We start from the raw sequence: 144,179 nt of genomic DNA, 5'->3' as shown, positions 1-144,179 counted from the left end.
TTGGAGTGGGAATAGTAATTTTTACCCCTACGCTATCCAACACTTTCCCAACTGTTGCACTCTTTGGAGTTGGAATAGTAAAGTTTACCCCTACGCTATCCAACACCTTCCCTACTGTTGCACCCACTGGAGTGGGAATAGTAATTTTTACCCCTACGCTATCCAACGCTTTCCCTACTGTTGCACTCTTTGGAGTGGGAATAGTATTTTTTACCCCTACGCTATCCAATGCTTTCCCTACTGGTGCACCCACTGGAGTATGAATAGTAATTTTTACCCCTACGCTATCCAGCGCTTTCCCTACTGTTGCACTCTTTGGAGTGGGATAGTAATTTTTACCCCTACGCTATCCAACGCGTTCCCTACTGTTGCACTCTTTGGATTGGGAATAGTAATTTATACCTCTACGCTATCCAACGCTTTCCCTACTGTTGCACTGTTTGGAGTGGGAATAGTAATTTTTACCCCTACGCTATCCAACACTTTCCCAACTGTTGCACTCTTTGGAGTTGGAATAGTAAAGTTTACCCCTACGCTATCCAACGCCTTCCCTACTGTTGCACCCACTGGAGTGGGAATAGTAATTTTTACCCCTACGCTATCCAACGCTTTCCCTACTGTTGCACTCTTTGGAGTGGGAATAGTAATTTTTACCCCTACGCTATCCAACGCTTTCCCTACTGTTGCACTCTTTGGAGTTGGAATAGTAATTTTTACCCCTACGCTATCCAACGCTTTCCCTACTGTTGCACCCACTGGAGTGGGAATAGTCATTTTTACCCCTACGCTATCCAACGCTTTCCCTACTGTTGCACTCACTGGAGTGGGAATAGTAATTTTTACCCCTACGCTATCCAACGCTTTCCCTACTGTTGCACTCTCTGGAGTGGGAATAGTAATTTTTACCCTCACTCTATCCAACCCTTTATCTACTGTTGCACTCTCCTGAGTTGGAATAGTAATTTGTACCTCTACGCTATCCAACCCTTTCTCTACTGTTGCACTCTCTGGAGTGGGAATAGTAATTTGTACCCCTACGCTATCCAACGCTTTCCCTACTGTTGCACTCTCTGGAGTGTAAATAGTAATTTTTACCCCTACGCTAACCAACGCTTTCCCTATTGTTGCACTCTCTGGAGTGGGAATAGTAATTTTTACACTTCCGCTATCCTACGGTAATAATATTGGATATTATTTAATTATATTATGTCACTATATATATATGTTTTAACAAATATGATTGTAAACATTTGTTTTTATAACTTTCATTATTTATTTAATTATTATAAGGTAATTTAAGTATTTTTAAGTATATTTTTGTAATTAATTTTTAATATTAATTTAATTTAACATTGTTTTTAATAAAGTCAATATTTTTATAAACTATATTTTTGTAAACGATATTTTTTACTTGATATTTTTGTACTTACCTGTTTGTAGATTCAAAGTCGATACTATTTTTGATAGTCGATATTATGTCCCTCGATTTTATGTCAGTGATCCGTCTGGAACATGAGACTTATAAAGGTCTTATTCTGGAGAGACTATTTTCTGTATACTATGGGGCCGATTCCGATCCTGGACAAATAACGTCCGTACGATTTTGATTCGGAGCCGTCGCCGTACGAATCGTACCCGTCCGTCCAAGTCGCATAGTACGTTTCGTAGTCCGTCAATCCGTCCGAATAGTCGCGATCTGTACGTATTGCGAGGCTGAAACCGTGATCCGTACGACTCGTAAACATGCCGTACCACCCGACCAGTACAATCCGGACCGGGGCATGAGGACGCGATTCGTACGGTCCACGTTAGGTAAGGGCGATTCGGAAGGCGATTCGTACGGAAAAACACACAATCACATGCACACTATACGGCGCGTACCCCCCATGATCGCAGGGGTACGGCGCGTACCCCTGAGAACATGGGGGTACACGCCGTACACCCATCGCACATGTGGTACGCGCCGTATGCCCAGCGCACATGGGGTACGGTGCGTACCCCATGTACGCTGGGTGTACGGCGCGTACCCCACATGATCGCAGGGGTACGTTGTGTACCCCTATGATCATGGGGGGTACGCGCCGTACCCGGGGGGCGTTCCGTACCTGTTTTGGGGCGAACTCTGCTTTTACGGCTGTTTTCAGCTCCCATAGGAAAAGGGTCGTACGGTGCGTACCCGACATGAATCGTACTTGCCGGGTCGTAAAAAGCAGCCGTGAACCATACAAACGTCGCGTACAGAGCGTTCCGAGGGCGATTTGTATGGAAATTCCATTCGTACGGTTCCTGGTACGATTCGTAGGGATGGCTGCATTGGGGGTGAATCGTACTACGTTGTACGTACGGGGACGGTTACGGGTACGATTCGTACAGGAAAAAACGCTCCGTACGACGATTCGGAGCGCTTTTTACAGGATCGGAATCGGCCCCCATGTGACAGGACAAATGTTTGAACTGGATGGACTTTGTCCGTGACTGTGATTGGATGGCAACACTTACCTGACACAATATATGATGATTGTGACTAATTTTGGAACATGAATCATTGTACCAGGAGTATAAAGAATGTTAACACATTTGAGCCCTGATGAAGTTCAGGTGATAGGTGGGTTGATGACTAAACATTGCAGCCAGGTCTACAGAAGGATGATCTTCCAGCCACAAGGTACATCATTTAAAAAGTCACTGAACACACATCTTTAAGGCTCAGCTTAGTTGCACAGTCACTCCAATGTGGAAAGGTTGTCTGTATATTAGAGCGTTATCATTTCTTGAGAATGAAATGCAAGTTCTTGGTTTATTAGTCGTACAATAATTATCATCAAACTGGAAATGCCATGCCGTATTAGGTACAAACATTAAAAACTGGAAAAATTGGGCTTAACCTCTGGTAAGCAAAAATCAAAATAGGGAGTGAAGAGGTAGTCTTTAAAAAGCACCGGGATGGATGCACCCTCCTCCAGTCAATGGTATATTCATACAACAAGATCCACCTCTAACAGGTTTTCCTGTGAGCCAAGATATGACAGGCATACACAGTATTTGTTAAAATACCCCTCACACACCATAAGGTTCCTTGGTGTCATGCTTCATCATCGGGGTCTTCCCGCCCCGCTGCGGGACGGGGCGTGCTACGACTAGCGACTATGCTGGAGCACTCAGATATTGTAAGTGTGTGAGGTGTATTGTTGTGAGTGTAAGTAGGGTCAAAAAGTGATAGGAAAAGTGAGGTTAAAAGAATACCTGGCCTTTTGAAAGCAAAACAAATCTATATTACTCATAGGCTGGTATTGTTAAAAATTGGTGTTGCGGAGAAAAACACAGCTTGTCAATGAGCTAGTTCTCCTGATGGTGTCAACATGTTTCGAGCCTTCCTGCCTCTTCGTCACGACGGGGTCAGATCCCTCTATCACTCACTAATGTTGCCATCAATGTGTGTTATGTGTATATACAGGTGAAACGGATATTCTGAAACCTGTGATGACGGAAGCCGCGGACGAGGGAGGATGCGAGGAGAACTCGAGGTTGAATGGAAGTTTCATTCACCCCTCATTCCTGATCGGCTCATGGGGCATTGTCGCCAACTTATTTCAGCCCACAAATCAGTTATACTGTTAGGGCTCTATAAACTGTAAATTAATTGCATACCACATAGGTATTAGAATATCCGTTTCAGCTGTATATACACATAACACACATTGAAGGTTATTTTCATTTGGATATTCTGTGAGATGTTATGTTATAAAATGTGTAGAGCGCATCGCTGCCCGGGCAAAGGGGCGTCCCAGCGCTTATCACGGACAGCAAAAGGAAGACCAGCACAGCCAACTCTACAATCCATTAAATCAAAAACAAGTAGGTTTTAATAGCCTTACGGAAAGCTATGTGATCATTAATGTTTCTAATATTCACCGGGAGGGAGTTCCAAAAATTAGGCGCTAAAACTCGGAACTAACGTCCTCCGGCTCTGGCTTTCTTAACCCGCGGTATAACCCCCAGGTATTGGTTACAGTAGTGCAAGAGACGTGATGGCGTGCAGGGTGTAAGAAGATCCACAAGGATTTCTGGGGATTGAGAATAGTAAATCCAGTGAGTAATACACAAAGTTTTAAAAAATACACGCTTTTCCACAGGGAGCCAATGGGGTCTATTAATAAATTCTGAAGTATGGCAGGTTCTGGGAAGCCCAACAAACAGTCGTGCAGCTGCATTCTGTATTCTGTTGAGGCACTGTGTCTCTGCTCTATTAACTCCCGGATAGAGAGTGCTAGCATAGTCCAGCCTAGACAAGATGGTAGCCTGTATGATGACCTGCCAGATCTTGGTCTCAAAAAAGCCCAACAGAGGTGTCAGACCTCGGAGAAGTCCAAAGCAAACACCTGCCACAGCCTTCATTTGTGGCTGGAAGGAAAGGGCCGAATCAAACCAGACACCCACATTTTTAACTGTTTACTTAGGTGAGGGTGGAGAGCTAAGAACAGAAGGCCACTCAACAAATGTGTATTTTTTCCCACCAGCAAGATTTCCAATTTTGTGGCATTAATTCCAAGGCAATTTGATGTCATCCAGTTTGCAACCTCTGCTAAATCATCCCTAAACTTAGCAGCATCCAAGTCGGGGTCATCAGACAGAGCAATCACCAACTGTGTGTCATAAGTGTATGAGACAACAGTCAGGCCTCTATCTTTTGCCAATGTTGCCAAGGGCTGGATATAAATGCTGAAAAGGGTCGGACTCAGGGCTGAGCCCTGTGGCACACCCTGGCGGACACTTTGCGTCTGAGAACAGAAAGGAGGGGCAATCAATTGAAAAGACGTTTCCGAAAGGAATGAGGAAAACCACCCCAGGGAAGTGCCACTGATGCCAATGTCCTCCAGGCGCTGCAATAGGATCTGGTGAGACACAGTGTCAAATGCGACACTTAAGTCTAAAAAAATCAGAGCAGAAGTGCCTCTAGAATCCAAAGAGTGCCACAGATGTTCTGTGACTGCCACCAGAGCTGACTCCGCACTATGAAATGGATGAAAACAATTCTGAGAAGGGTCCAGCATATTGTGGTTGTCAATGTAGCTTAAGCGAATGGAATTGATATAGGCTTCGGTGTCTTTGGCCATCAAAGGGAGGAGGGATATAGGGCGGAATTTAAAGGACTTGGAGTCGTCCAGTGTGGGTTTCTTAAGGAGAGGCAGCACTTTAGTATGTTTCCAAGCTACCGGAACCGTGGCAGACAGCAACAGATTGACAAGGTCACCAAACACCGGCAATAGCTGTAGTAAGAAAGCCTCAAATTGTTCAGGATTAAGAGGATCCGCAGGCAATCCTGATTTAAGTTTGTTGCAGATAGACCGCTAGACTTCCTGAGAAAGTGCCAGAAAAACAGAAAGTGATGGACCGATTGCAACCATGGGGCATAGCTGACCTATACTGGGCACTATGTGTGGGAAAGTAGTATAGATATCATCAACCTTTTTAATAAAGAAGGTGGCGAGGATCTCATATTGCTCATTGGAGGTAAGGGGGGATGACGTGGGTTGCCCAGAGGTTTTGAGATCCTTACGAATGGAGACTATACATTTAGTGGGATTACTGCTGTCTTTAACTTCCCTGGGAAAAAAGTGCGCTCTGACCTTCAGGATGGATTTATGATATTGTTTGATGTGTGATCGATATTGAAGTTTCAAAATGGGATCATACTGTCTTCTGCATGCCCTTTCCAGGGCTTTACATGCCCTCCTAGCTTGGGCAAGTTTGTCGTTAAACCATGGGCAGGATCGCATTCTGCAGCTGTTAGTCAACTGAGCCGGGGTCAGGGTGTCTAGTGTGGACGTGAGCCAGTCTGATAGAATATTGTTCGCTCTGTCCGGGTTATTAGGGAGACTTGGCCTATGAGTAAGACGGAGATCACAGAAGCGATCTGTGTCCAGCTCATGCCACGGACGTTTTAGGATAGGTCTCTGCGGAGCTTCAAAGGGAGGGCCTATACCTTGTTGCCTCAATGACACCAAATAGTGATCCATCCAGCTCATAGGAAGGGGATGGAGGGCTGTGAGAGTCTGTATGTTCAAAAAACAAGGGTCTAACAGGTGGCCTGCTGTATGTGTACTATTAGGGACATATTGTCTCAGTTGGAACGCAGCTAGATCCGCTCAAAAATTACTAATCTCCCCATCCTGATTGACATCCAGATGGAGATTGAGGTCCCCAACAATATTGAAGTTGGCCAACTTAGTAGCCAGCAGCACCACTTTAGTAGCCAGGGCTTCCATAACATTTTTAGACAGCCCTGGGGGTAGATAGATCAGAAGGCCGAAAGGGTAAAATTGGTGTTAACCCCAATTTTGAAAAGAGCACATTCGGAACCTGTAATTCTTTCTGAGGTCAAAGAACAGGTAAAACCTGTCCTAAAAACAACCCCATTAAACCCACCACTACCATCTCTGTTAAGATTTCGGATGGCATATCCCAATGGAAGTGCTAAGTTGGGCTCTGCCATGGTATTTGAAGAGAGCCATGTTTCAGTCAAGAAAAGAATGTCAGGGGCCTCATCCAGAATCAGGTCAAACACTTCAGCAGCATGCTTGACCAATGACCGACAATTCAGGTTCAAAAGTTTAATAACCGACAAGGGGGTGCGCGTGGGGCTGATTGGAACCAAATAATTAAACCCACAGAGTTTACATACAAAAGGACCAACCAGCAAGGCGTTGAACCGGTGGGTGCAGCACTGGAGGCCCTTCCTGATGTCCATCAAAGTATTTCATTAATATACCCACTGTTGGGTAGCAGGACCAGATATTGGCAGCCATCGGCAACCCCAGTACACGGCCTATCCCTGCTGATGAGGGGTAATACCCCGAAACACGTGTCCAGGGATGGCGAAGATAGCAGAAGATCGAAAGATGATGCATCGCGAACACTTTACTACATTGACCAGAGTCCTTAGGGGCGACACCGCCGGTGTGTGAGTAGTGTGCGACCCCACCCCCATTTGTAACTTTAAAGCTCCCTTGAGCAGCGGGCTGACGAGCCTGGGATCCCGCACCTACGCGCCTGAGTGGTACTATACCTGGCAGATATTGGCAGCCATCGGCAACCCCAGTACACGGCCTATCCCTGCTGATGAGGGGTAATACCCCGAAACACTTGTCCAGGGATGGCGAAGACAGCGAAGATAGCAGAAGATCGAAAGATGATGCATCACGAACACTTTACTACATTGACCAGAGTCCTTAGGGGCGACACCGCCGGTGTGTGAGTAGTGTGCGACCCCACCCCCATTTGTAACTTTAAAGCTCCCTTGAGCAGCGAGCTGACGAGCCTGGGATCCCGCACCTACGCCCCTGAGTGGTACTATACCTGGCAGATATTGGCAGCCATCGGCAACCCCAGTACACGGCCTATCCCTGCTGATGAGGGGTAATACCCCGAAACACGTGTCCAGGGATGGCGAAGACAGCGAAGATAGCAGAAGATCGAAAGATGATGCATCGCGAACACTTTACTACATTGACCAGAGTCCTTAGGGGCGACACCGCCGGTGTGTGAGTAGTGTGCGACCCCACCCCCATTTGTAACTTTAAAGCTCCCTTGAGCAGCGGGCTGACGAGCCTGGGATCCCGCACCTACGCGCCTGAGTGGTACTATACCTGGCAGATATTGGCAGCCATCGGCAACCCCGGTACACGGCCTATCCCTGCTGATGAGGGGTAATACCCCGAAACACGTGTCCAGGGATGGCGAAGACAGCGAAGATAGCAGAAGATCGAAAGATGATGCATCGCGAACACTTTACTACATTGACCAGAGTCCTCAGGGGCGACACCGCCGGTGTGTGAGTAGTGTGCGACCCCACCCCCATTTGTAAGTTTAAAGCTCCCTTGAGCAGCGGGCTGACGAGCCTGGGATCCCGCACCTACGCGCCTGAGTGGTACTATACCTGGCAGATATTGGCAGCCATCGGCAACCCCAGTACACGGCCTATCCCTGCTGATGAGGGGTAATACCCCGAAACACGTGTCCAGGGATGGCGAAGACAGCGAAGATAGCAGAAGATCGAAAGATGATGCATCGCGAACACTTTACTACATTGACCAGAGTCCTTAGGGGCGACACCGCCGGTGTGTGAGTAGTGTGCGACCCCACCCCCATTTGTATCCTTAAATAGGCAGGGGTAAAAAAAAAAGCACTAGAGCGCTGCCTGCCTCCTCGACCGGAAACAGCCTGCCCTGGAAGGGGTAAGGGCGTTGGTCCTCCGCTCTTTGCTCTATCTGTAAATAACGCTGTGGCAGACCGGAGCGGAGGGCAAACCCAAACCAGGAAAAGAGCTGCCCCGGGGTGATGTTTAAGCCGGCAAGGTGCGTTAACAACACTGCACACTCACCACTTCCACTCTATTAAAAACGTTTGATACACAATAAAATCAGAGTTTTAAAATTTAGTGCAGCCGCTAACACCAAGGCTCAGTGCAACAACACAGTTTGAAAGTGCAAATACTGTTAAAATCAGATATCAAAGGCATGCAATGTGCCATGCGCCAGTGAAAACAATCACTGTCAGCTGCACGCTCGCACTACCATGTTACCATGTCCCATAAGTAGGCAGGGAGTCAAAACCACTAGAGCGCTTCCTGCCCCCTCGATTGGAAACAGCCTGCCCTGGAAGGGGGAGGGGCATCGGTCCTCCGCTTTCTACTCAATCGGCAATTAATGCCATGGCAGACTGGAGCGGAGGGCGAACCGGAACCAGGAAAAGAGCTGCCCCGGGGTGATGTTTAAGCAGGTAAGGTACGTTAACAACACTACAAACTCACCACTTCCACTCTATTAAAAACGTGTCATACACGATTAAATCAGAGTTTTAAAAATCAGTGTAGCTTCTAACTCCAAGGCTCAGTGCAACAACACAGTTTTAAAGTGCAAATACTGTTAAAATCAGCTACTAAAGGCATGTGACGTGCTATGCGCCAGTGAGAACAATCGCTGACCGCTGCGCACTCACACTACCATGTCCTTAAGTAGGGAGGTTTTTTCCAATCAGGGAGCGGAGGGAGCTAGAAGAAGCTGTGATCCATTCAACTTCCTGTCAACAATTCTTAATCAATGGAGAATGGATCACTTGTACCTGTATCCAGGGTCCTCTGTGTTCTATCCGTCAGCACCAGATAGTGGTACTTAGAGAACCCTCAGTCACGTAGGAAGATCGTTTGGCGGTTTATCTTGATTCTCCGCCCTTGTTAAATACGTGATAGCATCATCATTGGGTCTCTTTTTATACTTCATCCGCAAGGAGGGATCAACTGGTTTATACAGTAGTGATCAGAGATCGTTTGGAGGGTGCTCAAGTGAGGTGTGGTGTTAAAAAATCCTCATACTACCTAAGAAGCAACATTTTTATTCTATCTGGTGTATGGGAAGATTGATTAAAAATGAGTTTCGGGCAGGGGGGACTGGTTATGAGTCCACTGCGCTATAGATGTTCAGATCTACGGTCGACATGTTTCAGCCCTTCCGTTGCCCCTGATGGGTCGTAGGGCTTTCTTCAGGACCTTTAAAAAAAATTTGTAGTGTGAATCGAGTGTTCCCCAATTCAAGGTGGCATCAAAGAAAGAGTACCTTCGGAAGTCCTGGTTTGGGCTTCAACGGGGCAGCTGACCGCACGCTGCCTGCTTTTCTGCAGACACCCACCTCGCCGGACACACAATCGACGCCGTCTTCTCATCCAGCAAAGACATCGCCTTCAGCCACGCCACAGGACTCCACTGGACGGACCACAGCTGCGTCCACTTCACCTTCAGAAGAACGACGACCCACCACCACCAGCAACAGGTCACCCGCAGAAGCTGGAGCAAGATCACAGCCAACCAGCTCGCCGCTTCCCTGAGCCAGCACCCTCCCGCCAGCTCAGCGAACCCCAGCCAGGCCGCCAACAACCTCACGAAGTGGATCAGCAACTGCGCGGACGAACTCGCCCCACTGAGGACCCAGCCCAGCAGACCCGGCAGCAAGAAGGCCCCGTGGTTCACCGACGAACTCAAGAGCTCCAAGAAGAACTGCCGAGCCCTCGAGAAAGCCTGGAGAAGGGAGCCAACACCGGACAACACCGGACAACATGACCACCCTCAAGCTTGCCACCCGGAAGCATCACCAACTGATCCGCGACACCAAGAAAACCGCATTCAAGGACCGGCTGGATAACAACGCACACAACAGCAAGGAACTCTTCAACATCGTGAAAGAGCTCTCCAACCCCAACGCCGGAAACAACGACATCACCCCATCGCAAGAACTCTGCAACTCCCTCGCCTCCTACTTCCACAACAAGATCGCGGACATACACAACAGCTTCAACACCCAACCGACGAACGCCACGTCCAACTCGACCGAACCACCGCCCCCCACCACCACCCTCCGCGCCTGGACTCCGATCTGCACCGAAGAAACCGTCCGCATGATGAACTCCATCCACTCCGGATCTCCGACCGACCCCTGCCCTCACCACGTCTTCAACAAGGCCGACGCCGTCATCGCACCCCACCTGCATGACATCATCAACACCTCCTTCACCACCGCCACCTTCCCTGAGAGCTGGAAGCATGCCGAACTCAGCGCTCTACTCAAGAAACCAACAGCGGACCCCACCGAGCTCAAGAATTACCGCCCCATCTCGCTGCTCCCGTTCCCAGCCAAAGTCATCGAGAAGACCGTCAACAAGCAGCTGGCCGCCTTCCTCGAGACGAACGGATCCCTCGACCCCTCACAGTCTGGCTTCCGAGCCAACCACAGCACCGAGACCGCCCTCATCGCTGCCACCGATGACATCCGAACCCTGATGGACAACGGAGAAACAGCGGCCCTCATCCTAGTGCATCGCCTCAGCAACATCGGAATCCAGGAGAAGGCGCTGGAATGGATCATCTCCTTCCTCGACGGAAGAACACAGAGAGTCCGTCTACCACCGTACAAGTCAGAGGCCACCGAAGTCATCTGCGGCGTCCCTCAAGGATCCTCGCTGAGCCCAACCCTCTTCAACGTCTACATGAGCCCCCTCGCGGCCATCGCACGCCAACACAACCTCAACATCATCTCCTACGCCGACGATACCCAGCTGATCCTCTCCCTGACCAACAACCCCGCCGCCGCCAGAGCCAACCTTCACGAAGGAATGAAAGAGGTAGCCGAGTGGATGTCGACCAGCCGCCTGAAGCTGAACTCGGACAAGACGGAAGTCCTCATCCTGGGATCCTCGCCCTCCGCCTGGGACGACTCCTGGTGGCCCCCCGCCCTGGGCACCGCACCCAAACCGACAGACCACGCACGCAACCTGGGCTTCATCCTGGACTCCTCCCTCTCCATGACCAAGCAAGTCAACACCGTCTCCTCGTCATGCTTCAACACCCTGCGCATGCTACGGAAGATCTTCCGGTGGATCCCCACCGAGACCAGGAAGACTGTCACCCAGGCACTCGTCACCAGCCGACTGGACTACGGCAACACCCTCTACGCCGGAACCCCCGCCAAGCTCCAGAAGAGACTCCAACGGATCCAGAACGCCTCAGCCAGACTCATCCTCGACATCCCACGACACAGCCACATCTCCGGACACCTAAGAGACCTGTACTGGCTCCCGGTCAACAAGAGAATCACCTTCCGTCTCCTTACCCACGCACACAAAGCTCTTCACGATCAAGGCCCGAGCTACCTCAACAACCGCATCAACTTCTACGCTCCCAAACGACACCTCCGATCAGCCAGTCACGCCCTCGCCGCCGTCCCCCGCATCCGAAGAACGACAACAGGAGGAAGGTCCTTCTCCTACCTGGCCGCCAAGACCTGGAACTCCCTCCCGACCCACCTGCGCCTGACCCAAGACCACCTCGCCTTCAGGAAGAAGCTCAAGACCTGGCTGTTCGGGCAGTAGCAGCACCCCCCCCCTAGCGCCTTGAGACCCTCCGAGTAAGTAGAGCGCTCTATAAATGCCTATGATTGATTGATTGATTGATTGACTTGCACAACTTGTGCTGGGGCTGATGTCAGGGTCCACGGGGGGTCAAAACCACTAGGGCGTCGGTCCTCCGCTCTCTGCTCAAACGGCAATTACCGCCACGACAGACCGGAGCGGAGGGGGAACCCAAACCAGGAAAAGAGCTGCCCCGGGGTGATGTTTAAGCAGGTAAGTTGCGTTAACAACACTGCACATTCACCACCTCCACTCTATTAAAAATGGTCCATACACAATAAAATCAGAGTTTTAAAAATCAGTGTAGCCTCTAACACCAAGGCTCAGTGCAACAACCCAGTTTTAAAGTGCAAATACTATTAAAATCAGATACCAAAGGCATGCGATGTGCCATGCGCCAGTGGGCACAATGAGCAGATGGTGATTAATGGGTTTCTCCAGGTCCTTGGCGGGGAAGGGGAGAAGCAAGATGGGTCAGTATTTCTTTGGTTCATTGGGGTCAGCAAAGGTTTTTGTTTCAGGAGCTGTTTGACCTCTGCATGCTTCCATGCTTGGGAATGGTGGCTATGGTGATGGATGCTTCAAGTGTGTTAGTGTTGGCACTGCTGATTTCCGGTTGCCCCAGGTTGAAAACATGGTGGGGGGAAGGATTTGTCAATGCTCTGAACTTCAGGATGGATTTGATGTCCTGCGTGGTGAGTTGCTTCCAGCAGCTGGGCAGATGGCTCTGGGTGATGTCAGTTAGTGTCAGCAGTTGGTCGGGACAGTTGGTTGAGGTTCACAATTGCTGGACATGTCAGCTACCTTGTTGTGGAAGTAGTCTGCCAGGATGTTACAAAAGACCTGAGAGGGCCGATCATGTTTTTGATGGCTAACGGGCAGGACAACTCTCTAACAATGCTGAAGAGTTGCTTAGTGTGGTTGGCGTTTGTCTGAATGTGGTTGGTTAGAGCATCCTTCTTGGCTCCTCTGAGGCAGAGGTGGTATCTGCTGAGAGCAGACTTGAAGGTGGTGAAGTCTGATTAAGTCCTGCTGGAGTGCCAGCATCTCTCTAGTCACGTGCATCCACACTTGAGGGGTTGGAGTTCAAGGGTGAACCAGCTGGCATGCTTGCAGGATCTGCTGGCGAAATATATGAATAGTAAAAGTAAATACATGCACTACAAATAAATAAATTCAATGATGCAAGAAAAACATGACAATGGCAAATAAATGTCTTTCTGACATTAGATACACATCAAAGAATCAAAATCAACATAGCCTCTAGAAAAACAGAATAACAACAACAAAAGCCTGAAGCCACAACTACAAGGACCGATAAAATAGGTAAATGTATTCACAATAACCATAAACTTAATTTAATAATCACAATCTATTTTCAAAACAGGACAGTAGTAGTAACAGTAGCACATGACATTAAACATAAAACAAGAAAACATATTTGCCATGCAGCTGTGCCACTTGTAAAGATTCTAATAGTAGGCCTCATTTGTCTTACAGACAAGATACAACAAATTGGTACTAACCAGTGCCTCCTATTTGCAGTGTGTCTGGGCCAAAGGAATAGAAACCGCTCTCATGTTTCGGTGCTATCTAAGTAGAATGTACATAGGGACAACAGGACAATAACATAGAGATGTCTTTCCACAGTTCAAACAGAAGGAAATAACTTTTTCTTCTCAGCAGGTTTCAAGAAGTATTTTGTTTTCTGTATAGGCTCAACCCAGAACAATAGAAATAAATAAACAATCTCATTTTATCACACGCATAATATTTTTGTTTCTGTCTTTTCAGATTTTTCAAGAATGGAAAATGTAGGTCAAGCTAGTTACATTCTATCTAAGAGAGACAATAGACTTCTAAAATATGGTGGGTACATTTACTGTAAAGAGAGCTTACCTGGAGCCCTGAAGTAATTGGCAGTATGTTGAATATTTCTCATCCTGTGGCAAAAACGGAGCAGCTTCAACAAATTAGGTCATTTGCCCCCACCATTTATGAACCCTGTGGATTATGTGGCTCAGTTTTGAGGGAGATAGCCCAAACCATCCCCATGCTCATGGCCAGTAGTACGCCCACATCACAAAATTAAAAAGAATGGTACAAGAACAAAAACAGGTGAGTAATCCTTAAAGAGTAACTCTTGGACATCACTGAACTGACATAATCCTTTAATCATGAACCATTTCTGCTCTATGATAACCAGAACCCTCAAAAACAAACCCTAATATTTAATGCACCGCACACCACAATAACCCTAGAGAATAGTGAATTTGGAAAATGGTTGGAAATTTAAAAGCTACTCCCTATACATTCACCTAAATTTATACTGTTCATGCAAACATTAAGAACAATCAATCCAATTAATGTACAGTCTACTGCCTGGCAAAAAATCCTCAACTTACACAGAGTTTTTACCAGTTGTAAAATCTAAAACAATAAATAAAAGTCCTAGGAAAATCATAATTGATTTTGAATTACAAATGAATAATCCAATTACAAAAACGTTGCCAAATGTCCAAATTCAGGGGTGTTTTCTACTTTTCCTAGGCATATTGGCAAAAATTCAAAACAACATCCTTAGCTAAGGAATATATCTCAAAAAGTAAACTTCAATATGAACTCAGAAATCTCACAGCATTGTGTTTTGTACTTTCTGAATGTGGGGATGACTCCTACACTTCAATTATACAATAAGAGTGTTTTACACAAAACACAAAAATATTGGCCCCAGTTCTAAATTACTTTGAAGGCACAAGGATTCACCATCTAAACAGGGCAGTACACATAAGGAACCCCATATTTCTTATTAAATGGTGGAATAATTAAGTGGTCTGCTTAGAGGAGGGTGCAAGAAATAACATTTCAATCAACAGTTGGTATAATTTGTTTTAGAATTCTATTAGAAAAAGTCATCCAAACGTATATTATTCATTGGAAGTTTGAAAAATAGAGCAACATTTCCAGTAAATGGGCATGGTACAATCATTGACAGGTAGACTGAATTCTTGAATTTCCAAAAATGCAAAGAGATGCCAGAAAGACTATTGGCAAAAACTCAACAATTGCTATTGTTGGGTGTTTCAGACGACCTAAACAATATTGCGTACATATAACACAATTAATACCTACTAAAATATTAAACTATTACTCTCCTGTTTCAGCAGAATAACTACATTCAATTTGCTTTTTGAAATGATCATTAAAATATTAACTTTTCTACACTACCTATCTGTAGTTGTCTTCTTACTTCAACCCTATTACGATTAGGGCAGTCGGACCACCATTGCCCCACCACAGCTGCCAGGGAACCACAGTTCCGTGGCAGTGTTGCAGTAGTCAGGAGGCATCAATATGCTTGGCTGGACTGCCGCGGTCCCGCCAAGTGTATTATGTGTTTCCTCTCCGCCAGGTTTTTCATGGCAGTTCCTACTGGCAGAGAGGACTCAAAGACCTCTTGTGCCTTTGCACCATGGGGTGCATGTTGTGCCCCCCTGTGGGCATGCACACCAGTGCCCTGCAGGAACTGTTTCTGTTGTTCCCATTAAGGTTACCATTTTCTGAACTACCACTGTGGGAATGCCAAAAACCTGGCAGGTTGGCGGGCTGCCTGACTATATCTTTGGCAGTGCAGCCATGAGGCTGACCCGGCGCCGCACCAGCAAAATTCGTAATCAGGCCCTTGGTATTATTTTAAGAACCTTTCAGAGATGTATATCCAGTCAAAACACAAAATAGATAAATTTTTATTAAAATTAATATTTGCCTCAACAATACATTTTAAAAAGTAAATTATATTGTTTTAACCTGACCGTAGGCCCACCTTTCTTCCAATCTTGAGCACAATGCTCCTCAGATGATACATCATTTATGTAAACCTGAAAAAGTAAAAAAATGAAAAAAGGACAATTTCTACCTTTGAAATTAATTGAAAACTGTGGGAAAATATATTAAAAGCGTACATTAAATTGTTCTGCCTTATTGAGAAATATGTTTTATATGTTTTCAACTTAAACTATATATTTTATATTTTAATAATTATTTTCAAATATAAAACTTAATAAAATATGATTTCTTGTGTTTCTATAATGCTTACTTTAAATATTAAATGTTCTCATTGTTGCACTTACAATTTTTTAATAATACTCCAAATACAGTCTAGACACTTCAAGTTGATTTCTTTATAAATGTATTTTGCATTAAATGAAATAAATTAGTATAAAATAAATGTAAATACATTTTGATAATTAATATACAGGTCTCTTAGTGTATACATAAGTATTAATATATTTGCCCAATCATTACCCATATACTAATTACATTCCACTTCTAAAACCTTTTTTACATATTTTAAAAATAATTTCCATAAAAGATTAAACAAATCTATTCAATTAGATTATATGGCATATTTGATACTCAGGTATCTTAGTTGCTACCTGAGCATTAATACACGTTCCCAAACATTACCACTTACATTGTGTGCCTAGAACTATATTACCACATTTTATATATATTTATATGTACACATAAATTAAATATATGACTACATTTAAATTATTTTAAGACATAATTATTAGATATATTTATATAAAATACATAAAAAAATTGATTTGATGATACTTACTAATACTTATATATAATTACCATTATGTGGGCAAAAGGCATGCTTGATATAGGCATGCATAGTAAAGCCATGTGTGGTAAAGGCATATGGGTGGTAAAGGCACACGTGGTAAAGGTATATGCGGTAATGGCATTGCACTGCATAGGATGTTTCCCCTTCCAAACTTCTCAGTTTGAGGAGCATCTTTCTGATGGTCACAATCAGAGCTCTCAAACAGTTGGGTGAGTATTCTAGGGTCTCAGTTCATAGTCAACAAGTAGCAGGCAAGTTCATACTCCCTCTCCACCCAGAGTTTTTGGAACAGGTCTCAGTTCTAACTGGGCTGTTGGGTCGTCTTCCAATATGAATTTTATGTGTCTGGAATCACTGGAGGCCCGCTTGTAAAACCTCTGAAAAGCACTTCCAATGCTTGAGTCTTAGGTAAACAGTTTCAAAGAACATAGGGCCTGGAAGATGGGTTACTCACTCACAACTGTGATGGATGTCTTGCCTGCCACATTACAAGTGCATTATATCCAATGTCTCTTGCAATAAGCGGGCAGGATATCTGTCACAGTTGTGATGGAGTAACCAGTCTGATGAACTCTAAATCTGGTCCTTATTCCATTCTAAGGAGAAAGCAAATAGAAAGCAGGTGTCTTTTCCTTGTTTCTTTCAAGGCCAGTCCAATGAACATTCCCACAGCGGTCTTCTGCAGCACTTTCTGCTGTTTTACTCTAAACAATCACAGCAAACTTTGACCCTATTTATGAGGCCTTGCGACAGTTTTGCGCTCCTGTTGCGTCACTTTCCTGATGCATCGGCGCCGTAAAACATGCCTCCTGTTGCCCCCTTTTTACAAAGTGGCGCATCTAAGCAGATGTGTCACTTTGTAAACCCCTGCGCTGCGTTATACCTGCCTCAGGAATACTGTATGCAGGGTGGGAGTTCCCACGTAAGTATGCCTTGTAGAAGTGATGCAGTGAAATCTACGAGATTTCACTGCGCCACTTCTAGAGTGCAAATGCATCAATATCTTACACCTACCTCAAAGCAGGTGTTAGACTGATTCAGGCCCTTTCACAAGGGGCTTGCCCCATGTGTATGGACACATTGCTGGAGTTGCATCACATTTGTGACGCACTCCAGTAATGCGTCACTTTCATGCCCACAGATACGTCAGAAAAACTGACGTATCTGTAACTCATGATGCGTCATACAGTAAATATGAAGCATCCATCATGTCCCAAGGAGGGCGCACTGAGAAGTGACGCATCACTGTTTTCACGCAGCGATGCCTCACTTCTCATAAATGAGGCCCCCAGTTTTTAGAGTGGCAGACTCCTGGTGTCACTGTGTAGAGTTCATAATTCCTACCCCAGGGTTGTAATATTGAAATGAGTTCTTGCAAAATGTTAATATAAATTCCGGAATTTTGTGTTGCATCAAATTCATGAAATCTCTTCAAACTATGCAGTGTGTACATTTGCATAATATTTTAACCAATATGCATCCTATGTTGAAATGTCCCAATTGTTACAAGTAGATGACTGGATGTCATGGAAATGTCATGGTGAAAGAGATACTGGCAAATCACATTTTGCATAAAAGTGTAATTCTGCTACATGCACATGGAATTTCACAAACTTTCATGAGAAAGAAAAGTTTTGCCCAGCCCTAATTAAAAGGAGGAGCACACCATATCCTGGCTTTTGCTGAGACTATGAGAGGGAAGAATGGCTGGTTGGGACCATAAGACCAAAACAATGCTTTTATCAGATAAGGATCATGTTGAATATCAACATGCAAAATGTCGAGGTCCATGCCTGGTCTTGGTAATGCAATCTGCTGTTCAAGTGCCCTACACCCTTTCAAAGTCTATGATATCTAAAGGTGAATGGCCTGTATTTCACTCAATGCCAGTAGTCAAGTTTATTGTTCTCTCCTAGCAAAAGTATTTCATACTTCATCAAAGAGCTAACTACTGCCAGAGAAAAACAAGTTTTAATGAACTCACACAACATATTTAACAAAAGACTTGTATTTACCAATGAATTAGACTTTTCATACATATTGTAATGGTGTACAGAAATTACAGTAGCTGATTCCTAACCAGAGTTATGCAAATTATGACCTTTATTCACAAGTGAGCGTTAACTATAAAAAAGAGCTACCGCAGGCCATTACAGTGTAAGGGAGCTTTTGTATACCATCACTAGGCAGACATGCCAAGCTATAAGGCATGGTACACTTTTGCACATTATGGGCCAGATGTACGACCATTGAATTTTGTGACTCACAAACTGCGAGTCGCAATTTGCGAGTCCCAATATTCAATGTACAACAGTGTCTCAGACACTGTTTGAGATTCCTAATGGGGTCGCAGATTGCATGCCTCATGAATATTAATGAGGCTTTCGGAATTTGCGATCCCATTAGGAAAGGCCCGCTATCACAGGGATGGCGGACTGCTGGGGTCAGAAGTGACTGCTTTTTAAATAAAGCAGGGTTTTTTTTTTGCAGCCCATTTTCCTTAAAAGAAAACGGGATGCATTTAAAAAAGAAAAATGAAACTTTGCAGTTTCATTTTTTAAGGGCAAGTAGTGGTCCCTGGGACCACTGCCTGCTCCTAAAAAACTATTTGCTCATCCTTCACAAAGGGGAAGGGGTTCCCTGGAGACCAATTCCTGTTTGCGAGTGGCTTACCACCCTTCTGAGAAGGGTGGTAAACTGCAAGTGTTTTGCGACTGCTATTGCTGTCGCAAAACAATCATACACAGGTTATGGACCTGCTATTAGGAAGGACACCATTGGCACGCACCTTCCTAATAGCGAGTCACTAACCATATTTTGAGATTAGCTACTTGGTCAGCAACTCGCAAAATAGGGTTAGTACACTGGGTAAATGTTTTTTGTGGTAATAAAGGGGCCAAATTCCCCTTTGCAACCTCAAAAAATGGTTGTACATCTGCCCCTGTGTCCCCTGACTTTGTAAACTTGAAGGGGCAGATTTATGTTGGGAATGCGCCACATTTGCGTCACGCAACTGCGGCGTAAACGTGGTGCATCCCTACGACCCATTTACAACGTGACGCATCTAGGCAGATGCGTCACGTTGTAAAGCCCTGCGCCACTTGTGGGCGTTCCTGCGCAGGGTGGGCGTTCCGGGGCAGGTGCGCCTCGCAAAAGTGGCTGAGTGAAATCTATAGGATTTCACTCAGTCACTTTCAGGCCAATGCTGAGTCAAAACCCTGCGCCTGCTTGAAGCAGACGTAGGTCTTGATGCAGCATTTTAATGATGGGGCACCACCGAGCCTTGCTGGAGCTGCGTCGCGTTTGTGACGCAACTCCAGCAATGCGCCACCTTAACGGCACAGATGCGTCACGCATCTGTGCCGTTTTTGCCCCATGGTGCGCCGCATTGTAAATGCGGCGCACCATGGGTGGCGGAGCAGCGGCGCAAAAAAACTGGCGCATCCCTGGGGATGCGCCAGTTATCATAAATCTGCCCCTTAGTCTCTACCCATATATGGCATAGCTCATAACAAATGTGAAAACTCATCATGATCCATGTGCATAAATCTAAAAAAACATGAAAATATTTGTGCACTTTATCCCTTACAAAGCTTAGCAAAAGCGCTGTCAAAGCTCCGCTGAGACAAAGTCTATAGGCAAAGATCACTTTTGTGGCACCACTGAAATGTAAAAGTATGCCCTAGTCAAAAAATCTCCAATTGAGACAAAGTACCTGGCAACGTTCCAAGTATAAATATTATTCTTTCTCAAACAAGACTATTCTTCATGGAACACTGCAAATCCTTCCTCTCAATGACAAAAAATATCTTAACTAATTTCAACAGCATGCCCATGTAGTAGTGAGAGACTGCAATTCCTAACCCACTTCTTGCTCTTTTGTAGAACTTATCAAATTATTAAAAAATAATATGGCCTCAGGTTAGGAAATCAAGACTGAGACAAAACAAACCTGGATCAGAGAACTTCACTAGCAGGGCCAAGGTGGCAGCCGCTTTCTAGTAAGGCTCTGCACTTCTACCCCATTATCTGGCACCAGTCCTGGTTACCAGTCAACATGAAGTGCTCCTCCCTGCGGCATCTGCTTCCCTAGATCACTTGGAGTACACAGAGCTGATCCTTGAGCGATTTGGCGGATTGGGGCTGGAGCCATACTAGAAGCCGAACTGTGGCCCATGCATGTACTAGATCCTGGTGGCGAGAAGCAAACTGCTGGGACCTGGTGACAGTGTGGTGTACGACTGCTTTGTAGGTCCCCGCTGGACGCCACCCAGCTACTGAGGCATCCAGCACAGTGCGGACTTGTGGTATGGGCCGAGGCAGCAGTGTTGTTGAGGATGTGGGACTTTGCGCTTCTGGAGGATGGTGGCCCTGCCGCAGGGACATGAGATGTGGGGATCCCAGATGAGTGTTCAGTTGGCTTTGGCATTTTTCACTTCTATCCTTAAGATGCTGTAACAGCAGATGAGTGGGGGGATAAATACTGAGCTGCTAAACCATTGGTCCCTCCTGTAGTGCGGCTGCTGATGAGAGCCTGGTGGCCATATTGGGGCTAGACTCGTCTGTGCACTGGTCGCTCTGGTGACCTATGAAAGAACTGGCAGTACGCTGCCTTTTTGAACCTGATTAGGGGCTGGGTGTCTAATTGGGCCCAGCCCATATTACTGGGAATGCTGTGATGCCTGCTGGGGGTGGCAGGCCTGGGGGCCAGCTTTGGCCTAATTCCTTCCCATTAAGCAACACAAATCTTCCCTGCATTTCAAGCAGCACGCTCCATTCCAGCGTGTCGATATTCTGAACACTACCACTTGCCCTCTCTCCTGTGTGCTTGTAGGGTGCATTGAATATTGTCCTGACAACTGTGCCTCACACCCCTACTTTAAATTTTTTGTGGTGGGACATTGGGGGGCTTTGAGTAATGGGTCTATTTTGGCGTGACACAGCTCATGATCCTGGCTGTCCTATGTCCTTCCTGTACTCCCTGACTATACACATGTATTTGACATTAGAGCACCACTGATTCTTCCAGCACAGGCACTACTTATGGTCATATGATCCCAGGAGCATCTCCCGAACTTCTTAGCTGATGGGACCCCTTCTACTACCACAGCACTGCCTCATTACTAAGGCACAATATTAATCGAGTGCCAGTCCAAATAAGATGTGCAGTGAAGTGATAATGCAAATCCCTGACAGGTATCTGATCTGTGATGCTGATTTGCATGCTTGCCTAAATGTTCTGCCATTCTTTGACTGGTGTTAAATATGTGGTCCGCTCTGTGCCTGAGTGATACAATGGAAACTACGCTTATGAACCGTGGCTGTGAACTCCATCCTGCTGAACCCTCCAACTTTATTTCAAGAACCAAAGTGAAAAGGACTAATGGCAATCTTCCTATGCTGCCAAACACTGCTACACCTCCCTTGAAGAAGGTGTGCCACTGGAGCTGCGCAGACAGGCGTGAGGTCTTGAAATCTCTGCCGACACATTGACATTGGGTAACACCACACGGCTGAACTGTAAAGCCACTAGATGTGAAACTGCACCATGGGGGGCCTGTGATCGGTTACCCAGAGCACAGCTGCACATTCTGCAGTCATCCTGGTATATCGGATGGGGGTGCTGTGCAACCAGAGGCCCAAGACCTTTCAGTGGCACAGGAAAGCAAGTTTGGTATTCACCTGGCGCTCACCTGGCAGCCAACGCGCAAACCAGAATCGACAATGTTGTCACAGATCTTACGTTGCTGCATCCAGAAATTCGCAAGCTTGTTGACAGGGTCATTTTGACCGAGCTGGCTCTAGCTGACATACAACCTAAAGCCTAAAGCCCAAAGCCCAAGGCATGGAATCTTCCTTGAAAACACTAACAGATTGGGTACACACATTGGAGCAAAGACCTGAAGATGCAGAGGGAAAGCCTAGGAGGAACAATCTCCATAATGTAGGTTTACCGCAGGATATGGATGGCTGTAATGCTGTTACATATGTGGAAGCCTGGACACTAGACCTGCTTCCTCTGAATGCTCTATCACAATATTCCTCACATCAGGTCATGGCACGTAGATCTCCTTCTGATTCTCAACCTAGGCATCTGGTTCTCAAGGTGCTGCATTTCTGTGATACTCTCTCTGGTGAATGGGGTATACCATTAGGAGACAGCTTTATTGCTATATCCTTATATGCAGATGACCTGCATATATATATCGGTGACATCGCCTTTATCCCTGCTGAGATTGTGTGCCCCTTTTGTGAAGTAGTGTGGCTCACTGGTTAGAGGCGGCAGACCCGAGAGCAGAGGACGGCCCGGGACCAGGGTTCGATTCCCGGCGCGGCAGGTTTCTGGACCAGGGTCAGCGGACTCGATAATTCTCTCGCCTCGGTGCCCACTCTGATAAGGGTTCACACTCGGCAACTCTGGGCATTAGCTTGCCTCATCTTCACTAACGGCCCCACCAGACTGCCGGGGATGCCTGGTCTCACCCTGGAGATACCCATTAAGGGACCATCTCTCAGGGAAGCCAGGAAGGGTTTCGCAGCGGTCGAAGCGCCTTGGGACCCTACGGGTAAGTAGTGCGCTATATAAATGCCTATACATTTACATTTACATTTACATTTACCTTTTGTCAATTTGCTTCTCTTTCTGGCCTGCCTATTAATTGGACTAATTCTTGTTTATTCCAGTTGACCTCAACTAAACCCAACCTATACCTTACCATCGACACAGCTCCGCTCGCTTGGCAGCCCAGTACAATTTGATATTTGAGGATGCAGGTGCATCATTCCCTGGTGGATGTCTTTGATGGGAATCTGACACAAGCTGTCACCACATAATTGAGTTCCCAGATGGAAGACGCTTTTCTTGTCTGTAACTGGTCGTGTAGAGTTACTTAAAATGGTAGCGCTTCCTCATCTCCTGTACTATTTTGTGAACTTGCCCTTTCATATACATGTTTATTTATTTCGCTCTTTTGAAAGCATGATGAGAACATTTGTCTGGAATATCTTCAAATGTCATGTGGCGTCAGCAAAATTATATCAGCCTGTAGATCATGATGGTCTTCCAGTACCCAACTTTGAGCAATGCTATCTGGTGGCACAACTACACAGGTTGGCACAGTGGCTTTCAACATGACAACTATTAGACACAGCTAGGCTGCCACCAGTACATTACAACTGTTTTACCCCTGTGCTTGATTCCCACTGCATAAGCCTGCACTCCTGCTGGCAACCCATCATTGCAATCGGAGGAGCCTTTATCTGGCATGCCAAACTCTTCCTTATGTCCCAGTACTAGCTCTACTGAGAATGTCACAAGGAGCAGCAGAGTAGAATTATGTGAGTGGGATGCAGTTGGAATTCAGACGGTAGGCAACCTTTACAGGGTACACTTTTATCTTATGAACCACTCTCTGCTGGACAGTTTTTGCTACATACTTCACTTGTGAGGGCGCTAGGTCAAAGCTGGGGTGACCTAACCCACGAGCATCTATTCTCCTTACAGTACAATAGCTACATGTCATAGGTCACAGCAAACACCTGGTAAGCTGGCTGGCTGGGTCTTTAAGCTGGCATATAAAGTTACCTCTTACATCACTGCACGTCAGGTTGGTGTTGGACCTGGGCCGGCCATGTACGGATAAGGAATAGGATGCTGTGTTGGCAAGCCCTATCAATGTCTCCAGAAAAATACCAGCTGATTGAACTATATGTTGGACAGGGCGCCTATCTTACTCCTGATCAAATTAAGATATTTCCAGCTTGCAGGCACCTCCTGCCCTCGTTGCCTGCTAATAAATGCCGACCTTCTTCTCATGCTTTGGGCTAGCCCCTGATCACACTACTGTCAGAAAGTCATAGACTGCTTGAAGCACTTCACTAACAGAACACTCATGGTTACATGGGAGGTATACATTTTAGGACTATTTAGAAGGGGCAGAGAAATACAAAATTACATCTAGATTCCTCGATTTAGGCTACTGTTATCCGAAAGATTAATCACTTGCAAAAGGAAATCACCTAACCCCCCTTCATATCACCGCCTGGCTGCAATCATTCATGCACTGGGCCCTGGCGGAATGACAGCTGTACACTCTGAACCACCGGTATGCTCAATACCGCAAAGTATCTATTCAGAGGGAGATAACAGTGCAGGGGAGAGGACCGAAAAGCACTTCCGACATGGAGGACCTCCTCAGGACACCACTATTTTTCTGTCACCCACCCTGAATCAACACTTAACAACACATAGGTAGTTGACAACATGGAAGCATAAACTCACCTGTATATGAAGCACTGAATGATGGGATTTGTTGATAAGGGCGGTATGACTTAGTAGTTGTATCATAAGCTCATGTTAGACGTTTGCCTGTTTGAAGCGAATACTGTTTGGATCTGTTATCGCCTGAGCTTGAAGCTGGCATGTACATTAATTTCCCTCTTAACTATCCATCATGGCATTCACAAAGTGCTACAAGACAGCTAGTTCACTCCCGACCTTGATGTGTATGAATGTATTCGCCTCTTACACTATCCCGTTAGCAACAGTTATCTGTAAGCAAGCACAAAGCAATAAATAGTCAGATTCCTGGACATATAAGAGACTCCTCTATTGCTTGGCTGAATGCACATTGACCATCTCACGTTGACATTAAGACATTGTGGGGCATATTACCAACAAGTAGCGATAATTATTGCTAAATAGGCTTAGCGACGATTTTTTTATCGCTGCCTACCGCTGGATATGTTAGCGGAGAAAACATGCTATTAGCAACGTTTTTCTCTATTGTGCTAAAATATCCAGCGATAGCGGCGAAATGCGTGAATATCGTTGAGAATACAACGATATTCACGTATTAGCGACGAAATGCTCTTAGCCATGTTATCCACCTCCCATTGGAACTGGTCTGAGCAGGCATTCGTTTTTGGGTACGCTCACTTTGCATGTCATTACCGATAAATATCGCTGACATGCAAAGCGGGCCCCAAACCGCTCGCTATCGCCTAAAAGCTGTCGCTAACATCAGTTAGCGACAGCTTGTTAATAGAGCGATAGAATTATCGCCGCTTAGCGGCCGAAAACGGCCGCTAAACCAGCAATAACTGCCTATCGCCACCCTAGGTAATATGCCCCTGTGTGTTTTCCTTCCCCATCTAGAATCATCATCTCACAATGGCACAGAGCGTACATTATATAACAACAACATAAGAGTGACTAAAGGTGCTGTAATCATAATATCAAAATGCAACAAAAGCCTGAAAACTACCAAAAGTGATCAAAGCAATACGTGAAAAAGGTAAAAAGAAAAAACTCTGGGGTATATTACCAACAACTAGCGATAGTTTTTGTCTCTAACTTGTTTAGAGACAAAAATTATCGCCGCAAACCGGCGATTTTTATCGCAGATAAACCTTGCTATTAGCAAGGTTTATCGCAAATGCGATAAAAAACGGCCGCAATGCATGAATATCGCTGAAAAGTCAGCGATATTCATGCATTATCGAGCAAATGCTCTTAGCCATGTTATCCACCTCCCATTGGATAACATGGCTAAGAACTGCTCAGGGCAGGTGTTAGCTTTTGGAGATATTCGCGCTTAGCGTGAATATCTCCAAAAGTTGGTAATAGGAGATAGCGATGTTAGCGACTGTTTCCAGTCGCTAACATCTTGGCACGCCCACTTTGCATGTCATTAGTGATAAATATCACTGACATGCAAAGTGGGGCCCATGATGGTCGCTATCTCCTATTAGCTGTCGCTAACTGGTGTTAGCGACAGCTTGGTAATAGGGAGATAATTTTATCTACGCTTTCTTGGCTTTTAAAGCCAAAAAAGCGGAGATAAAACCCCTTGATAATATACCCCTCTATTTTTTAAGAAGAACTCTCACTCACCCTAGTGGTGACATGCTTCATCATAGGGTTCCCACTGGGGAGACTGAATGTACCCCCAATGTGCTACAACGCCTAAGTTACAGCGGAGCTGGTTTTTTGAATGAAAAAAGGAAGTGCTCAAGTGTGGTGAGTGCAAAGTTAAAAGATAACAGCTGCACCATAAACCACTTTATTAAATGGTAAGCTGGTCTCATTAAAAACAAGTGAAAAGGACTAATCGCGGTTTTTATTTCAACCGCTGAGTCCTAGCAAAAATAGGTCATCATCGCACAATGGCACAGAGCGTACATTGCCACAAGGTATGAGTAGAACATCCTTAATCACCACACGCGGTGATAGGAAGACAAAGATATGGATGACTCACAATAGTTCGAATGGTGGAAATTTGATTGAATGGATTATATGGTTAATGGCCAGATGAGTGGATGAACAGGTAGAGAAAATTGGGTTATAAGTTGTATGGTCCTCAATCCCTTTACTGAGAACCAAGCATCCCACTATCAAGCATTATCAAATGGTAGATCCATCCAGGCCACATAATTGCCAGAAATGAGCAGGACCTCATGCTGACTTTGCACATCTTACATGGACATGTCCTCCGCTACAGTCCTTCTGGGAGCGCATTCACAACACTCAAGTGAAAATGATTAGCTTTCCCCTCATTCCAACTCCGGATGTAGCCCTATTGGGATACACAGTTAACTTCCCGGTGGTCCGACGGTTCGCATCACTGGGTCTATTACTGGCGAAAAGAGAGGTAGCAATACATTGGGGCCGAAAAACCATGCCTACAGTACAGGGTTGGCTGAACAGCTTGGCCTATTGTAATGCTAATAGCGATAGCTATGCCAGCATATTGCCCAGTTTTTACCGTTATAAAGCCATTTGGGGCACATATCGTTCCTATGTGAATGGTCTATGTCGGGCCTCTGAGTCTCAACTGGAACACAGTATTGTTACGCAGGGAGTGGGGTAACAGGCTTCAATCTTTTAGGCTCACGTATGATCAGATACCACTCGACAGAAATGGCAAGTCTTGAATGTATGGTCCTTGATTTTTACTATGTTGGGATATCTACAATGCCGGGGAACAATGGTGGTTGGGGGCAGGGGGAGGCCTTCAAAGAGACAATGTTATTGCATTACTGTATTCTTCATGCCAGCCTTGACAGTCATAGTAACTATTGCAATTCTAAATTGTCTATGTTTTCTTATGCAACAATGATATTGCAATTACTAGTGAGCCGATTTGCATGTATGTATCTTTCGAAACGATGTAAACTGGAAAATAAAGTTTAAAAGAGAAAAAAGCATTATCAAATAGTCAGATTGCTTCTTTTTGTCGGACTCACAGAGATGCTTTAAGGAGGCGACGATCTGTTCTGCATGATCCACTGAAAGCTTCAGAAAAAATGGTTGGAGACCTCAACAGGCTCGATAATGAAACAAAATACAGCTTTAAAATGTAATTGATCTCAGCCTGCTGTTGAACAACCACAACAATGTCCTGCAGAATAGATGTGCATCAAAGAAGAAGTCCGAGTACATGTGATTGAAGCCCATTTGTTCGCAGTTCTCGGGCATGAAAAGAACCCATAACTTGGACCAGGTTCAAAACGAGTAGACAGCAGAACACACATAGGGGATTGCAGCCAAAAACCAAATATTTGTCATGACCCAGGGCACATTAAATAGGGACAATTCATGGCCCCTGTTGTCTGTCTTTGGTGAAAATGTGTTGCTTCTATCCCCTGGTTTGCCCATTAAGTAGGGGCCCCACTTTTCTCGAAATTTAACATAAACTCCTTTTTAAATTTCAAACCATCTTTATTGAGTTATAAGAGATAACAAATAATAAGAACAGTCATGGTGATAATACTGATAAGAATAAGAACAAGAATAATAAATCAATCAGACAGGTGAAAGTAGATACAAAGACAACGTAGGTAAATAAATAGACCCTATAAACTATAAATTATAAATTATAAACTATAAGTTATACATTATAAATTGCTCAAGAGGCCAACCGAGATATTCACATTTAGGTTGTAGGAGACGTGGAGGAGAAAGAGCCAGCACAGATCACCATGGGAATAACGGGAGTATACAGTGCAGAATGTAGCACAAGTGTGTCAAGTATTTACATATTAAAAACATTTATAGAGGCATGAGTTACAATACAGTTCAGGAGATTTTCACGGTGGGTTATATGAGAATGAAGATGCATCAAGGGACTTCCAGAGTTTCCTGTGGGTTTTTCGCCATGGAGAAGTATGGAGTGCAGCATTGTCCGCTCCTCTGAGGGAAGATAGCCATTCTTGCCACATTCTAAAGGACACATCATTGGTGTTTTTCCACTTACACAATTCAATTTTGCAAGCTAAGGTGAGCATGAGGTACCTGTCATTTACATTTTCGACTTTAAGGTCCAGGGCACCTAGTATAATATATAAAAATTCCCTTGGAGGGGTTATATTAAAGGTGTTACTTATACAATCATAAACCTTGTCCCAGTATGTTTGTAAGGTAGGGCAAGAGAAGAGCAAGTGGGAGAGGTTACCCACGCTGGTTTTACAGTTCCAGCATGTAGGGCTCTCACTTAGATTGAGTTTAAAAAAATTCTCGGGTGTCCAGTATGTCCTGTTTATTAACATAAGTTTAGTGTGCGACAGTATTGGAGATATTTTATTTGAAAATGCTGTGATATGACTTTTATCCCAGTCATAGGGGATGTTGTTGGAGTTGGGTTTAGACTCCCATTTAACTTAACACTTTCTGTGAGATTTACGAGGTTTGGGAGAAAGAAGTTAATATATTTTAGAGACGGTGTGTCCCGACTCTAGTAGCTGTGACATCTTGGAGACTATCCTCGGGTGAAAGGGTTTAATAAAGGGCTTCGAGAGGAGAGATTTTAGTTTTAGGAAGTTATTAAGGACCATCGGTTTTAGTTTGTACCGGTCCTGGAGGGTAGAAAAAGGCAATGGGAGGGCCTCTACAAAGAGGTCTTTGACTAGATGTATGCCCTTTTGAGCTCAATGTTCCCAGTGGAGCATCTCGTCATTGATCTTCAGGCTTGGGTTTCGCCAGAGAGTGGACCTGTTGGATTTGTTGACTTTTTGGTTGGGAGAGGTGGTCTAGCCATAAGAGGGCTCTCTTGGTGTTAAGCAGAATGTACTTTGAGTGGGGGAGGTGGGATACATCCATGGTGAGGAGGGCAGATAGAGGCATATTATTAATGATTGACCTTTCTATGTCTAACCAGACTGGTGTATAGTCAGTCTGCGTGACTAGCCAGTTGGCACCTTGTTTGCAAAGATATGCCGTCTGATAGTTCCTAAAGTTCGAAGGCCCAGACTCCTTTTTGGTGTTAAAATAGATAACTGTGATAAATTTATATTCATATTTTTGTTCATGTTTATTAAAAGTGCATGTGCCATAATTTGTGGTCATTCAACGTTTAATGTATTGTGTTGTTTGCTTTTATGTCACAAAGGCTACAACTAGTATTCTTTGCAGTTAAAAAGAATTATTGATTTGTTCCTACGTCCATGACAGATACCCCACAAAACCAATACTGACTTGCTGAAAAAGAATTATGAAATAACTGGTGACCACGATAATTGAGTTCCATGGCCACAATCATAAAATAATGGTTGTTTAAAGCAACTTCAGTTCTGGTTCTTTGTTCTGTCTTTGATATTTACCGTGGCTGAAATAAAATTGGTCCAACCCCTGGATTGTTTTGTAACTTTTAGAAAATTGATATTTCCCTGCTCTTACTGCTCTGTGTGCCTTGCAGCCTGTATCCAATGCATGTCTGGGATGGTTGAAAACTACACTTTGTGTAGTCCCTCTAGGCTGCTACAAACACAGGAAGGGTGAGTGTGACAGGGAACTCATCTGCATCCATCTGCATTCTGATAGCTCTTCCTGGGCAGGAAGAGGGAGGGGACCTGACACTTACATCTGATTAGGCAGTGTCCTGTTTCCCACACAAAGGACTGATTGCCCCACATACAGCCTGGAAGACAGGGCTAGGATGAAAGAGGACATGTGTACTTCAAGGGTCTGCTTTGAAGTCACCACCACTTCAAAGTCACATTTGGGAATAAGTACTGGAGCTCTGACCCTACCAAGACAGTACACTGGACCTGTGAGTAACTCTGCCAGGAGTAAAGACAGCTGTGCAACATGGATTACCACTTTGCCTACCCATTGCTCTGAAGGAACTGCTTTCTGCTTTGCTAATGCCCTGCTGATCTCTGCACTGCTGAGTACTACAAGGACTGGACCCATCCCACTTGAACACAGAGTGACTCAAAGGGAATGCTGACTTGCCCCCTGTTTCTAAAGTTTCAGGGCTATTAAAGACTTCCTACAACCCTCCTGCTGGACTCTGTCATCTGTGAGTCCTACCTTGCCTGAGGTGCCAATCCAGTCTTAGGCATTAAAAGTGGTTCTGCAGCTGTTTTTCTTCACAATCAACACAGTTTGTGCTGATCGGAACCAACACAGTGCCCTTTGATGGCTATGTGGTGCCGATCTGAAAACATCCCTGTGAGGCTCAACGGCGACACAGGACCTGAGTTCGAGGTTTGACGATGACACAGTGCCTGCATTGTAAGGGTGTGACACTGAATCCTTCCCTGACTGCATGACTAAGAATGAACGCATCACCAGCATCAACAGGATCGATGGCAATGCATCTCCTCTGCTCCTCACATTGAATCTTCGACATCGAAACTTGCTCCATCCAAGGTAAATTGTCAGATGGACCTCTGAGCGTCCTGTAGTCAGCCTGACCTCCATTACAGTTGGCATGAGCTTTAGATTTACCCCAGTCTAGCAAGACCTCAGATAACCCCTTAGCGCTATTGACTTCAGAGCACTATTTTTGGTTTATTCTTTAAAAATTCATAATTTTGGTTCTACTTATTCAATTTTTGGTATGTTGGTGATGATTTTCTCATAAAATCTTCTCTATTTTATTTAAACCTATGTGGAGTATTTTTGTGGTGTTTTATTGTGTTACTGTGGGTGTTTGTTGCCCACATTATTTACACAATGCCTCTTTAAATAAGACTGACAGCTCTGTGCCAAGCTTTCCGAGGGTGAGCACAGGTTATCTTTTAAATGTATCTAGCTTACTCTGACTAGGACAGTGGTCCATACTCAGACATGGTGCATACCTCTGCCAACTAGAGACCCAATTTCTAACCAATACAATGCTGTAATTTACAAATATATATGTTCGCGGATTGAAAATACTATAGAGTACATTGATTAATCACCTTAAAACATATCAAGTAAGTCTATTGGCTTGATTAAGGTTCAGGAGCAAGAAACCACATGTTAAAATCACCATTTCATATTTAAATGCAATTATCAACAATAATAATCTTGTGTGAATGCACTTAATAATGCTAATAGAACAAATAAGTTCAGTAATCATTGTTAACGTTATGGGGAACCAATAAGTAATTTATAATAAGTAAAACCGCTGTTGGTCTATTTTAAAACATTTTTCAACCATGATACTGTGACTATAAAATCAGCCCCAGGAGGGCATCACATTATAATGATATTATATTGCAATCATAAATCTGGCCACTAGAGGGCCCTTACCAACAAGTATTTCCTTTAATCATATTCATGCCTTTCAGGCCATAATGATTAAAACCATTCATTTAGTAGTCCCTAGAAGGCACAGTACTCCCAGCTACAGCGCAAAAGCTACAGCTTTTTCAGTGCTTAAAAACATTATCAAAATCCTCATGAGGTCCTTTGATTTTGGAATCCTGCAAACCTAGGGTCAGGAGTCTGAAAAAATGTTTTATGCGAGAGCTCCTGTATTTCATCAGCCCCCACCCCCTTGCTCCCCACAATTCATGGTAGTGCCCCTGCCATCCTGGGGCCACCATGAAGGGAAAAACATCCACATATGAAAAACGCCCCACCAGGCATTATGGGGCACTCCAGTCTTAGCAGTGAATATTATGGCATTGGCTCTCCCGCTGTGCCAGGGGAGCCGTAGAGCTTTTTTTATGACCTGCAGCCCATGCTGCCTTCTGATTCTGTCTTTGAGTGTGTCCGGCCCTATAAGGGCATTCCACAAACTCCAGTCTTTGTGGGCATCCCAGAGAGCCCACCCTGGCTGCCCCACTGTCCCCCACATGGCTGCCTCTCTTCCTGCTGCTGCAGGACCCAGCAGCTCTACTTTCCCATGCCAGCTGCTTCGGGCAGGGTGTTGTCCTTCTGGTGGCCACCCCACTTTCTCCTGACATGGGGACAGAGAGCAGGGTATGAGCTCACCACCACTGGGGATAGCCCAGCAGCGCTCCACACATCCTATCCACTGGGGATAAAAAGTGGAAATAGAAAGGGGAATCCATGCATGCCCTTTCTTAATGGAAATATATTGTTGAATCATGTGCCTACACCCAGGCCCTGGTCCACCCCAGGGGTAAAGTAAAAAACTAAGGCAGAGCCTCATGCGCTTCATAAATTATAGAAGGTCAACAAAGGCCAAACTTTAAGATACCATAACTCTGGCCATGTTGGGCAAATGTACACTCTTGAGCTAATTTTACCCAGGAGCAGTTGCAGCAGACTTGCTCAGCTCCAAAGTGCTGCACTATTTCAGGGAGCTGGTTCTCCTGGCTCCCTGTGCAAGCCTTCCACCAGGTTTCGGTTTCTGGATGCAAGAGTCCAGGGCTTTCCCCTAACTGGTTCTCAGATGGCATAAGGGTGCCAGCCTCACTGACCCTTGAGGAGTCCCAATGGTCCTGGGGTCAACTAAGCAGAGTCCTTTCTCATTTCTGGTCCACAGGGGGTTCCTCCTTCCAGTTCTCCATGGAGGTTCCAGGATCCAGCAATGAAGTGCAGAAAAATTCACAGGCAAGGGAATGTTTTTCCCTTGTTGAAGAGTTTTTAAATGGGAGAGGAAGGTTCCAGAAGTGAGGCACCCCTGTACCATCCAAAGGTGCCAAATCACCTCTCTACTCCTTTCCTAACCCTACTGCACAGCATGCTGGGACAGTCCAAAATGGCTTCATCCACGACTTACTGGCTACATCTGCTTTTGAGGTGTTTGGCAGTAAAAGTCCAAAGAAAGCCCCCCGTCAGGGTTGGCTCCAGCTGTCTTGGCTCTCTCCTTTGATCAGTGTGCGTGGGCATGCCCATCCCTGGTACAGTGCGGCAGCTGAGTGATTTATGCAGATAATTTTGCCCATGCCATTTCCTCCTCAGGAGCAAGGTGAATTGCTTGCTTTGTGTGGTGAAACATTTATTCCTGCTACAGGAGAGAAATGTAGGTAACTGGGCAGAGCTGGGTGACAAAAGGCCTGGGCTCTAATCCCGAGTAGAGCCAGAGAAGTATGACAACTATAGATGACCCATAAAGTGTACAATTAGCATTTTTAAAAGTGCAGAATTGATTTTCCCATGCAGGTTACAGGTCTCTGGAGGCCAAGGGAAGCGAAACTGAACTTCCTGTGTGTTTACTAGAGTGTAACTATAGACATAACGGTAAATCACACTGACTTTCCCTAATAGTGTACACTACAGTACAAGTTCTATACCATGTCAATGTCTAATCCCGCAGAGTCCCAATTGCACCAGGCTACCTTTGCACAGTTACTGGGCTGCCCATGGCAGTAGTCTCTCACAAGCAGTCCGCACACGTGTGCACATGTGTGTGCGCTCGTGTTCACATGCAACTAGCCAAGTGCCCCTTACACTTGCTCCATCACAGTGGCCTTGTCTTTAAAGGTAGATACTGGTGGCAAACGCACAAAGTCTGTTTGCCATGCAATTTCCATGGGTGAGACGCACGCAGTGAGACTCAAACACATTAAAAATTCCAAAACCAGGTGATCCAAAAAACTAGAAATGTTGGCAGTGTTAGGCACAGGGATGGCAGACAGATAAAATAGACATTATGTAGTTTGCAGAATTCCCAAGGAAAAAGAGACCCAGAGGAAATTATGGCAAAAAGGTACTGATGATTACAATAAAATGGTGTTGTGTGGCTTCAAAGAGAATTACAGTCCGCATGGTCATTGTAGGAAAATGGCGCTCTCTGAAGGTTCCCACCAAACATTTGCCTTCCTCCTCTTCTTTTGATGACCATGAGTGACAAAAAGCCTATTTCATTTTTCACTACTGAGAAGCCTACCACTCTCATAGGCCAGCATTGGGAGCTCCATAGTATAGTTTTAGGCTGTAATAAGAGGGGAGCAGGTTTTTTATGCTTGATATTTTTGGAATGGTAATTATAAATCCTCCTTACTGGTGAAATTAGATTTAACAGTACTGTTTTAGAAATGCCACTATTGTAATGTGGATATGTCACTGTACTTACTCTTTGTGTCTGACAGCCTGTCTCTGATACACATCTGGGCTGGGTGACAGATGCATGCTTTCTAGACAGCTACAAACACAGGAAGGGTTGGGTGTGACAAAAGACCCATCTGCATACATCTGTATTCTGACAGCCTTCCTGGGCAGAAAGGGGGAGAGGTGGATCACACTTACATCTGAATAGGCTGTGTCCTGTCCTCACACAAAGCACTGATTCATCCCCCATGGCAGACAGGATTGGGTTGAAAGGGATCACTGTGCACTTCAGAGAGATCTTTTGAAGTCGCCTCATACCTAAGGCACTTTTAGGTATAAGTACTGGGTCTCTGACCCCTAAAATCACCAGCTTTTTGGACCTGTAATCAGACATTGCTGGCTCTACATCATCACAATGTCAGAAGGAACGTCTGTGCTCCCCGGAGGGACTGCCACTCTGCTAACTGCTCTGATGTGTTCGCCTGCTGGATGTTGAGCTGCAGGAGGGACTGCCTCTTTCTGATCTGCCTTGCTGCACTGGCCTGCTGCCTGCTACTTTATCATTGTGCTATCTTCAAAAGTGCTCTCAGAGGGCTTGTTGGCTTGCCCTCTGTTCCTGATGTCTCAGGGCTATCAAATACTTCACTTCATGACTGCTGATGTGGGGCTTTGAGACTCCTGGGTCCTGCAGCTGAGCAGTAACCCAGACCAAGCAATCTACTTGACAAAACATTGGAGTGCTCTGACTCCCAAGTCTATCAGCCTTGCAATGGTTAAAAACTGTGATCAAACCAATGAAAGGTGCAAAAAAGTACTTCTTAAAAACCATATGCTATATATACAATCACCTGTATGACACATTAACATTTGAGCACCGTAATCCATTCCAATAAAAACAATCAGCTAGTTTGTCAATACATAAAAGAAATATGTTAAAGCGCAAATGCAGACAAATGTTTATAAGAGTATACAGTTCCGACAAAAAATTGCAGCTCAATGAGTAATGGGATGGGTATAAACCCACATAAACTGGAAAGAAATAACTCTGCATGGGTTATCTGGATGGGTTGATACCCAGTGTGATGGGCAGCTCTCTCAAGCGAGGCCACGCAGCCCATAATAATGACGCTGCGGATTTTAAGACATGCATGTCATAAGACCAAAAACAAAGCACCAGGGTCGATTTAACACATTTAACTCCGCAGAATTTAAATAGGGGAAGGAGCCCTCGCTGCTGTGCATGGTCATATGTTTTGCAAAACTGAGTAAAATTAGTTAATTTGTCTAACCCTACAGAACTACAATCACAGTAGTCAGATTTTTATTTATTTTATTTAGTGTTTTCTATAGCGTGAACATGACCCTGCATAGGGTGTCAGAGCGCTTTATAGGAGCATTTCAGCAATCCGAAACTTACATATTACACGACAATACTGGTTTATGACATTAACACTTCAGGAGAGTAAATAATCATATATAGTAGTCATCAGATAGATTACCATAAAGCCTCTTGAATTATAAAACTACAATAAAACGAACATGACAGGTTAATATACAGATGATCAGCTGTAAGTATTTAGGGGAGAAATTTCCTCATATAAAACGATTTTGCTTCCTTTTTGAATGCTGCGATGGATGGAATTCTTCTAATGTTAGGGGGGAGAGCGTTCCAAATTCTCGGTGCTGCCCCTGAGAGCGCTCGGTCATAAGTTATCTTCTTACAGAAACGAGCCGGTTTCAGTAGTAGTTCCGCTTTGCTCCTGCAGAAAGTAGCTTAAGTGGAACCTGGCGATTTTTGCAATTGTGTTGATGTGTGCTGAAATGTTCAGGTTTTTGTCCAGAATGATGCCCAGTGATTGAGTCAAGTTGACAATCTTTGGAGTGCACTTTAAAACAGTGATAAGGTTGCATTATTCTGCTATCAATATTTTGCTTTTCTGGGGTGCAATCAGTAGGAATTCAGTTTTCTGAGGATATAGCTTCAGGTAGTTCTTGGTTAGCCATAGAGGGTTCTTGTTAGCGCTAGGTTCATTGTTTTTATATCATCAGTGGAAGCAACCTTGATGTACAACTGAGTGTCATCAGCATACATGTGGAAAGCAATGTTATCTTTTTGTAGTATTTCCGTTAGACGTTCTACGTATAGATAGAAAAGTGCCGGAGATAGCGTAGAGCCTTGTGGAACTCTTATAGTATTATTGGTTGCTTTTGAGAGGATTTGGTTGACAATTACTTTTTGCGATCTATTCTCAAGAAAGAAGCTAAACCAGGTTAGAACTGTACCCTCAATTCCCATTCTGTTTTTCAATCAATCAAATATTTTGGCATGGTTTGCCATGCCAAAAGCTGATGACAGGTCCCAAAAGATTAAGAGGCATGTTTCATTCTGGTCGAGAGCCAGTAAAGCGTCATCTACTATGTGCAGAATTGCAGTTTCAGTACTGTGGTTTGGACGGAAACCGGAATGGCAATCGTTTAACTGCTTGAAATCAGAGATGTGAAGACTAAGTTGTAGTTGGACACATTTTTCCAGAATTTTGGCCAACATGGGAATATTAGTTACAGGTCTGAAATTGTTCGGATCTGAGGGGGTCTCTGTCAGTTTTTAAGGAGAGGAATGACTTGCCCTGTTTTTAAGCAGGCTGGTATTTGGCCTTGGGATAATGAGGCATTAATGACTTTAATCCAAATCGGGATTAGCAGATGGTTTATGGAAGACCAGCCCTTTGCCGATAAGGGATCGTTCTAGTGATTGGTAGGTTTAGGGGTTGACATGATCTTTGATATGTCTAATTCACTTACCGGTATAAAATCTGACCATCGGGCATTGTTTTTAGGTTTGGCTAATTCTTGTTCATCCAGAACTTCATCCCCCATACCCTTCTCCATTTCAATTTCTTCAGCTGCTTTTTTGAGTTCCCCTCCAATGAGTTAGCTTTGTCTGTAAAGAAGACTGAGAAATCTTCACTATTTAAGCTTGTTTTAGAAATGACCGGTGCCACTTTGGCCGATTTATTTGATTGTTCTTTAAGTAGATCGATTAATTTCCTAGGTCTATTTACTGTGTTATCCAATTCTTTCCTGAAGAATTATTTTTTTGATTTAATAATGCTTTTATTATACACTTTCCTGGATTGTCTCCGTAGGATTAGATGAGGCAAAGAAGGGTGTTGTCCCCATTTACGTTCTGATAATCTCAGTGACCTTCTTTCTTCATTAGGGCGCCATTGAACCACGGATTTTTGTCTTTGTCCGAGACCCTTTTTAGTTTTAGCGGGGCTATGTCCTCAATAATGCTGGACATTGATTTGTTATAATGCAGCGTAAGGTAATTGACGTCATCCATTCTCTTGGGTGTCTGCAAATCTATTTCTCAGCGTGCTGCTATGCTTTCCAATTTTAATTCCTCTAGTGTCCCTGTTCCATTTTTTGGGTGTAATAGCTTCTGAAGATGATTTGGTTTTACTGAGGGGAATTTCTAATGTAATTATGTGGTGATCCGACCAATCGCAGGGTGTAATTTTAATGTTCTCTATTGATTTCTCATTAGCTATGATCCAATCTATGGTGGAGCCTTTGGTGTGGGTGGGGAGATGACATCCTAGGACTAAAGATTGCTCATCCAGGAAGGTTTTAAACAGGATGATTTCATTGTCATCCTGATTCTCCCAATTAATATTGAAGTCTCCTAAGAAAATATCATTAGACTGCAGATTAGAGTTAGTAGTAATGATTTCTATCATCTGATCGATGAATTTGGTTTTAGTACCCGGGGGCTGGTAGAGTGCATTGAGTTTAAAGTTCTGGTTATCTGGTGATCTTAAGGTCATGCCTAGATATTCATAAGACTCTAAAGGATCAGCCTGTATTTTTGTGATGGAAATGTCAGATCTATGTATACAAGCGATTTCTCCACCCTTTCTGTTATTTCTATCCTGCCTCAGAATCTGGTAGTTTGGGGGGACTAATAGGTCTAAGCAAGGCGACGAAGAGTCAGAAAGCCATGTTTCAGTTAGAATGGTTATGTCAATTTCATGGTTCACTTGAGTTCCAGGTATATCAAATCCAGGTACCCAGTGCAAAGAGAACCTTAAGACTTCTTGAAGTAATTACACAGGATGAATTCTGGCCTCAGCTCGAGACACCTCTTTATCTGCATACGTTTGTGGTACCGGTCTTTGATCAGGTCTAAAATATCCTGCCATACTCTACAGGGTTCTGCCCACAAGGACTCCCTCTGCAATTCATCTAGGACCTTCTGTACATGGGACAACCATGTGCTCCCCCACAGTTACCACTAGAGGAAGTTTCTTCCAAGGTTCTCAAATATATAGCATTCTTATCAGCCTGAACCAATAGAGTACTGGCCTAAAGGCTGCTATTTCTGATATTGGGGTAAAATTAAGCTCTGCATAGAGTGCCAGTAAGGTAGGGAAGGGCCCGACTTCAGCAAGGCTCTTAAAAAGTCGTTCTCGTCCACCTGCAGTGAGAACAGATTTGCATACCCCCAGAGATTCTCCCCGTAAAGAGCTGTTGACACTGCCCTTTCTTTGTATATTTGAAGATTACACTAATACTTCTAGAACCTAACTTATGCCTGATCTTTAGGATCACCCCAGCCATTTGACTCAGGACCGTAGTTGCCTTCTGTATGAGACTAGCCCAGTGTTCACTGAGAACCAGATCCCCAGGTAATCAAACTGCCTAACAGTTTCTAAGGACACACCATCAACCATAGGCTTCCACTTAAAGCTGAAGGATGGCCTCTGTAACATAAACTTAGTTTTACTACCCTTGCTGGTCAGTAATTTATTTTCACATTATGTCTCAAGGTGCGTTAATAGTCTATGGATGGAATTTTCTGTTTGCTCCATCAATACTGCATCATCCGCATAAAGTAATGTCGGAACCCTCCTTCCAGCTATAGCGTGAAAGTCTAGCAAAGTAGTCTGCTACATCAGTTGGAAAAAGACTAAAAAGTAAGGGTGCCAGCACACAGCCTTGCCGGACGCTCTTTTGTACTGAGAAAGGTTATGTACACTCACCACTTGGCCATACCTGACTCTGGCCATGTTGCTGGAGTGAAGATCCTTTATAGCCATTACCATGTTAGTATCAACTCCTAAATCTACCAGGGATCTCCACAGCTTCTCTCTATCAACTAGATCAAAATCTGTTTTCAGATCTACAAACGCAAGGTGCAGTGAAGTTTTTCTAACAACTGTAAATTTATATGAGGTTATCTATAGTTGGAGGGCCTGATCGATGGTCCCTATTCACAGCCAAAAGCCAGCTTGCACTCTGTCATGATGTTATGTGCACCCACGCAGCTCTGTAGGTGGTTGAGCAGGACTTTCCCAAAGACTTTTCCTGCCTCATCCAGGAAGGCGATCCAACGGTAGTTGGAGAGACTACGACGATTGCCATTGGATTGGTACAATGACAGCTGAGCGTCAGGAGGCTGGTAAGACGTTGCCAGCAAGTGCTGAATTGAACACTTTGATGAGAACACTCTCCCACAAGTGGGGCTCCTTGCACTACATATCAATAAGCATCAGATCGGGCCTGGGGCCTTATGTTCCTTCAAAGGGTTCAATGCTCTTTCCATCTCTTGTAGTGAGATGTCGATTGCACAAAGCCCCATACAAAGTTCCTCATGCACCAACTGGGCACTAGACGGGCCTATGGGGTTAGAAATATATAGGATGCCAAAATGACAGGCCTACACAGATGAGTCAATATAAGTTTCGAGGATATTTACAGCCCCCTTCTTCCCCTGCGTTATTAATTCCCAGAATCTTCTGATATTTGCGTTACATTTCGTGACCAAATCATGAAAGGTGACTCAAATCACCCCATACATAACTTTGTAAATATACTGAAGCTTTTGAGTTGTCCTTGTGTCACCTTGTGCGATGCAAGAACAAAGCTAAATATACAGTTGGGTCTCTGTGTTATTCAGGGTTCTCTTCTCTAACCAATAGTCTTTTTACTAGGACAAGACGGTGCTGCATCCTTGTCCCCTGTTACTGGCCTGGCTTTCCTGGTGCTTCCCACACACCTCTTTTTTTCAGTGTGGCACTTTATTACCTGCATTGCCCGCCTGCTATGTCTTTGCGGCAGATTGCTTGTCGTCTGGGCGTTGACATTAACATCACTCTGCGCATTTCAATTGCCTTTTATCCTGGCCCTTTTTGAGGAACTGGTCACTCCTATGCTGGAAGGAGGCAGTGCTTGCAGGCACCTATGGTAGGATGTACAGTTTTTACCTACTGATGGCCCTGTCTATTCCAACATGTTCTCTGGCGCATTACCGCTTATTTGTCCGGATGCAGCTTTTGAAGTGGCTCTATATTGTCTATGAGCGATACTAATGATATCCCATGCGGTTCATCTCATATATTTTTGGCAACCTGCATGCCCTCTTCTTCGCTAGCTCTGCTGTATTTAACCAATGCTGTTCCCAACTGTACGGATATCGGGGTGAATAGAAACTTCGACTCTGTGCTTGGTAATGAACCTCCGCTTGGCAGTTTATCCTGGTTGAGACTTTGCTACTTTTACTCATGCCTTTTGGAGCTACTTACCTTTCTCGAACCTCACGGTTCGTTGCATGTGTCTCTGCATAAGGGTTGCTAACCTTCCGCGTTTTGCGGCTTTTTGAATTCATTGCGCATGTTTCCTTCTGGTTATGCACCCGCTGACGGACTCCTTCATTTAATGCAGTGGCTTTGTCAGAGGCCTGTTTGGAAGATTTCTCACACTACAGAGCGTCATTCCACCTTTCTGCATGGATAGCAAGTGCTACGCAGATTTCTCTTTTCTCATCTGTTTTTTATGGGGCGACTTAAGTCTATGTTGCGCTCACCCTCCAAGTCAACCACAAAGGTGGCCTTCGTGAAGAATTCCAAAGTATTTTCTGCTCTCTCCAAGTTAGAAGACTCTCTCACCTCCTCTGGTTCTGATACTGTTATGGATCTTCCTCCGCCATCATCTGGGAAATCCACCATCAAGAGACTTAAAAAAGATCCCCCTTCACCACTCAAGCAGTCCACACCTGTTTACATGGAACTCTTATTGGAGGAGATAAGATCTTTCCGTCCCTTTTTGGAGGATATTGGGACTTTGCTTCCTTTCATGGAGGAAACTAATGTCAAGCTTCAAGCTCTCAATGACAGTTGGTCACAAATCGAAACAAGAGTCTACTCGGTCGAACAGTCCGTTGCTTCCTTCCAAGAAACTAACAACAAGGTTTCCCATCTAACTTCACAGGTGGATACCCTCCAGAGGCAGGTGGAGGAGTTGGACAATAGAAACAGACGCAACAACCTTCGCATTTATGGCCTAGCAGAAGGCCTTGAGGGCGCGGACTCTATCACCTTTTTCAAGTCCTTCCTCTCTAAATTGCTCCGTTTGCCAGAAGGTACAAATCCTAATATTCAACGCGCTCATCGTTTGGGTCGCCCACCTGCTTCCACTTCCTTATCACAACGTCCACGAGGTGTTATCCTTTACTTTTTAGAGTATACTGATCTCTTGAAGGTTCTTACGGCTGCCAAGGCTTCCCCCAAACTGACATGGTCTGGCTCCTCCTTGTTCTTCGCTAAGGACTATGCAAAGGCAACTGCAAACCGCCGGAAGGCCTTCCTTGGCATGAGAGACGACCTTCGTTCCATGGGTGCTCGATATGGCCTATATCATCCTTGCTTGTTCAAAGTCACCTACAACAAGACGACCACTTATGAATATCCAGAGAGACTACAGAGTTTCATAAATGCACATAAAACCACCACCATGGATTCCTCTGGTCCTTCCTCATCTCGCCCTGGCTGGGCTGTCATTTTGCTTGTCCTCACACTGCTCATATTTGCTCATGTTTTTGTTTTCTGTTTTACACGTTGTTTTCTCGACTGGTACTCATATTTGATTACCCAGTTGTTGATTGTTTGCTCTCTCTTGATGTGGATTTGTAATTTTTCACTTTTTTCTCACCTCTTTGGCTTCACAGGATCCTTTCCCCGTTTGATGATGTCTCCCTGGCTTCCCGCCCAGCCGTCCTTGGATGTGTTGCCTTACCTCTGTGGTTCATTCCCCCCCCCCCGACTCCTTCTCGTCTCCTACTCTTGTGGGTATGTTCATCCTTTGTTTCTTCCTTTTCCCTCGTTTTCTTATGTTTCTTTACCTTCTTTGTGTGCTTCAATTTCCTTGGTTGTGCAGTAATCATAACATTTTCCTTTCAGGTTGTACTTTTCTTTATTTTCTTTCTCTTCTCCTTCTGACCTTCCTGCATTCTTCTCTGATTTCTATTTTACTCTTTCTTCATGCACACTATTTTCTTCTCGTTCATCTCTCCCTTCTCTCCCTTCTCTTACTTTTCATTGTATCTTTCTTTTCTCTTGATTTGTTCTCATTCATGGGTTTCTACCTTGGTTTCATTTGTTACGAACTCATTGCATTACTGTACATGTTATGTCCTTGAATATAACTTCCTGGAATGTCAAGGGTATCAATTCCCCAATTAAGCGTCAACGCATTTTATCTCACCTAGCCAAATTGAATGTTGATATTGCGTTTCTTCAGGAAACTCACCTTTCTGACATAGATTCTGCTAAGCTTAAGAGAGTTTGGGTGGGTGAAGTTTTTTATTCCCAAGGTGATGGTAAACACAATGGTGTTGCAATTCTCTGTCGCAGGTCTCTCCCTTTCACAGTCATTTCCCAAGAATCTGATACTAATGGCAGATGGACGCATGTCAGACTATCGCTTAGAGGTGTTCCAATCTCTCTTCTTAATGTTTATGGTCCCACTAATGGTGAACCCCTTTTTTGGGCTGAGTTTTCTCCACGTATCACCCAATTCATGGATGACAATTTCATCCTTGCGGGGGATTGTAATCAACCTCTTGATCCGTTTATAGATAGGAAATCTGATGCCACCTATGTCCCCACTAAATCACACAAACTTTTTACCCAAGCTATATCCCAACATAAGCTTGTTGACTCTTGGCGACTCTGCAACCCGACTGTGCAGGAGTTTACCTTTTACTCACCGTATCACCGTTCTCAATCACGGATTGACTACATTTTTGTTTCCCATGATCTTGCTCAAACGCTTACTGCAGCGGAAATTGGTCCGATTCTGCTCTCGGATCATGCCACTGTTGTAGTCAGCCTTGATGTGCTCCCTAAAGTTGACGGGCCAAGGAGATGGCGTTTTAACAATACCCTCCTCTTGGATCCCAAGTTGTCCACTTCCTTCACTGCCTTTTTTGATGATTTTTTTCTGTTTAACGATGTTCTGCCCATTTCGAAACACACTGTCTGGGACGCTTTCAAGGCAGTTGCACACGACTTCATTATTAATTATGTCGCAAAGAAACACAGGACTGCTCGCCAATTCACTAAAACCCTCCTTCTTGACATTAAGCGATTGGAACACGCCTATTTCACCTCACATTCCAAAGATAGTCTGACAGCTCTGGGCGCTGCTAAGCTTAAATTTAATGAAAAATCTACTGAAGATGCTTCCTTATATTTACTTACGTCAAGTGCTAGGTTCTATGGTGGTAGGAACAAAGCTGGGAAAATCCTTGCCAATTACCTGAAGGTCAAGCACAACAAGATGACTATTGAATCTGTTTATGACACCAATGCACACTTACAATACAAAGATGCTGACATCTTTGCTACATTCTCCCGCTTCTACGAGACCTTATACACCTCTGACACCCAACCCTCTCCTCATTCTCTCACACATTTCTTCTCAACTATTCAAGCGCCTGCACATTTCCCTCTTGATCTTTCCTCTTTGGAGACTGACATCTCACAGAAAGAATTGCTCACCGCGCTCCAGCATCTTAAACTTAACAAAGCTCCTGGCCCGGACGGTTTTACCGTTGAGTTTTACCTTCATTTCTCCAAGTTATTGATTCCGAAGTTGCATTCCCTTCTCCATTCCTTTGCTGAATTAGGTGCCTCCTCAGGGTCCTTTTCAGACGCACACATTTGTTTAATACCCAAACCTGGAAAAGATGTGCAATATTGCAAGAACTACAGACCCATCTCCCTTGTTAATATTGATTATAAAATCTTCGCCAAGCCATTGGCGATAAGGCTGGATCATCTGCTTCCTGACCTCTTAGGAGAAGAACAATCCGGCTTTGTTAAAGGTAGTTACATCACTGACAACACCAGGCTTTTATTTAACATATTGTCAAAATCATCCCATCTCCAGCATTCCCTCGCGGTTATAGCCCTGGATGCTGAGAAGGCGTTTGATAGGGTTGAATGGCCTTATCTCTTCCACACTCTCGGATGGTTCGGGTTTGGCCCTACATTTATTTCCCTAGTCTAATTGTTGTATTCTCACCCACGGGCTGCAGTTTATGCTAATGGTGAAATCTCCCCCTACTTTGACCTTGGCAGAGGAGTTCGCCAAGGATGCCCCCTCTCGCCTTTTCTTTTCAATCTTGCTTTAGAACCTTTCTTGTCCAGGCTACGCCAGAACCCTGACATTCATGGCTTTCAGACCGCGGGATCCTCCATTAAACTTGCTGCCTACGCAGATGATATTTTACTCTTCATCTCGAATCCCACGGTCTCCATTCCTGCTTTGTTGGAGGAAGTACGGAATTATTCCTTAATCTCTGTTTATAGGCTCAATAATGATAAGTGTGAGATCCTTCCCCTGACAAAATTCACCTTTAAACCTGACTTCAGCGCCTCTAATTTTACCTGGAGCCCTTCCCACATTAATTATTTAGGATTGCACATCACCCCTTCCATCCCTGACACTGTGTCCCTCTGCCTTACTAAGTGCACTCAGAAAATATCCGACCTCACAGCCCGGTGGCATCCTCTTTACCTGTCTTGTTGGGGTCGTTTGGATACCATTAAGATGATGTTATCCCCCATTGTTCTATACACACTCTCCAATATCCCTATCTCTATCCCAGCCAAATTTTTAAAGAAAATTAATTCAGTCTTGCCCTCCTTTTTATGGCATAACAAAAAACCCAGAATGTCCCTTGCTAGGCTCATTCGCCCTGCTTCTGAAGGAGGAGTTAATTTTCCAGACTTCCCGGCTTACCATAAGGCTTTTGTTGTTACGTCAAGATTCCTTTTGGTTACAGGACCCTGATTCCCCCTGCCCTCTGTGGACCAAGGTTGAGCGCCTCTTCCTCTCCCCTTTCTCCTTTGCTGAATATATCTCTTTTTCACGCAAACCCTTCTCGATTCCTACTCTCATTCATAAATTCACTGTCAAACTCCTCTTATCCTCTAACCCTCCCCCCCCTGCGAATATTGCCGATTTCCTCTCATCCACTATTTGGCATAATAAATACCTTTTAATCCGAGGTAAACTCTTTTACTGGAAATCTTGGAGATCCAAGAGATTGCTCTGGATATCGCAGCTCTTCTCACAATCCACCGTTATGCCTTTCCACACCCTATGTTCCACTTTTGATTTACCATCCTCCTTTGTTCCCAAATATCTTCTCCTCAAAGCAGCGGTCATGGAGGTTTATGCAAGACTCTTGCAGGCGACCCCTTCTCCTATTTCACCTGACCTTACTCTCCAACTTCATTCTATCCTACAAGCTCTTCCTAAAGCGTCTGTTATTTACAAGCACCTTCATGCACATACACTCCCCAGACCCAAGTCCACGGTGGAGGAGCATTGGGAAAATGATCTTTCTACATCATGGCCAGTATCTCTGTGGGACAAGATTTGGACAAAAGTTCGTAAAACCTCTAGGGCGGCGTCCTTGACGTAATCTATATTTTTCATATATAACCGATTGCTCCAGACTCCTTCTACCCTCCACAAGCAATTCCCTGCCACCCCAGATGTATGTTTGTCTTGCTCCTTACCCAATGCCACTCTGTTTCATATGTTGTTCCTCTGCAAGAATGTACATGCCTTTTGGTTACAGGTTTGGGCACAAATTAATGTTATTTTTCACACTTGTATTCCCTTCTCTCCCACCCATATCTTTTTGGGAAGTCTTTCTCCTTGTTGGGACGAGACTGATCTCTATGTTCGTATTGTTGATTTACTACTGGCTGTTGCGTTTCAACAAATTACTATTAATTGGAAGTCTTCCTCTACCATTACTTTCAAAGCATGGTGGTATAATGTTTGTCACAATCATAGGCTTGATACTGCTTTTGTTTTTCCTGCCCAGATGGCAGCTAAACGTGCAGATTTATGGCTTTCTGTTACGATGTATTTGGATAATTGTACAACTCGCTCCTTTTGCCCGCGACCTGCTCAGCAGGAGGTTTCCAAACCCCCTTGATGCCCCTTTTCATTCCCCTTTCTTTGTTATTATAATTACCTGCATAACCTCATTTGCATTTACTTTTATTGTATAATTACTGTACCCTTTCTTTTTACTTTTTAATGCCCATGATAAGTTTATTGTCGTTCCTTCAACTCTACAATGTATTCTGATTTTTCTTCCTATGCTTTCCCTTCCCTCCCCCCTCCCATTTTCCCCCACAATTCTTTTACTGTATTATGTATTCATACCTTATATTATGCTTAATAAACGTTTATTGAACTAAAAAAAAAAAAAGAAATGTCTTGTGATCTGGTCCACAGTCTGTTCCAAAATGTTGTGATGACAGCTGTCCTAATTAGTTGAAGAGCTGGAGCGCTTAAAGGTAAATAATTGCTTGAAACTGGAATTTTAAGGGTGTGTGCTTTTTCAGGTTGTAAATGATGATGTTTAAAGAAAATAACAAAACATAACACAATAACATACACAAAGCAATTTACGGACCTGATAATTAAAATGTAAGCAGGACACACATAAACAGTCAAAATAGAACACAAGATTACAATCACAGTAAAACACAACATCCCTTCACTGTAATGCAGTACAAAAATACAGCAGCATAAAAACCAAAACACATAGTATGATAACTAAATTCCATAAAACAACTATGCAAACATTCTTGTCGTACTTTAGTACCTGCAAAGTCTTACTCTCATACTATGGTTGTACAAGGTGTTTGTACCAAACGCTGCCTTAACTTACCACCAGGGTAAGAAAGCCATTTTTTCTACTTAACCATGTTTCCTTGGGTTGCTGCTGTTTCAAGGTGTTTTTACCAATATTTGTTTAAACGATTTCACATGTCTAAAGGTCATTTGCGGCCTCTGTGGCACTACTGTACCCAGTATTGGATCACAGTGCTCCGAAACGCGTTCGACTGAGGCCGAATAAAGAGATTTGGTGATCCAAATTTGGTGTGTACCACACACGGCGTCAATATTCCTGTTTTGTAAGGAGTATTTCATGGATTTTATGGGCCTATCCCTTGGGGGTCCAACGTGATGACGCGACTCACGGTCCAGAGGCGGTGAGTCCAAGCGGGGGGAGAAACTACAGAATATATATATATTACCTTCTGCCGGTCGCCAGTAGGTAGTAATAGTTACAACCTAGTTTCCATAGGAAATTTTTTTTTTGATTTGCTAATAACTTTTGCGTAATGAGGAGAAACATGGCGGCAGCAGGCTGACTGCCGCGGTGCTCCGCTCTGACCCCTTCTATGAGTGCCACGGCTTTTCGTTCGCTTTGCCCGCTAGCACATGTCTTTGGAGAAATGCGGTGTAGCTTTGAAAAGTTAACGTGGATTTCTACCAGCTAATTCTCATTTACCTACGAGTTTGTTGACCTGGCTTTTTCTTTCTTTTCTGTATCCCCCGGCTCCGTCTCGATGTGCCTGGCCGTTGGCGTGGAGGAGGCAGGCTTGGAGGTTGACGGCAGGGAATGCCCAGTGAGAGAGCAGCGGACGTTGGAGCTGCTGCGCTGGAGCCAGGCCGCCCTGGAGCTCCGGAGGGCCAGACATATACGGAGTCTCCGTAGAGACTCCCGTACCAGCAAAAGTGCAGACAGCTCGTTCGCTCCCAGCGCCTCCAACGCCTCACCAAGCCTTTCAAATATGGGAGTTCACGCCAGATTGCCTGCTAGAAGACGCCTACAGGACGACTTTGGCTGACAGTACAACGGAGGTGAAAGGGAAGGAGGGGGGGGGGTGAGCTGGAAGTATTTGAAATATCCCCTTCGCATGTGAAAGCAGCAGAGTCACAAAAAGCAAGTCAAAGCCAAAGTAAGGGCTCAGTGAAAGGGCTGGGAAAGGGGAAGTATCCCCGCAAAAAGAGGGGCGAGGGGGGAGGGGGGAGTCGTCCTTAGTGGAGAAGTCCTTGGTTAAGGCTTCAGTAGCTTCAGTAGCTGGTTCTGGGGGGTCTTCCCAGGTCCTCACACAACTTCCCTTCGACCAAAACCTAGTAAAAACGTCTTCGTACCTCTCGGCAGAGGTGAAGGCTAAGAGGGGAAGAAAGGGCAGTAAGACGGCAAAACCTCCCCCTGCTCCTAGCTCAAAGATTACTCCCTCGCTGCATTCTTTCTTTAAAGTGGTCCCGCAGGTGTTAGAAGTGGGTCAAGATTTCTTGTTGATGGAAAACAATCCTAGTGAGTTATCTACGGAAAATAGTGGAATGGCATCTCTGGTGCAAGACCTTCCTAGCGGCTCGGCGGAACTAACCTCGGTTGCACATTCTGCTGCTCAACTGCACCCCGGAGTGAGGGCAGTGGGGGGTCCACCAGTTCAAGACTTATCCAGTAGACGGGCGGAAGTTTCAGTATCTGTTCATGAAGTGGATATACCAGGGGCTTTAACAGTTGAAATTGCAGCTTTGTCTTCCTCACCCTCCCCAGATGACAACGGGGGCAAAGACATCTCAACAACAATAACCCTGGAGAATAGTGAGGGAATGGTAGGGGGGTACATGGGTTCAGTGTATGTGCAGGCAGTACGGATAGCGCAGGCAATACAGCTACTTCCTGGGCCTTCTTTGGCCCCTAGCTCCACTGATGGTGTTTTTTTAAGCCCAGAAGAAAGTGGAGCTTTGGACCCAAGTTCTACCCCCATTTCTGCCGCTTCTCTGCAGCTAATGTTCGCGGCACTATCAGCCGAGATCAAACGAGGCTTTGAGGAGTCTGCCTCCAATCAGAGAGACATAAGAAGCTTTTGCGAGTCCCTGGATGGAAAAATCGATGGCCTCTCTGCAAGAACTCAAGCTTTAGAAGAGACTGTGGGGCAATTGTCGATGTGTGCTGAGAGTGTTCAGGATGACATACTGAAGCTAAGGAAAGAAGATGCGGCCCTATCGGAGAGAATGGAGGTTGTGGAGAACAATGCCAGGCGATGTAACATTCGCATCCTGAATGTCCCGGAAGGGAGTGAAGGAACAGACATTAAGGGCTTTATTATATCACTACTAAAAGAGTCTCTCAACCTGCAACACTCCGACGAGGATCTCGCAAAGGATATTCAGCGCATCCACAGGGATCCATTCAGGCGTAACCTGCAAAGAACTAAGCCGAGGAAAATCCTAGCGAATTTTCACACGTATACGCTTAAAGAACAAATTTTGAATCTCGCCTTGAAACAAAAATCTTTAGCAGGCAAGGGATTCAACTTTCAGATTCGCTCGGACCTGTACAGATTCACTCTTGACAAACAGTGGGAGTTCGGCAGAAGAATGGATGCTTTTCGAAAGTTAGGTGCTACGGTGCAGATGGGTTTTCCTGCATCCCTAAAAATAATGCATCATAACAAAATGCACAACATCCGATCGGTTCAGGCTGCAGATGAACTGTTATTGTCTTTGGGTAGTAGGAAGGGGCCAGCAGATTAAGATAGGCAAGCGGCTTATTTTGCACGGCTAGCAGGTTAATCCTGTTTTAAAAGTCCTCCCTCTTGTATCTCTTATAGCAACAGGCTTAGATCTATGATATTGCTGGGAAGTAATTTAGAATGAGCTGGGTAAACCCTAAGCCAGGGTATGGTATTATATTAAAATTTTAAGGATGAAATAACAAATCACATGCACAAAAAAGAAAACAAAAATATATACAAAATAGGGCGAATTGAACACAAGTAAATAGCTATAAAGAGGCACTTATGGGGGGGTTCGGGTAGAGTAGGGGTACCTTCTTCCGGTATTTCCAGATAGTGAGTACAAGGGTTTCTCATGGGAGGGGGGGTTGTTGGGGGGGTCACTGGGGGGTGATGGGTTGGGACAAAAAGGGAAAAAAATACTCGTTCTCAATAGAGCTCCAATCAAAGTTTATCTTGAAGGGAATCTACTTCTTATCGGCAGTTAGACAGGGCATCGTTTCAGTGTGGGACACATTCGACAGCATTTTCTGTTACCACCAACTCTCAGTGCTATGAGTAAGCTCAGGATCTTCTCCTGGAATGTAAATGGTCTGCGCACCAAACCTCAAGCAAATAAAATCTTGCAGTACCTTCGTGACGTAGATGCGCGGATCATTATACTCCAGGAGACACATCTAATTGAGGGTGAGATGCTTGAGCTAGTGAAGAAGAATAGGTGGTTAGATACCTCAGTCTCTACCTCCCAATCGCTATATATAAGGGGTGTGACTATCTTGTTTAAATAACCCATGAACATGAAAATCATACAGCAAAAGGTGGACACTGGCGGGAGATGGGCCATTGCAGCGGTTGAGATGGGTGGCATTGTTTTAACATTGGTTGGGTATTATGGGCCGAATCGTGATGACCCTTCAGTACTTGAATCTTTATTTTTACATCTCCTACAATTTCCAGAGCCGGTTATAATAACTGCTGACTTTAACATCGTTTTAAATCCTTTACTGGATAAGTCCCCAACAAGTAGACAGCAGGTTATTTCAAAATCTAGAAACTGTCTGCTTGGTTGTATGAGCCAATATGACTATGTTGATATTTGGAGGGCAAGAGCAGGGCAGGGGCAGGGATTTTCATTTAGAAATCTCAAATATCGACATCGGTCGAGGATAGACTTTATCTTAGTTAGTCGTGCCCTGGTTGACTCCGTTAAGAATGTAAGCTATGCTCCTTCACATCTTTCTGACCACTCTTCCATGACGTTAGACCTTGAGTGGGGGGCTAAGCTTCCCACTAGGATCTGGTCTTTTGATAGATCTTTCCTTACCTCTTCTGAGGACGTGGAGTTCATTCAATCTGAAGCCCGGGAATTCTTCGTAACTAATATTGGTTCAGCATCACTTGGTGTTGTTTGGGACGCCTTTAAGTGCACATTAAGAGGGCTGATAAAAAATAGGACTGTTTACAGAAGAAGTCAGTATATGGAAGAGGTGTCTTCCATCGAAGCCAGTATGATAGCAGTACAGACAGACATTGATGATTGCAGGGTTGATGGTAATCATGATTTATCCCTGAAACACGAAAACTTGGTAGACTTGAAAAATAAATTGTCTTCTGTTCTTGATAAGCGTATTGTACAGAGATGGGAGGCTAGCAAACTATCTCACTTTCAATACGGGGAGGGGGCCGGCAGGTTGCTGGCATGGAAAGCAAAATCTGATCGGGCACGAAATATTATTGAGTCGGTTACAACAGATAGAGGTACCCTTATAAAAGATGCAGATATTAGAGCAACCTTTAAGGATTTCTTCCAGGCAATATACCAGGAGGACCTTAGCGTGACCTCTGAAAGTATTACGAGTTGGCTGGAGGACATCTCTCTACCATCTTTGTCGGCTGAACAGAGTAACTTCCTAGACAAAGAAAAACCCAAGGTAGAGGTAGAGGCGGCCATACGGGGAGCTAAGGGAGGTAAGGCTGCAGGAACTGACGGCTTACCGTCTGAAATTTACAAAAACTTGCTATTAGAGGTTGCTCCCGTCCTGGCGACTTTGTTCAATCAGATATTGAGGGAGGGTGAGGTTCCTCCTGCCTCCTGGGACAACGCCTCCATAACACTTATCTTGAAGCCAGGAAAGCCCCCAGCCGACTGTGGCTCGTATCGGCCAGTTTCGATATTAAATGCAGACTACAAGATTTTTGCTACAATATTGGCTAAGAGGCTTGGTCAGGTAGCCCCGGATATACTGCATTCTAATCAAAAAGGCTTTGTACAGGGGAGGCAGATGTATGAGCTTATTTATGATCTTATAGGCGCCATAGATATTGCGACGACGGAAGGTATGCCCCTGTCGGTTCTCACGTTGGACGCCACCAAGGCCTTCGACAGGGTGAACTGGCTATACCTGTCGGAGGCCTTGTCGAAATTTAACGTGGGGGATAAGTTCCGCAGAGCAATAAATTTGCTTGATAGGAGTCCGTCTGCCTCAATACTGGTTAACGGGGGCCTATCCGAGCCATTTCAGGTAACGAGGGGTACGAGACAGGGTTGTCCCTTGTCTCCCCTGGTATTTGATTTATATATCGAGCTGTTTGCGCAGAAATTAAGAGAAGACACCTTAATTAAACCTTTTATTTATTGCGAATGGGTTAAAAAAAGTAGCCCTTTATGCTGATGATATTATGATCTTTTCATCAGACATTAATACAGCATTACCAGCGGCTATAGACTTAGCCCTGGAATTTGGAAGGGTTTCAGGATATGAGGTGAATGCCTCCAAAACTGAGTCGATGTCATGGAATGTTGACTTAAATATGCACAGAGATATATCAAGTGTCAACCTGCGGTACCTGGGGATAAATATAGATAAAGATATAAAATTGACCGCCCCTTCAAACTTTGCTATAGTAGCAGCGCAGTGCCGAAAACAGATGAGAGCTTGGGCGCATCTCCCGCTTACCATCTTGGGGAAGGTAAACCTTGTTAAAATGTCTATTTTGCCGAAGGTTTCTTTTTTATTTAATTCAATTCCGTTGTTTTTTGACCCAATATAATTTCAAAGCTGCAGAGCGAGATTTCCTCATTTATTTGGAATAACAAGAATCCAAGAATTGCTTGGAAAAAGATAAGGCGTCGAAGGGAGAAGGGCGGGTTGGCGGAACCTGATCTCCAGGCTTATGCGTGGGCATTTCAGTTATCACACGCACGAATGCTTTTGAAAACACCTACGGAGACCGGCGTGGGCCTTATGTTTTCCACCTTGCTGAGCTGTGAGGGAGTTGGACAGGGTAGTTTTTTGTTTAAATTCGGTGACCCCAAATTTAAAAAAAAAATAAAGCTGAAGGTACTACAGGGGATGGCTAATACCTGGTACAGAGTGAGGCTCTCGATTAAACTAGGTTATTATTCTAGTAGAGCTCCAATATGGGATTTACCTGCGCCCCCAGCCTGGTCGGGAGATGCATTAGCATTACCGCTAAAAGAGGCTGGAATTACATCCTGGGGCGACTTGTTTATCGACGGATCTTTGCTTCCATGGAACTACTTGGTCAGCAAAGTTGGGCCAAGACTTTAAAGATTTACATATTTACAAATCTCAAGTTGGGCTCAGGCACTTCATATGCAGTTTACACGGAACAGCAGTTTGCCTATAGGGGGAGAAAGTGAATTTGAGGCGTGTCTGGTTAATAAACCCCCTGTAAAGAAGGAGATCTCGCTCTGGTATAATATGATCTTAGAGGAAGTAGACGGCAAATTTTGTCTTCCAACGATGTTGCGGGGTGAGTTGATGCCAGGAAAAGACGTGGAATAACTCTGGGCAACTTCATGTAGGGTGTTGTGGGACTTGGTCAAACCCGCCTGGCTCCGAAGGAACCATTTATTCACAATGCATAGGGCCTACTATTCCCCGCAGAGGCTGTCTAAATTCTCCCTGACAGGTCCGGTCTCTTGTGCAAGATGTGGCTTGAAGGCGGCGTCCGATATACATATGTTTTTCGAATGCCCGCAAATTACCTCCTTCTGGGACTCCATAAGCAACAAACTGTCCTTGATATTGGATTTTCCCATCTCCATAGATCTGGGTCTTGTCATTTTTGGCCTAAGCAGGAAATCCCGTAGCGCAGCCTCGAACCTGCTGTTTTATTCCATTCTGGCGGCTCGCAGGGAAATTTACAGGCACTGGAAGGATGCCTTGCCACCCTCTTTCTATGAATGGCATTCCTCCATCCTCCAAATCTCGAAACTCGATTTGGCAAAGGAAAGGGAATCAGGAAAAGAGAGCTTTTTGGTATCAGCTGGATTGGTCACGTTGAACCTGTTTTTTTTTTTATTTTTTCCCCAGGTCCAATGATTACGCAGACATGGTTCACCGTCTGGTTCTGCTGCAGCATGCAGCGGTGCTTATGGGGCCCCGGTGGGCGCTATCGATCAACAAAATAGCCCACATGTCAGAGATTTATGGCTTGCCAGCAGTTACTGTTGGGATTTGGTCTCCATCCTCCCTATGCTATCCCTGCCAGCCGACGCTGAGGCAGTACAGTGGCACTGCCTGCGTTTCTGCTCTGTGGCAGTTTTGTTTTGATAGATTGGAGCCATGCACGCGAATGAGGATAAAAAAGAAAAAAAAAATAATAACTTTCGCGTAATTTGACGAATCTTTGCGAAATTCTCCAAAACAAAAGTCTATCCAGGTCAGCTCATATCCTGAAAGTTTGGGGCTGATTCATCAAGGGGGGGCTAAGAAAAAAGGGCGTCCCAAAACACGTTTTCCCCATGTTCATTTCTATAGGAAATTTTGCGACGAGCTACAGCCCAAACTGCTGAACGGAATTACCCCAAATTTGGCAGAAAGGTAGAGCTTGGTTGAGAAAGCGACCTTCTCTTTAAATGGTGTAAATCCGTTCAGTAGTTTTTTTGTAATTCAAACAATAAGAGTCTAAAATCAATTTCCCATGGGAAACTTTTTGCTAGGCTACAGCTGAAACTACTTAACGGAATTACCCCAATGTTGGCACAAAGGTAGTGCGTGGGTCAGAAAGTGACCATTTGTTAAATGGTGTAAATCCGTTCAGTAGTTGCTGAGAAATTAGAAAAATAAAACTATGAAGTGTTGGCAGCCATCTTGTGTGTCTGTAGAAGCGAGTCACCAGAAAACAGAGAAACAAAGGTAGAAAACAAGAGAAGGGGGCAGGGTAGAAACACCCTGCCCCCCTAGGCCTGCTCAGGGGGTCCCAGGAGGACCCCCAGGGCCCCCCAAAAAGTCGGTACAATTCACGCTGGGGTCACGGGTTCCTGCATTTTATTTCATTGATAGCCTTGGGTGGGCTAAATCTCAGGGGAATTCTTTTTAAAAAATAGCGGGGGCTCGAAGGGGCTGCGGGGGCCCACTGGAGTCCCTGCAGACCTGGGGCTTCACTCATATTGGGAGGAGTGTTGCGCGGCTCCTCTCCTGGAGCCCTCCGTGTGCTTATAACTTTGGCGTTGTTTGACGAATGTTCCAAACGTTGCTCTTTTTTGATCAGCTCCTATCATGAAAGTCTAGGGGTTATTGATCAAGGGGGGGTTGAGAAAAAAGAGGGGTCCCTAAACATGTTTTCTCAATGCATTTTCCATTTGAAAGTTTAGACAAGGCTACAGGTGAAACTACTGAACGGAATTACGCCAAATTTCGTAGGGGGAAAGGTTTTGGTCCAGAAAACGCGCTTTTATAGAAATGGTGTAAATCAGTAGTGTTTTGAGAGATTAAAGGAAACAAAATTATATATCTGGTCGGGCCTAACTGCTGAGCACAAGCTTGCCTCTGATTGGCTGCTGACACTTCAAACCAGGAAGTGTTAGCAGCCATCTTTTGCCTCGCATTGTGTGAAAATATAAAAGAAAATTTCCGGGGGCAATTTAATATAGCGGCAGCAGCTATGTCGTTAGAAGCCAGTCCTTCGCATCGCAGCTCTCTAGTACGCTGCTGTGCCTGTACCTCTGTGAGATACTACACTGCTGTTCCTTTGGGAGTGGACGGCTCGTAGTACTGCATCTGTGAGTCAAGCGGGCTGGCCGCAGTTGTCCTTCAGCGAGCCTGGGTGCAAACTATTCATAAGTCACACTACATGAGCATTGAAAAGCCATTTTGTGATTCAGTCTGCTGCTGGCATCTGTCTGAGGCATTTCTGAAAACATACCGGAGATCTTTCTGTCAGAGATACCGCTTTCATGCTGCGTATCCCTACATTAGCAAGTAACACACCATCTTCCCACATCACCAGCATACCCCCAACAACCTTCTTGGGCCCGGAAGTGTCCCTGTGCAGTTGGACAAATAAGAATCTTAGTCATGCATAGATTTACATAAAAAAACATTTTATTTGAACAAAACAGCAGCAAATAAAACTATGTACAGCCATGGCGTGTCATCACTGGTCCATTTGTGATTCACTGCCTGCAAGACAAAAAGAAAGCTAAGATGGTGCGTCATGCGTCCAGCAAAGGAGACAGAGAGAGAGAGAAAGAGTGAGGGGGAGAGGAAGAGAGAAAGAGTGAGAGAGAGGAATACAGAGAAAGAGTGAGAGAGAGAAAGAGTAAGATACAAGAAAGAGAAAGAGTGTGAGAGAGAGGAAGACAGAGAGAGAAAGAGTGAGAGAGAGGAAGAGAGAAAGGAATAGAGAAATAGTGTGAGAGAGAGGAAGACAGAGAAAGAGAGAAAAAAAGAGAAAGAGTGAGATATGAGGAAGAGAGAAAGAGAGAATCACTGTGAGAGAGGAAGAGAGAGAGTAAGAGTGAGAGAAAGGAAGACAGAGGGAAAGAGAGAGAGAGAGGAAGAGAGAGAGAGAGAGAAAGAGTGAAAGAGGAAGAGATAAAGTGTGAGAGAAAAGATGCCAGCTGAGGATAGAAAGAGTGAGACAGAGAGGAAGACAACGAGAGAAACAGTGTGAGAGACAGGAAGAGAGAGAGATAAAGAGGAAAACAGTGTGAGACAGAGGAAGAGAGAGAGTTCTTGTCTCACCAATACTTGTATTTTTTAAAAACAAAACCAATTTCATAAAACCTTACTTCATTCCTGGTTGCTCCTCTGCCCCGGTCCGAAGCGGCTTGTACCGTTTGTTCGGAGGGCCCCCTGGAGTGGGAATCGTGGTTAGCGCTCTAGCTTTTTTTCGCTCAGATCCTATTTAGGGGGAAGCTCATGTGCACGCGCAGCGGACACAGCTAGGACGCTGTCAGCTGCGGTGCGGTACGGGCACTTGAAACTATGTCTATATTTTACAATTGCACAGAGTTCTTGTCTCACCAATACTTGTATTTTTTAAAAACAACCAATTTCATAAAACCTAACTTCATTCCCGGTTGCTCCTCGGCCCCGGTCCGACGCGGCTTGCGCCATTTGTTTGGAGGGTCCCCCATAGTGGGAATCGCGGTTAGCGCTCTAGCTTTTTCTCGCTCGGATCCTATTTAGGGGGAAGCTCATGCACACGCGCAGCGGACGTGTGCAGCGGGCACGCCGGTGGTGCGCCGAAGGCGTGCCAATGGCAAGCCTGTCTGCGCCCGTCCATGACCGGCCGGGGCCAGGGGCCGCAATCCCTGCCCGTGCACCTCCCCATATCAGGAGTTACAGCCTAAACTCTCTGCATAAGCTAAGTAGAGCAACCCCCGCCACATGCCTCTCTTCCTGGGACCCAGCGCCCAACACACCATCTTCCCTCAATGTGGCTTTCGATTCCACCCCACCTCCCCACCTAAAGTTGCACAACATAGCATGTACCTCCTAAACTGTAGGTCCCTCCCTAAACACTCTCTAGAAATGTCCTTGTTTCTAGAAGAGCTTAACCCCGACGTCTTATTTCTGACAGAGACATGGCTGCATACTCAGTCAGAGCCTGACCTCGTCCAGGCCCTCCCCCAAGGTTATCAAATACTTTGCGGCGATCACAAAGTGGGAAGGGGAGGAGGCTTAGCAGTCATCCACAAAAATGACTACGGATATCGTAGTTCTTCCATCTCAAAACCAGACTGCGAAAGTCTCCCCTTCACTTAAGAGTTCTCCCCCACAAGCACCTTCTCGGGGTGCTCTTATACCGCCCACCTGGTCCGCCAGGGCTGTTCTCCAGCACCCTCCCATCCATTATAGCGAACCTGGCCTTTAGCCCATCCAACTTTACCCTCCTAGGGGACCTCAATATTCATTTTGATGACTCCGCAGATCCCAACGCCCGAGAAGTGATCACCAGCCTTTCAGCCCTGCAGCTAAAACAGCTAGTGCCAGACCCGACCCATATCAAGGGCCATCTCCTCAACCTCATCTTTTCCAATTGCCCAGATCTTCAAGTAGGGGCACCCTCCCCCCTTCCTTGGACTGACCACTTCCTTATCCCCCTATCCTGGTATACCCCTGATACACACCTCCCTATACCTCCAAGAACCAGCAAAGGCCGTAACTGGTCAAAACTCCCCCTAACCGAGTGGGGAGCAGGTCTTGAAATATCCAGACCCCCAGTATCTCTGACCCAAATCTGGCTAATGAGAACTACAACACTTGGATATCCGACTCACTCAACTCCGTGCTCCCTATCAAACCTACCGTATCCAAACGCAGCAACAAGACTGCCCCTTGGTACTCCCCATAACTAAGGGATTTGAAACGCACCTGTAAAAAGCTGGAAAGGAAATGCTGCCTTGACTTCTCCTCCTCTAGAAAAACTGACTACAGAGCAGCAATTAAAACGTATGAAGCGAGCATTAAACGCACACAGGCATCTTTTTTTGAGGAAAAAATCACCAAAGAAATATATTGCATCGCTAAAACTCTACTTCAGCTACCAGAAAAACAACTAGACTCCCTGGACGCCCAAACTCATTGTGACAACCTGGCTGACATTTTAGTCGCAAAATTGAAACTATCTCTACTTCTTTTCACCAACCCCTGACCGAGACAAAGAAACCTCCTGAACCTGAGCCTCAGCCTCTCACTACACTTGACCACTTCCCCCCTTTAGACCCCACCACCTTAGAATCTATCATGCATCAGGTAAAATCCGGTTCCCCTACTGACCCTGCCCCACCACGCACCTTACTCTCAGTCACTAATCATATTTTACCCTCTATACTGGAATTACTCAATATCTACCTATCCACTGGCATCGTCCCTCTTCCATGGAAGCAAGCCATGGTTAAAGCCCTTCTAAAAAAAACAAATCTGGATCAAAACAATCCTGCCAACTACCGACCGATCTTTTTACTGCCCTGGCTTAGTAAAATCCTTTAAAAACACGCGAACAGAGTGCTAACATAGTATCTAGAGTCCAACAACCTCTTAGACCCCACCCAGACCGGTTTCCGTCCCCTCCACGGGACTGAAACTGCCCTGGTCGCCGTAACGGAGGAAGCGAGGAGGATCCTAGACAATGGAGGCTTCGCTGCCGTCACCCTCCTTGACCTAAGTGCCACCTTCGACACTGTGAGTCACAACATCCTACTTCACCGACTCAGCAGCAAGGGAATATCGGGTACGGCAATCACCTGGTTCAAATCTTTCCTGTCCAATCGCTCCTTCCAGGTCTTTGATGGCGACTACACATCCCCCAGCAAGCCCCTTGCCTGCGGCGTACTGCAAGGCTCTTCCCTGAGACCTACACTATTTAATATATACATTAACCCCCTAGCTGAGATCGTCTGCCCCTTCGGATTAAAAATCATCACTTTTGCGGATGATACTCAGCTAGTGCTGGCTCTCAACCCCCCATAAAACACACCCAACGGCCTCAAGAACTGCCTGGAAGCAGTTCACGAGTGGATGACATCCTCCTGCCTCAAATTGAATGGGGATAAAACTGAGTTTATGCTCCTGGGCAGTGTCATTAACAACACCATTGATCCACTCTGGCCTCCTTGCCTAGGTTCGGCCCCCACACCTAAAGACACAATCAAAAGCCTGGGCATCTGGCTTGATAAGTACCTTAAGTTCAACTGTCAGGCGGCCAAACTCTCGCCCAGCTGCTTCGGCTTGCTAAGACTTTTGAGCAAAGTCCTTCCCTTGCTACCTTTTCAAGCAAGACAGATAATGGTCCAGGGTTTAATCTTGTCCCGTCTAGACTTTGGAAACACCCTGTATCTAGGAGCGCCTCAGACCATCTTAAACAAACTGCAAATTATCCAAAACTGCGCAGCCAGAACCCTCCTCCAAATTCCCCGTCGCCTTCCTGTCAAACCCAGATCAAGGATCTCCATTGGCTCCCAATTAGAGAAAGAATTCAATTTAAAGCAATGTGCATCGCACACCGATCCTTCTGGGGGACAGGTGCCACCATTAACCGTCCTCTGATAATCGCTTACGACCCATCCAGACAGCTCAAATCAGGCTCCTCCTTTCTGCCCGCAATACCTAGGTTCAAGAAAGCCAGGTGTGGGGGCTGTTCATTCTCCCACAACTCGGCTAAGCTCTGGAACTCCTTCCCTCTCCAACTCCGATCAGAGCCCAAGTTGCTCGTCTTTCGTAAACTCCTAAAAACCTGGCTTTTTAATAAACCAGAATAGCCCTTAACTGTCGCGGAATAAGCATGATGTCTGCAGCGCTAGGACACCTGAGGGTAGCTATCGCGCTATATAAATGGTCTTTTCATTTCATTCATTTCATTTCATAAAGAGTAAGAGAGAAGAAGAGAGAAAGAAAGAATGAGTCAGAGAAAAAGAGAAAGTGTGAGAGAGAGAAAGGAAGAGAGGGAGAGGGAGTGTTGACACAGGATAAATCTTCCCAGCTCACCTTTGTGCCACCGGTGTGTCTCCAACCACGTGCCAGGAGATAGTGCAGCCCTCAAGTTTAGTGATCTGAAAGATAGTATAGAATTAGTAATTGCATAATACATACAACTGCACATGCGTAATTCTCTGTTTTGCTAATGCGCACACATCCACACATCCACTCCCACTGCTTGCAGGTGCCTGTGCACTCTTGTGTGCACAGACTGCTGCACACCATCCACTCCCACCTCACAGAGGTGACTTCTCGCTGTTGCGGAACAAAGTCTCTCTGCTCACCTTGTGCCACCGGCGTGCGTGTAAGAGGGTCCACCACATGCCGAAGCAACCTTCCCAGGCATTGCGTACTCGCGGTAAAGCAGAGGGCACAATTGAGAGTGGGTGTTGATTGTCAGGATGGCCGTGCATTATCGCAGATTTTTGGCGCGTTCAGCTCTGGTGGTGTTGGGGGGGTGAAACGTGGGTTCGTGATTCAAAGCTTGTTTAATAAAAAGCAACATGAGATTGTGTGTCATGCATCCATCAAAGGAGAGAGGAAGAGAGAGAGAAAGAAAGAAAGAGTGAGCAGTATACAGAGAGAAAGAGAGAACAAATGAGAGGAAGAGAGAGAGAAAAGAAAGAAAGTGAGAGGAACACAGAGAGAAAGAGTGAGAGAGACAAAGAGAGAGAGAGAGAGAGAGAAACAGTGAGAGGGAGAGAGGAAGAGAGAGAGAAAGGTGAAAGAGTGTGAGAAAGAGGTGGTGTGTGAGGCCAGTCCTACAATTTTTTTGAGATGCCAGCACTCACAGCTACAATTTAGAGTACCTGCGGTCATCTTGTTGGGAGCAGCTTCTTTTGTGTTAGCATATCGTGTTGGAGACTAGCTTGCTCCTGGTGCCCCATGACTCTAAATCCCTCCACCTGGATCGTCCTGGGGCTAGTGTGTTTTCATCCCAATATTCTTGACACAATATTTAAGTAGCACAATGTGTTTTGTTCTCTATTTTGCCCAAACACTGGTTTACAGCATTTTGGTTTGCAAACAGCAGAACCTCCATCCCCCTGTTACCTGTTCTCGCAGATCATCAATTCAATTGTCCTTTGCCTGGGCTATTATGATTGGGGCAGTTAGCAACCGCTGGAAGGTTTCAAGTTTTGGCGAAATGTGGGTAATGCTACCTTAAATGTCCCTCATTGCCAATAATAGGTAAATACCTCTAGCAAAGAAGGGACACTGCTCTCTAGCGATACAGAAATGGCACTCACAAATATGTCTCCTAAAACTCACAACCCAAAATTGTGTCAAACATCAAGCATCCTTCTCTCAGTTGTGAGAGACATATTGGGATGGTGCTTGAGGGGTATGTTTGGCAACTACAGTGTTATCAACTCAGCTCTGTTAGCTAATTTTAACCATGCAGCCATGGTGCACATCTGGGTATATCTCTGTTGTTGAATATGCAGCTGTGTGATACAGCACAGCTTGTGGCGGTACAGGGCTCACAGTATTGTCCTTTTTAACAGCCATGTCAAAAAGCTATGTTGTTAGGTGTTACCAGTGATAAACATGCTTTGCCAGTGCAAAGCCATTCATCTAGTGCTGAAAATCACCCATGCTCGCATGCGGGTGTCAGTAGTGTCCATTTTATACTGGGACTCTTAAAACAAACATTTAAAGTTGTAGGCTTTGAATCACTACATACAATAACAAAATATAGAACATAAGGAGACAGCTGACAGTAAACTCTTTTTGAGGATAATCTGGCACCATTGCTGGGAAACCTTCAGAAGAATGTAGGACAGTGGTGGTCAGTGCTGTTCTTCCTATTGGCAAGAGAGGTGGTCGTTAAAAAGACATCTTTATCATGTTTCTTGTATGCACTGTAAAACACACCTTACAAGGTCCAAAAATCTCATTTCAAAGTGCTAAAAATAGAGATCCTATTGTTGCTGTGGGATGGGGCCCCAGCAAGAATTTTACTATCCAAGCTTGCAAGGGGCTGAGATGATGTAGGCACAGCTCTACGTGATATACAGAAATACTATTGTGCGGCACTACTCAGCAAGATTAAAAACTGGGTGTTCCTTCCACAGAAGGAGCCATTGTTCTGAATGGCTAGGTATGTCTTGGGACTCCGGGGATACCGGAAAACCCTATATGGTTATGGGTGGGAGACTGACTTGTCTGATCCCACAAGCATAGTAGTGAAGCTCTGGAAGGAGTCAAAGTCTATCTGGGGTAGAAAAACACTGTTACACAGGCATCACCAATTTGGGAAGCTGAGGTTCTAGGTACACTGCGGAGGCAAATCAGGTTTGACAAATGGGACCTTATTGGGCTCCCTACAGTGGGAGACAAATGGACCCCGGGAAACATTACCCTCCTGCCCGAACTACAGTGAGAATACCACTGTCCTAAAAAAAATATAACAAACCACACACCAGATGCTTTGCAAAACTTCAGGGGTCAATGAGAAAGGGAGATGGGTAGTTTTGCAGAACGGGCCCCAAGGGAGGTGGCTATACGGTCAGGTTTCCGGCTGGTACAGTTACATATCCGCTGTCGCTCCAACTATGCTTGGACAACTATGGTAAAGATGGGAAGGGCTATGGATGCACATTGCTTACATTAATGTGAGTAGACTGGATCCTTCTTCCATATCCTATTGGACTGCCTGGTGATACAGAAATTCTGGTCTGATGTGGTGGAATGTCTGGTGGAAGTGGGACAGGAGGCCTAACTGTCTCCACCAAACAATGTGCTCCTAATTTTTGGGTGGAGGTAACAATTGACAGAGTGCAGCAGACGTGGATGACACAGGGCCTTGTGGTGCCAAAGAGAAATAAAGCAAACGCATGATGTGCCAGACAGGCCCCTGACCTGGGGCCCTGGAGCATGACTTGGACTGGTGCATGTTAGCTGAAAAAGTGGTGTATGAGGGTAGGGGGTGTCGTAGAAAATGGCTGGGGATAAGGAATGAAGGGAGCTCCTATAAGGGCCTGGTACAGGGGAACTGGGACTTAATGAATGGTGTTGCAACTAATAGCCAGAGCAATGCAAGATGAACATGCAGAGAAGATGGTTTGAGTTGGAGGGGTGCTTGAACTAATTCTGGAATGTATTCTGAGATGTAAGACAGTGCTAATGTTAATTGTTGTTGATGTAACTATGAAACTTTCAATAAGCATGCTTTAAAAAATAAAGATACACAATAAGAACAATAATATCACTAAAATAGGCAATAAACAAAGATAAAATGCTAACTTAAACAATTATGAAGTTCTAATAAATACATGTAATCAAAAAGTATAATTAATACATACAAATGAACATTAAACATATATTAAACAAATAATTTTCTTTAAATAAATATTTCTTCAAATATATAAACACAATAAAATTTGTAGTATGTAAATAAACTTTAATATATAACACTAAACATTATAAACATTTCATAATAACACAAAACAACACAAGCATACATTTTAAGTTAAACAAAAACGTATTAGCATCTATCATAAAAGCTAATATCTGAAAATAAATTTAAACCAAACACAAATAACCAATAAAATGTATGGTAAACCAAACTAACCAATAATATATTAAGTTAATTAACAGCAGAATGTCACTACTTCTCACAGAAGAAATACAAAACCTGCCAGAGAATGACACTTTTCTGAATTCCCAAATCAACAGGAAAGAGGAAAACTGCAAAAAAAAATACCAACCACCTTAACAAGCGAGCTCAAATATGAACCTAATTCAATGTATTCTAACATATCTTAACAAGCATACATTTAGAAATAATTAAACGTAGGGCCTAATATCTTCGACCACAAATCTTCTGTTTCCAAGAGTCAGCCGTACCTTATAACCAAAGTCCCAAAGAAACTGCACAACACCAGCGAGATGCCCAATAGTGCTATATTTTCAAATTCAAACACCAGACACAGGACGCCAACTCGTTTTGGTTTACGCCTTTTACTGGGCAACCCAAATTCCCACAACTACTGTGACTGTAAGGCAGTCCTTCCTCTGTCACAATTCCCCTTCAGACATCAACTAGACTGTTCTTTACATTCAATTGTGGCAGATTATGATGGCCATGACAGTTACCAATAGCTCATTAGGAACACTGCCTGTCACATCGCTACATTTCTACATTGCACTAATCTACATGAGTTCACTTGTCACAGACCAAGATGCTGAATATGTGCAACACATTACATCCTACAAATGTGGACTTTCAAAATAAATATATGCATATCTGGTACACATCTATGGCTTTTCAAGATCTCTGCATCTAGATAACATAAAGTGGTTCCGCGCTTCATGTTAAATAGTCAATAGATAAAAACCAGACAAGAGCTATGTCATTAATATGGTGCAAAAATATATGAATGTATATATGTACCTCTTCATTTCAAAAGTATTGCAAAACAGGATACAGTACTATCCAAAACACAGATGCATAAATGTTATGTTCCTAATCATATATGTCCTGTACTAAGTTAGCATCTAGCTAATACATTAAATAGGTATGCAATTGAGGTGCCTCATTATTCTCATCTCTCATATGAGGCCTCAGACGAGTAACAAATCATTAATCCAGATCACCTCACTGTTATTTTCAGAGTGAAAATAGTTAAGATGATTTCCAACATCAATATAGAATACACACAGTTTACAATCTGATCATTTGCACTAAATGAAGCCCAACTGTTATTTATATGTGCAACACTTCCCAATACTTAGGGCCTGATTATGAGTCTTCAGTCTGAGGACCGCCAGACTCCTTTTTTGTAATACAACACAGCAGTCCAGGTGGAGAAGAGTGAAGGTAGATATTTTATTTCCATTTGTCACTTTTTAAAACAAATTGTGCATGTGTGATTGCATGAGTGCATTTGTTATGTCTGGTGGATTGGATGAGTGCATGTTTTGTACCTCAGTGAATGCATGAGTGCAAAGGTAGTGCCTGGGTGATTGCAAGTACATGGATAGTGCCTGAGAGAATGTATAAGTGCATGGGTAGTACCTCAGTGAATGGTTAAGTGCAAGGGTTGTGCCTGAGTGATGGGATGAGTGCATGCATAGTGCCTGGATAATTTTATTAGTGCATGCTTAGTGCCTGGGTAATTGGATGAGTGCAAGCATAGTGCCTGAGAGAATGCATAAGTCCATGGTTAGTGTCTGAGTGAATGCTTGAGTTGATGAGTAATGGTTCAGTGATTGGATCAGTGCAAGGGTAGTGTCTGAGTGATTGGATGAAGCATGCATAGTGCTTGGGTGATTGGATGAGTGCATATGTAGTACCTGTGAAAAAGCATGAGTTGATGGGTAGAGCCTGAGTAATTAGATGAGTGCATGGGTAGTGCCTGGATGACTGGATGAGTGCATGAGTATTGCCTGAGAGAAAAGATGAGGGCATGGGTAGTCTCACTGAGATAGAATGGGACCATGCGAAGTGCCTGAGTACATGGTTTAGTGCAAGGATAGTGCTTGAATGATTGGATAAATGCATGGATAGTGCCTGGGGGACTGGATGACTGCAAGAGTAGTATCTGCGTCATTGGATAAGTACAAGGGTAGTACGCGAGAGAATGCAGGAAGGTATGCATAGTGCCTGAGTGAAAGGATGAGTGCAAGGATAGTGCCTGGGTGATTGGATTAGTGAATGGGTAGTGCTGAATGATTGGATGAGTGCATGGCTAGTGCCTGAGTGATTGGATAAGTGCATAGGGAGTCCCTGGGGTAATGGATAAGTGCATGGGCAGTACCTGAGAGAATGCAGGAGTGTATGCATAATGCCTGAGTGAATGGTTGAGTGCATGGATAGTGCTTGAGTGATTGCATGAGTGCATTGGTAGTACCTAAGTGAATGACTGGGGTGCAAGAGTTGTGCCTGAGTGATTTGATGAGTGTACTAGTAGAGCCTTTTCTTTGACAGCTTCACTATTCACTGACTACTCAGAATGTTGGGTCGAGCCATATATATAGCAGCAACCCTTCCCATGTCACTGCTGTAAGTCTCACCATGTTTCCGAAGGTTTCAATGCATGTGTCTGTGGAGGAGCACGCAGCAGAGTGAACTAAGCTCTTTCATTTTGACAATACTTATCCCCTGATGAAGGGTTCAGTTTGAACCCAAAATGTATTGGGTTTCTCGCTGTTAATGTTTTGTACATATGTATAAAGTCAAACTAATATCTCTGTTTTTCTGTTAATGAGACGCCAATTCGGATCATAATTTTTCTGTTTTGTTTAAATCTAGTGAATAAGTTCACCTACTGTTGGGTTTCAATTTCATGTTTGTTAATGAAATACATCACTGACTAAGTATTGATAAAAAGAATGCTTTTAAGCACACAAGTGTTTGAGTAATTTGTTGAGATATTTTTGTCCTGAGTTGTGCTTCACGCAGGCTGTGGTTTCCCACAGCATCCATGTCTTGTGCATTTTTCTAGTGACATGATACATAAACCCTAGAACTAGTATAATATCTGTGTTTCAGACCACATGCGCTTCAAGTTTCTGTAGAAGAAGCTGTATATATTACTTTCTGCTCAAAATAAAGGGCACCTGGATATTCAACAGTCTATTTGAAGGGTTCTGTGACACCTACATGGGTAAGACATGTTTCCTTCTGCGACTGAATGATGGAGCGAAACCGAGAAGATTTGTGAACCTGTATGAGAAGCTACCTGTTTTATAAGCTAGCATCAGAAAGTTCTAGAACTCTGAAGACAGGGAGAAGTGCCAACACTCAATGCCTCATTGAGATGTTACTGTTAGATGACATGAGGAAGACCCCTGGGTCAGATGAACAGGACAGAGTTGGTGGGACACGGACATTTGCAAGTGCATATGCTTGTTGGCATTCCCCAACCAAGTGCATTGGGCTATCAATAGCCCCAACCTCGGCGCACATTTCATACAATGAACTTTGCCCTCCTCACACTCTGTGCCCTGCAAGCTGTTGCTTTGTGAAACTGCTAGAGGTCCCCTTGTGAACACACTGATTTTCTTGGGCTCCCCTGGTTGCTCCCAGCCTGCCCTGACTCCCCATGCTGTGGTGAATCTCCTGGTCCTTGCTGGGCCAGACAGTGACCTTCCTTGACCTTCTTCATGGGTTGTCGCTGCCAAGGCTAGTTGGTGCTCCTGCCAGACACTGACCCCTCAGCACTCGAAATCTTTCATGGTACAGCTCATATCCAGCTCCTGGTCATCCACCACATCTCCTGCTCCCCGTGGCTGCAGAGTTAAGGTCTCCCTCCTCGCACCTGAAGGACCCGACAAATGGGGGCATTCGTCTACTGAGCACCTGGTCACTCCTGAGTGACCCAGACTCTGTACCCTCTGCTTTCAAGTTCCTTTCTTCAAGAATCCACCTGGGGTTTCCACCAGACACTTTTCTTCTTTCCAGCAGTGGCATTTCTTTGAAGAGTCCCGCTGAGAATGACGCGGTTTCCGAGGCCACCCTGACCCTACGCACCTGGCTTCCCTGTGATAGGTAACTCTGGTACTTTGGTATCCACGGGTGGGGTGGCTCTCTAACCTTCTATGCTCTAAAGAGTTTCTTTGTAATACACTGGGAAGGGTCCTTAAACACTAAAACTGCAACAGTGATTTTCCCATTGAATTGTACTAAGCACCAGGATGTGTTCTCACACTGCACCCGTCCTCCGTGGGGTTCCTCCTTACTCACCTTGGGTGGTCCTTTGGGGTCCCAGCAATTCCACAACTTCTAGACACTGTCTTGCCTCGAGTCGTGGTTCTTATACCACTATTTCAGTTTATGGTTTGGTCTCCCCCTGTAGTCCACTGTGTATTAGTACTACTTATGTTTGTTTCTGTGCTACAGTATTGTGTGCTTTGTGTTTATCTGAGTGTAGCAGATACTGTGAGGTATTTAAGGTGTGTTATAATAATAAATACATATTTTTATAACTACTGTGTGGTTCTCCTTTCATTTAATCAATACAATAAGATTGAATTCTGGTAAAACAAGCTGCTTAACATTCCTTCAAGACTAAGCCTGAAGGCTGCTCTCCACAGCTACCACTTGGATAGCTTTCCAAGGTTATCTTTGACCTCTTAAATAAGGGTTGTTTAGACTGGTGCAAGGCACCTACTTTAACTAGTGGACAGCATATACCAGGCCAACTTCTCACAAGTAAGACATATAAATATTGTTATTTATTATTCAAATCTTTTTTGGGGGGTTTTACTTTGCACTGCTGTTTTTTAGCTCATCAGCAGTCGGTTTTTAATATCAGCTGATAGCGTATAACAATTAGGTATTTGTTACCCTTGTTCTACTACTACTCTCCTAGTCTCTACAGTCTACAATATTGACCAATAAGGGGAGGCAGAAGGGGGGTTACCAACTTTCCACATTCCATTGCCTATATTGCCCAACAACTCTACATATTTCTCTTATCTGAATAGATGAAGTGAGGGCTGCATGGTTTCCTAAGGTGCCATTCTGGTGGTAGTGATAGTGGCTAGTGCATTAATAGTGAAGGAGATGTGAGGTCTCACTGCCACCTATATGAACTCCAACTGTAGAATTATTTGGAAGGATTATTCATTGAAGGCAACTAAATTTAAATAAAAAAAGACTTAGTTATAAATATTATGGTATCAAAGATTTATAAACAATTGTGGCTAGACTACTACGCAACAAAGAATACCTGATAGTGAAAATATAACATGCAGTACTTAATTAGAGAAATGGTGAGCTAGTATTTTAAGTAGAACGAAAGTAATAAATACTCAGATTAGAAGAGTCTACACAACACAATGCCTGAATGATGTTGCTGATAGATGTTGTGCTGCGTCTATGTCTAAAATATCGCTCACATTTATGCATGGATGGGTAAATGGGGCCAGTTTGGGCTATTTTTTCTCCAATAGAAGTACAACTGAAGATCCTGCACTGAGTTGGTGTTGCTTTCACCACATCTGCCCCACCAAGTTTGTGATCAATTAATGGTGTAAATTATAAAGTCACACCTCAATAAATGACACAGCCCTGGGGAAGAGGGTTAGGGGTTTGATGAATGGATGGGAAAGAAGATTTGGGGAAAATCGTGACAAAGACTAACACTACACAGAGACAATATTCATCTGGGCAATGAGCATCCAACCATCATCAATCTGTGTGGGAGGAAAGGGGAACAAAGGAAAGAATATGACACAGTCAACTTAAATGCAGTGCAAGCCAACCAGTCCATTAGGCCCAGAGTGACACAAGTTATATTTATCAGAAATCCAAATGTTCTGTCATCTAGGTTTGGAAAATAAAATATTAAATACAAATTATGTAGGAGTGAGGTGAACAACAAACACAGTTCTAAAAATGTATTGTTAAAAGAAAAATTATACTGTATTGCCAAATTGGAAGGTGTATCAGCATTCTTCTTGGATTGTCCACAATCTTAGGTGCTTGCCTGGCTGATGCGGTGCGGTAAGGTAAGCAAGAGTGTATAGTGCTTTTTCCTTTGTGTGCAGGAGAAGAGAAGGCCTGCAGAAAAGAAAGCAGTGTGGTGGATGTGGCAAACACAATCAAGTTTGATAGGGTAGCTAGTGTGCAGTGCGTGAATGAAAGAAAAAAGTGCATGTATAAAATTGGAGAGTGGGGAGAAAATATTTTATTAGGTGTCTCCCAAACTTCCAAAGTTAAAAACAGTGCAAAATAGAATAAAGCAGGTTTACCAAATAGCTGCTTATTCAGGGATTGGTCAACATGTTTCAGCTCATGTGGAATTTTCCACAGCTTTCGTCAGGACCATTCGCTACTGCAATAAGTGAAAATCAATTAAAACCAAAAACCATATCACCTGGCTATTTGGTAAACCTGCTTTATTCTATTTTGAACTGTTTTTAACTTTGGAAGTTTGGGAGACACATAGTTGCTCAGGGTGGCGAGGATGGAGAGGGGGATTTAATTTTGAGAGAAATGACGATCCTCAAGGCAGCGATAAATAGTAAACTAACTCAAAGGGCAGCTGAGACTTATCAATCCCACCGCAATAAGATCTATGAAACAGGAGAGAGGGTAGGGAAGCAACTAGCACTCAGTACTCGGCAAAAACAATCTCTCAATTCAATTGTGTGCATTGAGTCAGAGGGTCAAGAATATACAACACCAGAAGCAATATTAGAAGTCTTTAAAAACTTTTATAAGAAATTGTATAATAATGAGGACTCTCTTGACCTCAATGCAATCCAAAATGAAGTGGCTAGATGGGCTGCTGAATCAGGAAGTATTTCAGGGGTAGATATGGCTACTAGACAAGACCTAGAAAGGGACATAACCCTGAGTGTAGTAAGACTAGCTTTAGCAGAACTGGCCTCGGGCAAGGCAGCAGGCCCAGACAAAATTCCCCTTGAGCTTTATAAAATTTTGGATAATATTGTAACTCCTATACTTCTTGATTTATTTATCGGAGTTCAAGTTAGTGGTAAACCCCCTAGATCATGGTTGGAAACGAATATTGTGGTATTTCCAAAAAAAGATAAATCTCCCAAATTGCCATCATCCTATCGACCCATCTCTCTGATCAATTCAGACTCGAAGCTGTACTCTAAGATCTTGGCTAATCGGCTCAGGGGGACGATCGAGCGTCTGGTCTCCCTGTGGCAGCATGGTTTCATTCCGGGCAAGGACACTACGGACCATACTAGACGGGTCATTGCCCTTTTTGATGCCATGGCTGTCACGGGGGGCCAGATGTCGGTGGTCCTCCTGGATGCCGAGAAGGCCTTTGACCGGGTTTCATGGGCTTTTTTGTGGGCAGTGTTAGAGCATAATAATATGGGACCATGTCTAATGAAATCTCTAAAAGCAATGTACTCCTCACCTAGGGCCAGAGTTTTGGCGATGGGTCAGGAATCGAGTCTTTTCGGTATATCCCGTGGGACTAGGCAGGGGTGCCCATGCTCCCCTATCCTCTTCGCACTGTATATAAACCCCCTCATTATAAAATTACTAAACACCGAGGCAATTAGACCAATAACTTTTGGCCCATTTGACACTAAAATATTAGCTTATGCCGATGACGTGGCGGTAGTAACATCACACCCCAAGGAGGCAATAACGGAAATTGAACAAATTACTCATGCATTTGGTCAGGTCTCGGGATATTCCTTAAATAGGGATAAAGCGATAGTTATATGTACACAAAATACCCAATTTACAGACTCTAGGAAAGTAGATAGCGCGGTATATCTGGGAGTCCGTATATCCTCTAAAATTGATGAGATTATTAAAATAAACTATGATCCATTAGTACAGAAAATAACAACAGACTTAAAGCGGATAGATGGCATACATCTCTCGATCATTGGAAGAAGTAACCTCCTTAAAATGAACATTCTACCTCGGGTTCTCTACTTGTTCCGGGCGATCCCGCTATTGGTGGACGACAAAACCATTAAGATCCTTGAATCTCAGATGAGTAAGTTTATATGGGGATATGGGAAGATAAGGAGATCTATCCGTTTTCTCTCTCTCCCTGTCATAAGAGGGGGTCTTGCAATACCTAATTTGGGATATTATATGCTTGCAGCTTTATTACATCAGATGAAGCCACTGTTTTATATAAGATCTTTGAGAAGTGAAGTAGGTGAGAGTTATATTCCCTCAATATTTGAACTAGTCATCGGGGATAAGGCAAGAGGCCTTTTAGTAAAACAGCTTGAGTCTTCATACTACAAAAAAGTCAAATTTAAGATTAGACTGAGTGTTTGGGGGATTTGGAAAAAAATTAGAAAACAACTGAATATTACTAAGCACAATAAGTACACGTCGCTTTGGCACTCTACCATACTGCCACCAGCTATATATGATACAATCGCCAGGAAATGGGAAACATGTGGAGTCTCGACTCTCGGTGACTTTCTGTCCCCTCCTGTTAGACAAAGATTCCAACAGTTACAATCTAAATTTTCTATTCCTAGCAATAGTGTATTTAAGTACATTCAGATTAATACGATATTGGACTTAAGGAGTGCAGATATTACACTGGAGAATATTCCTTTATTTGACTGTCTATTAAGATCATCAACCAGGATTGGTACGATTTATGATGTACTAATAGACAGCCAATCTGATGACGTCGATGTGGTGGAGCAGGGCTGGTCAAGGAAATTAAATAACCCTAATGTTGATATCGATAAGATATTGGTATTGTCAACAAAATTGTTTATGTCTTCTAATCTAAAAGCACAGTTGTATAAGACCATATATGAATTATATTTTACCCCCGCTAAACTTTTCACATGGGGGAAAAGAGTTAACTCAGAATGTCCTAGATGTGGAAATCATCCGGCACATCTAATTCATATGCTATACGAGTGTGAAAAATTATTAGTATTGAAAAAAATGATAATGGATTTCTGGCAGGAAGTGTTTAGTCATCCAGTTGCTGAATCCCCCTCCTTGCATATTTTGGGATATGATAATACACTATCACATACCATCGAAGAAGAAGTACTGTTCTTTTTGGGGTCAGCAGTGTATCGTATTATATTAACAGCGCGGTGGAAAGACACAGATCCCCCCAACTTTCAAATATGGTTATCAAGACTGTTGGGTATGTATAATCAAGAGAAAGCGATCTTTGCCTGTAAAGGGTTGAGGGCTCAAGCACGTGGTATTAAGATTTGGAAACCAATTGAGAATTGGAGCAAATACTAGAATTGCTAGTTAGAATGTGTCCACCGGTGTAAATAATATCTTGATCTTTTTTTTGTTTTTGTTCTCTTCTTGTAAATTTGTTTTTGGTGACTAACATATTGTTATTTCTGCATTTGTGAATTGCCAAATAAAAAAAAAAAAAAATAAAAAAAGGAAGTTTGGGAGACACCTAATAAAATATTTTCTCCCCACTCTCCAATTTTATACATGCACTTTTTTTTCTTTTTTTCTTTCATTCACGCACTGCACACTAGCTACCCTATCAAACTGTGCTACCCCTAGTTATTGTACACTATCTCCATTCTTCGATCTCAAAAGATTGGCATTGAACACTGAGTAGTTCCATTGACTGCCAACATGCTCTACCTGGTGTAGGGAGAACCCATATGATGACAAGGGTGGTACAGAACGAGCACTGATGGGTACTTTTCGCACCCTGGTGATACCATGCTGTGCTTACAATACACACAGGTATGATCTCTTTTCCTCCTTGTAAGTTGATCACATTGTATCAGGCTTTTCAGAAAAACATCTTTATAGACCCATAGACATTTAGTGTGTTGTTACATGCCAGCCACATAGTCACAACTACAAACAAGCAAGAAGGCATTGGGAACAAAGAAGACATGCAGGTCAATGGCTAAAGCACACTGGCTGCCTATAGAAATTGGCCACGGTCACAACAACAAGCAAGCAAGGAGGCATGGGGAACAGAGAACACATGCAGGCCTATGTCAAAAGCACACTGGCTACCTACACAAAATGGCCACCAGCCACATGGTCACAATTACAATAAGCAGCAAGAAAGCATGGCCACAACAAAGAAGACATGCAGGTCAATGGCAAATCCACACTGGCTGGCTGCATAAAATGGCTGTACATTACATGGTAAGAACAATAAGCAGGAGGCCTGAAAAGAAGAACAGATGCAGGCCTATGGATGCTGACTATACATAACCCTCGAACTCCCCCATACCGTGGGAAGTATTTACCCCAATACAAGTATCCCTGTCATCCCAATATACTTAGCCAACAAGGTCGTATTTGTTGTGGTGGTTGTTGGCCGCAGTTTTATTGGGATCATAAATCATATCTGGGTCATATACACGTCAACACCATAGCCAATAAATCATATCTGGGTCATACACATGACATCGTCATAAAGATAAATCATATCTGGGTCATAATTCATACATGGCATCGACATAGTCATAGATCATATCTGGGTCATAAGCGTGACATCATCATATTCATAAATCATATCTGGGTCATAAATCATGCATGTCCTAACCCTAGTCATAAATCATATCTGGGTCATAAACATGTCATCATCATCATCATCATAAATCATATCTGGGTCATAAACATGTCATCATCATCGTCATAAATCATATCTGGGTCATAAACATGTCAATCATCATATTGTGCAGATCATATCGTGGTACATTCAGTTCGTAGATGGCACGCCTACCAAAACAGTTATTTTGTTAGTCCTTGGTCGTCCTCTTTGTCGTGTTACCTCTGGGACCACAATTTGGGTGGTCACCCACGCCCTTTGCGTGTAGGGAGGGGTAGCTTCTCCAAGGAGTTAGGCCCAACTCGCTACCTTTTTGTGCCCTGCCGTCCGGCCGGGTCTGGGCCGCGAGCGCCGTCTCCGTTTGCTACTCCCATCCTTGGCCCGGCCACCTCACCCTGCCGTGCGGCATCCCAAAATGAGTGGCCTATTTCTACACACCGCCCTGTTGGTGTGTCTCCTTAGCCCTCCGTTGTAACAATTTCCGCCCATGCTTGTGTTGCTGTCCAGCACTGCGACAACTGCTGGTTCCTAGGTGTGGGTCAAAAATTCAGGTGCGCCGCTTCCCCGCTCCACGAAATTAGGAGCTATCTGGGGGAGCGGCGGCTTATATCCCCCCTTCTGCTCATCCACTACGCACAGCTGCCCCCCCATTGGGGGGTTCGTACCAAGCGGTCCCCCCTATTGGCTTGGGGGTTCCTTGGTGCCAACCGGATGTTCCCTTGGGAGGTGTTGGTCCTTCCTGCCGCTTCTGGGCGCCCAGAACCGGTTCTTCCACTGGGGCTCGACGTGGGTTCTGGCGCCGGCCCTTGAGCCTCCCCCCCCTTCGGGGGGGTGCGGCGGCCTCTGCAATAACCCTCGAACTCCCCCATACCGTGGGAAGTATTTACCCCAATACAAGTATCCCTGTCATCCCAATATACTTAGCCAACAAGGTCGTATTTGTTGTGGTGGTTGTTGGCCGCAGTTTTATTGGGATCATAAATCATATCTGGGTCATATACACGTCAACACCATAGCCAATAAATCATATCTGGGTCATACACATGACATCGTCATAAAGATAAATCATATCTGGGTCATAATTCATACATGGCATCGACATAGTCATAGATCATATCTGGGTCATAAGCGTGACATCATCATATTCATAAATCATATCTGGGTCATAAATCATGCATGTCCTAACCCTAGTCATAAATCATATCTGGGTCATAAACATGTCATCATCATCATAAATCATATCTGGGTCATAAACATGTCATCATCATCGTCATAAATCATATCTGGGTCATAAACATGTCAATCATCATATTGTGCAGATCATATCGTGGTACATTCAGTTCGTAGATGGCACGCCTACCAAAACAGTTCTTTTGTTAGTCCTTGGTCGTCCTCTTTGTCGTGTTACCTCTGGGACCACAATTTGGGTGGTCACCCACGCCCTTTGCGTGTAGGGAGGGGTAGCTTCTCCAAGGAGTTAGGCCCAACTCGCTACCTTTTTGTGCCCTGCCGTCCGGCCGGGTCTGGGCCGCGAGCGCCGTCTCCGTTTGCTACTCCCATCCTTGGCCCGGCCACCTCACCCTGCCGTGCGGCATCCCAAAATGAGTGGCCTATTTCTACACACCGCCCTGTTGGTGTGTCTCCTTAGCCCTCCGTTGTAACAATTTCCGCCACGCCGCAGGGAGGCGCATGTCTTCCTGCGGCTCCCCCCAGCTGTCGTGATTATTGTGGCTTACATGTGCAATTGCGGCACGGAAAGGCACTTCACTGACTCTCATCCTTCCTTCCGCCAGCTAGACTCGGTCGTGGCCGGGTGGCTCTAGGCGACCAGGGCAAACCCAAGGTGAAAACCGCCATACATATTCTGAGCCGGCCTTGTGCCCTTGTGCGCGGCTGTGCTTTTTCCTTTATTTGTGAGGCCGGCCCCCGTACCCACACCGGGGTGGGCGCAGGATCTGCGCTCGGGGCCACTCGCACCCATCGCAACAGTCATCCCCTTTGGCCCGGAGACTAAGTGATTTGCCCCGAATAACAGGATGTTTGAGCCTCCTTGTCTAGGCTGGACTGTGGTTTTATGGTATGCTCCTTATTAGGCCGCGCCATGTCGTATGCATTTTTTTCTTTTTTTTTTGCCGTTGCACGATTACCCTATGCTCTCATGTACTCACCGTCTGCTTTTTGTAATTTGCCCACTTGTAAATGTCCCCTCGAAGTGGCCGGTCGGCCTAAAGCATTCGCTTCATGGTGGGCCGGCGCGACGGGTTATAGGGTGGTCGCGATCCGCCCTCTGCACGGATGGGGCCCCTGGGGCAAAGTGACTGCCCAGGAGGGGGTGAGCCCTCGGTGCTGGCCAGTTTCTGTGCTTGGATCTAGCGGTCACGCGGATTCATGTAGCCGTTGCTGCCAATTGGGTTTGGCTCCCAAGTCGCCCTTTTAAGTCCGAGTGGCTAGCCCAGCCTTTCATCTTTGAAAGGTCGATAACCAACATGCCGTAGCACTGGCAGTAAGCGTCTGACATCTAACGCCGGGATGCAGAGTGTCCGCCACTGCCATTGTCCCCCTTTTTGGGGGGGGGGGGGTGGGGGGGTGGGGGGAGGCTGGGCAATCCGTTATAGTTACAACCTCGGCTGTGGGACTTGGGAACAAAACATTGCCACATTGAATGTGGTCCTTGTACTGCATGAAGTTAGACGGGGATTGTGCCCATAAGAAACCACAACGTGCTGTGGCTACTACAGGAAAGCGACATGTACATGGCCAAGCGCGACACCGCACAGCTCAATACACTTCGGGAGAGCGGCCTAAGACGCGTCACCCGCCACCGATATCTTGAAGATAGCCGTGTTCTCCTGGCCCGCCTGGAAGGCTGCCCGGGTGCACCCGCCAGCTACACGTGAAATGAAGTCGCACGCATGCCGTAAAGCATCGCTAACTATTCTCGGCTCCTTACCTGCACTGTTGCAGGACACGCTCAAGTTCGCCGGCCGGCTTGGACTTTGTGAATTTGTCCCTATGTACCCGTATGTGCCGTTTCCGGCATTATCTATCGTTGGGCGAGGTGTACGGGCCCCCTTTGTCCCTTTCTAAATCTGTTTGCTACATTGGCGCCGATAGGCATGTGTGAACGTGCCCTTTGCAAATCCCCCGTGACGTTGCGGGCGAGGGGCCCGATTTTGCCCTTTGCAGGCAGCGGCACCATGTTACTCCGTATCTATGCCTACGCGCCGCGCCTGAAAACCAACGAGTTGTTTGCTGCAACATTAGGGTGCATTACTCCTTCGCCTAGCAGCTGGATTGGGATTTTTCTTAAGTCGCCCCGCCTACCATCATACCAAAACTTGAACCATCGCTATTTGTCTGCATCACATTTATTCTAACTTTTTGTGAACTCGTGCCCTTGCGAGGGAGGACTTGCTCCACAAACCATCAGTGCTCGCAAATATTACCTTGATAACTCGTGACCTGTTATACCCGAGACTCGAACCCAAGTCTGCTTGCTTTTTTTTTTTTTTTTTTTTTTTTGCAGTTGCGGTCCCCTTATCCTCTGTGCTATCCCTTTCCTTCTAGCTTTCTGAAGCTAGCTGACACCTTGTAACCTCGCACGGCTTCGCCAGCTGGCGTCCGCACATTTGAACGGGAAATTGCAATTGCCTACTTTGGCTTAGCCCATGTCACCACTCTGCTAGGTTGATTTCTCAGCAGGGCAGACCAATCAACATGTATAAATATATAGGTCGGTGACATCACGGGGAACGTGTTTCAGCGACACTCAACTCAGAGTTAATTAATATAACATATTATGACAATGTAATATAATTCCAGCCACGTGCGATTATGCCCCCATGTAATATAGCCTGCAATAATGGTGTCTTTTATCTTTACTGGGGGTGCCTGTTTTATGATTGGGAAAACGTTCAATGCGTCTCTTCCGGTCAGACCCCTTCAGCCATTTGCTCTTAAGTTGACTTCAAGGCTTGGCATTGGCTGCTTAGGCCTTCCTATGGTACAGCGTGGAAAGTACATAGTCATAATGCCCTATTTCTGTTCCTATTAGGTTGCGGTTATGTGGTTATGCGTGTGAGTCTACAAGTACCACGCACCTCCAAAGTTGCCTCACCGGCCCTCGGCGGTCATGTAAGCCCGGGGCCGGCACTTACTGCGGTGCGCCTATTATGCGGCGGCGGTTGTTCGCAGGGGAAATGTCGGCCCCTCTAGCGCATCGTTGCCCCCGTGATGCATTACTTGGCGTATTCGACACATTTCTGCCCCACCCAGGCAATAATTCTGCCACCAAATATGCCTCCTGTTCCTTTACCATTGTCCTTGAGGGGGGGAGAAGCGGCGTGCTTCTTTCCGGACCGTTCGCCCCTCCATCACGGTTGCCGCACGGTCTACCGCTCCATGGTGCCTCGCATCCGCTGCCCCGCTCGCTCAGCCCTCGTGCCCTCTCCCCTTTGAGAGGACTGCTTACCGGAGGGACGAGTGGACACCGGCTCCCGGGCGGAATGCGGGCGGCTCCTGTGTGCAGTTCAGTCTGCTGGCCAGGATGCACAGTGGATCAATGCGCTTGCTGAGCAGAGCTGCAGGGTTGGTGCTTCTCATTTATTTCTATGCCTTCCCTTTTTACTTGCGATCGAAAAAACACGGCCCAATAGCGGGTCTTAGTTACCGATTGATTTAACGCGACTGTTTTTTTTTTTTTTTTTTAAATATGAAGGCCTCCACAGGTAATGGGGCTTTACACGAGCTCCATGGACCGCACGGCCATGCTACCCGGGCGGGCTTGGCCTTGGGTCCGTCAACAACTTTCTTGTTGTAGCAGCGCCATTCCCCCCACGCTGACGAGCGGTAACACCAGTTTTGCTTGTGAGCGGGTAAACACACTAGGCACCTACCGATAGTAGTTTTTTTTTTGTTTTTTTTTTTTGCCACCTTTGGAATTCAAAACACCTTTACTCACGCAGATGTGCTTGCTTCCTTTTGATACCGACTTGAGCCTTCCCCTGGCACCGCAACGCAGCTGCTTCACCCTCGGTTGGAGCTACCGCTTACCAGTATGAGCTCGCATTCGAGCATCGCAGCCTCGGGCCAATTTCTGGCCTTCCCCCACGACTCGCTCCCGGCGTCTTACTCCGTATGGCCGCTCACCCCTGGGTCCTGCTATTCAGTCGGTCAGGTCCGTCTTCTCTCTCCTTACGCTTCGTGCGAGAAGGAGATCGAGTTCTCCCGACCCCGGCCGTTCTGGCTCTAGGTGCTTCGCTAGCAGTTCGGGTTCCCCTCGATCGCCCTGCTGCCCAGTTGCATGTCGGTCCCGACCTCCCAGGTTCTGGTTCCAGCGGGCGAGGAGCAGGCGCACCTCCATTGCTTATTCCTCGTCTTTTCTTCCTTCTCCTCTGGCAGCGCTTCACGCTTTCCTCTTTCAAAAATTCAGGTGCGCCGCTTCCCCGCTCCACGAAAGTAGGAGCTATCTGGGGGAGCGGCGGCTTATATCCCCCCTTCTGCTCGTCCACTACGCACAGCTGCCCCCCCATTGGGGGGTTCGTACCAAGCGGTCCCCCCCTATTGGCTGGGGGGTTCCTTGGTGCCAACCGGATGTTCCCTTGGGAGGTGTTGGTCCTTCCTGCCGCTTCTGGGCGCCCAGAACCGGTTCTTCCACTGGGGCTCGACGTGGGTTTTTTGTGGATGCAGGTCGCTGCCGGGGCGTGCAAATATGGCAGATGGAGGAGATGGTGATACAAACTGTGCCACATCTCTTAGAGCAAGTAGAGATGTCAGGCTCTACTAGGGCTGGGCTAACATCCTTTATGACTGGCTCATTGTCATCCTCCTCTTCTACATTCATAACTCTAATGCTTTCAGGACCCTTCCTTTTCCCTAGCCTCTTCTGTTGTTTCTCACTCTCAGACTGAGGTGTGATCCAAGTAGAGTTTTGACTATAAGAAGGGGGACTTGGAGAAAAAGATGGTAGACTAACCCTCCTTTTTCTTGCTGAAGATCTGGAAGACAATGCATCTTCTAAAAGAGTGGCTCTTTCTACTTCCTGAGCATGAAGCTCAATATCCTGAACTGCTCCTACTTTGGGAGAACTACGATTGCTGGCTGCAGTTGTTGTTGCCGACTTATCTGAGTTTCCTGTATTGATTGGGTACTACTTTGCGAAAGAGATAACTTCATTTCAATGTCACTGTTCATCAGGATTGCTTTGATTAGACAGGCTGCTTCTGTGCAGATATCAGCATGGGCCTAGGTAGTGGTGGGTCCACTGATGAGGGGGTGCTTCTCCCAACTTGCTCCCCGGAGGCTGGTGCATCAGGCAGACATTTTATTTGCCTAAGAAAGGTCTGGGGCAACATACCAGTGAAGAGACGTCCGTCATGTGTGGTCGCGCATCACGTCATGCACAGGCCTTCAATCTGGCAGTACTGTGGGTGATGTTGTCTCTTGTGCACCTGAGGGCAAACAAGCAAGAAGAGCATTAGTGAAATGTGGCTTTGTTGAGTTCAATTTGTAGTACAAACAAACAATATCATTTAGTGTGGCTACTTAAGTTTTTATAAATAATTAACATTACAGTGTATTCATTCGTAAAACCATACCGGTATAAACTTTCATGGTGGACACTCAGGAAGGATAAGAAAGACCAACAACGACAGCATACAGCTGTAACTGTTTGCTTTATGTGCATCAAGTTGGGATGTGGCACTCAGGGAGGTGCAGGTGACAAATGGACTAATCCTTAGACAAATAATGCTGTTGTGTGCGAATAGCATACATGGAGTTGATGCCAGATGTTAGGAAATTGGGAGAAAAAATGTATTAGAATTTGTTTTTAGTCAACTAAAAAAATGTAAAAAAATCCATGACATTTTTTTAAAATTAAAATGATTTTTTTTAAATTATAATTAAAAACCTAAAATTATTATTATTTTTTTTTTTATAAATAAGTGATAAATAAAATCAATTATACTTAAGCATATTATTTATTAAACTGCTTTCTCAACCATCCATACAAGCCTATGGCAATAGGGCACACTGGCTGGATGCAAAAAATGGCTGCCAGCCAGTGCCACATGGTCAAAAACAACAACATTGAGCAAGAAGTCATTGGGAACAAAGAGAAGGCATGGGGGCTATTTGGAAAATCACACTGGCTGGCTATACAAAATGGCTGCTAGCCACATGGTCACAACTACAAACAAGCAAGAAGGCATAGGGAACAAAGAAGACATGAAAGTCTATGGCTAAGGCACACTGGCTGCCTATACAAATTGGCCACGGTCACAACAACAGGCAAGCAAGGAGGCATGGGGAACAGAGAACACATGCAGGCCTATGGCAAAAGCACACTGGCTACCTACACAAAATGGCCACCAGCCACATGGTCACAATTACAACAAGCAGCAAGAAATCATGGCTACAAAAAGAAGACATGCAGGCCAATGGCAAATCCACACTGGCTGGCTACATAAAATGGCTGTGAATTAAAAGAATATTGAACATTTGTTTTAAAACATGTAGAAAATGTACTAGACTATGTAACATTTTTCCATTACAAAATAAGATAAATTGCATGTAAAAAATAACTAGGCTCCTACTGAAACTGCAGGACACCCCTACCACAATACATGTAAAAAATCAAATCAAAATCTCAAATACAAAGTCCTTGTATCCAATCGTATATGCAGCAGATCCATAGAGTGATCCTTTAAGCTCCAAATCCAAATGATAAGTGACCAGGAGATGGACAAAACACTGGGAGGAGTCTGCTGGACAGGAACAGGAAGATGGCGACTCTGGGACACCTTCTTCCTGTTGGAAAATAAAGTTTAAAAAAAGGACTCCTCACTCAAAAAAACAATGCAAGCTGTCCATTTGTGATTTTTTTTATCCAAATTGTAATTTTAGGAAGATTTAGAGACTTCTTGTGGAGAAAATCTTCCCCAGGTTGCAGCCTTGGTAGATCGAGCTTGTTCGCAATCGTATATGTCACAAAATATCTGCCGGAAGTTGCTGGCACAGCCCAATACTGAGTTAGTGGCCGCAAAGTCTCATTGGAGCTTGAAGTTGGCTATCAAATCCTGTGTCACCCACGAAGGGCTATAAAATCTTATGAGAACTCACAAGTTACCATCAAGTCACTCCTGCACCCACGAAACGGCATTACAAGTGCACCAACAAAAAAAACCTCCTCTCTGTTGCTGGCTTTATTGGTAACTCTGTGTTCTCTGCGGGATGCAGGGTTGCTAAATTCTGCAAACTCCATGAGCGGAGCAGACTTTTTTGCCCAGGCCTAGAAGAGACTTCAGACTTAACTATGCCAGTGTTTAAGATACTACTGCTTTGAGTCATCATCATCACTATATGTTTTGAGAAACATTATCTCTAACAAAGGCTATGTGCTATTTGCATTTTTGCCTACAGTCCTGTTGGAAAAGAAAGTTAAAAAAAGGACTCCTTACTCAAAAAAACAATGCAAACTGTCCATTTGTGATTTTTTTAATCCAAATTGTAATTTTAGGAAGATTTAGATGCTTCTTGTGGAGAAAATCTTCCCCAGGTTGCAGCCTTGGTAGATCGGGCTCGTTCGCAATCGTATATGTCACAAAATATTTGCCGGAAGTTGCTGGCACAGCCTAATGGTGAGTTAGTGGTTGCAAAGTCTCATTGGAGCTTGAAGTTAGCTAGAAAATCCTGTGTCACCCGCGAAGGGCTATAAAATCTTATGAGAACTCACAAGTTACTCCTGCACCCACGAAACGGCATTATAAGTGCACCAACAAAAAAAACCTCCTCTCTGTTGCTGGGTTTATTGGTAACTCTGTGTTCTCTGCGGGATGCAGAGTTGCTAAATTCTGCAAACTCCATGAGCGGAGCAGACTTTTTTGCCCAGGCCTAGAAGAGACTTCAGACTTAACTATGCCAGTGTTTAAGATACTACTGCTTTGAGTCATCATCATCACCATATGTTTTGAGAGACATTATCTCTAACAAAGGCTATGTGCTATTTGCATTTTTGCCTACAGTACAGCCAAACAAGACATCATAATTGGAACACCTCATACCATTCCCAGGACCCTGGGTAGTAGATCCACATCCTGTCTGGAACATTAGCATAACAATGGGGTCCAAACAACTTTTCTGCAGTTTCCAGTTCCCCTTGACCATGAAAGAGAATGGTTTGAGTGTGTTTCACCACAAGTCTCTTTGGAACTAGCTGGAGAAGCTGTGGGTCTGCCTAGCAACAAGAATACTGTATGACTGCCCAGCGAGAGAAGGAGAAAACCTGGTCCTCGCCACACTGGAGGACAAGCTGTCCAGGAGGAAAAGACCAGCTATGTTCCCAGCTGTGGAGTGACCAAAAGAGGTGAAATTAAACTGGAAGCTAAGCCTGTGCTGTCTGAAGTTGTGTGAGGTCACCCGTTTCCTTGTGTGATTCATGTGTTGAATTACGTCAAGAAACTATTGGACAGCCAAGAGACTGGTATCCATCACACTCGCAGGTTGCTAGGGCACTTGTTCCAGCACTGCCCACTTGTGTAATATATTGGGAGAGCCATCATCACTGCTATATTGGTATATGGAGTCCACAACTGCCAAAACCATATATCAACCAACCCAGCCTAACATGCTGTTCATTTGAATGGCCTATGTGTGAGTCTGCCACCCTAGGTGCAAACTCAACTGAACTCTATGCTACTCCACTGTATAACAATGTACTCCAGTCTATCCCAGCATACCCTACTCTAGTTTACTATATGCCACAAAACACCACTCTGCTTCACTCTAAGTCAATCTAAACCCCTTCACTCTACCATACAATACGTCACTCTATGCTACTTAACTGTACAAGACTATACCACAGTGTATGTCACTGTAGAGCACCCAAGTCCACTGTATGCCACTGTAACACACTCTATTTCATTCTAAGCAACTTCCTCTACACCACTCTACCCCAATTGTCTTCACTCTTCTCTATGACACACTACTCCACTGGACTCCACTACTCCACTCTATTCCACTCGATACCACTCTATGCCACTCGGCTCTAAGACATTCTATACAACTCCACCGTAACACACTGTGCCACACTGTAGTCTACTCTACATCACTTTACTCTAAAACACTGTACTGTACGCTATGCCACTCCACTCTATGACAGTTTCCCATGCTATATGACATGCCACATGCCACACCACTCCACTCTATGACACTTTACTCCTCTCTATGCTACAACACTCCACTTGATAGCTCTGTGCTATATGACATGTTTGAATGTGAAAGACAGGTTGGAGCCCTGCACAATCCAATGCAGAGTTGAAGTGGTGTCTGTGCTTTTGGTTTACTAACAGTCCCTAATCAGGGATTTAGGGATGCAGAAGTAATTTGAGAACCCAATGTCATTCTTTTCAGTATTCCACACAATCACTGGACTAAGAAAAACATTTTTATGGGATCACTGACAGAATATCGGAAAACAATATTGTGTGGACAGAATATCATGTCAAACATATCGATGACAAACTATCAAGAAGTTAAGTGCAAATAGGTAAGTATAGATTTACTATTCATTACTTCACATCTACGTACTTTGAAGATGTGCATATTGTCAAGGTACATATGTGGAGTTATATATAGTCAAACTTTGCTTACATTTAGAAAATAAACTTCACATTATTATTGGCCTCAATATTCTTCAGACAATATTTTTTCCCACAGTATTTTAATTTCTGACATTCTGTCTAAATACCCTTTTATGATTACAAAAAATGTTTATTTCAACAGGGTCAATGTGCTGCCTAGCACAAAATAAGCACACAGAATATTATTACAACAGACATAATGCTGGTTGTGAACAATGAGAATAAAATTAACATTTCTATCTTAGTTAAAATATCATATAGTACCCTAACACTCTAGTGAGAGATGTGGTTATTGGTTGAGGTGGATTAAACCCTTTCAAAGAAACAACGACAGTGCTTGTCAGGGTGAAGCACAAGCCATCTGCAAATTAGCCTGTGCTGAACATTTTGGTAGCTTGGCATAAAAAAAGTCAGGCTTAGCCTAGAGGCAATGTGGTAGATATTTATGCAGCACTTCAAACAGTAATGAAGTGAAAACACAACACGAGAAAAGAAAATACCACAGCAATCTAGAACAATAGATTAAACTTTAATAAATAGTTTAAGACTAAAACAACACAAATCCAAGAATCCAAAGAAAAGTAGCTCTCAGAAGCAAAAAGAACCAATTACGGTTAGCTAGTCATGGTGGATCGGGTACAAGACACAAAGGCTGACCACGATGAAGCACAAGCCAGATATTACTGTAGGCCTATTATGGGTTATAAAGTATCTTGTGTCCTGGGCGTAGAGAAGACAAGTCCTTGCATTGGCCTGTGGTGTGGCTGTTGAGATGACGATGAGAGCTTGAGAACCTGCGTCGAGATGCGCTGCGTTGCATCAGTACAGGGGAAGCCACCCAATAGAGCTGTGATGCAGGCAACAAGATGCATTGTATTGAGGTGAATGAAGCTGCTCATTCTGGGAGGACCTGCATAGAGATGCATCACGCTGAGTCAAGAAGCATCAAGCTGGGCCAGTTGTTGGCATCAAGATGTGTTGCGCTGGGTTGGTGCTAGTGAAGCTAAGATGCTCAGTCCTGCGTTGACATGCATTGAGTGAGGCTGGTTGTTGGCGTTGAGATGCATCCAGCTGATCTGTGCTTGCAAAGTCGCCAAACAGAAACAGTCCACAGCAGCAAATAAAGACTTTATGGACACAGAACATTGTTTTAATTTGAGATTGTTCTCTATTAGGACATTTTTGATGGCTGGATGCACTTAAAGGAGAATATCAAGCACTTTAGGATGCACCTAAATGAATCAGTTACTACATGATAAACAATACATGAAAGAATATGCAGGATAAGTAATGCAAACATTAAAAAGAAGATTCTCTGAATGCTAGGGTAATGTGTGCTGATTGTTTACCCTTGAAAAGCGAAATTAGCTCAGTTTAAAAGCCCCTAGGTTAGCATGGATGAGGATAAGGATAGCTTTCCAGAAAGTTTAAGTGTAATGCCTGCATTCCTATAATTTGAGCGAAGATACTCATGCACTATGGAAGATGAGACCAGGCTACATTTTTAAATTTCAATAGGCCTTTTATTTATTAAAAGAGTCGCAGAATACTCCTCCCGAGCAGAGTCATCTGGTAGATAGCCGTGGCAAGGGTTGGTACACCAGCCTTAGCTTTTCCAAAGAAATGTAGCTTCTAGGCCAGACATCCTCTGCCTATCCCCAAATGCTTCTTCAGGAACAACCCAAACCACATTATATCCATGCTGTGGGTCTTGAAGCTATTTTCCAATAATAAGAAACACCATCCTACACAAAGGCTGCCTCTCCACAGTAGTCTGAGAAAGATACTTGCAATAAAATCACTCCTTCATTTTGCTCACAGATTGTGACTGTTAAAGGGTAAAGTAGTAGAAGTAGGGGAAATGAGATATTACTGCAATGCATAAACCATAATAATTAGTATCCCCATAGAAAAACAACGGGAAAACACAAAGGAGGGTGCAATTTGACAGAAAGGTATTGTGTTCACCTTGTAAACATAAGACCATGTACAATTGCACCCTGGTAAGTTCCAGACCTTGAAACATAAGGGATACCAAAAAGTATAGCCCATGTGACCATTATATTTGGTATCCCCTATAGGAACAGGATGCTAAAGCCTGGGGAATGAAATACAAAATGTGAAAAGATACTGTAGTTTGGTATAAAATAAAAGGCAACTTGAACGGATCAGTGTCTAATAGATAACCCTTGAAATGTAGGGGATACCAGATATTACAACAGTTTAGAAGCTGGAATATGTAGTATTTCCACAGCTAAAGATTATGGAAAACCCAGGGAAAGGTGCTATTTGTCAGGAAAATACTGTGTTCACCCAGCCAACAGATGGCCATATCAAATTGAATCCTGGTAAGCTCTAAACTGAGCAAATGGGCATACCAAATATTACAGCCCATATGAGGAATTATATTTAGTATCCCCAAAAGGAACCTGATGTGAACACTTATGGAATGGACCAAAAATGTGTAAAGATACTTTAGTCTACTTTCAGATAAAAGGCAACTTAACCTTTTAACATAAACATAACCCTTGAAAAGTAGGGGAAACCAAATAGTACAGCAATGCATGAGCCGTAGTATGTGGTATCTCCTTTGGAAAGGCATTGGAAAAATCAAGTAAGCATCTAGTAGGCAGAATAACTAATGTATTTGTGCAGCAAACATAAGGCCATGTCAAATTTGATCCTGGTAAGTTCTAGCCTTAGACAAATATGAGATACCAAATATTATAGGCCATATGTGCCATTATATTTGGTATACTCAAAAGAAACCAGATATGAAAGCTTGTGGAATAATATGAAAAATGGGAAATGAGACTGTAAACTTTTAAGAAATAAAAGACCATTTAAACTTGTCAGTGGCTAAAAGGAAATCTTCGAAAAGTGGGGACCAAAATATATCAATGCGTGAACAGTTATGTATGGTATACCCATACAAAAAAGATATTTGAAAAAACAAATATGAGTGCACATTGTTAGAAAAAAAGGAATGGGTTCCAATATTGATATATCTTGGTACTTACCCATTTGTGAGTTTTTTCAAAATGTGAAATACAAAGTGCTGGGAGCATAGGGAAGAGTCCTCCTACCTTTCTGTGGCAGTCTTCCCTGGCTGGGCTCGGCAGATAGGCTCAAGCGCTGTGAGCCCTGAAGATTCAAGGTGATGCTGGGCGTCAGCTTTCCTGCATCACTGGTTCCCGGTAAGTGCTGGCAGAGTCAGCACAGGTGTGGCTGAAGGCAGCGGCTGTCAACTTTGAGGAGGAGCAGAGCAAAAGGGGGGCAGTGCAGACTTGGGGGACAGTGGTGATTTCCTGACACACCCTGTCCCCAGGAAGTCTGATGGGAGAACAAGTGTGAAGAATGCTGGCCATATAGAGGGGCAACAAATGTCGGTAGAAGAGGTAGCTTCCTTTCAGGTACCATCTGTTTCTATAGGGAGCTAGAAGGGGGAGGAGCAATTGTGGTAAATGTGTTCCACTGCAAAGCACTGAAACTGTAGTATAAAAGGCCTCCCCTACTGACGTACATCCTCTGTCATCAATAAAAAGTCAATATCAACTGGGGCCGCACCTTAGAGGAAAGTTGAGAGTCCAAGGGCTAAAGAGTTGTTCACAAAGGAAGTGGTTGCTGTTGTCCCCAAAAAGGTGTTGAAGACTTCTGGAAGATCAAAAAGCTGTGGGCTAGGAGAAGGGTCCGTCTTTTCTAAACTAGACCTTAGCTTAACTCTGACTTTAGAATTATGGAGCAGGCTAAATCTGCTGGGCAGATGCAGGCATGTGAAGTGATGGTGGGTAGAGAGCGACCAGGAAACTTCACTAAGTAAGGCGTTGCGAGTCCCCTATTGTTATTAGTAATCACTTTACCCCACTGATGAACCTAGAGGAGGGGGAACAGGAGGGAGGAAGCCAAAGCGAAGGGACGTGTATCACAAAAGCCTCGGATATAATAAGCCCACAAACACTGGAGGCAAGCTCACATGTCAGAGAAGAAGCAAAAGGTCCCTTGGATCAAATAATTCTGGATCTAAGATCGGATATCCTGAAGAGATTGGAGATTTCAGAAGTCAATCAGAAAAGCATACAGGATAAGTGTTAGAGGAAAAGCTGAATTGCCTTACTGAACGTTCTGCAATCCTTGAGAAGGATGTAAAAGAGCTGTCAGTAATGGTGAATGGCCACTCTTGTGACATTGAAACCATGAAGATGCAGAACACTTCCATGCAAGATGACCTCAAAAGGTTGGAAAATCACTCAAGGCAAAATAACTTAAAATTATTAAATATTCTGGAAGGTACAACGAAAGTAGACATTAAGGGCTTTGTCTGTAAGTTACTATGAGAGGGCCTCTTGTCAGACAAACAGGATGTAGACCTCGATAAGGAGATCCAAAGAGTCTGCAGAGAACCGTTTAAATTAACAGCTAACAGAAAGGCCCCCAGGAAAATTCCCATTGACTTCCTCACCTATGCAATCAAAGAACTAATCTTAGGTCGTGAGTTGAGCAAGAAATCTTTGCGGTATGAGGATATCACTCATCATGTGAGGTCAGATATTAGTAAATGGATGGCACAGAGGCAATGGGAGCTGTGTATTAAGATAATTGATCTAAAGAGAAAAGGGGCTAAGATTCAGATAGAATTCCCTGCGTTGCTTAAGATTATGTGTAGAAATAAGATGTAAAACATACAGGATCCGACGGAGGTGGACGTTTAATTGCTCAGATGGAGGAGACCTGGGCCATTGCTCTCAGTCTTTAGGGGTTTATCTCTGATATGGCACCATAGTAAACTTGACTTGAAGTTTGTTAGGCACAGGGCCAGTAAGGTTTTGAGCATGTGTGATACAGTAATGCAAAGCCTTCAGCGGGGAAGGGAGTTCCCAATTGGCGGAGCATATCTTGAAGAATAGGAGGGAGGGTTCCCCAAAGGGAGGTTGGGAGTACAGAGTGTGGGAAGCATGGGAGGTTAAAAAATAAAAAAAATATGTCCTCATCTCTCAAGTTAGCAGTAATAACAACATTGTTTTAGGAAAATTCTCACTACATAAGGTTAAGCAAGGATGTGTACAGAAAAGTGCTAGGCTGACAAAGAGTAACAAATATGGATAGGAAAGTTAAAATAATAACTTGGAATGTTAATGGGTTGAGATCTAGGAGGAAACAGATAATGGTGGCAGACTATCTTAAAGATAGCAGGCCACAGATTATAATACTTGAGGAGACCCACCTAGAGAGGAAAGAATGTAGATCCTGTTTAAATAAGGTACATTGGGTACAGGAAGTAGGGAGCTCAGATCAAGGCGGTAGTACTCATGGTTTAGCCCTAGTTATTATGAAAGATGGAGGTATAAAACAATTGAAATATTATTCAGATAGATCAGTAGGATGGTTGATGGCAAACTTGGGGATTTGGGATAGACAGATTGTGTGTGCAACTTATTATGGTCCAAATAGTGACATCCCAGAGATTGTAATATTGTATTAAATAAAGACTTAGACAGAACCTCAAGGGCTATGTATATAAGCTCCTTGAAGACATTACGCAGGCTAAAAGGCTTAATAGTGGATTTGAATCTATTAGATATTTGGTGCAGGACCAGGTGTGTTGCCAGAGATTTCACTTTTTATAGCAAAACGTATGGCCACCATTCACGTATAGATTATTTTTTGGTTGATCAGTCCCTATGCGATAAAGTTGTGCCAGTTGTTCACGACCCTGCGTTACTATCGGACCACTCCTCTGTGGTCCGATAGTAACTTAAGAGATCATAAACAACAGGGACAAAGAAGGTGGACTTTTGATAGAACCATATTGCTAGATAAGGGGGTGGTTGCTGACTTGGCAGACAAGACTGCTGACTTCTTTATGGTAAATAAGAACTCCACTAACACTCAAGCTGTGTAGGATTCCTACAAGGACTATATGAGAGCTGTAATTAGTCCATAATGATTGGTGGGAGGCGGGACACACAGAAGAGATCAATATGAAGGAACCAGACCTTGAAAAAGCATCGCTAGATGGACCATTCTGTTGCCCGGATTTTTGCTCCCTTCACCTTTGCCCTGACTCTGTTCCCTTTCTTTTCTTCTGACTCCCGTGATCGCAGCGTTACCCCCTCGCCACCGGTTTCCCGCCGCCGCGTCCCGGTAGCTCCGCCCCCTCACACCCCATTGGCCGCCCCGCTCCCACCTCCCAGCTGCTCCTCCCTCCCTCTTCCACTCATATGGAGGCCGCGCAGCGGTAGAGAGAGCGACCTCTGACCCTGCTTACCAGGCAGGTCGCTCCCCTCACCGCCACACAGCCCCCTGTGTGACCGCTTCCCGCTGCTGTGACCTGACTGCCTGCGACCGAGTGCCTGTGTCCACCTTCTCTTCTGTACCCCGAGTGAGTGCCTGTGTCCGCCGTTTTCATTGTAACTGTACCATTCTGTTGCCTGGATTTTTGCTCCCTTCACCTTTGCCCTGACTGTGTTCCCTTTCTTTTCTTCTGACTCCCGTGATCGCCGCGTCACCCCCTCGCCACCCGTTTCCCACCGCCGAGTCCCAGTAGCTCCGCCCCCTGACACCCCATTGGCCGCCCCGCTCCCACCTCCCAGCTGCTCCTCCCTCCCTCTTCCACTCATATGGAGGCCGCGCAGCGGTAGAGAGAGCGACCTCTGACCCTGCTTACCAGGCAGGTCGCTCCCCTCACCGCCACACAGCCCCCTGTGTGACCCCTTCCCGCTGCTGTGACCTGACTGCCTGCGACCGAGTGCCTGTGTCCACCTTCTCTTCTGTACCCCGACTGAGTGCCTGTGTCCGCCGTTTTTATTGTAACTGTACCATTCTGTTGCCCGGATTTTTGCTCCCTTCACCTTTGCCCTGACTGTGTTCCCTTTCTTTTCTTCTGACTCCCGTGATCGCCGCGTCACCCCCTTGCCACCCACTTCCCGCCGCCGAGTCCCGGTAGCTCCGCCCCCTCACACCCCATTGGCCGCCCCGCTCCCACCTTCCAGCTGCTCCTCCCTCCCTCTTCCATTCATATGGAGACCGCGCAGCGGTAGAGAGAGCGACCTCTGACCCTGGTTACCAGGCAGGTCGCTCCCCTCACCGCCACGCAGCCCCCTGTGTGACCGCTTCCCGCTGCTGTTACCTGACTGCCTGCGACCGAGTGCCTGTGTCCACCTTCTCTTCTGTACCCCGAGTGAGTGCCTGTGTCCGCCGTTTTTATTGTAACTGTACCATTCTGTTGCCCGGATTTTTGCTCCCTTCACCTTTGCCCTGATTGTGTTCCTTTTCTTTTCTTCTGACTCCCGTGATCGCCGCGTCACCCCCGAGCCACCTGTTTCCCGCTGCCGCGTCCCGGTAGCTCCGGCCCCTCACACCCCATTGGCCACCCCGTTCCCACCTCCCAGCTGCTCCTCCCTCCCTCTTCCACTCATATGGAGGCCGCGCAGCGGGCCCGCCGCTGGCGCGGCGAAGGTGCGCCACAGGCAAGCCCGTCTGTGCCCGTCCGCGCCTGGACCGCGCCCAGCGCCAGGACCCCTGGCACCCAACAATACCAGCCAACACGACGGACTTACGACGCCGCCACCCTCAACGCACTCAACGCCGGCCGGAACCCCGCCTGCTACAGAGCCACCCCGAGACGCACCCACGGACTCTTCACCTGCCAAGACTGCAAATTCACCTGCCTCCAGACCTGCCTCCAGACCTGCACCGCTCCCGCCAAGCCGAGCCCCAGCAACAACCTCATGTGCATCCTGCTCAACACCCGCTCTGTCCACAGGCATGCCGTCGAACTCTGGAACCTGCTCGACACAACAGCACCAGACGTCGCCTTCCTCACAGAAACCTGGATGAACGCCTCCTCAGCGCCCGACATCGCCATAGCCATCCCGGACGGATACAAAATCACCCGGAGGGACCGCGTCAACCAGACGGGAGGAGGCATCGCCATCGTACACAAGAACACCATCCGCATCTCGACCAACTCCGACGAAACCTTCACCGCCGCCGAACACCTCCACTTCGAGATACACACCGACCCCAAGACCACCCTCCGAGGCACCCTCATCTACAGACCCCCGGGACCACGCACACAATTCAGCGAAGACATCGCAGACTTCATCACCCGCACGCCCTCCCCTCCGCTGACTACATCCTCCTAGGGGACCTCAACTTCCACCTGGAGAACAACAATGACAGCAACACCACCACCCTGCTGGACAACCTCGCCAACCTTGGACTCAAGCAACTGGTGAACACCCCCACCCACTACGCCGGCCACACGCTTGACCCCGTCTTCTCCTCCAGCAAGCACATCTCCTTCAGCCACTCCACCGGACTCCACTGGACCAACCACAGCTGCGTCCACTTCAGCTTCAGAAGAACCACGACTCACCACCACCCGCAACAAGTCCCTCGCCGGAGCTGGAGCAAGATCACCGCTGAGCAGCTCACCGCCTCCCTCAGCCAGAACCCTCCCACCAGCACATCGGACCACAACGAAGCAGCCAGCAACCTCACACAGTGGCTGACCGCCTGAGCTGATGACCTCGCACCACTAAAGAACCCTCCCAGCAGACCCGGCAGCAAGAAAACCCCCTGGTTCACCGACAAACTAAAGGACTTCAAGAAAAACTGCTGCACCCTCGAGAAAGCCTGGCGGCACGACCAGACCACAGACAACAGGACCGCCCTCAAGCACGCCACCTGCAAACACCACTAGCTGATCCGCGCCACTAAGAAGACAGCACTCAAAGAACGACTGGACAACAACGCCCACGACAGCAAGGAACTCTTCAGCATCGTCAAGGAGTTCTCCAACCCCAGCGCTGGGAACAACGACATCACTCCCTCGCAAGACCTCTGCAACTCACTCGCCTCGTTCTTCCACCGCAAGATCGCCGACATACACAACTGCTTCGACGCAGAGACCACGCACCCTACCGCCGAACCAACGCCCGCCACCACCACCCTCTGCAACTGGACCCCGATCAGCACCAAAGACACCACCCGCACGATGAACACCATCCACTCCGGATCCCCCACCGACCCCTGCCCCCACCACGTCTTCAACAAAGCCGACGCCATCATCGCACCCCGTCTCCGGGACATCATCAACAGCTCCTTCCACACCGCCACCTTTGCGGAGAGCTGGAAGCACGCCGAGCTCAGCGCCCTCCTGAAGAAACCAACAGCGGACCCCACCGACCTCAGGAACTTCCGCCCCATCTCGCTCCTCCCTTTTCCTGCCAAAGTCATCGAGAAGACCGTCAACAGACAGCTCGCCGCCTTCCTCGAGACGAACGGATCCCTCGACCCCTCGCAGTCCGAGTTTCGGGCCAACCACAGCACCGAGACCGCCCTGATCGCAGCCACCGACGACATCAGATCCTTGATCGACAACGGGGAAACAGCGGCCCTCATCCTCCTGGACCTCTCTGCTGCATTCGACACTGCCTGCCACCGCACCCTAGTGCAGCGCCTCAGCAACATCGGAATCCAAGAGAAGGCACTGGAGTGGATCATCTCGTCCCTCACCGGAAGAACCCAGAGAGTACGCCTCCCCCCGTTCAGATCCGAGGCCACCAAAGTCATCTGCGGCGTACCACAAGGATCATCACTCAGCCCAACCCTCTTCAACGTCTACATGAGCCCCCTCGCAGCCATCGCACGCCAACACAACCTCAACATCATCTCCTTCGCCGACGACACCCAACTGATCCTGTCCCTCACCAACGACCCCGCCACCGCCAGAGCCAGCCTACACGAAGGGATGAAAGACGTCGCCGAGTGGATGAAGAACAGCCGCCTCAAACTGAACTCAGACAAGACGGAAGTCCTCATCCTAGGATCATCCCCCTCTGCCTGGGACGATTCCTGGTGGCCCCCTGCCCTGGGCACCACTCCCAAACCAACGGACCACGCAAGCAACCTGGGCTTCATCCTGGACTCCTCCCTCTCAATGACCAGACAAGTCAACGCCGTCTCCTCATCATGCTTCATCACCCTGCGCATGCTCCGCAAGATCTTCAGATGGATCCCCACCAAAACCAGAAAGACCGTGACCCAGGCACTCGTCACCAGCCGACTGGACTACGGGATCACCCTCTACGCCGGAACCACAGCCAAACTACAAAAAAGACTCTAACGCATCTAGAACGCCTCCGCACAACTCATCCTGGACATCCCCCGACACAGCCACATCACCGGACACCTGAGAGACCTGCACTGGCTCCCCGTCAGCAAGAGAATCACGTTCAGACTCCTCACCCACGCACACAAGGCTCTCCATGACCTGGGCCCCAAGTACCTCAACGACCGCTTGACCTTCTACACGCCCACCCGCCAGCTACGATCGACCAGCCACGACCTCGCCACCGTACCACGCATCCGCAGAGCCACCGCCGGAGGAAGATCCTTCTCCTACCTGGCAGCCAAGACTTGGAACTCCCTCCCCATCCACCTTCAGCTGACCCAAGACCATCTCTCCTTCAGGAAGCAGCTCAAGACCTGGCTGTTCGAGCAGTAACGTACCCCTCTCCCCCCCCAGCGCCTTGAGACCCTTCCGGGTGAGTAGCGCGCTATACAAATGCCGTGATTGATTGATTGATTGATTGATCACTTAGAATATCTATGCTTTAAGGAAAACTGGAGTATTTGCAGGCGGAGTATGAGTCTCAGCTTGCAAAGAAAATCCAGGATAGATGGAAAGTCAGTAAGCTGCACCATTTCGCTTATGGTGAGAGATGTAGTGCACTATTGGCCTGGAAAGCTATGGTTGACAGAGTGGGGAATGTCATACAAGCATCGGTGGACTCAGAGTCTGGGTGCCGTTAAATACAAACACAGAGATCAGAGGGAAAGCCTGGAACTTTAGGAGCAACCTATACAAAGAAAATCTGCAGCCAGGAAAGGGGCTTATCGAGGCTTGGTTAAGGCATGTAGACCTTCCTAGATTAGCAAGGGCACAAGTGAATCTATTAAAGTCACTGAACACTGAGGAGGAAATAATGATTCACTATAGGAAAATAAATGACAGGAGGGCTGCGAGCCCAGACAGCTTTCCAGCTGAGTTATATAAGTTGGTTATAGAGAAACAAATCCCCATTTTAAAGGTACTGTTCAATTTATTTATTTTGTTTCATGCAGCGCTAACTAGACCCGAGACATCGGGTATCAGAGCACTTTACATGAGCACCAATTTTGTTACATGAGGGCACAATCATTTTTGTTAGGTACAGGGAGATTAAGTGATTTGCCCAGAATCACAGGATGTTGAGCTTCGTTGCCGAGACTCGAACCGAGTTCCCCAGCTTTAAGGATGACCGCTCTAGCTGTAAGGCTACATCCTCTCCCCTTTAATACAATCTGTATAGAAGGAGAAGAGGCCCCGGCATCATGGTCAGAGGCAATAGTAGTCTTAGTCTTGAAATCAGACACAGACCCTGCTAAAATAGAATCCTACAGCCCAATATCCCTTCTAAATGTTGATTATAAGATCCTTTCAGGGATATTAGCTTCTAGGGTGGCTGGAGTTGGGGTTGCTCATGCGGATCAGAGGAGCTTCATTCTGGGGTGTCAACAAATTGAGCTTATGCATCTGATCATGGGTGTCATAGACAGGGCGGGTGCCCGGAAATCACAGTTAACAATTGTGGCTGTAGATGCAGCAAAAGCTTTTGATTGGGAGTAACTCTGGGAATCCCTTAAGTGCTTGACATTTCCTCAAAACATAATAAGCTCAATACAAAACCTATATTGGTCCCACTACAGTTAGTGTGCTGGTAACAGGAGAGCTGCCAGACTGTCTCCAAATAACTAGAGGCACCAAGCAGGGTTACCCCCTATCTCCTCTCCTTTTCAATCTTTATATGGATCCCTCAGCGCACCAGATTAGAGCAGACCCTACTATTGCTCCTTTTAAATCGGCTGGATTGGAGGCTAAATTAGCTTTATATGCCGATTATAAGCATATATATCCAACAAACCTGCAGTCTGCATATAATCAAATTCTAATTTGCTAAATTTACATGGTGGTCATTAGATACTTTTTGGTAAGACCCCCACTTGTATTCATGACTTGCTAATGCAGATTACTGAACGTAGGGTGATTGTTAGTACTGGTATGACGTTTACGTATTTTTTTAGTTATTTGAGATTAAAGATATACAGCATTTGGTTTGGTACACTTACCTGGAATATTAATGTCATGGTACATTTTCATGGGCTCTATGGACAGTTGACGCTCTAAAGTTAAACTAATAAAACATCACTTGACCATATAAAATAGCCACTTATAATAGACACATATACTAGATCTCTTCACCTCATATAGATTTAATCTACTTCTTGCATCTTGCTGTGCATTATTCACACTGGTATAGGAAGTCAATTCTTGGTCCATTAACCTTGAGCACAATGATACCACTTAAGAGGTAGCATTCTTTGTAGCACTTCTGTCAATGGTGATATGTGTAAGGATACTAATACTCACTGTGATGATGGAATAGTAGATACAGGAAGTACATAAAAGTAATAATCATGAGAATATTGCCTTCTTTTGTAGCCCTGATGAAGTTGCCGGTTGAAATACCATTAGACAAAACATGTGTTGGCTATAGGTTTGTGCTTTCATTGGATATATATGAACATTTGGAAATTAAGCATCACGTTTTTGATCTCTGCTACATTTAAAACAGCAGCAAATAATAGAAAGAACTAAAACAACGATACAATTGTGTGGACTATCACATCTGATTTAATATTGGGTGCTCAGGACTGTTTTCTTGCAGATATTAATTTGGTTTTGGGCTTCCTTTCAAGAGGGACTGGGCTTCTTTTTAAGTTGCTGTCTAGGAGCTGGTCGGGCTGCACTCTTTATTTCTTTCACTCGCTCTGTTGCGGTCTACAGGCATTTAGGTCTCTGGTTATTAGCATGCCAGCTGCTTCAGGAGACCGGGAGCCTTTGTTTCAAAAACATGATGACCACTTTCTTGTGTGTGTTTAAGACTTTAGCTGTGTCATAGAGAACGGAAATCATCTCATCCTTTAATTTCCACCCTTTTCCTCTACACTTCCTTGGTTCAGCATGAGTTTGACAAGCAACCTGCACGTCCAATCCAAAACTATGCTGCTAACATGCTGGCCCTGCTCAGTAACGTGATCCGGAAGCAGACTGTACAGCACCCCCGTAATAATGCCTGTCCCCCCTCAATGCAACTGCAAGCATGTGAGAGATTGCTTTCAGAATGAAAGCTTGGTCTGCAGTGCTTACGTGACTACTGAGGTCATTTCAGAGGCAGCAGTCTTAAAAAACAGAAAATCAGGAAACCGGTCCTCACTTTTAGTTTTTACACAGATGCCTTCCGCTTTTGCTAAGGATTTAGGTGAGAGAAAATGCCTGAAAGGAAAGCCCTGCTACAGCCACAGTCAGAGGCTTTTGGATAGGGAAAGCAGCAACATTGTAATTATTTTGCACAGGCTGGTAGGATTAAGGTGGTTTCTCCCTGGCCCCACCACACCCCCAAGCAAAACAGGAACATTTCTCTTCTGTCTCCAGCTTCTCTTGGGACTGAAGCAGGGCAAGGCATACTGGCCATCAATCAAGTTGAAGATCAGGTCTGTTTTGGATTCTGTTTTATAGTTTGACATACAAAATAAAATCATACCCATTTTCAGTGTTCAAAGTAGCATTAAGTAGTTAGTAAATAAACAGTCACACTCAGCCAATGAGCATGTTGCTTGTATATTAGGGCTGAGCTGGGTAGGTCTCTCCTTGGGTTGATTACTACAGCCATTGCCTGCAGCAAGCACACATGCATGCATCTCCCATACAGCCATACAGCTGTCTCTGCAAGCTCAAAACTGACATGATTTATAAATGTGGGGTTCTTTATCTGATTTGCTAATGAGTCCAGGTTTATTTTGGTTTTCTAGCCTATTTTCTGTCACAGTCCAACCCTGAAGCTGAGAAGGGAGACAGAGATTCGGGCTTTTAGAATCTCATGACTGTGGCCTCAAAACTGTTAAAAGAGGAAAGCAGAACTTGGGAAGTGAGTCGATAAGTAAGAAAACAACATTCTTTTGCATTCCTAAGAGAGAATAGGTGGGTGGGATAAGTTTCTTATAGTGCTGCAGTGAATATGCTTCTAACCCCATAGCCATTCAAGTCCCTTTTTCTTGTTCCTGAATAGAGAAAACTACCTGACATGACTTCTTCTTTTTGATGGTAGGAATCTTCCACCCTCAGTCTTAGAAAAAAGCGTTTGCTCATTCCAACAACTTATCGTAGCATAGAAATGCATGTTCTTATGTCTTTAAGGTGTGCAGAACAACAGCGTTTACTGGATTAGGGTATGGTGTTAGTGAACTCAATGAAAGGACAATTTTCAGTATTTTTCTGAGGGCAGCATTAGGAGTTAGTGAATAGGGACATGCAAGGCCACTGCTTGCATAGGAAGGGGGAGGGACAGCAATGTCAACTGCAGGAAATACAAATGATGGCCTAGTGCCTGCACTAAGCAGAACTAGCTGCAGTGTCAAAGTCCGTATATTGTATTGTTTTTTATTTTTTTATTTTATTTTTTATTGAAATCCACAGCAGCATGATACATAAAGACATCCATCACTGAATATTACAAACAATAACAGAAGACATGGTCCTACATAGTATAACATTACATCAGAATGACTTAAAACATATTGTATTGTAGTGATATAGCAATTCATACCCTTAACAAGGTGCCAAACGAAGTGCATATTTGTGGCTGCATATGTGTCAACTGATATGTATGCTGGTGGGTGTGTGTGTGTGTGCTTGTGTGTGATGGACGTTGGGAGGGGAGGCTGTCTTTCTATTCCCAAACTAAGACAGCAAAAGTGTCTTTAGTTTTTCTTTTTCCACTTCAACAAAAACCTTCAGTTCAATGTCAAGTTTCAAGTTTCTTTTTATTATAGTCAAGTCAAGTCAAGTCATAGAATTTATATAGCGCACTACCTACCCAGAGGGTCTCAAGGCGCTTAGAAAGGGGAGGAGGATTATTTGTCAAATATCCACGTTTTAAGTTGCTTTCTGAATGCTAGGTGGTTCTGGGTGAGGCGAAGGTGAGCGGGGAGTGAGTTCCATGTTTTAGCAGCCAGGTATGAGAAGGATCTGCCTCCCATGGTGGTCTTGTTGATGCGAGGTACAGTGGCGAGGGCTTGGCTGGAAGAACGTAGTTGGCGGGAGGGGGTGTAGAAGGACAGTCGTGAGTTGAGGCATTCTGGTCCGATGTCGTAGAGTGATTTGTGTGCGTGGGTCAGCAGTCGGAAAGTGATTCTCTTATTGACGGGTAGCCAGTGGAGGTCTTTCAGGTGACCAGAGATGTGTTCGTTGCGCGGGATGTCTAATATGATCCTGGCTGATGCGTTTTGGATTCGTTGGAGTTTCTTCTGGAGTTTAGCGGTAGTACCTGCGTAGAGGGTGTTTCCGTAGTCCAGTCGGCTCGTGACTAGAGCATGGGTGACTGTTTTCCTTGTTTCGGTGGGAATCCAGCGAAATGTTTTTCTGAGCATGCGAAGAATGTTGAAGCAGGATGAGGATACGGCGCTGACTTGTCTGTTCATTGAGAGTGAAGAATCCAGGATGACGCCTAGGTTCCGTGCGTGGTCTGTCGGGATGGGTGCTTTTCCCAGGGCTTCCGGCCACCAAGAGTCGTCCCATGCAGAGGGGGATGTACCTAAGATGAGGACTTCTGTTTTGTCTGAGTTCAGTTTCAGACGGCTTTGTTTCATCCATTCGGCAACTTCTTTCATTCCTTCGTGTAGGTTAGTTTTGGCGGTGCTGGGGTCATTGGTGAGAGAAAGGATTAGTTGAGTGTCATCCGCGTAAGAGATGATGTTGAGGTTGTGTTGACGGGCGATGGCCGCGAGGGGGCTCATGTATACGTTGAAAAGGGTGGGGCTGAGTGAAGATCCTTGTGGTACGCCACAGATGACTTCAGTGGCCTCAGACTTGAATGGTGGGAGGCGGACTCTCTGGGTTCTTCCGGTGAGGAACGAGGTGATCCATTCAAGTGCTTTTCCTTGTATTCCGATGTTTTTGAGGCGTTGTAAGAGGGTGCTGTGGCAGACCGTGTCGAAGGCTGCAGAGAGGTCAAGGAGGATGAGGGCGACTGTGTCTCCATTGTCCAGTAGAGTTCGAATGTCGTCTGTTGCTGCGATGAGGGCGGTCTCAGTGCTGTGTTTAGCTCGGAAGCCAGATTGTGAGGAGTCGAGGGATTTGTTGGCTTCGAGGAAAGCGGCGAGTTGGTTGTTGACAGCTTTCTCGATGACTTTGGCCGGGAATGGAAGGAGCGAAATGGGGCGGTAATTTTTGAGTTCGGTGGGGTCCGCTGTGGGTTTTTTCAGAAGGGCGGTGAGTTCAGCGTGTTTCCAGCTTTCCGGGAAGGTGGCGGAGTTGAAGGAGCAGTTGATGACGTCTCGGAGGTGCGGTGCTATGATGGAGTCTGCTTTGTTGAAGATGTGGTGAGGACATGGGTCTGTGGGGGATCCTGAGTGGATGGAGTTCATCAGGCGGATGGTGTCCTCAGTGGAGATTGGGTTCCAGTCATTAAGGATGTTCAAGGGGGGTGAAGGTCCTGCAGCAGGTTGGGTGGGTTGGTCTCCGGGTTGGTTGTCGAAGCTGTTGTGGATGTCTGCAATCTTGTTGTGGAAGAATGAGGCTAGGGAGTCGCAGAGGGCTTGAGAGGGGGTGATGTCGTTGGAGTTGGCCGAGGGGTTGGAAAATTCCTTGACGATGTTGAAGAGTTCCTTGCTGTTGTGGGCGTTGTTGTCAAGTCGATCCTTGAATGCTGTTTTCTTGGCCTTTCGGATTAGTTGGTGGTGAGTGCGGGAGGCGTTTTTGAAGGCGTCCTTGGTGCTAGTGGTTGGGTCTTTTTTCCAGGCCTTTTCAAAGGAGCGGCAGAGTTTCTTGGACTTCTTAAGATCATCGTTGAACCATGAGGCCTTCTTGCTGCCAAGTTTGCTTTGACGTTTTTTCAGTGGTGCTAAGGTGTCGGCGGTGTTGGATAACCATAGGGTGAGGTTGGCGGCGGCTTGGTTTGGGTTAGAAGAGTGGGCTGGGGTGTTTAGAAGGAGCGATGCGGAGATCTGGTCGGTGGTGATTTTGTTCCAGTTTCTTTGCAGAGTTGGTTGGAGGTGGTTGGTGGGTTTTGGCTTGTTGTAGGTGAAGTGAACGCAGCTGTGGTCAGTCCAGAGAAGATCCGTAGTGTGGCTGAAGGAGACATGATTGCTGGAGGTGAAGATGGGGTCGAGTGTGTGACCTGCGATGTGGGTGGGGAAAGTGACCAGTTGTTTAAGTCCGAGGTTGGCGAGGTTGTCCAAGAGGGTGGTGGTGTTGCGGTCGTTGATCTTTTCAAGGTGAAAGTTGAGGTCTCCCAGAAGGATGTAGTCTTTGGAGGGGAGCGCGTGTGGAGTGATGAAGTCCGTGATGTCTTCACTGAATTTAGCGCGGGGTCCTGGTGGTCTGTAGAGGAGGGTGCCTCTGAGTGTGGTCTTGGGGTCGATGTGTATTTGGAAGTGAAGGTGTTCGGAGTTGGCGAGGTTGGCGTCAGAGCTGGTTGAGATGCGGATTGATTTCTTATGGACGATAGCGATTCCTCCTCCTGTGTGGCCGGTACGGTCCTTGCGTGTGATCTTATAGTCTTCGGGGATGGCAATGGTGATGTCTGGGGCGGAGGAAACGTTCATCCATGTTTCAGTTAGGAAGGCGACGTCTGGAGAGATGGTGTCTAGTAGATTCCATAGGTCAATGGCGTGTCTGTGGACCGAGCGGGTGTTGAGAAGGATGCATTGTAGGTGGTTGGGGTTGGGAATCTGTGGAGTGGTCGTGGCGGAGATGCAGTCGGTGCCGCTGAATTTGCAGGAGTAGCATGAGAAAGGTCCATGAGTGTGTCCAGGAGCGGCTTGGACGCAGATGGGGGCGCGACCGGGGTTAAGGGCTAGGAGGGTGGCGGCATCGTAGGTGATGCGGGGGGGCAACGCAGCACGAGGGGCAGGGGGTGTGGCGCTGGGCGCGGTCCAGGCGCGGACGGGCGTAGACGGGCTTACCTTTGGCGCACCTTCGGCGCGGATTGGGCGCGGACGCTGCGCGTAGACGCTGCGCGCGGGAACTACTGTCATATATGGATGGTGGAGGGGGAGGGGCGAGGGCGTCTCAGCTGGGAGGCGGGGCGGGCACACGAGGACAACAACAACAGTCAAAATGGAGGCGGAGGGGGGAGCACAGCGGAGCGCTACAGGTAGACGCGCAAAACAGCAGTAACAATCACCAAACAATGCAAATCAAGCAAAGAGGCAGGCAGCAGGCAATAATAGTCGGCAGATGCACAGGCAAAGCAGCGCTACGATACCAAAACCAGCAGGGGACGCTGGGAGCGACCACTCGGCTCGAGGAGAGGAGTGAGTCACAGCGCACTAAGGTGGAGAAGCGCTATTTGAGGACAGTGGGAGGGCGTCTCAGCTGGGAGGCGGGGCGGGCACACGAGGACAACAACAACAGTCAAAATGGAGGCGGAGGGGGGAGCACAGCGGAGCGCTACAGGTAGACGCGCAAAACAGCAGTAACAATCACCAAACAATGCAAATCAAGCAAAGAGGCAGGCAGCAGGCAATAATAGTCGGCAGATGCACAGGCAAAGCAGCGCTACGATACCAAAACCAGCAGGGGACGCTGGGAGCGACCACTCGGCTCGAGGAGAGGAGTGAGTCACAGCGCACTAAGGCGGAGAAGCGCTATTTGAGGACAGTGGGAGGGCGTCTCAGCTGGGAGGCGGGGCGGGCACACGAGGACAACAACAACAGTCAAAATGGAGGCGGAGGGGGGAGCACAGCGGAGCGCTACAGGTAGACGCGCAAAACAGCAGTAACAATCACCAAACAATGCAAATCAAGCAAAGAGGCAGGCAGCAGGCAATAATAGTCGGCAGATGCACAGGCAAAGCAGCGCTACGATACCAAAACCAGCAGGGGACGCTGGGAGCGACCACTCGGCTCGAGGAGAGGAGTGAGTCACAGCGCACTAAGGTGGAGAAGCGCTATTTGAGGACAGTGGGAGGGCGTCTCAGCTGGGAGGCGGGGCGGGCACACGAGGACAACAACAACAGTCAAAATGGAGGCGGAGGGGGGAGCACAGCGGAGCGCTACAGGTAGACGCGCAAAACAGCAGTAACAATCACCAAACAATGCAAATCAAGCAAAGAGGCAGGCAGCAGGCAATAATAGTCGGCAGATGCACAGGCAAAGCAGCGCTACGATACCAAAACCAGCAGGGGACGCTGGGAGCGACCACTCGGCTCGAGGAGAGGAGTGAGTCACCATAATTACATAATTACTGAAAAACATTGCACTGTTGTGATCTTATCAGGATACAAAATTGCTATGGATCAGCAATAAAATCATTGATACATATAATACAAATATTGTGCGGTGCTTTCATACAAATATACAAAAAACTGATAAAAACCATTCAATGGGTAACGTTAAAATGTGACAGTAAAATCGAAGAGCCCTAAAGAATATGCAGTGTTGTGCTCCATGACTGTAATAGTAATGGTTAATGTGGCCTGCAATGTGCATCATTTGTGAATGACAATAGGGCCAGAGAGCCTTATGGCAATGTTCAAAAAGTGCTTACATATTAGGAAGTGTATCGTAGTGGATGAGCAGTGGCTAGGAGCTTTCCCATTTTAGGGGCTCTTTTTGAGTTGTTGAAATTAAATTTAAGGAAGCAGCTTCCAGTTGGCATGTTGGGTTCTTCATTGTCCGCTTAGTGCTAGAGTGGTTTGTGCGCTCCTGTGATGTCATTAATTTTTTGTTCTGCCAGTGTGAGAAATTTGACCACTCTGCAATTCAGTTGTGTGGCCCCTGAGTTGAAACATGCCAGCACTGGTTGCCTCCTAGAAAGGGTTCCTAGCTGCTTGAGAGATAACCGGTCCTAGGATGCTTGTTTCCGGTCCAGAGAGGACCTTGCCTGGCAGTTCGGGCTGGACTGTACCCATGAGGCACAGGGCAAGACGAATTTGCATATGGCTGAGTTCAAACTGGAATGGCACGGTGAGCAAAAAAACAATTGATTGAGGCCTAGATCTCTGTACTGGGATGAATGTATGACATCGTTCTGCATTCTGTCCATCAATTGTTCTATTTGAGAGAGGAGTCTTTAGCAGCTGTATCCCCGCTTGCTGCAGGAGTTCTTGAGATAGCAGCTGATTTAGAGTATTTGAGTCAGAGAATCTAATCTTGTTTGAGCTGATGATAGAGGCGCAGTGCCTGGCCAGCAGTTGTTTCACTAAGCCGAACTCCAACCCTATTTGGGCTGGAAAAGTGTATTTTGGAAGGCTGAACATGGTTCTGTAGGCCATGATCAGTGAGCTAACCAGTTACTTAGCATCTTTCCCCCGCAATGCTTCACTGCTGTAAGTTAACGTGGGGAGTAGCTTTGCCTGTGCTACCTTCAGGATGGGGCTTATTAAAGGCCCCATCAGTTTTGATGACAGGTTTTTCAACGGTGTCGCTGGGACCAAGCCTCTCCTTCTGATTTCTTCTTTCTGGCGAGTGAAGGAACCTTCCTTATTAATGATGACACCTAGATATTTGTAATCAGTGATGGATTCAATAGGAGTGCCTCCTAGGTATCACCTTTGCAGCTGCCTTCTTTTGTTGTTTACCGTCATGGTCCGTGTTTTATTGAAATTTATTTTTAAGTTGTTCTCTGCAGCATATTTCTGCATTTCGTCGAGTAGATGTTGGAGACTGAACTATGTATGTGTGGCTGAGCAACATCACATCATCAGCATACATAAGGTTGGTCAGTGGCTTGCCTCTGAGCCTGTGCGCTGCTGATGTAAGAGCTTGAGGGAGACCGGCCATATATGGGTTAAACAGAGTGGGTGCCAGCACACAGTTCTACTTCAGACCTTTGATTGTGGGGACTTTCTTGGAGAGGTGAGTTCCCCCTTCCAGCTTCACCTCGACCCAGGTGTCAGTGTGTAGAAGTAGCGTCCAGTTCAATGTGAATTAACATGTTGATGTGTATGGTCATTCATCCAATTTCCCAGCTGTCGCTGGCCAGCTCAATTGTATGCCTGTTTATTGGCCGAAGGTGTAATTAAAACACAAGAAACCTTTGTCCGTTGATGATGGCCAGAATCCCCCAGTGCCAGACCTGGCACTGAAGCCTTGTAAGGTGAAGGGAGATTCTTTATTGTGGCATTGTTCACAGGAAAATGCTAAATTTACTGTATTCCTTAGCTGTCTCATTCACTTTCCTGTATGCAAGAAGAAATCTGCCTTGCACCGTGATTCATTTGCAGGAGAACAAAAGACGTTCTGATGGCAAACCATATGAGTTCAATGTTAACAGCTCTAAAGTTGAGCCAGTAATTAATTTTGGAGCATCTGGACAAAACTGGGGTTTTTGAATGATGCTTTCAATGACCCTGCTATGGCTCAGTAGCAGGGGCGTAGTGGAGGCCCCCACAGCCCCCAGGGTTTCTTGTTTTGGAGGGGGGCCCCCTCAGCCTCTAAGCCATGCCATTGCGGAATGTGTGCAATGGCTTGAAATAAGAAATAGTGAAATGCTCTGGAAAGCCACTCCCCAGCAGGTCCCTGCAGTGTAAGGGGGCCCCAACCATTCAGATGTCCCCCATTGAGCCCAAGACCTATGAATCTGGGCTACGTCAGGATCCTTCATCAAATTCTGCAAGGGGGCATCATTTTGCCTTATGCCACTGCTCAGTAGTTGTATATTTTGAACAAAATAATCCACCACAAAACTGCAGCTAATTGTGAGTGACATGTATGCATTTTTACCAGTACCACCCAAGCACCTCTACCCTTCTAGCCTGACAACTCTTGAAGCAGGAAAGGTGGTCCAGGACAGTGAGTAATATGGTAGCAGATTCCTGTCTGGATTGGTATTTGCAAGGTTGCATTCACATTTGGATGTAAAGCCTGTGTTAAAAACAAATTGGGTCACTCAAGTCAACCTATGAAATACAAATAACCTATTAATGTGTTTTTACATTGAATCCTGTGTCTAGTAGATTGACGTTTATTATATATTCAGAACTACAAATACCAGAATGCAAAGGAAAGCAAGAATAGAAAAGCTACTACAACAAACAAAGAACAGCCGTAGGTTCAACAAACCAAATTCTGCAGATTCAGAAAACATTTTAGACTGCAATGTATTTGAACTTATGTTCAAACCTATTTTTACATCAGTAAGGTGAAGTACATTGTACAATTTTGCACTGTATATTGCATAATACTGGTTGTAGGCAAAGTTGAGAGTGACTTGGTAAGAAAATATTTGGAAGCTGGCTTTCATTTTAAAACAGTAAGCACTGCAAGCTTTACATCCAGCTGATCAATCTCATGAGAGACAGAACTTATAAGAAGCACATTACACCCACGGGTAACAGTGCGCTCTACAAATAGCAATAACATAACAAACATTATGCCTGCTGGACCAGCTACTGGTGAAGGGTTTACAATGAATCCCATCAACCAGCTTTTACATACACAATCATACATGCAGCACACACAGACTTCAACATATAGCACAACACTAAGCACACTACATATAAAAGACAGACCATTCACGCAAAATAAGTCATCACGATTACAGCAAATAGAAGCCTTGCATACTAAGCAAATAGCACACATATGTCACAATACAACAATCAATACATACGGAAAACACACACACACACATCATGCATAGTTATATTTTCAGCTCCACTTTATCTCTCCCCTTAACTGATGCAGGTCTAAAAAGTGCCCCTATGTAGAATAAGTTAATATTTTGTCAATGAAAACTGGGCATTGTCATTTTTTACATACCATACCTCAATTTTCAGTTAACCTCTACTGTCAGTAAGGAGTAATTAGTCACAAGGTGTGTACCAATCACGACCCACAACCCCAACAGGTCATTGAGAATATCACTTTTGTGCATGTCTTGCATCACACACAGTGGCTTAGGCTTTTTTTAATATCTCTTAATTAACGTTTACAACCATGAATAAAGAGAACATTTTGCAGCATTTTTACTGTATCTCTGGGAGGGGAGCAGTCTTACATCAAAGGGTGGCTAAGGATTTTTTTTAATACTGATAAGTCTAGTCTGCCTTCTTTAAAAATACACGCAATGGTTGAATCAGCAGTGGTGTAAAAACAGTTGCTTTCCCTGCCCAACAACAACTGCCCATCATTGGATACTTTAATAAGTGCCATTTCAGATAAATTGGCTTTCTAGAAAATTTAATTGAACACTGGTCTAGGACTGCAAAATACATTTTTGACCCACTTGAAGACTGCAGGCGCTCTTGCAACAGTCATATTTTTTAGCGTTGTCCATGCAGTAGTGGAATTGGGCGGCAACATTGGTAGAAGTGGGATACGCTTGAGAAGAAAGTGAATAATTTCTTACGAAAAATGTTGGGGCCTTGTACTTATTCATTTATTACAAATTAAGCACTTCTCCACTGCACTGTGAAATAAATCTCAAACTGTTTCTTTAATTTTCAAATGATCAGTGAAACTTCTACCCCATATGTTTTTAGAACAATTAGCCTGATGTGGAGATAATCATATTGCTTCATTTATCACTTTAAGACACTTATCAATTCAATGCTTTTTTTGCTTTTACATTTTCCTTTTTTTAAGAGAGTCATCTTCCTAAAATGCTATTTCACATCTTGTTTTTTTCAATATATCATTCTCAATACACTTTATCATCCCATAACCACGTTTTATATCGCCAAATCACTCATGCATCTGTATCCCAGGTCCTGTTACTCTTCTCTCCCCTGATGAAGTCAACCTAAGATGGGATAAGTAGTTTATAAACGAACAATGCCATTATGTGAGGCACTAAGGCTAGTACAGTGACTCACTGGGGCCTACACTAAAACTAGGGAACTGACACAGGGGGACCAAGAATGACTCAGGGACACTTACAATGGGCCTCCAACACTGTTACTAGCATACTGCCAAAGGAAGACAATGATGACATGGGGACATTGATGTGACCACTGTGACAAATAGGCACTTGCACTTGAACAACAAGAGGGGTACATTGGCACATGGGCACTATCAAACTGGCATTGTTAGTATGATAATGAGAAAGGCAAATCAACACTGACACTATGGCACTGGAACAGAGATACCGAAACAGGACCATCTATACTTACATGGGAACAGTAACATTCAGGCGCGTACATGGTACACAAACACTAATTCCGGAACACAAACACAGGGATCCCAGGGCACAAGGATTTTCACACTAAACAGTGGGATATAATATTAGACTGTGACATGATATACTGACAAAGGGGTACTGACTGGGGAACACATCATTAGTGAACCTGTGAATGCTGACAGAGGTTACTGATGCAAGGGAACTGACTTGGAGACCCTGTCATTGGGACATAAACACTAGAACACTGACCAGTGGCACCAATAATGGCATGGGGATGTTGGCAATGTGGCACTGAAAGTCGTTCATTGACATGAGTCACAGATATTGACACTGGGACACATTAGGACAGTAACACACCAGCATCTTAGTGATGCTGACACAAGGGCATTTCCACTGGAACAGTACCACTTGGACACCAATAATGGAACACCAACATGGAGAGATTGACTTGCAGACAAAGACACTGGCACAAACATTGATGCTGGTCAAATGCCATGGGACAGTGGTATGGGGAGATTGTCATAGGAAGTTTAGAGTACAAACACTTAGGTATTTATGCTTAAACAACTCTGGTTGATTAAAAGACAGTAACACAAGGGCACTTACTGGGAGGGATACAACATTCAGCTACTGACTTGTGGTTGCTGAGTTGGGTCACTGACACTGGAATACAGCCACAAAGGCACTGGCATGGGGGCACATACATAGGGTCACAGACACTGAAATTTACAGTGTGTCACTGACAAGGACATTGGACACTGCAAAACTGCAAATGGGTTACTGCCCAGAAACACTGTTTGGGTACAGAGACAGACACTAGGAAAAGTGAACACTGACACCGAGGCACTGAAACCACAAGGTACGTTGAAATTAAGATACTAACATGGGCATATGGACAATGACCCAGAAAAACTAACTGGGGGACAATGACACTCTGATTCTGGTGTGAGGGCACTACCACAGGGACATGGGTAGATGGGGAAATAGGTACATTGACATTGATACTTGAACACTCATAATGGGAGAGAAATAAAGGGACACATATGCAGTAACAGTGAAATGGGGATACTAACCCAGTAACACTAATAAGTCCACAAACACTAATGCTGAGGTAAGTACACAAGTGTGCCAGCATTAGGATACTGGGTCATAGATGCTACATGCGAAGAGGGCATGAGAAACAAACACGGCGATACTGACACTTGGTCATTGGCACTCAAGCACTAACACAGGGAAATAGTAGCATGGACCTCAACATTGGAACACCAACACAAAAATACTGCAAGGAATATATTGATGTAGGAACAAAGGGATATCAATGCTGATACTGGAACACTTGCACAGCAATAGAGCAGTCCATCACTGCCACTGAGACACAGCCACGGAGATTGTGTGACACTGACACTGGAAATGTGACACTTGGAAAATGATAGGGATATTACCACTGGAAAACTGACGCAGGAATTAAAGGCAGTCAAAGGGACACGTGTGGACATGGGGGCACCAACACTGGTTTGGGAATTTTGACAATTGAACACTGATATGGAGATAATGAAAGACAGACTTACACTAAAAGCTGAACATTGACACCAGCACTCACAGTTGGGAAATAGGGCTACATGGACACAGGGGCACTGACACAGGCACTAAAACGTACACAAGATCACTGACACAGATTCACTAATGTATGGATACATATATTGGGAGACATACCAGAGACCACAAACACTCGGATTATAGACATTTAATCACGTCTGAGGTCTCATCTATACAGCATTCTTTAACAGCACCAAGAAGGTATAATGTTGATCATCAGCAATATTTCCTAACCTTTTTTGCGAAAATATTGCAGCCTGTCAGAGATGGCCCCTCAGTCTTGCCTAAAATAACCCCATTCTCTGCCTGTTGACGTTTGAGTTGATAGACTACAATGTATGGTTCTAGAAATAGTGAAGACACGTGTTCTAGTGTCATAGTCCAGTGGGGCTTCAATCAGGCCAGAGCTGCTGCATGTGGAAGTTATTTGATACTAAACATGTCAAGGATTGATTCCACTGCATGCCTTCTTCTTCCACCACCGTACACTTCCTGCCTCTTTTTCTTACTCTTGGGAAGATCATTTTTGTCCCCATGTTCTGTCTTTGTCATCATTTTCCATTATTTCAATTCCTACTTTCTTCTTTCTTTCTTTTCTGCCCGTCTTGCTTTTAGTCTGGATCCAAAAAATGATGGTGAAAAATAAGTTTGGGTCCCAACTGATACGTGCCGGTGCCTGCTACCTGAAACCAACTGCACACATTAAGTACTGGGTACAAGGCTCTGAAACAATGACTGGGTAGCTGCCTGGCAAGTTCTTGATGTTCAAGTAGTAGAAGGGCCTTTCACCACATGCACTTCCTCAGCAATGCCCATGCTCCCCCAAAATACCATGATGACCTCGTCTATCGCTCCTACTGGCTGTTCCATTGAGGTCTCTCTTGCTGAAGATGGGTTAGGACTGCCTTAAAACCCACTTAATTGTTGTTATTGGTTTTTGGAAAATGTGCTTAGAAATCTTTGATTTGCCTTACTTTTCCCCAACGATGTCTTTAGGGAGAGTACACAAGCCCATGCATATTTGCATTTTTGCACTATTTAGTGTTCTACCATTATATGTCATAAGTCTGTGGCAAATACTATTTAACACAGATTTTATGAACATTTCCTTGTTTTCCTTGCTCACTGTACTTTAAAAAGTAAATTTTCCAATGTATTATCACTAATAGTGGTAAATGTGGAAAATAGTAACACTTTAGAAAAACTGCGGGGCATATTATCAAGGGGGTTTATCTCTGCTTTTTTGGCTTTAAAAGCCAAGAAAGCGGAGATAAAATTATCTCCCTATTACCTAGCTGTCGCTAACACCAGTTAGCGACAGCTAGTAGGAGATAGCGACCATCTTGGGCCCCGCTGTGCATGTCAGTGAAATTTATCACTAATGACATGCAAAGTTGGCGTGCCAAGATGTTAGCGACTGGAAACAGTCGCTAACATCGCTATCTCCTATTACCAACTTTTGGAGATATTCGCGCTAAGCGCGAATATCTCCAAAAGCTAACACCTGCCCCTGAGCAGTTCTTCGCCATGTTATCCAATGGTAGGTGGATAACATGGCTAAGAGCATTAGCTCGGTAATGCATGAATATCGCTGACTTTTCAGCGATATTCATGCATTGCGCCCGATTTTTATCGCTTAGGAGATAAACCTTGATAATAGCAAGGTTCCTAAGCGATAAAAATCGCCGCAGCCGGCGATAAAAATATTGCCGCTAAGCCAACATAGCAATATTTATCGCTAGTTGTTGGTAATATGCCCCTGCATTCTTTATAATCTCAGCATATTATGCCTTTAATTAAAAAAAATACTGTGGGTAATCAAACCAATGTCAAACTTTGAAAACCGAAACCCTTCTGTAGTTATTCTTAGGGGCCAAGCCCCCCTAAACATCTACCCCTGGCTACGAGCCTGGTTCCCAGCAAGACTGTCTGTATTGTTCTGCAGATCGATGCGCACCAAAATATTCTTGCACCACAGCCCCAACGCCTATAAACACGCGAGCCTTCACTTCCACATTCAGCTGGTTAGACTCCATAACAGCAGATGTCAGGTTCACGTTCTGAAGTAATCACGTTGTTTTGTTTGTTGTTCTGCCTTAGAATAATGGAAGATGTCTCTGTTTTCTGTTGAATATGTGCAAGTTTGAAAAAAAAGCATATCACATCACATCATTTAAGTGAATGTATTTCATGTTTGGTTAGCTTGCCAGGACATGTGACATTGGGTTTACAAACTCAAATTACAAACTTTTCTTTATTCCTTTTATTGTTTTATAAGGTCACCAAGAGAACTGCGAGTCAAGTATTGGTTTGTCGTAATTTTGTTCCCATTTAAATTGGGTTGTTTTTTGTTTAATGCAATAATGCACATCCACAGAAATCATTTAAAATCACTGTTATTGTTATAATAAATTAGTGGATGCCTTTTTAATTACATTTTTAATTACAAATGTATGCATATTCCGAAAAATTGATCACGCACTATAGGCCTAAATATGATGGCGGTGGAGGTCCGCATGCTACATTACAATGCCGGGCGGATGGTTGGCAGTCGGAGAGACTGACCACCACGCATCCGACGGGCTCAAGGAGTCTGTCAGTGCATTGGAAGGACTTTAATCCCTAGAATAGTGGGGGTGCCTGCTCAGGCACCGCCATAGAGATTACAATGGCCCTTTCCACCAGCCGTTTCATGGCGGTTAACCTGCCATTGAAAGGCAGGCCGAAATGAACTTTGAGGGTCCCTAGCAGGCACCCCTTCCCCTGTTGCTCTCAGCCTTAGGTTCTGGAGGGCACCTATGGTGACCCCCTAGATATCCCTGCACCATGTGGCATGCATGGTGACTGCTACATAAGGCAGGGATATGCAAAATGTGTATTTTTTTGTACTGCAGCGTGTGCTTGCGGCCCAGAACACAGGCCGCAATACAAAACACACAGATTACGAACACCTTAAAGGTGGTCTCAGAGTTATCCCTATTGCGGGACTACCAACAGCTAGTTGGGCGGTCTCATTACCTACAGGATGAGGATTGGACCTAAGCCTGACCGCCATCATAGTCAAGCCATATGTTGTTTTTTTTGTTGTTTTCAATAGCCCAAACTAGACTTGAGAAATCGGATATCAGAGCACTTTACATGAGCACCAGTTTCGTTACAGATGGACACATTCATTTTTGTTAGGCACGGGGAAATTAAGTGATTTGCCCAGAATCACAGGATGTTGAGCGTCGTTGCCAAGATTCGAACCTGGTTCCCCAGCTTCAAAGTTGACTGCTCTAGCCGTAAGGCTTCACCCTCTCCACTTGATAGTGCCCCAACGCTGCAAACAGTGGTATTGCTCTAGCTTTCTTATTCTCTCTTCACCAGTTGCTTGTGGACATGCAGATGACAGAAAAACCCCATGAAAATGTGCGTCTTTCACACACTGTGTAGATCTGGTCCTTGAGCCCTCTAAATCTCGCCCAGCAGTTCCCCGGTTCATTTCCATCATGGGGTTTAGTGAGTGCATGGGTGGGCCAAACAGATCATACAACGTCCTCTCTGGGGGGTAGTTTATAAAGTTATTACTCTCACAACAAAATGTGGCAGCAGTCGGATTAATAATAGTCTTGCACCCTGTGTTCTTTATGGGAGGCTGGCACAGGGACTGTGGGCTCCACCAGTGACATCGGTTACTTTGCCCTTGTTGTTTCCTCAGTTGAACACTCAAAGTGTTCTGTGTTGTAGTGTTGCTGACCATAATAACTCAGGCTTCTGGTGCAGTTTAATGTCTGACTCTGCTCTCATGTTATTATTTCACATCATTAAATATGCAGCTGTACAGTTTAGTACGTGGTATATTGTACTACATGTTTTAAAACGCAGCTCTTCTAAGCACCCAAACGCATATATTTAATAGATGTCCCTAGTAACGTCAGATTGCAGCAGTTGCTTTGATGGGGAGTGTACTAGACAAGCCTGCAGGCCTTTAGACAAGGGAGTGGCCAGAAAATTAAACTACTCCCCACTTGGAATCACAGCTCTAATGGCAGCAAGCAAACAGAGCAAGTCGTTATGACTCTACCCAGAAGAACTCTCTTGTCTCTTCCATCAAAGAATCTATCCATTCAGTCTTTCACCATTCCGTCCATCCACCCATCCATATTCAAACCAATGCATCAATCTCCATCCATCTTTCTATCCATCCTTTAACTCATCCATCCCTCCATCCACCCTTTCACTCTTTCATTCATCCTTTCAGTCTTTCATCTGTCCATCCACCCTTTCACTCATCCATCCTTGCACTCCATACATCCATCCACCCTTTCACTCATCTGTTCATCCTTTCACTCATCCATTCATCCATTCGTTCACTCATCGACCCATCCACTCACTCATTCATCCTTGCTTTCACTGATCTGTCCATCCATCCACCTTCCCGTTCACTCATCCATATAGTATAGTGTGACCACATAATTCCAAACTTAGGCCGGCCAAACTGACATGCAGACTTCGGTTTCTCCTCCCCGCTGTAGTATTGCACGACCGGGTTGGAGAAACAGCACAGACTCCCAGTGCCTGAGCGAGCATTGATCCAGCTCCCGCAGACCAATCCCAACGTTGCTGTCATATTTGAGAGCAGCTCAGGGATTGGATGGGCAGTCTGTGATGCTGGCCCAGGGACTGCTGGGACCAGGGATTGGAAACAGAGTAACGTGAGGCGGCTGGCAACACCAGGTACGTTTAAAAAATAGATAAATATATTATTAACCCCTGCATGCTCCCCCAAACCCTGTCTCCCCACTGCACCCACTCCATCCGTCCTACCACTCTAAATTAGTGTCTGCCGCCACTGAATTTATGTTTCTCAATAACAGCTTGTAACACGTTCATTATACAAAAACCAAAACACTTTCAATTTCCCCTTTTTAATTTCTTGCTTTTTCTCATTGCCTTTTTTACCTACGCCCTTTACTCTATCGCCCGTTTTGATATTGGTTTTCTCCTTATTTTAGCAACTGCCGTTGTTTCAATTCTCATTCATTCTCTTCCCCTGGTGTTTATTTCGGTATGATTCCGTATGCTCCACCAAATATTTTAATTTCTTTCACTATGTATGTTAATTAACGTAATTGTCCCTTATATCACATTTCATTCTTTGTATTTATCTCGCTTTTCTGTCTGTCTCTACTCAGGCATCAATGACCTGATGCAATATTAGACAAGTTCCATGTGATTTATAGCCATGGCTGATTTTGGCATCCAGTTCAATGAGGCGGAGGCGAGATCAGCTGTCTGAACCTGTCCGGGCGGAATTTAGTTTTCGAAAAGTGCCGAAAAGAAGCGGATACACAATAGTTTGGGCATACCAGATATTGCACAGCACAAGAAAGCAGAGGAAAATAAGGACTCGAAATCAATAATTTTCATGGTAAGTCTTTTCCAGCTCATAAAGCGAATAACCAGCAGGTGGCGCACGCATCTAATATATGCTTTACATAAAACACTTTTCAAAAAAGCGACCATAGACTTTTCTTTTTGTTCATATTCTATCAAACATGCCATACAAAGCAAAATGTTGCAATACTATTGTTCAAGTGTAATACAAGGGTTTCTTTGCTAACTGTGTTGTTAAAGGTCCACAATATATATTTACACCCAATGACTTTGAGTAACTAATTAAAAAAAAACATTTAAAACAAGCAGATAATGTTAAGAAAACTGCTGCACATTCTAGGAGTCCAAAAATGCGCGTGCCATTGCTGTTCTAGAAGTTTATATTCAGGAGAAATGTCTCCTACAAAAGTCATCACATAGAAAACAAGCATTTACAATGGCAATAGGTCTCAAATTTGCTAGAGTTTAAGCTATTGGCGTTGTAAATAACAATGCCTTTTATTTATCGGTTTAGAAAAACAACAGATAAATAAAAGGCATTGTCATTTACAATGAAAATAGGTCAAACTCTCGCAAATAACCGTAAGACACGGGTTTGGAGATGTGTGCAGAAGGAACTACAACTGAAAGAAGCATTAGATACACGCATGGGATGTGATTGAGGAGGCGGTAGAATAGGGAGTTGCATAGAAGGACGATCATTTATTCTAACAAGCAATTAGACCAAATTCAAAGCGGGTGTGTGTTTTAGTACATTTTGGGATCTGAGGTATAAGACATTGAAATGCTAAAGATTAGCCATTTTAAGGTCAATATTTGGTCAAAAAAATGCAAGGTCAAAAGCGAGCTGAAGCTCTAAGCATGGAGGATGCAAATATGCGTTTAGTATTTCCTCATTTATGTTTCACCTGCTCTCCCTCAAAAATAATAGGCGTCTTCTCTTCATGAAATGTGCATGTTTCTTATGTATATCAATTCTTATTCACTCTAATGTAAATGAAGTGTGTCTTGTGCGCCTACAGGAAGGGCATTTCTGTCACTAAGATCTGATCTCTACAATTTTTGTCTAGATCTTACTAATATATATTCCCCATAAAACAAAGGGGTAGATGCACAATAAAGTGCCGCAAAGTGCCACAGCAAGCCCTTTGCCTGCGCCACGCTGAGGTTCCGTGGTTTTCGACTCCGCTTCGTATCTAGCTTCCATTTTGTGTCCAGCCGCCATTTTGTGTTGCCTCACTCAGGCAGCACGGCAAACGCAGTGTTTTTGCTTTTTCAGCTGCTAATTGTCTCTTCTGTTAAAAAGTAACCCCTTGTCCTTGTTTACGAAACCGATGTCAGGGTCTGGCTGAGTTAGTTAAATCCATGTCTAGACTGATTAATCCTTGTCTTACTCCAATGTTTGGGTCCCACCATTCTTCCTTTGCTTTATCTTATTTGACTGGCCTTCGCTATTCTCTTCGTGTATTCTCTTATTACACAAACTATCCTTTGAAGCATACGAACATGTTCTACCACCTGCAAATTGAATTACGGGCACTAGTGTTGATTAACTTGAGGGGAGGAGAGCACACGGGGTCTGGAAGGAGGGCGTGTTTTAGACATTCGATAGCTTGTTTTCGAACTATTCCTATTCGTTAGTTTTGTATGTTTTGGGAGCGGGCATTGTAAATATATGCACTATAAGAGATTATGAGCCACGAAGTTAAGTGGCAGTCTCCTAAGAATCTACCTTTTGTAACTTCTAGGACAACTGTGCTTGGCTGCAGCTAATAAACCTGATTTTCTACGCCTAACAGAGTGTCTCGTGTCTCTGTCTGACAAGGCAGGTGAACCCGGAGATATTAGGCATGCCCTGCGCCGCCCGGCCCATAAGGCCCGGTTCTCCAACTGGCGCCTAACGTGGGGCGACTTCAGTGGTAGTGGTTCAGCCCGAGGGTCGTGAGGAGCTTCGCAAGGAAATTCTGGAGGATTCGCGAACCACGAGAGGGACCCCTGTATGTCGAAGTGGACCGAAGGTCTTTTTCAGCGCGGCAACTCCTTTCCGATGGCTGCTGATGACTGCTGCCCTGACTGTCGCCCTGCCTTGACCCTCTGGTGATGATTGGTATCGCGAGACGTTAGACGGACATCTGTTGGCGTGAGAAAACATTTAGTTAAGTATTCGTTGGGTAGCGCCCACGCTTTTGTTTCGTTTTTGTCATTCGATTAGTGCACTTATCGAAGCCGAGGGGTAAGTACGTTTGTGCTGTGACTATATTGTCTTTTGAAGTTTGTAAAAAGTCCAGTTCGTTACGAAATGCCTGGATTTAGTAGGTTTAGGAAATTTTGCTGTTTAGATTGTTCTAGGGATTCGCGGCTAGAGGATTCTTGTCCGATTCCTCCGGTTGGAACTACCACTTACGAGCTCTATTCGAAACATGGTCTTGGTCCTATTATTTTTAATGAAACATGGATTCGATATACGAAAAAAGATGGTGTTCTGCAGTGGCCACAAAATGGTGACTTTGAGCCTGATATATTAGATAATTTAGAAACGATATTGTTTCAGAGAAAAGCCCGGCTGGCAATGTTTGACTCTTTCCGCCTCTGGCGTAAGGAAGCCAAACAGAAAGAAATTAAACAAGCAAAGAAGGATAAGAAAGTGCAAGATATGACGATTTTACAGGCTGCCCAGCAGTTTAAAAATGATGAGACTGATCAGATGATTGAAGATTCAGAAAGACAGCATCGTATGGCAATAGATAGATGTTACCCTGTGTTGCCTACTTCCCCGAAGAGTAAGGGCCTTGATGAGGATCGTTTCATGTCCCATTTGTTGACATTACCTTCACCCTATGTATTGGGCGCTAATGCACCCCCATTACAACCTGTTGTTCAACAGCCCGTTGCTCAACCAGTCATTCCAGTTCTAGCACAATTACCTCTTCCAGTGATTCCACCTCCTCCTCCTTTGCCACCGACTTCTGTACCTCAGTCTTCTGTGTCTCAGTCTCCTTCCCCTTCAGTTTCTTTTGCTGCTAGTTCTTCTCCTATTGTACAGAATACGTTGTCCCCCGTTCTAGTGTCGGATTCCCCTAAGGCTCGACAACGATTAGTTATTACCGTTTCTGGTCTCTTGTCACCTTTTCTTGGCCCTCTTAATTTTTCTCCTGCTTCGTCTCGAAAACAATCACGTAGTCAAATTCCGGACTCTGATGAGCAGACTAAGCTAGATTCTCTCGCTCCTAATTGGATCATGAATGGTCCACAGTATAGTGTGCGTGACATTTTAGACACTTTTCTTCAATGGAATGCACCTACACAGAGGTATGTTTTTAATGTTATGTGTAAAACTCTTATCAAAGGATGGGGAGATATGGATTTGGATTTACCTCCTCAGGATTTGATCGAGATACAGGATCAATTTGATAAAGGACTTATTGTGGGTTCTGATATAGAGCATGCTGTCTACACACTTGTTACTTTTAGGTCTTCCTTTTTTTCTCAAGCTTCTCTTGAACCTGATCCTGCGGTTCGGAGTAAAATGACACAATATCCTATGCGAGAAGTTCCTCCAATATGGAGAGATGTAGGGGCATAATATCAAGGGGGTTTATGTCTGCTTTTTTGGCTTTTAGCTCATTTCCAGCATATATGGGTACATGATCCTTGGAAAAGATCGGAAGTATTGGAGCTTAAACAGTCTTTGCCGGACCCTCGTAAGAATCCTGCTGGGTATTATAAAGAGTTGTCCCAGACTGTTGATGCGTGTATCATGAATTTGGCAGATATTGATTTACTGATGGGAAATGTAGCCCCACAAGCATTATGGCCTAAGGTTCGTAGGGAAGACCACGATCAAGCTTTGGGTGGTAATTGGGCTGCTATAACAGCTGCAGATGCAGGACAAGTAGGTGGTGCTAAACCTGATGATTTGATAACGGAACTGCCTGGTAGAATAATAGCTCTAATGAGAACAATGATGCCTGCTGTACGTGTTAATTGGGATAAGTTAGCGGCATGTAAACAAAAGACGGATGAAAGTGTCTCAGATTTCTTTACTCGTTTCGAAGAAACTTTTATCGACCATAGTGGTCAAGATATGAGTACTGAAGGTGGACAGCAATTATTCGTGGATAAATTTGTATTTAATTTACTTCCAGAATTATCGCATAAATTGAAGCAATCAGAGAGTTCATGGGCCGTTTCATCGACTGCCCAGATATTAGCTATTGCTCAGTATTATGAGAATAGGGATAAGGAAGAAAAGGAAAAAGTGGAGAAAAAGACTAAAGAATTGAAAACGAAGATTCTTTTGCAACAGGCTTATCCCCCTCGTTCTGGTCAGCGCCAATCGCAACAGCCCCCACAGGTTCGGAGATTGTTACAGAAACCTACACCTTTTGTTCCGCGACCTTTGTTGGGTCCTAATCAATGTGCCTATTGTAAAGAGGAAGGTCATTTTAAGATTAATTGTCCGGTTTTGCTACAAGGCACTGGTGGACAATCAGTGCCGCGAGGCCGTGGTGGTTTTCAGTCAGCACCTAGAGGTAGAGGGCGAGGTGCGTTGTCTCAGGGACAGCGTTCCTTACCCCCGCAGAATACTATGAATTATTTTGATCAGCAGAATTCTCAGTCTGCGCAATATTATAATGACGATTATTGTATAGAAAATGAAGGTTCTGATTTCCACACTAGCTAGGACAGCCATAGACAAAGCAAGGGAGTCGTATCAGTTCCAGTGGATCAGAGTGGACCTTATGGTGATGTTGTAGCATTGGGTGTTACAGAACCATTTCTTTTGGATACTGGTGCAATGAGAAGTTCTATCATGCATTCCAAACTCCCTGGGGCACCTTTGTCTGGCTTAACGAATGTTTTCGTGGGATTCTCTGGCTCCCCAGTTAGTAACCCTGTTTCTTGTCCTTTTCCTATTTCCATTGGTCCGTATGATTTAGAAGCTCCGCTTCTCTTGACGACTGGTTGCGGTGAGAATTTATTGGGTTTGGATTTATTAAAACGCCTGCATGCCACATTGTATTGTTCCCCTTCTGGTGTACATCTTACCTTGGGTGATAAATTGGCTTCTACGATGTATTTATCCAAAGATCAGCTGCCACTTGAATTGCGTTCACTTCCTGCTACACTTTGGGCTACAGGTCGGAATGATGTTGGTTTGCTCCAAATTCCGCCTTATGTGATCACTGTTAAGCCTGATGTTATGTTGCCTCGCATTACTCAATACAAGATCTATAACGATGGCGAAAGAGCTTTGTTGGCCATTGTTTATGATTTGGTTCAGAAAGGTGTTGTTGAAGAGACAAGAGGAAATGTGTGCAATAGTCCCGTTCTGCCAGTTCTTAAACGTACTGATCCTTCTCAGCCACCTGTGTATCGTTTTGTGATTGATCTCCGAGAGGTCAACAAAATTGTTGTTCCTCAGTTTCCTGTTGTTCCGGATATTACTGCCTTGTTCACTATGATTCCTGCTTTGGCAGCTTGGTTTTCGGTTATTGATCTCAAAAATGCTTTTTTTAGCATTCCTATTGCTGTGGAGAGTAGGGATCTCTTTGGCTTCTCTCTCGGAGGCCGAAGTTTTCGATTTAAACGTGCACCTCAAGGCTATTGTGAGAGTCCCTCCATCTATAGTCAGGTTTTGAAGTCCCAACTTGACGCTTTTTCTTTGCCCCCTGGTGCTACTCTCATCCAGTATGTGGATGATTTGCTAGTGGCTGCCGATTCGGAAGATGTTTGTAAGACTTCGACTGTGTCACTTCTGCAACATTTTTCTGATTTACACCACAAGGTGTCACCTTCTAAGTTACAATATTGCCGCCAAGAGGTTACCTATTTAGGTCATCTCTTGTCGAAGGAGGGAAGGCGATTGACCCCAGAACGTATCCACACAATTGCACGTATGTCTGTGCCATCCACACAAAGAGAGGTGCGTGCTTTTCTAGGCATTACCTCTTATTGTAGACAGTGGATCCCGAATTTTTCCTTGTTGGCCAAACTTTTGTTGGCGCTCACTCTGAAAGATACACCCCAACCTCTTCCTTGGAGTGATGAATGTCAGAAGAGTTTTTCTGATTTACGCACTGCTTTGTGTTCTGCTCCTGTGTTGGGTACTCCAGATTATAGTAAGCCTTTTATACTCTATGTTCATGAAAGAGAAGGTTGTGCATTGTCAGTCTTGACACAACAATTTGGAGACAAACAAAGGCCATGTGCCTATTTTTCGGCAACATTGGATCCAGTAGCCAAGGCATTACCTAGTTGTCTCAGAGCAACAGCAGCAGCAGCAATCTCCATTCGTCAATCTGCTGGATTGGTGTAGGATCACACTCTTATTGTTATGGTACCACATGCAGTAGATACCCTTTTGAACAGAACTAAGACGCAACATTTAACGAGCGCTCATTTGTCTGGATATGAGTTAACGCTTTTAGCTAGTCACATACATATCAAGCAATGTAATGTTCTAAATCCAGCAACATTGTTATCTGTTCTAGATGAGAAAGATGTACAAGACCAACATGATTGTTTTCTTCGCACAGAAGAGGAAACTAAAGGCCGAATTGATTTAAAAGACACACTACTTGTGAATCCGGATGGGATCCTGTGGGTAGATGGGTCTTGTTTTAAGCTTCCTAATGGCGATACGACAGCAGCCTATGCTGTTACTACTTTGCATACGGTAGTAGAAACTGCACACATTACACAGAATTCAGTACAAGCTGCAGAGTTAATTGCATTAACGAGAGCATGTGTGTTGGCGAAAGGGAAGAGAGTGACTGTTTACACAGATAGCCAATATGCATTTGGCGTTGCTCATAGTTTCGGTAGTTTGTGGAAGGAAAGAGGATTCTTTACTTCCCACGGCACTAAAATACAACATGGTCAGCTGGTAACTGACCTTCTTGAATCACTTGCCTTGCCTAATCAAGTAGCGATTGTGAAGTGCAGTGCGCATAAAAGGATCACTGATGATGTAGGTCGAGGGAATGCATTTGCGGATGAGGTAGCGAAAGAAACAGCGAGAGATGTTAAAAGTCACATGTATGTTGCAGGCCCTGCAAGATGGGTTGCAGAAGGAGGTATGTGTGAAAACACAGTAGAAAGTGTGAAAATGATCCAGAAGGAAGCAACTGAGAAAGAATTGAGTAAGTGGAGAGAAAGTACAGGAATGTTGGACACGACAGGAAGTTGGACGGAATTGTCAGAGCACCAGCGGTGGTTGGTACCAGATGCGTATGTACTACCTGTAGTTACTATGGCTCATGGTCCAGCTCATATAAATGCAAGGGGTATATGTAAACTTCTGGCTCCAGTATGGCAGAATGAAGGTATTCCCAAATGTGCAGAAAATGTGTTGAAGCATTGTATTGTTTGTTTGATGCACACTCCAGGAAAGGGAACACCAACTCTGGCAGGTCATTTTGCTCCCCCTACGTACCCTTTTGAGGTATTACAAATAGATTATATTCACATGGAACGTTCCAACAACCTCAAGTATGTTCTGGTGGTGGTTTGTGCCTTTTCCAGATGGATAAAGGCTTACCCCCTAAAGGACAATACTGCTTTGTCCACTGCCAAAGTCCTCTTGAAGGAATTCTTGCCGAGGTTTGGTTTGCCGCGCATTGTCTGGAGTGACAATGGGAGTGAATTTGTAGGCCAAAACATGCAGAAGGTGTGTATGGGTCTTGGTATCAGACAGAAATTCCATGCGGCAAACCACCCTCAGTCAGCGGGTTTGGTAGAGTGTTATAATGGCACTCTCAAGCTCAAGTTAGCAAAGATTCAGGCCAGCACAGGCCTTTCCTGGCCTGATGCCTTGCCTTTGGCACTTCTCTCAACAAGAATGACGGTTCATTCTCGTTTAGGACTTAGTCCATACGAGATTGTTTTTGGACGCCCAGCTGGGAAGTCCCTCGACCAAAGAAATATTCTGATGCTCCGTATCCATTGTTGGTTGATTATCTGCATGACCTCACCACTAAATTACATGTTATTCGTCAACAGGTCCAAAACGCTTTGACGGAGGCTTCCTCAGATCCAGGTAATTCTATCCAACCTGGTGATTATGTGTGTCTGAAGAATTTTCAGAGGAAAAGGATTCTGGAACCTCGTTGGGGGCCACCGAGGCAAGTTTTGTTGACGACGCGTACAACCGTGAAAGTTGTGGGGAAAAAGAACTGGATTCACGGCGTGCACTACAAAAAGGTACCCTTGCCTTTACCTTATGACCAGTGGGTCCGAGAAGGCATAGGTGACGACGAAACTGAGAAAGTACCCAGATTTGTACCATTCAGTAGTGCACGCCTGGACTGGAAAAAATTCTGAAAAGGAAGATGACGACATGTTGCAGGAAGCTGTACCGTTGCATTTGCGTCTGAACACGTCAGACCCAGAGACCTTGTTCAAAGACCAAACGATACCTGGCAAGACACGGTACAACCTAAGACCAAGGTTGACCAAGGACAATTGAACTTTGTGTTTTGTAATTTCGTTTTTTATTAAAAGACATTCCTTTTCCACTATCCATCAAGTTGCAGGGTCACGGTAGGAGACTTAGGCTGTGACCTGAATAGTGACTAGGTCAACAGGACTTGCAGTGTCATAGGACGGCTAATAATCACAGCCAAGTGATCTAGGAAGATTATCGTGAGCAACACCTTAGAGTAATGGATAACGAAGTGGAAGGGGGTGATATTAAGATGATGAAAAGAAACCATTATAAGAAATTACTGTTTAGTCGCTGTGGCGTAGCATTATGCATTCTAGTATGTCTATGTAGCTTATTAGCTTGTGTAGGATGGATTGTCCACACTATGCAGCAAGCACCTGCTCCTACTTCAGTCTCTTTGCTTTCTCCTGCCACTATTTCCCCGCACAAATTCTATGCACTCCCAGACCATGAGCAAATTAGGAGAACAGAATATCTCAACAACTCGTTCATCCAGTTGTTACATCAGCATCAATTGGTAGTTAACACTACTGACTGTTGGGTTTGTGGGCTCATGCCCCATAATACAGAGAGAGGGATGCCGTACTTAGTTCTCCCGTTTTCCTACGAAGGTTCTGCTTGGGCTTATCTGGCTATGTTTTCTAATACATACCATAATCAACTTCGATTTCCTCCTGGTGGGTCATATAATGGTGGAGTACATTTTAGCTACAGTCCTTTGATAAAGGGAATAGTGACTATGGCAAAAATTGCTGACATTAGTAAGATTCCCATGGATGAGAAACGAGCATATGATGGTTGGAATGTGACTTGTTATATTACTAGCCTCACTGATAAGGTTAAACAGAGGAGATCTTCACCGATTTGGACTATACCTCATAAAGGTAACTTGTATTTGCAAATAAATGGCCAGAACACTAAAATTAGACAGGAAAAGAGTAATTGTTCCCATACATACATTTATACACCCTTGGTTTCTTCACCATTAGTACCATCTCAAGGTACATATTTTATCTGCCACGATAGAGCCTACACGTGGCTTCCCACCTATTTCTCGGGAACATGTTATGTAGCTTTCCTTCTTCCTCCGACCTATACTGCTCCTGCAGATCATCATAGAAAGAGATATGGTAGAGGGGTTATTGATTCTGAAAACACAGCTGGACAAGAGGGAGGAGATTTTCTGAAAGGGTTTCCTCCCTTTTGGGGTCCAATAGTCAATAGCAGAAACATTAGACGTTTAGTCCGCGTGGTCGATGCTACCATAAATGTGACCTCTGGAGCATTGAATAATTTGACAGCTGAACTTCAGGTGGATCGTCTTATGACTTTACAAAACCGAATGGTTTTAGATATTGTCCTTGCAGATAGAGGAGGAGTCTGTAAATTAATCGGGTCTAGTTGCTGTGTTTACGTTCCTGATAATGCCCCTACAGTATACCAAGCCATTTCTAAGTTACATGTGATTTCCGAGTCCATTCATCAGGACACTGGAGATTGGTCTGTGTTGGGATGGTTTTGGGGACTACTGTTCACATGGGATGGAAAGTTTTAACTTTCCTAGGGGTGATTCTAGCGATCATCTTTTCTTGTTGTCTCTGTTTGCAGTGTGGCCCAGCCATCTGTGGACTTTGTGCCACTATATGTGTTCCAAAACCAGTGTCACAGAAAACAGAGAATATTAGAGTGATGTTGCAGCAACAACTCAGTGACCTCATGACCATGGACATCGACTCAGACTAACATGAGTCCTTTGTGCTTTGCCTGAGTATGGCAAAAGGAGGGTCTGAGGTTCGGAGGTTTTCGACTCCGTTTCGTATCTAGCCGCCATTTTGTGTCCAGCCGCCATTTTGTGTTGCCTCACTCAGGCAGCACGGCGAACGCAGTGTTTTTACTTTTTCAGCTGCTACGTGTCTCTTCTGTTAAAAAGTAACCCCTTGTCCTTGTTTACGAAACCGATGTCAGGGTCTGGCTGAGTTCGTTAAATCCATGTCTAGACTGATTAATCCTTGTCTTAATCCACTGTTTGGGTCCCACCATTCTTCCTTTGCTTTATTTTATTTGACTTGCCTTTGCTATTCTCTTCGTGTATTCTCTTACTACACAAACTATCCTTTGAAGCATACGAACATGTTCTACCACCTGCAAATTGAATTACGAGCACTAGTGTTGATTAACTTGAGGGGAGGAGAGCACAAGGGGTCTGAAAGGAGGGAGTGTTTTAGACATTCGATAGCTTATTTTCGAACTATTCCTATTTGTTAGTTTTTTATGTTTTAGGTGCGGGCATTGTAAATATATTCACTATAAGAGATTGTGAGCCACGGAGTTAAGTGGCAGTCTCCTAAGAATCTACCTTCTGTAACTTCTAGGACAATTGTGCTTGGCTGCAGCTAATAAACCTGATTTTCTACGCCTAACAGAGTGTCTTGTGTCTCTGTCTGACAAGGCAGGTGAACCCGGAGATATTAGGCGAGCCCTGCGCCGCCTGGCCCATAAGGCCCGGTTCTCCAACGCTGCATCACTTTCAGAGCACAGGAATGCGACGTATCTACAATGATATGTCGCATTCCTGTGCCGGTGCCTGTGCTGGCGCACAAACAGCTGCTATGTGCCGGCGCAGGCACCTTTGCACTATGGTGCAAGGATGACTGCGCCATAGGGAGATTGTTTTTGCGCAGGAAGGTGCCCCTTCCTGCACAAAAAACAAACCATTAAAGGCATTTTCCTCTTTCAATGCGTGCTGTAGAGAGCATCACGTATTGAAAGAGGAAAAAACGAGGAGAAATAAAAAAAATCTCCTCCTTACTCCTGGCTACGCCACCCCTAGAGTGGCGTAGCATACTGACGCATTTCTAGGTTTACCATTTCTGGTAAATCTGGAAATGTACTTGGTTCCATGGGTGTTGCGTGGGAACACCCACGGCAACACTCATGGAACGCCCCTTTCACGCAAAGTGCTGCGTGTAAAGGGGCCATATTTACAAGGACAGACAAAGCCACGCAGGGTGGCTTTTCCTGTTCTTTTAAATATGGGGCAAAGAAATGCACTGCCAATACATCCCAAAAAGTGACGCACTGGCAGCGCAAGGGGCTTGTAAATCTGCCACAAAGTGCTTTACCCCATGTGTTCAGCAAGCTGCGCTAGATAAACATACACTATACTAAACCCATTTATGCCCACAATATGTGAAATCCTCCTGCTTTTAGCCTATGTTGCTTTCTGCACTGTCATCCATGTCGTGTATTTTTTGCTGTGACTCTGACCCACCTCGTTCCCGAGCTTGTGGTGCAGGCTCTCCCAGTAGAGCAAGGGCATTTTCATGGCACACAGTGCCAAGCCATGCAGCACCACAAACTCGCTGAACTTCATCTCCGGGCTGTGAGAAGTTTTACAAATTTGTGTGCAAGCAGGGAAAGAGCTGTGGTGGCCCACCCAGTGAAAACAGAAAAGGGACTACAAGTCATAGCAAACAAGAACATACTATTAGAACAAGCCAGTAAATAAAATAATTAAAAAATAAAAATATGAAGGCAATAGCGATTTAAAAAAATAGATGTAGATGGAAGCGCAGAGGGACACGGTAACATTGTAAAAAAAACACTAATGGGCCAAAAGATGGCTGCTGCAGGGGCTGTATGCACTAGGAAGGAGGGCGGTGGCTTATAACGTTAAGCAGAAGTGGAATAAAAACGGGGCGGAAGCAGCCACCGGCTAAAAGCATGAAAAGAATAAAGTTAAAAAGTACACTACACTAACCCAAGTCATGCACACACCATTTGAAATCCTCCTGTTTATAGTCTGCGTGTATCATCATTATATGCTATCCGTGTATGTTGCAAAGTTTGACATACAAAAAATCTGATAGGGGTAAACAAAAAAATACCCTACTGTGAAATATTCATAATAGTTTATAGGGGGGTTGTATACCTGAACATGTTTCTTTGGGACCGCAATAAATGAGGGGTACCTTTGCTATAGACATAAAGGTCCTGCAAGGGTCACTTTATGCATCTGTAATGATGTGCAGGTGCACTATTATGATGTAAAGACATCATTTTTTTGAGTTCAAAGTATTTTATTGAACTTTTATAGGTAGAAGTGTACAGTGGCAAACAAAACAGATACACAGTTGGAAAGGATGGGTAAATTGTGGGAAGGGGGGAACAGGCTGTGCATAGGTTGGTGAATCAAACAATACATAGCACGTATGGAGTTACAGAACATAGAGGCTGTTTGTCCTGGTGGTATGCTTACGCCATATCCAACAGATGATCTTAAGAGTAGACATAAGTGAGTCGATTGAATATCATGTTTACCTGGGAGTAGCGTTATACACTTGATGATTGTTGATGAGATGAATAAGAGTGGGTACAAAGGTACAACATGACAGCCATTGTCCTACGGAATGCACAGTGGAGAACAAAAAGGATTTGTCTCACAAGTATGTGGGGGAGTGTTATAGAGATTGTGTTGTCTAGTAGTGAGGAATACTGATACGTATTAAAGGAGAAAGCACAGCATATGGAGATAATGAGGAGAAGCAGAAGCCCTAGATTGGATCATGGCAGTTTGTAAGCAAATCGCCTTGTATCTAGCGCCTACCAGATTGAGAGATGCGAGGCTCTCTATGGGGAGATTTGGAGAGCAATGTTGTCAGCCCCTCTCAGGAAAGAGAGCCATACCTGCCATTTGGTGAATGAGACCGCTGTGAAGATTTTTCCAGTTGGATAGTATTAGTTTACAAGCTAGTGTAAGCATTATATCTAGAAGGAGACGGTCATTGTCGCAGTTGAGTTGGGGATCCAGAGGGCCTAGTAAGATGTACAAACTCTCTTATTGGGAGAATCCTTAATGTGAGTGCGATGTAATCAAAAACCTTTGTCCAATAGGATTGAAGAAGTGGGCAGCTAAATAGCATGTGTTCAAGGGAACCTTCATATTTTTCACAACACCAACAGGTGGGGATTTTAGTAAGACCGAGCTTGAAGAGTTTTGCTGGAGTCCAGTAAGTCCTGTTAATTAGCATTATTTAGTTTGTGCCAATATTGGCGAGATTTTGTGTGAGAATTGGGAATTGTTAATGGCTGGCCAGTTGAAGACAATGTTTATTTTGGTTGGTTTGGATTACCATTTCTGTTGGTTACAAGATAAAGATTTGCTTTGGTTCTGTAAAAGGATATTATAAAGATGTGACACTAGGGGGGTCATTAGGCGCCACTCTATTGGGAAATGGGACGGCCCGCCATAAGGGCGGGGGTCCCATGGGGGCAATTAGGATGCACCCGCAACAGTGGCGGGCACATCCTGCATTCCTGTCATTGTGGCGGGTGGTGCTCTCAGCACCGCCCGCCACAATGCCAGGAAGGCATGTTGTGCACTTCCATGCACAACATGGCAGGCATCTCGCGGTGCCTGCCATGTTGTGCATGGAACTGCCAGGGGTACCATAGGTATCCCCCATGTGCACCCCTCACCCCTGGAGTACCTGGGGGCCCGTTGCGGGCCCCTGCAGTCTATTCCCTCATGCCTTTCTGTGGCGGCAATGCTGCCACGGAAAGGCATCTTTCCGTGCCCATGTTAATATGGCTGGCGGTGTCTAACAGACATCGCCACCATATCAAATCCTTTTCCGCCCGGTCAACGAGGAAAAGTGGCTGACGGTCTTTTCGTCCACCGCAGTCTCCCCGCCATAGTAATATGGCAGGGGAAATGGGTGGCGGTGGGGTCGGATCACGGGCGGATCGCCACCGCAATGCGGGCAGTGAGGATCCTCCCGTGATCCTAATGGGCCCCTAGGTGTCCTACCTTGGAGAGATGACACAAGAGGGCAATAATAGAGGGGCGAGAACTCGATAGGTTGAATTTTGTAAGCCCTGCTTTAATCTGAAGGAATTTGTAGAAATCCAAGTTAGTAAGATGAAACTTATTTTGCATGTTTGAGAATGGCAATGGGGAGGTGTTTTCGAAAACGTCTTGCACAAGGTTAATGTCTTTGCATGACCAGTCTGGCCAGTAAAATGGGGAGCCATCAATTTGGAGTGCTTGGTTATAAGAGAAGATAAGTGGGTACGTTTTATTTTGATTTCGAGTTGAGAGTCTAGACGAAGGATGGCTCTTTTGGTGTATTGTATGATGTTCTAGAGTGAGTTAGGTGGGAGGTATCCATCGTAGCTGAATATGTCATGTTACAGCGCGATCAAAATGATTGCGGTATGTAACATCGCAGTTTTTACAACGCAAGTTGTTACAACAACTTGCGCTGGAGGGCGCTGGACTGTAGGAATAGTAAGATTAACTATTCCAACACCAGTCTACGTACAGTAGGGAAGGTGTTGGAATAGTAAATCTTACTATTCCTTAGGTTATAGCGACATCCAGTGCAAGTTTATGTAACAACTTGCGTTGTAACGGCTGCGTTCTCGTCACAGTGTAATAACCCCGATGTAAAGGATGTTTCCCATCATAGCTAGTGCAGTGAGTGGGATGTTCTGAATGAGGGACTTTTCTATCATCACCCAGGGTAAAATGTATATTTGGTTGTCAAAAACCAGTTCACGCCCTGTTTGCATAGAAAAGCCGTTTGATAGTTTCTGAAGATGGGTAGGAAAATGCCCCCATTGCGTTTGGCCAGGTTAAGCTTTTTCATAGAGATTCTGGACTTCTTTACCTGCCATAAAATCGTGCTGAATGTTTTATCTGTATTTTTAAGGAATTCTTCTGAAAGGGTAATTGGTAGCATTCCGATGAAGCAATTGATGAGTGGAGTTGGCATCATTTTTATGGTCTCTGCTCTGCCCCACCATGACAAAACTTTGGGAGACCAGGTATCTAGGAGAGAGTTTATTTTGTTGGTTATTACTTTTTTGTTAGTGTGTAGAGAAGTGATTAAATTATTTGTGAATTCAAGCCCTAGATACTTGATTGCTTTCGGTTGCCAGGCGAGTACTGACGAACCTAGGATACTTTTATCACCGTAGTGCCTGAGGAGTTTTACCTCAGATTTATCCTTATAAGGGAATATCCAGAGATTTCCAAATATTACTGTATGGTATTCATGAGTGCTGGGATTGCAGATGATATATATGTAACAAAAAAAACGCCAATACTGTTCTTTTGTTTAGAGCCTAATCTGTGCAACCATATTGAAAAACCAAACAACGTGTGCTAAAGACTTCTAGTTCTGTCTGAATCAATATTTTCTTTTTAAATATTTTTTATGTCAAAAGAAGAATTGTTTACATTTTACAAAACATTTCCTTTTTTAACATCATGATTGCAACACAAATATCACATTAAAACATTTGCCTAAACATATTTCTAGTTTCCGCATACAATCTCTCACTCAACTTTTTCAACACTCAAAACACACATACACTGCATTCACAACTAACAATATCTATTTACAATTCAGTTTTGTTCAATCTTTTTGGATTTAGAACAATGCCATAGAAAAACAATATCAGCATTTTATCTTTTTATGCATAGTTCAAGCTTTGTTTAAATCTTATTATTGCTAGAAAACTGGTCTACGCGTTTCGAACTCTTGATGTCTGTGGGATTTTCTTCAGGACCTAATAGCTTCTCTTACACAAACGTTTTTGATCAAACCATCGTTTTACACCCACGTATTCTTCAGACTTGTCACCTTCGCCTGACGAACATCTTGCCCTTCGGTGTGTTCTACACAGGTCTAGGTCTTTTATTCTATTGAATACTGGCGGTTAGGCACTCAAGGGGAACCTGTGAGCGCTGTGGTTAGCCCCGACAGTCTGTTACGGCGCACTCCATTGTTGCAACAATGGTGTGCACCGTAAGAGACAGTCGGAGCTAACTACAGCGAAGGTGACGAGTCTGAAGAAGATGTGGGTGTAAAAGATTGATTTCCCAGCGTCAGTTTTTAGCCATAAGAAGATTTAAACAAAGCTTGAATTATGCATACAATGATAAAATGCTGATATTGTTTTTCTATGGCATTGTTCTAAATCCAAAAAGATTGAACAAAACTGAATTGTAAATAGATATTGTTAGTTGTGAATGCAGTATGTGTGTGTTTTGAGTGTTGAAAAAGTTGAGTGAGAGATTGCATGGGGAAACTAGAAATATGTATAGGCGAATTTCTTAACGTGATATTTGTGTTGCAATCATGATTTTAAAAAAATGAATGTTAAAATTGAAAAAATTCTTCTTTTGACATAAAAAATAATTAAAAAGAAAACATTGATTCAGACAGAACTAGAAGTCTTTAGCACATGTTTTTTTTTTTTTCAATATGGTTGCACTGATTAGGCTATAAACAAAAGAACAGTATTGGCGTTTGTTTAGTTATATACAGGTCAATGGCTTGGCCTTACTGTTGGGAGCCCAAACCCAGTGGTGGTATTAGGGATTGCAGATGAGGCACCTTGTGAGACAATTAATATGTTGTCTGCGTAAGCAGTGAATTTTACATTGTAGTCACCAAAAAAGATGCCAGTAATAACCTTATTCTCCCTAATATGTTGGAGAAAAGGTTCCAAAGCAAGAAGGATTAGAGGGGGAGAGAGGGGGAAGCCCTGTCTGGATCCCTGTTTTAGGTTGAAGGAGGGGGAAGTAATGCCACCTGCTCTGACACTAGCGGTAGGATTGTGGAAATGAGCCATTATCATATTTATCAGATTGTCACCCAAGTTACATTTTTCTAGCACAGACTTTAGATATCTCAAATCCACCTTGTCAAAGGCTTTTTCTGCATACAGTGTGATGACCACCGTGGGGGAGTCAAGGAGACTAGCGTTTTCTATTGTATGACATAGGAGATGCGTTTTGTCACTATAGAGAGCCTATGATTTAAGAAACCGACCTGAGATGAATGTATCAGTTTTGAAATATTTTGCAATCAAGATTTATTAGGGATATAGGCCTGTAGTTTTTGGGCATGAGGGAATCCTTGCCTTCTTTAGGAATGACAATTATGGTTGCTTCCACTGGAGTACCAGTGACTTGGCCAGTTTCTGAGAAGTGGGTAAATAATTTCAATAATGGTGACAGCAAAGATAGGGAGAATATTTTAAAAATTTGGGTTCGATAGAAGTTTGGTCACCCTTGCAAAGAGTATTGTTGGATACCAGGATATAGTCTATATATGAGTACGTTTTGTGGGGGAAGGAGTAGAACGTATATTCTTTTTCTGTTTGACATTGGATTCTCCAGGTGTCGGTCAGATTAAATTTTGAGCAAATGTTCTGTAGGATTTTATGTGATTTATTTGGGACAAATGGAAATCTAGAATTTTTGTCTAAGTGTGGGTCGATAGGTAGATTGAAGTCGCCCACTGTGTCTGAGATTTTTTCTAGTTGTGAGCAGAGATTGTTCCGGAAGGATGGATCATCTTTAGTAGGTGCGTAAATATTACCTGCAAAAAATTCGGTCTTGTCTTTAGTAAGTTACGAGATGATCCACCTGCCCTGTGAGTCAGTGGAATTCGCGAGTACATTGATTTTAGATTTCCTGGAAATTAGTGTTAAACCCCCGTTTTTTGTCCCCACTCCGGGTGAGCAGGCATAATCCAATTAGTGACTGCCAGCGAAGCTCTAAGATAGTGAGTTATACAATTTTGTTTCTTGTAGGAGAATTATATCTCCTTTGAGTCTATATAGGTAATCAACTATATTTCTCCTCTTTACCGGATGGTTTAGGCCTTTTACATTTAGGGAGACTACTTTAATATCTGGTTCAAGCCTGCCATTTGATGTGTCATAATAGGATGGCATAGATCAGTGACATCTTTGATTGATGTGCAAGATGAGGCCACAGTAGAATTAAACAGTACCCCATGTGTGTGTAAGGATGGTTAAGGGTTTGTGAGACTTTTGAGACAAAAACCAAGGAGAAAAACATTTGAAAGGAAGCACAGTATAGTGATAATTAGAGAACCCACACCTTAAAGCCCCGCCCCACTCTCCCACCGTCATAGATGCCAACAGGTGTATAAATATGAGGAAGGTCTCTCATACGGAGGAACAGATGTATTCATAACCACTTTAACCACTTTAGCTTGTGGTGTAACATCCCCAAACAGAGCTAGGGTTTAGCATTGACTAACATTGTCTAATATTGTCACTGACCGAAATCTGATGCAGTCAAGTAGGTCTAGATGGGGATATTGAGCTTTGACAAAAGTGTGACTATAAACCAGACCCCCCTGCCAGATACTCTTGAGGTTTTTCTCTGACAATTACTAGAGTACAAAACCATAGAGGGAATTCCCCTTTTATCCATATCGCACCTTAGCGAGTGCCTCACATATCGGTTCATATACATTTTATTGACCACACTTTAATCACTTTCCATACATTAAGGTCCGGAAGAAGGCCAGACCACTACCAAGGCCTGGCTGAAACATGTTGACCACAATGGATGTGGGAGACCATATTTAACACCATACACATCCGCTGCCTTGCTTTTAATACTGCCAAGGGCCGATCAATAAAATAACCTGTGTGGACAGTGGGACCCTAGGACAGTTTTTTACTTACACTTATACACTATCATGGCACACTCCCTCACCAAAAACCCACTCCGCTGTAAACAGGTGTTGTAGCACACCCGGGGCATCCTCAATGCCACCGGGTGGGGCCCGATGATGAACCATACCACCAACTTTTGAGAAACAGACACTTTTATGCTTCCCCCTTATTACAGACTAGTTCCGTTTGATGATACATACCTTCTCAGGAGAAAAGAACTAGCTTTCTTGTTCCTCTCTCTCTCTCTCTTTGATACCCATAAATATCTTTGTGCCTTTCCATAGAATATGATTATGTTCATGTGGTTCAGAATCAACTCGACATGCTGGTACCTTATTGGTGTGCAAACAATAGGTATGGGATTTTTGGTGTTGTGAGATATCCGAGTTGAGACCCTGTGGGCCCTATCAAATTCCAGTTCTTTGTCAAATTTTGTATTGGTTGCCTAGGTGAACCATTTCTCTAGGAAGCCAATACATGAGTGATCAGCATCTTCTTCACCCTTAGCCAGACCAAAAATACGTAGGTTACCGCGTCTGTTTCTATCCCCCAATTCCAAAAGCTCCTTTGCAAAGGATCGGGAAGTGACATTGAGTGTTTGAATGGATTTCCTTATTGTATTGCTGTTGTCTTCTAGTTGACAACTCTGTTTTCCGCCTCTGATAGCCTGGTGTTTGTTGCCTTAATGTCTTGACGGATGGTTGTAATTTCATTGTGCGTGAGGTCAGTGTTCGACTTTGTGGACTTGGCCAGATCGTGCACATCTGCTAATTTCTTAAGGATTGCTTCCAATGTTGTGTTAATGTCCTGTTTCCCTTTTGTTGGTGAGTCTGGGTACGGTGGGTCAGCTTTCACCCTTTTTAAAGATTGTTAACTTTCCTTGTCCGTCATTATGTCAAGCCTATGTAGTCTAGGGTTATGACCATGACCTGTCAGAACGGTAAGACTATGAAAGTTTTTTGACTACCGAGGATCTTCAGTGGGACTGTTGGTGGCACTGGGGTGATACTTTGCACACTTGTCTCTTTTTTTGCTCTTTTTGGCTCTTTTGGTTCTCTTTGGGTTCTATTTGACTCTTTTGGCTCTCTTGGCTCTTGGTACTTGGCCAATAAATCTATGTAAATCTTAGTTATAGACAGGTGGCACTTGAGCTCTTGTTATTTGGAGCTTGGAGCTTGGCTCTTGGAGCGTGATGGATGGTGTTATCAAGCTTGTCAAGAGTAGATTTTTGTTTCTATGCTCACGCAATTGACGAGATCCAGCGTGTGGTCTTCTCGCATTTTGCATTCTTGGGACCTTGGTACCTTGGTTCCTTACTCTCACCGGTTACTCTCGTTGGTTCCTCAGTCTCGTCGTTTGATTAAGTCAGTTTATCACTTTAAAACACTTGGTACTTTTCACTTCGCACTTGTTTAGACACTGGTATTTCACACTTCACACTTGTTCAGTAACAGTGTATGGTTATTTGGGTTTCTGGCTTATTAGTATCTGGCTCTCGACGATTACCCTTGTTGCACAGTATCATGCACTTGTTACACTTAAAAGTTGGCTCTTGGGATATGATATTTGAGGAGACTTGATATCTTGTACTGGAGTATTGACACGTCATTTTTCAATTGATAAAAGCAGACTGTGGCCAGTCGATAATAGCTGACATGGATTTACAGGGCAAATCGCTGATGTTTACTTTGTGATCAGCAGGTGATTAACAGGTGGATAGCCAGACAAGAGCGCCACTATATTTTGTCTGCTATTTCACGAGTAGCACAACATTGTGCACAATTCACAAATCCACAGATTCACAAGACCTCAAAACTATACTCATGACTGACCAGAATCTCTTAAGGCCTTTAATGACCTTAATGCCTTCATTGTATTTGGTGAATATAGAGAATTTTGGTGGAGTTTTGGTGGAGTTTTCCGTATTGTAGCGCCATGATTATAGTGCCAATATTATTGTATTGTAATCACGCTGCTACTGTAATATTATGCTGCCACCATCAACACGGCTCCCATTGTACCGCCCCCAATCACTGCAGGTTGCTGTGGGCAACCAGTTGTTTATCTGTAGAGCAACCTTTGTCAAATCTTAATGAGATAGTTCTGTGCCAGTTGCCATTTTGAGGTCAGGCAACCGGGGAAGCGGCGAGTGTTCCAATGATTCAAACATGTGTTCTACGGTAGGAATATACGTACGCTTATATATGGACACTGACAAGAGCGGTACAGCATGGTGCGATCGTAGATGCGCTTGGTCTCTTGGTAAAGTGTAAGTAGGAGCTTAGTGGTTTATGTGCTCAATAAAATTTTTGGCCACCATTTTGTGATCTGTTTAGAGCGTGAATCAGCTGAAACAAAGAAGTCGACCAAGTCAGCGGCAATGACCCACAGGTATTACTGTACTCTGCCAGTGAATTTACTTGCACTGTTTAGGGTGACGTTGTGTTGTGGCAGGATTTGGGCAAGTGCGATTTTTCCACAGTATATTGCATATGCAACGTCCTACCTCCAAACAGCTTGGGTCGCCACAAGCCCTCTGTGTACCTCCGTGCCTACCTCCGTGTGTACTCAAGGTCCATAATGGAGATTGGGAGAGAAGGTGCCTTGGAGCATTCTCGGTTGTTGTGGTGCTTCTATGCCGCTCTACAAACTACTGGAGTCGGTGGAAAGGAGAGGAGTTTGTTCCTCCGGAGTGGAGCTACGCAGTCACACCACCATCTTCCTCTACGTCCAAGCAAGAATGTAAAGACATTCTAATAAGGACAGTTAGGGATCTTTCAAGATAAGCAAGTACAGTTACTAGAGGATCTAGGAATTTAGCCCACATGCTTATCCGATGGCTGTAATAAAAGTATAACAAACTTACTTTGTGGCTGGAGTAAGTCATTATACTAGCAACAAGCAGGAATAAGAATCTACGAGCCTCAATTCATCAAGGATAATCATTGCATTGTTTGAAGCTCTCTACAAACCTTGATTCGTCAAGAGTGGTGATCATGCTGTTTAAAACTGCTGCTTCATTGAAACACTGCTGCTTCATTGAAACACTACCTGAGGCTGTTGATTCACACCACAAGTTGTCTGAAGTGCCTGTAGTGGTGACTGACATGACACGCCGTTTGCCTCTGGATAAAATGGTGATTGTGGCGTGGTGTTTTGGTCTGTGGTGTGATCCCGCTTTATAAACTAAGTGTGCATCTGTTGAGAGAAAACGAGGGCGAAACTAAGTGCAAAGTGAGCGCACACTGCCTCGAAGGAAATATAACTCAGGTCACACCTGGAAAGTTTGGGGTTGCCTGAGTGGATCTGTTTACCATCAGGTCCATGTTGGCCCAGGAATAGAGTCAAGGAGGTCTGGTGCCTGATAAAATGGTCCAGACAGCATCCAAGAAACTGATTGGCAAGGGGCATGGGATACAAGCTCCTGAACGTCCCATGGTAAAGGTGGCTGGGGTGCCAAAGGAGGCCAGCCCTAGAGCATACTGTGAAAGACATTGCCTTCCTTGGTGACCTGCCTGAGCTTGCTGGATGGCAAGCAGAAGGAGGACCCACCAGGGATGAGTTCTGTAAGTCTCAGAGGGTTTGACCAACCCTGGAGGGCATGAGGCAGCAAGCTGAAGCCCTGGCACCTGGTCGTTCCTCTAGGGATCACCCTTTATATTGGGAGAATTACCTTCTGCATAGTGAGCCTAAGGCCCCTGTGCATGCGGCTTCATGTGCAGTTCCCCAGTGCTACAGGGCCTTTCTGCTGCGGCTGGCTCATGAGATATCACTGGCAGGACATCTGGGGCTGCACAAGACCTTTGCCAGTCTTGCCTCTCACTGAATCCCCTACCTGTCATTGGCACCACCTTTGAATGGGTTAGAATTGTAAGACCCTTGGACCCAAAGACAGCCTTAGGCGACAGTTTATTCTGACATTGGTGAAGCATGCAACTTGATACCTAGAGGTTATCCCTCTGATGACTGTAACTGCACCTTAGTGGCAAGGGTCCTGATGGGGATTTTCAATAGAGTGGGTTTGCCCAAGGAAATGGTGTCTGCCAAATTCTTCACACCCTACAATTCACAAACAAATATACTTATTGAAAGATTTAACAAGGTCCAAAAATGCCTGATTTTATTCCCGCATGAGACCAAGAGGGAGACTTGGGACATCCTCTTACTATGCCTGCTTTTTGCTTTCAAGGAGGTGCCACAAAAAGGGGATGGATTCAGCCCCTTTGAACATCTATATGATCATCCTATTAGAGAACTCTCAGCCTTGTTAAGGAGGTGTGGTAGCAAGCTTCCAATAACCCCCCCCCCCAGGATGTGGTTAGCCCTCAGAAACTAGATGACTAAGATGTGGAAGAAAGCTTCTGAGAACTTGAAAGGCATCCATGAAGGTATGAACCAATAGTATGACCAGACAGCTAGCCCTGTATAATTTCAACCTGGGCAGAAAGTGTGGGTAATGGAGACTGTGGAGGACAGGACCCTCCAAAATTGTTGGACTGTGCTTCATGGGATAATTGAGAGGAAGGGGGAAGCCACCTACCAGCTGGACATGAAGACGCCCAGACTCTCTGTATAGGTCCTCCACGTCAGGAGCTTCAAGCCACTGTATAACAGGTCTGAGAGCACAATATTTTTGGGGTCATGATGGGGAGGAGGAGGAGAGTGATCCTATCCCTGACTTCCTGTCATCAAAAGAAAAAGATGGGTCAGAGGGGGGTTCAACCTCTCCATCACTCTGACCCTAAATGAACAGAGGGGCTATTGCCAGTTACTCCTGGGCTTATAATTCTCTGTACCCATCGTATAGGCACTGGAGAGAGCCCCCCTTTTCAAAAACTAAATCTACAGGCTGTCTGTTGAAATAATGGCCAGCAGGTTGGAGCTAGGGATGATTGAGCCATCTAGTAGCCCCTGGTCTAGCCCTGGTGTTTAGACAAAATATTGACTAAAAGAAATGGTGTTGCAGAAATAACATGTCAATAATATTGGGATCTCATATATATCCTGGACACGAATATCAAAGGAAAAATATTGTTTAAAGTGTTGCGTTTAATATTGATGTTAAATATATTGATGTAGTAATAATCATTGCATTATTTTTTAGGTTAAACTATTACTAATGTCTTTTTTTTGTTCTTAGAGACCAATTACCTTTGCGGTTGGAAAAGGCTCCAACCATTGCTCAGAGCCTTTCCGACTGCATCGTAATATGCCAGTCGGATTCCTTTCCGACCGCCTCGTTATGATGGAGGCAATTGGAAAGAAATCTGAACTGTCATTCCGATTGGCTTCTGACGGGCTCGGAGAGCCTGTCCGCCAGTCAGAATGCGGCCAGTACTCTCAAGGGCGGCTCTTTCAAACCTTGGGATTATGATGTTGGGTTTTCCCAGCCTTTCCGTGCTGGCCTTTCCGACACAGAAAGTCTGTCGGAACTCAACTTTAGGGGCTCCCAGCAGGGCCCCCTAGGGTGCACAGCCTCTGGTTAATGTTGATCACTGCACCCCATTGCAGGAAAATTGAGGTGCCTACCACGGGATACAGGGATGAACTGCACCTCCTATTTAACAAAGGATAATGCATTCTGGATGGTTTCCAGCTGGAATATATGCTCCCATTGTAAAGTATAGGAAAGCGACCGAACAGTGTTCAATCGCATCATAATTAGTCGGTCGGGACCGCCGACCGGGTGTCGGTCAGTCCCATGACCGAGACAATGTAGGGCAGAGGAAACCCTCGCCCGACATCATAATCAGCCCCTTAGTGCTTATTTTTTTTATATGTTTCATTTTTTGAATGATTTTCATTTAATAAATTGTAATAATTTGTAAATATTAATTGTTTTAATATTATTTTCAAAGAATTGAATTTTTCTTTTAGGAACAGGATGTTGGGTTAAAAAATGGATAAGGGTGGGGAGATTTTCCAAAAATGTATATTATCATTTTTAATTTTAAGTTAATAACATTTTACATATGAATGTTTTCAAATTAATTTTGAAATATATTTTATTAATGTGATACGATATACATGCCATTCTCTCGGTTGCAGCTGCATCTGGCCTATTTCTTTAATTCCTTACCACGTAGACGCACTGTAACAGCTTATCGGACTGTGCCTTACCGAATCAGCATTTCTGTGTGTTTTGTACTACCAATAACTTACATCTGTAACACAAAGTACTTCAGGTGTACATGTAACCTTCTGATCCTAATTTTCCATGAGGATCTTGGACAACTATTTCCCGTTCGCTCCTCTCAGCTAATAGGTGCAGACGAAGGAGTCAGTAAACATAAGACCACTCTTGCTCCTACGCGGCTTTTATTGGGGCTTTTATTGTTGTTCCACTCTATTGTGTTTTAGATTACCTGATGCCGACACACCAGACATCTACAGGTACATTTACCCTACACTACACAAAATTGAAATTACCTTCTGGTACCTAAGTGAGAGGTGTCTTCTATTTTTAGACTGAATTTTTCACTCTTCTGCTTTCTACTATTTAGAAGGTGATTTGGTCACCATTTTAACCATGCTTGTTGCTACACTCTTACCCTACATATGTTCGAGTGAGTGTGGAGGAGGAAGTCCTCCAAGCTAGTGCCAGGTAATTGCGTAGCGGCATTCTTTCTTTTAACCCTTGTTTTTATTGAATCACTGTTTTACTGCTTTTAAGACCTTTTACAGTGTTAGTTAAACTTACTTTTGGCAGCTTGCTGCTATTTTTGTTCTTTTGTGCCCTTAGTCAACCACGGCTCTGCCATTTGTTGCAGAGGGGTGCAGTCACTCCCCCATTCAAGCACTTCTGCCTCCGGGGTGAAAGCCACAGGATGCCTCCGGCCACTAATAAAAATCACATGCTGAGCTGGACGTGCAGCAGGTGTGTGCGTAGTAGGAAGTCCTCCGAGCTGGTGCCAGCTATTTGCAGAGCAGCTTTTTCTCTTTTAACCCTTGTTTATATTGAATCACTGTTTTACTGTTTTTAAGATCTTTATTCAGTATTAGTTAAACTTACTTTTGGCAGCTTCCTGCTACTTTTGTTCTTCTGTGCACCCGGTCAGCCACAGCTCTGCCATTTGTTCTGGAGGGGTGCAGACCCTCTCCCTTCCTAGCACTTCCGCTTCCGGGGTGAAGGCCACAGAATGCCTCTGGGCAGCAGTAAATGTCACATGCTGTGCAGGATGGGCAGCCGACATGCGCAGCGGACACGCTGCTAGCGCGCCACATACGCACCTAAGGTCAGCCCGTTTGCGCCCGTCTGCGCCTGGACAGAGCCAGGGCTCGTTGTGCGTGGGACAAGTGCAAATGATTACATATTCAGTTGAGGAGCTTCTGCCCTCTGCCCTTCTGTAAAAAATAACTGTTTTCAGTGCAAACGCTGCTTATATGCCCAGTGTGCGACTGTTAATATTTAAGTCTGATTTTGAGGACAGGAGCGGACCCAAACCCTTTCATGGGCCTTTTAGGAAAGGCTGGCAACTTAGATAAATCTAAGAGATTCAAATGGGCCTTAGCTAATGCCTGGTATCTTCCAAAACATACAATCAAGATCGCAGAGCTGATTGAAACATCGGGTTGGATTGCCTGTTTATAACTGAATCCTAGGGTGATAGTGCTTGCAGCTCCGAATTTGTAATTACTGTCCCTAAGGACTACGCTCTCTTTCGGCAGGATAGATTGGTTAAAAGGGGTGGTGGTTTGGCATTAACCTATCGCAACGAATTCTCTGTCATCTGCACTGATATCAGCATTGAAGTCCATGAGGCAGTTCTGTTTAAAATTGCTAGGGATACCCAAGTTTGAGTTTTTTCTCCGGGATCCTTTAATATTAACCTCCTGGCGTTTTCTCAAATGTCTCCTCTGAAAAAACTTCACTATTCTCAGAGATTTTACCTTCTACCTGGAGGCCCCGGAAAGATAAGCACACAGCTAATCTCCTGGATATAATAAAATCGTTATGACTTGAACATTTAGTCAAGAAGCCTATGCACTCAGCAGGACATAAACTGGATGGCATATTTTCCAATGATCCTTCTTTTATTTTTTCTTATCATCTTTCCTGTGATCTTGTCGGATCATTTGGTTATCACATTCTCTATGGAAAGCCTTAGAGATCAGGCTCACTTGCAGATCATGCCGGTTAC

Source organism: Lissotriton helveticus, chromosome 6 (genome assembly GCF_964261635.1).
Source record: "Lissotriton helveticus chromosome 6, aLisHel1.1, whole genome shotgun sequence".
In the NCBI taxonomy this organism is placed as follows: Eukaryota; Metazoa; Chordata; class Amphibia; order Caudata; family Salamandridae; genus Lissotriton; species Lissotriton helveticus.
Note: the sequence above shows the minus strand (reverse complement) of the source record.